Source organism: Sesamum indicum, linkage group LG12, assembly GCF_026168435.1.
Source record: "Sesamum indicum cultivar Baizhima isolate 11 linkage group LG12, ASM2616843v1, whole genome shotgun sequence".
NCBI classification, from domain to species: Eukaryota; Viridiplantae; Streptophyta; class Magnoliopsida; order Lamiales; family Pedaliaceae; genus Sesamum; species Sesamum indicum.
The window spans coordinates 5521988-5665789 of record NC_142668.1 but is presented as its reverse complement, the minus strand read 5'-3'; the positions used below and the strand labels follow the sequence as shown (position 1 = coordinate 5665789).

At 36.3% G+C, this 143802-nt stretch overlaps 10 protein-coding genes, 1 long non-coding RNA gene and 1 pseudogene across 20 annotated transcripts; 5 read left to right on the top strand and 7 right to left on the bottom strand.

Annotated features, from left to right (window-relative positions):
- Positions 1 to 31992: 31992 nt before the first annotated feature.
- LOC148784783 (uncharacterized) lies at positions 31993 to 32748 on the bottom strand. The gene is made up of 2 exons (XM_088876515.1): positions 32614 to 32748; positions 31993 to 32463 (listed from the first exon to the last, which is right to left on the bottom strand). The coding sequence occupies exons 1-2, from the start codon at positions 32746 to 32748 to the stop codon at positions 31993 to 31995; spliced, it is 606 nt and encodes a 201-aa protein (XP_088732641.1).
- A 1476-nt stretch (positions 32749 to 34224) lies between these two features.
- Positions 34225 to 34677, bottom strand: LOC105178749 (uncharacterized). The gene has a single exon (XM_011102286.1). It carries the CDS (start codon positions 34675 to 34677, stop codon positions 34225 to 34227), a length of 453 nt encoding a protein of 150 aa, XP_011100588.1.
- A 1419-nt stretch (positions 34678 to 36096) lies between these two features.
- On the top strand, positions 36097 to 40167 carry LOC105178717 (period circadian protein). Of its 2 annotated transcripts, XM_088875981.1 has the most exons (5): positions 36097 to 36252; positions 36353 to 36452; positions 37002 to 37391; positions 38532 to 38679; positions 39608 to 40167. In XM_088875981.1, the coding sequence occupies exons 1-4, from the start codon at positions 36146 to 36148 to the stop codon at positions 38658 to 38660; spliced, it is 726 nt and encodes a 241-aa protein (XP_088732107.1). In that variant the 5' UTR covers positions 36097 to 36145; the 3' UTR covers positions 38661 to 38679; positions 39608 to 40167. The 2 variants fall into 2 exon arrangements, with proteins under 2 accessions (XP_088732107.1, XP_011100549.1); XM_011102247.3 differs by lacking the exon at positions 39608 to 40167 and having other exon boundaries at positions 38532 to 38889.
- Positions 40168 to 40589: 422 nt separating this feature from the next.
- On the bottom strand, positions 40590 to 42657 carry LOC148784782 (uncharacterized). The gene is made up of 4 exons (XM_088876514.1): positions 42564 to 42657; positions 42215 to 42479; positions 41092 to 41240; positions 40590 to 40669 (listed from the first exon to the last, which is right to left on the bottom strand). The coding sequence occupies exons 1-4, from the start codon at positions 42655 to 42657 to the stop codon at positions 40590 to 40592; spliced, it is 588 nt and encodes a 195-aa protein (XP_088732640.1).
- Positions 42658 to 54438: 11781 nt separating this feature from the next.
- Positions 54439 to 67809, top strand: LOC105178718 (uncharacterized). 4 transcript variants are annotated; one of them, XM_020699431.2, is made up of 16 exons: positions 54449 to 54920; positions 58207 to 58934; positions 59980 to 61203; positions 61486 to 61779; positions 61886 to 61957; positions 62043 to 62123; positions 62230 to 62264; positions 62399 to 62486; positions 62561 to 62713; positions 64260 to 64451; positions 64750 to 64829; positions 64944 to 65016; positions 65108 to 65209; positions 65970 to 66075; positions 67149 to 67236; positions 67450 to 67809. In XM_020699431.2, the coding sequence occupies exons 1-16, from the start codon at positions 54548 to 54550 to the stop codon at positions 67619 to 67621; spliced, it is 3861 nt and encodes a 1286-aa protein (XP_020555090.1). In that variant the 5' UTR covers positions 54449 to 54547; the 3' UTR covers positions 67622 to 67809. The 4 variants fall into 4 exon arrangements, with proteins under 4 accessions (XP_088732495.1, XP_088732494.1, XP_088732493.1 ...); XM_088876367.1 differs by lacking the exon at positions 65108 to 65209 and having other exon boundaries at positions 54446 to 54920; XM_088876369.1 differs by lacking the exons at positions 65108 to 65209; positions 67149 to 67236; positions 67450 to 67809 and having other exon boundaries at positions 54439 to 54920; positions 64916 to 65016; positions 65970 to 66073.
- A 5921-nt stretch (positions 67810 to 73730) lies between these two features.
- COL9 (CONSTANS-like 9) lies at positions 73731 to 81432 on the top strand. Of its 5 annotated transcripts, XR_849163.3 has the most exons (6): positions 73731 to 73975; positions 74814 to 75589; positions 77280 to 77504; positions 78589 to 78890; positions 79697 to 80467; positions 80764 to 81432. XR_849163.3 is itself a non-coding variant. In XM_088876577.1 (5 exons), the coding sequence occupies exons 2-5, from the start codon at positions 74999 to 75001 to the stop codon at positions 79824 to 79826; spliced, it is 1248 nt and encodes a 415-aa protein (XP_088732703.1). In that variant the 5' UTR covers positions 73731 to 73975; positions 74874 to 74998; the 3' UTR covers positions 79827 to 80711. The 5 variants fall into 5 exon arrangements, 4 of the variants coding, with proteins under 4 accessions (XP_088732703.1, XP_011100552.1, XP_011100551.1 ...); XM_088876577.1 differs by lacking the exon at positions 80764 to 81432 and having other exon boundaries at positions 74874 to 75589; positions 79697 to 80711; XM_011102250.3 differs by lacking the exon at positions 80764 to 81432 and having other exon boundaries at positions 74818 to 75589; positions 79697 to 80711.
- Positions 81433 to 90739: 9307 nt separating this feature from the next.
- On the bottom strand, positions 90740 to 90858 carry LOC148784781 (5S ribosomal RNA; annotated as a pseudogene).
- Positions 90859 to 95458: 4600 nt separating this feature from the next.
- On the top strand, positions 95459 to 97632 carry XERICO (RING/U-box superfamily protein). The gene is made up of 3 exons (XM_088876004.1): positions 95459 to 95633; positions 96494 to 96566; positions 96955 to 97632. The coding sequence occupies exon 3, from the start codon at positions 96969 to 96971 to the stop codon at positions 97425 to 97427; it is 459 nt and encodes a 152-aa protein (XP_088732130.1). The 5' UTR covers positions 95459 to 95633; positions 96494 to 96566; positions 96955 to 96968; the 3' UTR covers positions 97428 to 97632.
- Positions 97633 to 101297: 3665 nt separating this feature from the next.
- LOC105178721 (uncharacterized) lies at positions 101298 to 103745 on the bottom strand. Its single transcript, XM_011102252.3, has 2 exons — positions 103374 to 103745; positions 101298 to 103241 (listed from the first exon to the last, which is right to left on the bottom strand). The coding sequence occupies exon 2, from the start codon at positions 103208 to 103210 to the stop codon at positions 101468 to 101470; it is 1743 nt and encodes a 580-aa protein (XP_011100554.1). The 5' UTR covers positions 103211 to 103241; positions 103374 to 103745; the 3' UTR covers positions 101298 to 101467.
- A 2388-nt stretch (positions 103746 to 106133) lies between these two features.
- Positions 106134 to 109121, bottom strand: LOC105178722 (ARM repeat superfamily protein). Its single transcript, XM_011102253.3, has 2 exons — positions 108559 to 109121; positions 106134 to 107326 (listed from the first exon to the last, which is right to left on the bottom strand). The coding sequence occupies exons 1-2, from the start codon at positions 108936 to 108938 to the stop codon at positions 106501 to 106503; spliced, it is 1206 nt and encodes a 401-aa protein (XP_011100555.1). The 5' UTR covers positions 108939 to 109121; the 3' UTR covers positions 106134 to 106500.
- A 440-nt stretch (positions 109122 to 109561) lies between these two features.
- On the top strand, positions 109562 to 111449 carry LOC148784779 (uncharacterized). Its single transcript, XR_016063378.1, has 3 exons — positions 109562 to 109628; positions 110274 to 110341; positions 111159 to 111449. It is a non-coding gene; the product is annotated as an uncharacterized LOC148784779 (long non-coding RNA).
- A 6628-nt stretch (positions 111450 to 118077) lies between these two features.
- VPS34 (vacuolar protein sorting 34) lies at positions 118078 to 125851 on the bottom strand. 2 transcript variants are annotated; one of them, XM_020699413.2, is made up of 18 exons: positions 125622 to 125851; positions 125230 to 125329; positions 125038 to 125134; positions 124794 to 124952; positions 124484 to 124693; positions 123829 to 124007; positions 123300 to 123447; positions 122810 to 122905; positions 122190 to 122325; positions 121973 to 122094; positions 121241 to 121435; positions 120876 to 121046; positions 120660 to 120797; positions 120265 to 120419; positions 119866 to 120009; positions 119499 to 119646; positions 119247 to 119413; positions 118078 to 118379 (listed from the first exon to the last, which is right to left on the bottom strand). In XM_020699413.2, the coding sequence occupies exons 1-17, from the start codon at positions 125731 to 125733 to the stop codon at positions 119276 to 119278; spliced, it is 2448 nt and encodes an 815-aa protein (XP_020555072.1). In that variant the 5' UTR covers positions 125734 to 125851; the 3' UTR covers positions 118078 to 118379; positions 119247 to 119275. The 2 variants fall into 2 exon arrangements, with proteins under 2 accessions (XP_020555072.1, XP_011100557.1); XM_011102255.3 differs by lacking the exon at positions 118078 to 118379 and adding an exon at positions 118455 to 118661 and having other exon boundaries at positions 125622 to 125850.
- Positions 125852 to 143802: the final 17951 nt, after the last annotated feature.

Below are 143802 nucleotides of genomic sequence, written 5' to 3'. Positions count from 1 at the left end.
TTAGTTTGAGGGGGAGATGAAACCCCAATTAGTAGAGGGGGTGGGATTATTATTGATGAATAGGGAAGGTGAATTAGGGCATAATTGGTATGCAGTAACCGAATTAAGTGGGAATGGAATGGATTTAAGAATGCAATAAAAAAGAAAAAGTAATTTCATTTGAATAGCATTAGTATGATTGGTATACATAATAAATTAGAGGGTAACAAAATTGTCTTTCCTTAGTTTCTTAGTTGATGATAATTAAAAATAGTGATGGATAATAAAATATAATTATTTTTTATGACAAATTTGCTTTTTTGTAATTTAAGAAAAAAAATTGTTCATACTTTATTGAGTGCAGTGGTGGCGATGGTGCAGTGCTGAGGCTGTGGTGGTGGTGCCTAGTGAGAGGTGGTGCGAGTGGTGGAGAAGAGGGAAATGGGGGAGAAGAAGGAAGAGGAAAATGAGGAAATGCTACTAAGTGTATGTAGGGTGGAAACGCCTCAGTGATACCTTTAAAACAAATAGTCTAACCAACTATTACAAACGAATGTGGAGTACGAAACTGCTTATAGATTACAGACCAAAATAAATAAACAGAAAATATAAACAGATTATATTTAATAAATGAAGTAAGAGGCTCAGACAAAACCAGATCCAAATAGCTAACAAGCTTCAGACGATGGTAACAAAGACTCAACCAACACAGAGTCGAAACCCACGGCTACACCACAAGCTGCCAAGCCCACAAATCACAGAGATCAGTTTTCTTCAGTCACACAGACCCAAAACAAAGTTCACTCAAAAACTTTAGAGATAGAGGTAAGAATACTGTATTTGATGATTTTCGGCCGAAGGAGAAAACTCCTTTAAATAGAGGTGAAAGAATCATAACAATGGAAGGTTAGGTAGGTGGCTTTCCAAAAGTCATTGTATTGGCTTTGGAAAGCCACCACCTAAAATGATGGTGAAGAGGAAAGAAGAATCAACGGAGATCCATTTGCAGATTTAGGGTAGAGAAGAAGAGAAGCATCAGTCAGCGCAGTAAGAGGTAAGAAGAGAGAATGAGGGATTAGGGCTTTAGGTTAAAGAATAAATACTAAGAAGATTGGGTCAGATTACCGGGTTATTAAGTGGGGCCAAGTCGGATGTGAGTCATGCCAGGTGGGCCGACTTGTGGGCTTGTTAATTAAGTGATCATCCGGGACATATACTGACATACTCCATCTTGGACCAATGATCCCTAGGGAAACATTGTCCGGAGTATAAATTTGGATCTGGAGTATCGTCATAGCCAAAGGGCCCCCCCTGCCCGTACCTGCAAGAAAAACAACTATGACAGAAGAAGGTTAATCAGGAACTAATCTCAGAATTTTTAAACAAGTGATGAATTTCTCCACGGGTAAGCTTTTGGTCCCCATATCAGCAGGGTTTTTCTCTGTCTTGATCTTTTCTATCTTTATGACTTCCTTCCCAATAATGTCACGGATAAAATAAAATCTAACATCAATGTGTTTTGTGCGATCGTGAAAAACAGGGTTTTTGCAAAGCTGTATAGATGATTAATTGTCTGAAAAAATGACTAACTTTTCTTTTAAAAACCCAATTTCCTTTATAAGGCCATCTAGTCAAATGGCTTCTTTAAAAGCTTCGGTTGTGGCAATGTATCCCGCTTCGGTGGTAGATATAGCAACTATGTGTTGCAGTTGGGATTTCCAACTAATGCATGCACCGTAAAAAGTAAATACATAAGATGTAGTAGACTTGCGACTATCCCTATCATTTGCATAATTTGAGTCCACATATCCAACAAGTTGAGTGCAATCAGAGTTTCTAGAAAAAGTAATGCCAGCATCAACAGATCCACGCAGATATCTAAGTAACCATTTCAATGCTTCCCAATGGGGTGTACCAGGGTTCGACATGTATCTACTAAGACAACTAATGGCATATGCAATGTCAAGCCTTGTGCATACCATGAGATACATGATGGATCCAATAACATTTGAATAAAGAACTTTTTCATTTTGGCTTTTTCAATGTCCGTTTTGGGATATTGGTCTTTGCAAAGTTGAAAATGTGCAGCTAGAGGTATGGATGCAGGTTTTGCATTTTGTACTGAAAACTTTTTCAAAACAGACAAGATGTAGGATTTCTGATTCAAAAGTATGGTAGATTTTTCTCTATTTCTATAGATGTTCATGCCAAGAATTTATTTTGCATTTCAAGATCTTTCATTTCAAAAACTTTACAAAGCTGTTTTTGCAAATCACTAATGAAATGAGGATTAGGGCTAGCAATAGCATGTCATCAACATAAAGAACAAAAAAGATAGGTGAATAATGTACATGCTTGAAATAAAGACAGTGATCATAGTGACTCCTATTGAACTTTAAAGAATGTATGAATGAGTCAAATTTCTTATTTCACTGTCTCGGTGATTGTTTTAAATCATATAACGACTTTTTTAACAAACACACATAATTAGGCATGGATTTATCAACAAAACCAACAGGTTGATCGATATAAATATTTTCATCCAAATCACCATGTAGAAAAGCAGTTTTAACATCCATTTGTTTGAGTTTCCAATTGTAGTGTGCAGTGAGAGCAAGGATAACACGAATAGTGGTGTATTTAACAACAGGAGAAAATATTTCATTGTAGTCTATCCCTTCTTTTTGGGTAAACCCCTTAGCCACTAGCCTAACTTTGTATTTAATAGGGTTTTCTTGTTTGATTTTTAAAAATCCACTTGCAGTCTACTATGGAGGCACTTTTTGGTTTTGGAACTAAAATCCAGGTTTTGTTTTCTTTTAATGACTTCATTTCTTTGTTCATGGCACTAAGTCACTGTTTTGATTTCATAGCCTCCTCAGTACTAGTAGATTCAATCAATTCAGTATTAGAAGCTGTAACAAAGGCTCTAAGTTTTATAGGATCCCTAATTTGCCTTCTATCTCTGTCCCTAGCAAGCTGATAGGTTTCTAAGGGGTTGGGTTCAGTGTTTTCTAGGTTTTCTGCAGTTTCAGTCTCATTTTCAGGTTCTAATGTGTTTTCTAATTCTCCCTCCTGTTGGTTATCCCCTAAGTTGTTCTCCACCTTATCAAATATTTTTTATTTTTCTATGGTTTGTGTTTTATCTAAACACGACATTTCGTTTTCATTAAACGTCACATCTCTACTAATCAAAACCCTAAAACCTGGCTTACTATGTACCCAAAGTCTAATACCCCTTAACCCCTTCTGGATAACCAATAAAAACATATTTTATGGATCTAGGCTCTAACTTGTCAAGAGTTTGATGAACAAATGCAGAGCATCCAAAGACACGTAAAGCAGATAAATCAGGTAATTTACCAGTCCAGACAGATTCAGAAATTTTTCTCGATAAAGGCATAGATGGAGACATGTTTATCAGAGTAGCAGTAAGAACAACTTCACCCCAAAATATTTTAAGCAAACAGAACTTATAAGTAAGTATGTAACTTTATCAAGCAATGTCCGATTCATTCTTTCAGCAACTCCATTTTGTTGAGGGGTGTAGGGGTTGGTTTTGTGCCTTTTTATTCCATGCTTATCACACAAATCAGAAAAATTTTGATTTCAAAACTCTAAACCATTATCAGTGCGAAGAGACTTTAACCTTTTACCAGTTTGGTTTTCTACTAAAACTCTCCATTTTTCAAATTTCTCAAAGACTTCAGATTTGTGTTCATTAAGAAAACGAAAATTTTTCTTGAAAAGTTATCTATAATAGATAAGAAATAGCGATTACCACCATAAGTAGACACATTCGAAGGGTCCCCATCAGCATGCACATAATCAAGAATGCAAGTAGACATGGATGGGTTTGGGGAGGTTGGAGTAGGAAAATGCACTTTATGATGCTTACCAAGACCACAATCATCACAAAAATTCTCAATTTTTTCATTCAAAATTCTATCCTTCTTTAAAAAATCAAGTCCCTTTTGACTGATATGACCAAGTCTCTATGCCACAAAGTAGTTAAATCACATTCAGAAACAGATGCAACAAGATTATCATAAGAAACAGTGCATATATAGAGATTACATTTTCGTTCAGCTTTGAACACAATCAGTGAACCCTTCATAATTTTCATGAGGCCCTTGCCCTATCTACCTTCAAGACAATCTTCTTCTAATGCAGCACATGAAATAAGATTATGGCTCAAATCAGGAACATATCTGATATTTTTCAAGCTCAACCTATAACCTTCTTTAAAACATAAAGAGATGTCACCAATACTCTCAATTTCACATTTCTTTTCATTAGCCATAGAAATAAAACCAGCATGCTCATATCTAAAATTAGAGAAGATTTTTTTGAAAGGACTCATATGAAATGTACAGCCAGAATCAATCAACCATTCATGCTTATTAAAGGAAATCACAGAATTGGCTTCACACACAACAAAAACTTCACCATTGTTATCATCAGAAACATTATTAGCCTTTTTCTTTTCTTCATATTATCTATCTCGATTATCCTTTCTAGGTTTTCTACAATCCTTAATATAGTGCTCTTTTATACCACAGTTATTGCAGCGTCTTTCTTTGATTTTATCATGTTTATAAGAGTTTTTCCTAGGTCTAGATTTACTCCTACTTCCAATTCTGCTTTTACTCCTACTTCTGCTTCTGTTATTATATCTAGAGTTTGTAAATTTAGGTTTTTCCCCTAACAGAATTAACCTCGTGTTGATTTTGACTAGGTTTATTAGCCCTAAGATCCATTTCTTTACTCTTTAGTCCATTAACAACAGTTTCAATATTAACACTATCTCTACCATACTTAATAGCAGCCTTCAACATTAGAGTAGGTTTCAGGTATAGCATTAAGCAAAATAATGGGAGAATACTCATCAATATTTTTATGACCAGTGAGTTTAATTTCTTGTATCAACTTTGTAAAATCATCCAAATTTTCATCAATATTCTTAGACAAGTCAAGTTTGTATTTCAAAAACTTTTTCAATAAAAACAGTTTACTAGGCAGGGAGGTTTCAGTATAAAGCTCTTCAAGTTTTTCCCACAATTCTTTTGAAGAATTTGGTTTCCGACTTTTCTCAAAAATGTATCAGACAAGTTTAAAATAATGGATGAATAAACATATTCGTCATTTTTTAATTTTTTCTCTTCAGAAACATTTTCCAAATATTTTCCGTCAATAGCCTTAAAAACATTTTGCTGAATCAAAATGCCTTTCATTTTCTGTTGCCAGATTGAAAAATCACTTTTTCCATCGAAGGGTTGTAGGTTATAACCGACTATTAAAAAAGATTTTGAAAAAATGGTTTTAGCAAGTTTTTAGAGATTAACAGAGGGTGTTTTATCAGAAAATACTCACAGCAGATAGATCACACAGATAATATCAAATTTCAAGATATTACAAGAAATACCAAGTCACCTAAGAAAGGAGCACGACAGATTATAGGAGATCACAGTAGATTACTAAGGTACAATAGATGTATGAGATCACACAGATTAAAGGATGATATAAGTCGCAGCAGATATATATAAGATTCACAGCAGAACTATAAGATCATAAAGATCACAGTAGTTCAAAAACAGCCGATTTAAAAAAAATGAGATCACAACAGATATATGGCAGCAGTTTAAGAGATCACACAGATAAATAATAAGATCACACAGAGAGATCACAGCAGATCAACAATAATAAAATCGAATATAGCGAAACCGAGGCTCACCAGCCTAAGTCCCGTCTAGATACCCGACGACCTCAAGGGTCCGGCCAAGAGGGATATTAGGGGGTTTAACCGCGATAAATAGAGATAACTGAATAATAAGATCCAATAGTAATATAAAACAGAGATATCAACAGAAATAAAGAGGAGGGGTTTCAGAGGTTACCACCATCAGAAGCTTTCAGATCAGAGATGGCTCTAATACCACTGTAGGGCGGAAACCCCTCAGTGATACCTTTAAAACGAATAACCTAACCAACTGTTACAAACGAATGTGGAGTACAAAACTCCTTATAGATTACAGACCAAAATAAATAAACAGAAAATATAAATAGATTATATTTAATAAATGAAGTAAGAGACTCAGACAAAACTAGATCCAAATAGCTAACGAGCTTCAGACGATGGACACAAAGACTCAACCAACACAGTGTCGAAACCCACGGCTACACCACAAGTTGCCAAGCCCACAGATCACAGAGATCACGTTTTCTTCAGTCACAAAGACCCAAAACTAATTTCACTCAGAAACTTTAGAGATAGAGGTAAGAATACTGTACTCGATGATTTTCGGCAGAAGGAGAAAACTGCTTTAAATAGTGGTGAAAGAATCATAACAATGGAAGGTTAGGTGGCTTTCCAAAAGCCATTGTATTGGCTCTGGAAGGCCACCACCTAAAATGATGGTGAAGAGGAAAGAAGAATCAAAGGGGATCCATTTGCAGATTTAGAGTAGAGAAGAAGAGAAGCATAGTCGGCACAGGAAGAGGTAAGAAGAGAGAATGAGGGATTAGGGCTTTAGGTTAGAGAATAAATACTAAGAAGATTGGGTCAGGTTATCGGGTTATTAAGAGGGGCCGGGTCAGATGTGGGTCATGCCAGGTGGGCCGACTTGTGGGCTTGTTAATTAAGTGATCATCTGGGCCATATACCAACAGTGTATCTTTTATATTAGTGCAATCATTCTAATTAAAGATCGGATATTAGTGCAATCATTCTAATTTGAAAATTGAATTTCTCCCAAATTTTTAGAATTTCCCACCAAATCAATATATTGGACCGATTTTTTTATCGGCTTTTTATAATGGTCGTTCCAAATTTTCAATTTCCCTTCACATTTTGAGTCAGCGCCAAGTAGATATGCCAAATATTGTAAATTTTGGAACGACCCTTGTAATTCATTTTTTAAATTTTTGGCTGTTCCAAATATTAATTTTTATTCTTTTAAAAAAAACTTATTCATAAAATCTTATAAACTTAAATATTTAACAAAATATCAAATAATTGGAACGAATATTGGAACGACTTTTGGACCGTACAAGTGTATTACTTTTTGTAACAGTTTTATATTCGATTATTGGAATGAAAGTTCTTTTTTTTTTTTCAGTGGTAGTAACAACACCAACAAGACGGTTCCAAAAATTATAGTAAATTTGTAGCGGTAAAATATTTGTATGGGTGTTTGTAACGGTCAAAGCGAATTATATATTTGGAGCGGCCATTTGACCAGGTTTTGGAAAGTGAGCTTTCACAGAATGAGAAGTCGTTCCAAATTTTTTTAGCAATTCCAAAAGCCGTTCCAAATTATAACGGTCAAGTTTTTGTAACGACTTTACAAATACGGTTGTGTAGGAATGACTTTTGTAACTATTTTTTGTTCCAAGCATACAAAATTCTTCTAGCAAAAAATATGACATAAGCAAATGTTTTTTTGTTACAAAGTTGCTACAAAAGTCGTTCATATTGTGGTCGTTCTCAACAAGCTGTTACCTCGCATTTTTTTGTAGTGGAATTCAATTATGTAAAAATAGTATTTTCAAAATTACTTACGAAAAGTTATAAGCAATTTATAAAACATCTCATATATTATTGAATATATATATATATATAAATTATTTAGTTAAGTAATAAATAATTTATTGACTTGTTAATCATATAGAAGATACTTTTCTGTCAAAATATAAAAACAAAATTCGAACAATCAGATGGACTAATGCATTTAATCAGTACATCTACTATCATTTATTCAGTACTCAGTTAAAATTTTTTTTGAATTAATAAAATAATTAAATATCAAAGCAATATCACTTTTTCGCACCGTGCATACATAATTATTTCTTAATACTAGATACAAAAAATACTCAGAATTTAATTAAAGCTGAATAAATTAATACAAGAAAAAGAAAAGAAAAGACAACTTTAATTCCCTAGATGTGGGGAATAGCTAATACTATGGTTGGGAGAGGGAATAGCTAATCCCTTATCTAAGGAAATAAAAATTTCCATAGAAATAAATATTCTAAATTACGAATTTTTTAAAATAGCCCCAGAATTAGAAAACTCAACACATTTAGTCCTATATTTTATGAAATTTTTAAAATAGTTCCAAAATTGAAAAAACCCAATATATTTAGTTCCATGAATCCCATAAAACAAAAGAGTAAATGTGTCGAGTTAATCTAATTTTGAAATAATTTTAAAAATTTAGTAAAATAAAAAAATTAAATAAATCGAGTTTTTTCGATTTTAAAATTATTTTAAAAATCTCGTAAAACGAAGCATTAAAAATATTGCTTATGAGATTAAAATGTTTACCTTATTTAAAATTTAAGAGTAATATAGTACATTTCTGTCTCTTCAAAATTTTCCCTAATCTCTTCTCCCTCATCATCTATAGAATCTTTGTTTGGATTCTATCCAATTAATTAATTTATCAAACTACAAACATCTATGGTAGTAAAAATCACATTGCTAACAAAAATTCCCAAAGATAAATAGCTTTCAATTGACTTTTTTAGTTAAGGTGAAAAAAGTTTGCATTTTTTAGTTTAATTCTGATTAATTTGAGTGAAAACACTCACAGAGTTTGGATGAATTTATAACTTTTTTTAAAACATATTATAAAATATCTGAAGTTTATAAGATATTATAATATTTCTGGTAATTTTCTGTAAAAAAATTTGAAAATTAAGATGTTTGGAACTTATAAATTCTTTTTAATTAAAAAAAGCTAGTTGTTATGGTACGATGTTCCTACATGCATATAATAAATTTTTTACGCTTTAAAATGTATTATAAATAATAGAAAAATATATAAACCAGTACATTATGACATTAATAAAAGAAAGAAATAAAAAATAATAATTTATCAATTAATGTAAATTTTGAAAGTTAAATAAGTTAGCTATTTATCATGAAGGGCAATTTTTACTTCACAAAAAATTAGTACGGCGTGTCATTAACCAATCTAACCTATTTTTTAAATTACAAAATTCTTTTACTAAAATAATTTCAACCAAATACCTTTTAATTTAATATATGTATTAGCTTATAATTATACTCAAACTTAATTCAGATATTAATGGGACGAGTCAAGTCCTTACAAAATAATTTAATCAAATTATCAATACTTGCGAAGCCTTTTTTTTTTTTCCGTATAAATATATTCTTAGTTATGTTTCATTTGACAAAGGAAAAATGCAATTTATTCCATGTGATATGAGAAATAAATAAAAATTTTTTTGTGAAAATAAATACTAAATCATTCTCTGTGTTTGAAAAAGGGAAAAATGCAAGCAACCCTTTTGTAATATCACAAATGAGCAAATTATCCCGTTATGAAAAATAAATAACGATTTACCTCACTGTATTTTTTAAAATACAACAATTTTACCCCTATAATTTTTAAAATGAAGCAATTTACCTCCCTGTATAAGGAGGTAAATTGCTTCATTTTAAAAAGTATAGGGGGTAAATTACTATATCTTTTTTATAAAGGGGTAATATGCTTATTTTCAATATTTCAGGGGACAAATTGCTATTCACTCTATAACAAAAGGTGTCCGAATTTGACTAATCAATATATTAGTCGAGATCGTGTAATATATATGTATATCTTGATTCATTTTTCAACGAGCTCCCTAACTTATTATTATATGTCGTGTGTGCGTTTTTTAAATGTATTATCTGAATTATTTAAAAATAGATAATCCAACACAAATACATTATTGAATTTATTTAAATATATTGGTTACTTACCATACTTGCAGTTGTTATTCCCAAGGAAATACTGAACAAATTAATGCTTGGAGATTGGAGTTTTGGATTATTCGTTAAGGCAACGAATGCTCTTTTTTTCGTTATCTTTTTCTTTTTCTTTTTAAATTTTTCATTCTTCATTATTTACAAAAGTCAAATATTATTTACTAACCTTCAATTTTCAATTGTTTTTCATTTTGAGTACATATAAATATGTTAATCTACACTACAACCCTAAGCATGTATAACACGTGCATGCTAATTGACTCCTAAAAATAATGATAATATCTTGACCAATTCAATAAGTTGCACTAATTTCTGACAATGGCGCACATTCATACGCTTGATATAATTTTTATTTTAGGTAAATTGCAATGATTTTTTTAAAAATTACATTTAAATAAAAAAAACATCTTATATTATCTTCAAAGTTATAAATATATTCCTTACGATTAGTGTGATAAATTTATAATATAAGTACAACAACTATTCAATAATAACTATTTATGCAAACGACTTAAGTTTGGCTGAGCCCACTTGGTGGATAGGTATAAGCCCTTTTTTGCCACGTTAGGCGATGGTGCGGCAGCTTGCGCATCATCATTGTGCCTAATGGTGTTGACATGGTGCAACAAGAATATCAGTACTTGGGCATGCAACATAACATCGGCAAATTTGTCAGTGTGCGAGTCGGTTGGCCGAGTGGGGCTACTGGCAGCATGGGCCGGTGCCTTGGCCTTGAGGGAAGAGTGGTGATGGGTTGTCGCGTGCACGGGCAGGCTTGCTGTGCACGTCATGTGGGCTTCATGTGAATAGTTGCGGGGTTGGCCAGACATTGTGCAGGTCGACGAAGAACTGTACACACAGGTAGTATCCAATGCGCACATTTAAGGGGTGTTGCACACACAGGCGAGATGTATGTGTGGAGTTGGCTAGTTGTCGCGTCTGCAGGAAGCATGCAGTGTGCGGGCAGTAAGATGCTACGTGCACAGGCAGTCCACAACATGCACAGACTCGATGGATGGCTTACAAGGGCATGCAAAAAGAACATCAGATGCATGTTGGGTTGATCGATGTTGGCAATTTTGCTCGCTAATTGTGGTGTGGTGGCGAGCAGTTCCAGGCGGTTTTGGAGACATGGTTGGAGTTGTGGGAGGCGGTTGACATTGTCCACTACCATATCAACCGTCGTCCACTTGGTGCTGACTAGATGCTTTGTTGGCTTGTTTTGATTGGTCCAATAGTTGAGGGTTATTCACTGCACGATTTTGTATTGTTTTAGCATCATAGATGCACAGTGAGTTGTGTGTACAAGCTTGAGGTGTTCCTTGTATTCGTGCTTGGTGATTAGTGCAAGGTTTGGTCAATTCATGTAAATTGTTTTGCATCAAGTACGTGTGTTGTTAATCAGTACATGTATGTGTTGTTGGCTTGCTAAATCTAATTCAAAACTATATCAAATACGGGCGCCTGAGAGATTGAGTGAAAGACTAACTAGTTACGTATGAAACCAGGCGTAGACGTTAAAGCCCCTATCATAGTTGGTATCAGAGCTAGGTTGTATCTGGTTGTGTGAGTTTTGGGCTATGTCAATTCATCTCGAAATCGTGTTGTAAATTGGAGACTCAGATTTATCGTATTATCGAACTGCTTGGGTAGGCCTTGGATCCCTTACCAGCAGCGCTACTTCTACAGGATGGGACCTTTCACATGAAGGTTGATTCATCGAAGAAATCAGTTGATGAGTTTCCAGGTTTTGTTGAGGTGAGGTGAATATCCTCATTGAAACAGTTGACATGAAATTCAAGGGCAATAAGATTGAGGTATGCATGTTGTAGGTAGGAAGGAGGACCGTGCTCCCTCGTCCAAGGTAAAGACTTTAAATTCGAAGCCCTTCTATGATGCTCGTATTGCCATAGAGCTCGAAAATTTTTTGCGGGATCTGAAAACATACTTCCAGGCAACTTATATTCCAAAAGTTGAGAAGGTTTCAATCACCTACTTGACGGGTGTGCAAAACTCTGGGCGGTGTACTTGTCTTTCTGATAACGCTAGCCCAAACCGAGATAAGATTGAGACATGGGATGTCTTGAAGAAGGATTTGAAAGATCAGTTCCTACCTTGCAATATGTAATGCTTGCAAGGAAATCCCTGGGAAAGTTGAAACATTTGGGTACCATGAGGATTATGTGAAGGAGTTTAGTTTGTTGATAATTGATGTGAGAGATATATCTGAGGAGGACAAACTGTTCAATTTCTTACCCGATTTGCAGGATCAGGCTCAGACAGAGTTAAGGCGTCAAGGACTTGTCTTCGGCGGTTACTGCTATAGTCATGTTGGGAGATTTCAGAATTACTAGTCATGTAAATCCAAACAAAAAGAAGAAAGAGTCTGGAAGGGACAAAGGAAAGTTGGCAAGGCTGGTAAGGATAGAAAGTTTAAGAAAAAGAAATATTAGGATACTTGTGACAGATATCCTACTATTGGCTAAAGTAAAATAATACCTACTTGAATAGGTTGTTTATCCTAATATTGAGTGCCCTTCTTTTGTACAGGGCATATATTTGCAGGATCTCGTCGCTCCAATGGAGAAGAAAAGTAGCTTACTATTGGTAATGCAGTTGAAGAATGGTTTCAGGCATGATGAGGAGGCCTATGTTGCCGCATTGATCGAAATTAAGCTAGATTTGGTTTAAGAAGTACCAGATTAAGTAGCCGAGGTGATGGAGGAGTTCGGGGATGTTTTTCCCCCTAAACTGCCTAAGAAAGACCATCAAGACAAGTCATTGAACATGGCATTGAATTAGAGCCTGGTGTGCGGCAGTGGCATAGGCCCCTGTCGCATGTATCCTATGAGTTGGTTAAGTTGAGAAATTAGTTTGATGGGGTGGTGGAGGCAGAGTTAACCCATCCATGCAAGGCTCTGTATGGTTCTCTAGTGTTGTTCTAGAAGAAGCAGGATCGGACGTTCAGTATGTGTGTGGATTACCGAGTGGTGAATAAGGTAACTATAAAAAACAAGTACCCTATTCCAAATGAAGTGGATATATTTGACAATCTGAAGAGGGAAAAGTACTACATGAAGATTGACTTAAGATCGTGCTATTGGCAAGTTTGTATAGCTGTGGGAGATGAACGAAAAACCATGTGCATGACGAGGTATGGTTCTTGTAAGTTCCTGGTGATACCATTTGGTTTGACAAACGCAGTTACTACATTTTGTAACTTGATGAATGATGTATCATATGAATTCGTGGACTGCTTTGTTTTCGTTTATCTTGAAGATATTGTAATTTATTCTGAATCATTGGATGATCACTTATGGCATTTGAGAGTTGTATTTCATAAACTTAAAGAATGAGTTGTATGCCAAAAAGGAAAAGTTTGGGTTCTATCGCGAGCAAATTAATTTCCTCGACTACATGATTAGCCAAGGAAGGATTCAGATGGATAGCAAGCTTTCAATCAGTGAGAGGATTAGCTGACTCCATCTAAACTGATCGAGTTTCGATCGTTTTTTGGTACTGGCTACTACATGCAGTTTATCAAGGAATATTCCAGAATCGCAAACCCCTTAACGGGCTTGCTAAGAAAGGACCAGAAGTGGGAGTGGACCATTGCCCCCAATGATGCTTTCAAGTTGCTGAAATAAGTCATCTCGTTAGAACTGGTGCTAAAACGTTCTGAGTTTGACAGGTCGTTTGAGGTGCAGGTAGACATTTCTGATCAAGCACTTGGCTATGTACTAGTGTAAGACAAACAACCTATTGCATTTGACTGCCACAAATTGAATAATGCTAAATTCAAGTATAGTAAACATGAGAACAAGATGACTGTAGTAGTACATTGTCAGGATGCATGGAGGCATGACTAGCAATGTTGCTAACACGTACTTCAGGACTTGGAGGAAGTTGTCCCAAACGTTAGCTCGTTGGTAGGAGTTCTACTTCAAGTGGCTCCACCGGCAAAGCAAGCACAATGATTTGGTTGATGCTTTAAGCTAGAAGCTAATTGAGGAATATATTGCTACTTTGACGGTGATTAAATTAGATTTTCTTAACCAAATTTGTGAGCGCTCCCAAAAGGATGTTGGTTATCAAAAGTCGATTGAACAGGTTTGAGAGCTAAATTCAAAAATATTAGCTTAAAAACATGTTGTATGCTAAAGGTTGGCAGGCGTTTATGCCAACTGGACCATTACGTAGACGCTTATTGCGAGAGGCCTATGATCCTCAATGGCTGGACTTCAGGGCATTGAGAGAATGTTGGGATTATTGTCCCGATGGTGTTATTGGTCAAAGATGGAGGAGGATGTCAAAATTTATGTGAGAACCTGTTTAGTAAGCCAGCTAGACAAAGTTGAAAAAGAAAAGGAAGTCGGCTTGTTGCAGCCGTTTTCGATTCTAGACAAACCATGGTAGTCAATACCTATAAACTTTATTTCTAATTTTCTGAATGTGAATGGTATGGCTTCTATCTTTTTTTTTTTTTGTTGATCGTTTTTTCAAGTATGGTATTTCATTGATGTGCCAAATGTTTGCCTCGTTGAGATAATGGTAGAATTATTTTTTTTAAAACGTGACTAAGGATTTTTGTATTCCGAAGACATTGTGAGTGACAGGAATACCATATTTACATGAAGGTTCTGGACATCTTTGTTTAACATGATGGGCACATAGTTGATCTTTTTCACCCTTAACCATCCCTAAACTGATGGTCAGACAGAGCAAGTGAATGTATTGTTGGAAGATAACTTGAGACATTATGTTTTTGTAAGTTAACAAGATTGGGTAAAATTGTTGGATGTTGCCCAATTTTGTTACAACTTGCATAAGTTGTTGGCGACGGGTATGAGCCCTTCTAAACCAGCGTATAGGCAGCAACCAATGACGTCCTATTAGGTTGCAGTTCAAAAAAAAAGTAGCAAATACTCTATCGCTTATTGGTTTGCGAGGTCCAAGCAGGAGTTGTTGGATAACACGAATGATAGTTTAGCAAAGGCACAATGTAGGATGAAAAAGTACGCCGGGATAGATAGGAACACATTTGGATTTCAGCATGGGGGATCAAGTTTTGTTGAAGCTGACCCCGTAATTTGGAAGGAAATCAATTCCAAGTCTGTGCATCTGGGTTGATTCCAAAGTATGACGACCTCTTTTGGAATGTTGAGCAAAGTGGGCTCATCAGTTTATAGATTGAAGCTGCCTCATAGGTTTCCACGTTAGCTTTCCGAAGAAGTTTCATTAATGTATGATTATATGTTTAGAATTACATGTTTAATCTTATGTTTAAAATATGGGTATCTAATATATTTTTGGAAAACTGAATTTTTCAAAAATATGTGTTTTTAGTTTTTGTGTGACACCTCCTCTGTGATCACATTTCATTTTATAAGATATTCACCTTTAAAACAATAAGGTAAACCGTATTTTACTTGATGTACTATATAGACATTGCACAATGACAACGTCATCAAGAAATTTTGTATTTAACCCTCAACATTGGTTTTTATAAATATAAGGAAAGGAGAAAAGTGAAATTTCTAGTTATTACAAGACTTAAAATATAAACTCAGTGAAAGCTTAGTATCTATATTATTATGTAGCTAGGGCTCCCAACTCAAGATATCACTGTTGATCCACCTAAACGATCTGCTTGTGATGCAATTCTGCTAGTCACTGTGACTTATCCCCTGAAAAATATATGGCAATGAATGTCAACTCAATAAGTATAGCTAATCACTTTATACATATATACATATGCAACAAGTCAAACATAATACGTTCATACTAACCAACAAATATTTTTCATATAATAACACTAGATGTAAGGAGTAACACATGCTGACAATCATATAATGCCCATGACATAATATCTGACATTTTAGTTTATTTTCTTAAAGCCCTGCTTACCAAATTGGAGTAAATCACTCAATAGCCTTTGTCAGCTAGCATCACCTTAATCACAATATCTCTTTTTTTTTTCCTCAATATCAAACAGTACACAACTCGTATAATACCCTACCATCAGTGATACCATACAATACACAGCTCGTAAGATATCCCATCATCAATCATAATAGCACATAGCTCATAAAGTATGCTACATCATCCCCATTGATTAATGACAGCACAGAGCTCGTCAATAATCATATCATCATACCCCATTGCAGTATGCTCCTCAGCTAGGTAAGCCATCCTTTTATTTCAATTCACAACAACAATATCATTAACTTCATCATCCAATTCTATTTAGTAATTATTTTCTCATCAATAACTTCCTCATTTGATTTATTCAAAAATAAATTATACGATCACATAATCATTCATTTGACATGCGTACAACACAACTACAGATAAACACATAATAACAATTTTACAGATATCAAGGCAATTCAGAAAAGGAGTCAACATTCACGGTCAAATATATAAATAACAAACATATAATATTCATATAGATTTAAATCCAATTAGCTATACTTAACTTATATCTCAAATGGTTATGATAATACGAAGGGTTGCTCAATCTTCTACTTTATTGTTACATCCTATAATAAAGTATAATACGTATAATCAATGTATTGAAAATATCATAAATACTAAATAAGATATTAAACAATATTCGTACATTTCAGTATCGTTTTGGTTTCTTCTAAATAATTAAATATTCCAAACTTTCTAAGGATGTATCTAATTTATCAACTAGATATTAAGAATTTATTTTATAAAACCCTGATATTTTATAGCTACCATTCTTAATAACATTCTCAAATTAAATTATCTCAATTTTTTAATAAATATAATATTCCTTGAATATAATCTTCAAATATTTCTTTAAAATAATTTTTCTAGTACTTCTATTAATTTCTAACTCTTCACTATTACAGTAATTAATTAAACACCATAATATATAATTAAGTATTTGATTAATTAATTAACACGATGAAATAGTAAATCAATTAGAACAATGATTAAATCTGAATGAACTAACTAATAACATTCTTAAAGAAAATAAAATATTTAATCTATCACTAATCTATAAATACCCGAATTCATTAAATGTTCCGATTAAACATTAAATCGGATAATAGAAATTAGAGGTAATTATATTTACACCCCTTGACCTATAGTCTGTTTACACAAATTATCCCTATCTTTTAGATAATTACATATACACCCACTAAAATAACAATATCACTTACACAAACCACCCCTTAATTTTTTTAAAAAATTACACACACCCCTAAAAATTTTAGCATCATTACACAACTACCCCTATTTTTTTGTTGTCAATAGTAGTTTCTGTAATTATGTAAAAAAAGGGGTGGTTTGTGTGAACAGACCATAAATCAGGGCTGTAAATTTAATTATCCCTAAAAGTTATATTTAATAAATGCACTAACCAAATAAAATGGAGATAGTAATTTAATTAATAATTTTACAAAATATTTTTTACCTGTTTCGGCAAAGTGGAAACGGGACAAGTTGAATTATATGTTGCTTCCTTTAATAAATGAAATGAGATCCAAAAATTTACTTTAAAAAAAAGGCGGAATGTGGCACGATCAAGGCAATCGTTCCAAAATTTGTTCCATCTAAAAAAGGCTTTGGAACACATAAGGAGCGGATATTGAAAGATGACGTCATGATCCACACTTTTTTTGTTATAATTTTGGGACGGCCTCAAACAAACAGTTACAAAATCTGCTCCAAAGATTGTTCCAAAATAATAACGATTAATGGTAGGAACCCTATTTTGGAACACATTATTAGTAGAAACGGTTGTGCAATGACTGTTCCTATTTGTGTGATAAAAGATGTCCAAAAGATGACAGTTAGAAAATATATTCTAAAATGAGGTACAATTATACAAAACATCGTTCCAAATTATTAATTTTATATAAGAAGTAATGTGTTCCAAAAATCGTTCCTAAACCTGCTACTAATTAGAATGAATTTTTTGTATTAGTAATTTTTATTACTGAGACTGTTCCAAACGATCAACAGTCAAAGAAATCATTCCTAAAGTCGTCCCAAAGACCGTTTCAAAATTTAAATTAACGGCTAAATATGTGTTCCTCTACCCGTTCCAAAGACTGTTCCAAATTTTTCTATATGTGTTCCTCTCTTTCCATTTAATTTCACTACGTTCTTCTATTCTTCTTATTTTTTCTCTATTTACTCAATCTCTCTCGAATTTTTTGATCTCTAACTATCCAACTAATATTTTTATACTCTTGTTCGTCAATCTGTCTCGAATTTTTATTGATATTTGAAATTATTTTGATCAGGTAACAACTTTAATCCTTTATTTATCAATTTATTTTATTTGTTATAATTTTATCAATTAACATTTAATGTTATAATATATGTAAATATGTGTCTGTGTGTGTAGGACTCATCATCATGTTAAGACAGTTGAGGAGATGGATGTATGAGAAGAACCTTCCGAATAGGGTGGGTCTTATTCTGGAATTTGAGGATGGTGTTGCTACATTTATAGAATGGGCCAAGTCTCAACATACAAAAATGGACGGTGAGAAAATTAAGTGTCCTTGTCAGGAGTACAAAAATAAAGTTTTTAAAACCACGGACGAGGTAAATTTCAACTTGTATATGAAAGGTTTTATGCCGGAGTAATATAATTGGACTTCTCATAGCGAGGACAAGATGCAGGAGTTTTGAAGCCGTCACTGAGGCCCTATTGCAGGAGGAGAAAACTCTTGTTTCTCATGTTATGGAGGGTACAAGTACACTTTGAGGTGATGCCGCGCAGATGGATTGGGTGTAGAGGATGGTTTTTTATGTCGCCAGGCCGACTGTTTGACCTTCTAATTATAACTAGGATGGTGTGCCTGATGATGGTACGAGGTTATGTCCTACTGATGCAGGGCATAGTTCATATTATGGTGGGGCCCCCTACGATTATGTGTATGGGCTGGCATATCAGTTTCACGATGTAGTGCATGCTGCCGAGTAGTAGTTGTGGAACTGTTGCACCCAATCTCAATTATGGACTATTGCTGAGTTGGTGAATATCAAGGCCGAGGGCCATATATCTCAATATATATGATTGAATATCCCAGTGGGTTGCTCATATATTACCCGCGACCACACCCTGTCCCAGGATTATTATAGTACAAAGAAATTGATAAGAGACTTGGATTTACCTGTTGAGAAGATTGATACGTGTAAGAATGGTTACATGTTGTACTGGAAGGATGACATTGATCTGGACTACTGCAAGTTTTATGGAGAAGCTAGGTACAAGCTGACCAGGGAGCGAAATCCTAATCGTAAGAAGACACCGTATGCCATTCTTAGGTACCTGTCAATTACCCCTCGCCTGCAGAGGTTGTATTCTTTAAAAGCGACTGCCGAGCAAATGATGTGGCAGGCCAACCATAAAATGAAGGAGGGATCCATGTGTCATCCGTCTGATCCAGAGGCATGAAGGCATTTTTTGACCAGACATATACCCATGTTGCAGCAGAGCCTCGTAATGTTAGAGTAGGTTTGTGCACGGATGGGTTCGCACAGCACAGGTAGAACGATCGTACGTACTCATGTTGGCCTGTTATACTTATACTGTACAATCTCCAATCGGAGAATGTGCATGAGTTCTGAATAGATGTTCTTGACTATAGTGATCCCCGATACTTCCAATCCAAAACGTCTCATAGACATTCACCTGGAGTCGTTGATCGAGAAATTGCAATCTGCAACAGTCGTTGTCCTGCTTGCCGGCCACTGGCCAGCATGGGTGCAATTGGGAGCCCACAGGCAGTGGTGCCTGCACAAAGCCTAGCTTGTGCGCTGCCGATGTCCATGCCAGGAAGTGCAATAACAGGCAGTTTGTGTCTAGGTGCACGCCTAGCATGCACGGGTTTCTGGTCGTGCGCACCCAGCACGCGCAAGTGGCGCGCACGATCATCTGGGCATGGTTGGTCAGTAGTGCTTGAATGACTGGGCCATTTTGTGCCCTTTTTTTTTCCTTCAAAAAAATTAAATTTTTCATATTTCTGCAAATTATCTAAATTTTATTATGACTCATTTTAATTTTAGTTAAATTAGTTTTTTTCGAATTTAAATTGCCATGGATTAATTTGAAAATGATTTTCAAATAGAAGTATGTATATATAGGGTAAATGCTATATTTGGTCCCTTAAGTTTTAATCACTTTCGTCCCTCAAGTTCATTTCTTAACTTTCGCATCCATATACTTTAATTCTTCTTTCAATTTGATCCCTCTGACCATATTATGGCTAAAATATGGCCCGAGTTTGATATTTTTGGAGGGTAAAATAATTAATTTAAATTTTATTTTATTATTTTAATCCCTTAAATTTGTAAAATTATAAAATTAGTCCTTTTTTTTTTCAAAAGTGACAAAAAATATCAAATTATAAATAAATTTATATAACTTATCTAATCTAAAAATATAATAAAAAATCTAAGTTGGTTCTTTAATCTTAGGGAATTAAAGATATGTCTAATAAAATTAAAGCTTAACAATATTATTAAATATTAACGGCTACTTTTTGAAGAAAAAATTGGTGGAATGTACTTTTAATTAGATTATTTGGTGGATTTCAAATATATATAAAATTTCATTTTAAGATGTTTTATTAGATCTTTTCTATAAAATGGGACTATATATTTATAAAACCTCTTAAAATGAATTTTATACATATGAAATCCACCAATGAATCTAGTAAAAAAATATAATCTACCAACTTTTTTGTTCGAAAACTCAAATATTTAATAAATATTATTAAAGTTTAAATTTTTTAGAATTATCTTTAACTCTTGAAATAAAAAAATTAATGACTTGGGTTTTGAGGTTAATTAAGTTTTATAAAATTTATTCTTAATTTTGTTTTTTCTTTAACTAGTAAAAAAAACTGTTTATTTTAAGTTAAGTAAAATATTATATTATTATTGTTATCATTATTATTATTATTATTAGTATTATTTTTTTTATTATTATTATTATTATTATCATCATTATCATTGTTATTATTATTATTATTATTATTATTATGCTTACAAGAGTTCAAAATTTTCATCATTCATAAGATAATTACAACATATCAACATACAAAATATAAAAAGGTTATTTTTCGTGTAAAAAATGATTAATTTGATAATTTTATGAACTTAAATGATTAAAGTGATAAAATCAAACTTATGGATCATTTTACCCTCCAAATAGTCAAAATCCAGCCACATTTTTGCTGAAAACTGATCGGAGGGACCAAACTGAGACAAAAATTAAAGTTTAAGGATGTTGAAGTCAAGAAATGAACTTGAGCAACTAAAGTGATTCTAAACAAAAAGTTAGAGGACCAAATATAAACTTGTTTTTGAATTTGATTTGAAATTCAAGAATTTTCTTTTGAGTGAAAGGTGCAGAAATTTGTTCTTCTATTTTTTTATGAGAAATTTCATCTTTTAAAAAGAGAATTTGTTTTTCTTTATTACTAATTTCTTGGAATATAAAAGTATCTTGGACTACTTTAATATTTTTTTGAGTTACAGGAAATTGAAATTGAAATAAAATATCTTTTCCCATTACTTTAGTCCTAATCCCTTCAGAACTTACATTTCAGGATTACCAAAATCATTTGCAGAAAAAATCCATGAAAAAATTAAAGAAAAATACGAAAATATTGCATCCCTTTCTTATGGAGAAATTATTAATCATGTTAATTTAGTAGGATTACAATTGTGCAATGATTTTACTTTAAAAGCCCAATTCAAAAAACAAAATCTTACTACTAGAAAAGAATTAGGAAGTTGGTGTGAACAATTTGGATTTCAAAAAATAAGGTCACCATCATCATCATCAAAATCAAAACACTATAACAATCAAAGACATATATATATATATATATATACATTGGATGTATGGTTTTGGTATCCATTTTACAAGTGCATTATTAATATATTTTTTGCATATAATTATTGCTTAATTTATGATATTGGATATCATTGTCTAAATACATCGGTTCTATTTAGTTTTGGGATATTTATATTTGATATAAAATGTGCTTAATTGTTTATTGAATAAACACGGATGATGTCACTGTTGTTGGTTTTTATTTTTCTTTTGGGTGAGGCCTGCATGCTTCTTTGTTTTATATTTTTCTATTATTTTTAGCTCTGTGATAAAAAGGCTTCATATCTCCTTCTATATCAATCAGATTGATTTTTCAATCAAAAGTACAATGTGAAATCTTCGATTTTCTCTTCTTCCTCTATCCCTATCCCATAGGTACAGAATCAACAGAGAACATTTTCTTCTGTATGAATCGATCTTATTCCATTCAAATTCCTTCCCGATACCTCCCAAGAAAAATACAGGTTAATGAATCTTCCACTTATTTTATGGGATGGCTAAGAGATTATTAGTGGTTAAAGTCTTCACAACTTATTAATGGATATAACCCTTTTGGTATGAATAGTTTATCGGTCTGGGCATGGATGTTCTTATTTGGACATCTTGTTTGGGCTACTAGATTTATTTTCTTAATCTCCTCGCGTGGATATTGGTAGGAAAGGGGTTGAAACTTTAGCATGGGCTCATGAACACACCCCTTTGGCCAATTCGATTCGATGGAGAGATAAACCTATGGCACTTTCCATTGTGCAAGCAAGATTGGTTGGATTAACCTGTTACTCCCTTCAACTTTTGATTGTGATCTATTTAAATTGTAATAAGTGTACTGTAAGTTGTGGGATATTATTTTTGAAAAAATTATAAGGAAGCTATTGCCGTGGCGATGGAGGTCCAAGGAAAAGGCCCATTGGATGGAACCCACCATGGAGAACCTGAAGAACAAAAAGGAATTAAGAATGTCTATTAAATCAGTAATGGATATATATAAATTCTGTAAAAGCTTAGGGCCACCCCAGAAAGACCATTGATCCACTATCGGCTTAGTGGATAGCATAGGACTTTGGACTTATGATCATTCAATAAGGGCGTGCTAAATTTTGTTGCATGTGATGTATGGTGAATGCATCATTTAAATATTTTATATGAAATCCAAGCATGCAAAACTCCTAATGATGAGGTCTTGGTTTTAATAAATAAATAAATCTCACTTGGATGGTCCAAATTAATATTAGGCCCATAATGGAATTACTGGAATGATCTGATTAAATCCAAGTCTTCCATCCATAATAATATAGTGTGGACGCTACTTCCATCTATTCATAGTCTCACGAGTCGTGGCACTTTTAGAATAGAAGTAAACTACGAGTCGAATGATCTCCTGTTTTTCCTGTCTCATGAGTTTTGAGGGGAAATAGTAAAGATATTCATTAGGTTGATGGTAAGGCCTACCGCTAAGTTATGTGATTCGATTGGTGTCCTTGGAATCACATGAAGAGGCAAGGCGAAACATTTTAGGGATCTCATTGGATGAGAACAGTATTGGTTACCACCCACAAAGCAATTTTTGTGTGAATTGTAAAAGAGGGGCATAGAGAATTATATTTATGGACCCCAAGTCTACTGGAAAACTGTTTCTCGAGAAACTCAACTTGAGATTGGTGGGTTTTCTGAAGAAATAGTGGGAGCAGTTTATAATAACTAAAGACTAAATCTAAACTTAAATTCAATATTATGATAATATACTAATTTTTTGTCATAAATTTGATACAGATGTTTAAGAATCCACTTACTACAATTCTTAAGATTAATAAATTTGTCGGAAAAGCCTATAGCAATTGGCTATAAAATCTTAGGATCGTCCTAGATTTTGAGGACAAACTTAAGTTTTGGATAAGTCTCTTCCTCAAACCTTGCTGGAGGGGTTCACACTTGAAGAACGTTTGACGTTCGAGAACTGGTATGAGGATAACCAAAAAGTTCATAGCATTGTACTGGCCTCAACTACTAATGAGATCCAAAAATAGTACGATAGGTATGATGATGTCAAGTCGATGATGCTCTGCATGCAAGATGTGTATGCAGTTCTAAACATAGATATGCTGCAATGAAGGCATGTTTAGGCACGAAGATGGTGAAGGGTCCTCTGTACAAGAGCATAGGGTCAAGATACTTTCTCTTGTGGTAAAAATGAGTACCTTCAAGTTGGGTTTGGATAACACACGTACATCAACATGATCTTTCAATCTCTTCTTCCCTCTTACGATTCGTTTGTCGTAAACTTCAATATAAATGGGCTTTCGAAGTCTATCCATGAGCTGATCAATATGTTGGTTCAATCATGACAATGCCTAGAAATTCGGTGTTATCGGTCATGTTGGGGGAGGCTTCAACCTAAAAAAACGAAATGCAAGAAGGTAAGATGTTGGAAAAGGAAGAAAGGTAATGCAAATATCACTACAAGAACTCCAAGCATTCTTGTTGCCCCAGTGGGCATGGGAAGAGGAAGGTGGGTAAGCTATCACAAAGAGCAAATGATATTTGCATGTATTGCTCGGACAATGGGCATCGAAAGAAGAAATGTTCCAAGCTCCTCCCAATTAAGGTATGTTTGTTAATTAAACTTAACATGAATACTAACTCTACTGCGTATTGGCTACATACTATGGAGCTCACATATGTAATGGTTTGCAGGTGCTGGAGAGAAATAGAAGGGTAAGCAAAGACAAATCGATCCTAAGGCCATGCAATGGCTTGGTTGTTGTTGGTGAAGCTATAGGATTAGTCAACTTAGCTATTAGTAATCATGTTAGAATAAAGTTGCTAGCCTGCAATTGTGTACCTAGCATGATCAAAATTTTGTATGGTTTACAATCTTTTATCAATAAAAGTTGTTTTTATTTGATAAAGAATGGTTCTTCATATCTGGTAGTTTGCCTGCATAATTATTTTTCTCCAGCTCATTTGAAAATTTTGATTATGACTACTCAAAATAAATAATAAATAGGTAATAAAGAAAAAAATGCACAGATCTGACATGCAAGGCTAGGTATTTTTTCTAGATAAGGATAAGAATGTAGATTCAAAAAGTCTAAAAATAGACGAATTGGACAACCTACCAGCCTACGAGTCCTACTTGAAGGAAAAGATGATTCTCAGGGTACATTCTTAAGACAACGGCCAAGTTGTGGAATATGACGTCTTCCAAGACCGTGGCCTAGACTCCATATTGGATATGGCAAAGCAGCGTACTACAAATGTCTACGAGTGTGGGATAGTCCTACATACGTCAAGAGTTTAGTGAGTGACAAACTAGACTTGAGGTATGATTTGTGCAGGTTCATTGGTTATACTAAGAAAATGGCAAGGATTCTTTTTGGAAAAGAGGTTATTTAGGGATACTGATATGAGGAGTTGCTCCATGAGGGATCAAGTGAGGCAACACCTCAGTAAGATAAAACAACTTCATTTGTACCTATAAATTTCCACTGATAGTATTCTAGTCTTCTAGAGGTCAACGAGAGGGCACTAGTAGCATCAAAGGTGCAGATTTCTGGGTCAAACTAGGTCAATTGGATAACAATCCAAAGACATACAGGAAAATGATGTTAGACGTCGATTTGGGAAACTAGCTTGAGGTTTTGAGTTCCCATATGGACTCTAGGAGTTCCATGAAGGTTTGGACCTTTACCAAAGCTGGAATATACGTGTTTTGACAAACTCATACGGAAATATGATCTAGTCAACCTTTTGTACACAAGAATGTCAGTGAGAGCTTAGCTACGCTCCTAGTGCTTTAAGCAGGCTGCATCTTATTCATTTAGAATGTTGTCAAGATGTTCGTATACACTAAAGCACAGTAACCCACACAATTCTCCAAGAAAAACTTGGTTTCCTTCTCATAAACCAAAGGGTTAGGCTTTTCAAGACTCAATTTTCAAAAATTGATGAGAAACTTAGAAACATGTTTGACATCCCCTCTGCATACATCGTAGGGAGCATATAGTATGTTTTTTAGTCAGGGGTACGACGATAAAGAGTTGAATTTGGAAGGCTGTACCGTTGCTAGTTTCCAATCTGAAGTGGTTGGTACCAAGTCCCGGTTTGTATTCAGGTTGACGGTGGTCTGGTGGCTTGAAAACGGTTTCAAGTTAGATACTATAGTGTCTTCCACCAGGGAAACTGAATATAAAGTGGCTATGGGAGCTATTTAGTAAGTGGTTTAGATGAAAATCACATCTAATGCTCGATGTGATGCAGCATTGTCGAGCCAGTAGTTATCTTGATTGATTACAATAAGGCCGTCAAGCTAAAAACCAAGATCTCATCATTGATCCAAAAAAAATTTTAGACGTCATCATTTTCTTTGAGAGATGGTAGGAAGAAGTGACAGGCGGTTAGACCGCATCATGTTCGTTAGAAACACAGTAAAGCCATTGGCCAAGATGGTTTCGTAGATTGCTGTTGCTCAGCATCTTTAGAGATGTGTCTGAGTCACATTGATTAGTTTTTAGGTCAAGCAAGAGATTGTTAGAATATGTGACAGGAAGTCAAATTAATTGAGCATTTTTGTAACCTATTTAGCAACCTTGGCAGTGTAATATTGAATTTGATGAATAAAGTAAGTGTCTTTCGCAATCTGTGTTTGTTGTGCTTACTAATTATGTTGAATTGCTTTAACATCACAACAAATGCCCACGGACCAATAGAACAACTCTTGTAGTTAGGTTGGGCTTAGATGACAGTTAAGAAATCAACTTCCGAGTGCTGAGGCTGAAATGTTCCAAATCGAGGACCTAGAGGCTAGGCATCGAGAGTCCTATTGAGAATTGTACTAAGTGTTTTATTCATTGGATAACTATCATGTTTCATTGACAACAGATATTGGACGTCTATGCAAGTTTAATGAATGGTTGATAGGTTGTCAAGCCGATTCAAATGATGAACGAGGAATCATTTATGGAAACATTTGAGGCTATGTCTTTATGATTGGCATTCCTCGGCTTTAATAATATGGAATTAGTCCTCGAACTTGAGAAATCATGGCAGTTGCATATGTGTGATGGTTGTATCTTAGGTTTACCGAGAGATGACCATATATTTGATTATTATAAGCCTTATTGAGGGCGACGGGTTCCAAGAAAGAAACCTTCGCGTGTCAATATGTGACAATTGAGTCTCCTATGAGTTCTGAGATGTGTTTAAACTCATTGAGTCTGTGGCCACAACGCTTGGTCGAATAGAAAATGGTTTTGTAGGTTAGTCAATAGAATAAACGCGTCTCGGATATTGAAAACAACAGTCTAGTTAAGAGTGTATAAAACAACAAAATTTTATTAAAGTTCCTGTCGAAGGAATATTTTAAGATTGTTTGAAAGTAGAAAATAGTAATTATAAGATATTTGATTATGAGAAACTGGTTTTGGAATAAATGTCTTTTTAAAACAATTATGGTATTTGAATTTATAACTTCATAATTAATTATATCAATAAATATTGTGAATAAATTTCAAAAGTAATCCCATTCTTAAGGTTGATTTAAAAAAAAATAAATAACAATTTAATGGATAGGTGATCCACCTAAAAAAATATGACCTCGAGCGATGACCTCGAATGCCCTATATTTGTTGAACGGATCAATGGAACCTGAGAATCAAGAAAGACAATTAAGCTAGTCGGGTTCGTCCTCGATGATGACCCTCCGATGCCTAAGTCTATCTCAAAATGTAGTGAATTGCGTAGATCCTTTTTTAGTACAAAATAACATTACCCCTTTAATGGCTCCCTTCTTCTTATTTATAAGATAGCTCATAATATATATGGTATGTGCTCGTTATAATGATCTCATGCTGCATATTAGTTAGTTCTACGCTGATCATGCTTCCAGATCACGCGGCGGCTGATCCTCCTGGATCATGGCCGCACATCTTACCAGAGGATTTTATTCTCTACTGGACCTTTGCCATAATGAGATGCTTACTCACTGAAATATCCATTATACCCTTAATGAAGGGTTACTTCGTCTTTTAATAATTCACCCTTATCATTAGTCCCCTAGTTCTGTATGTGTGATTTTTCATGCGTGTAGAAGTCGAAACATCTCCTTTCTTTTTGAAGTAATAGCCTCGATTCGAGCGAGACACGTGTTGACCGTTTGTGGTTATCTCGGGCCTTGTGCAACCACGTGTCATTTCTGGAGTGGTTCTTTATCTCTACACAGGCCCACCCAGCCCTATATATATATAGAGGTTCCATTTAGAAAAAATCTTTGCCGACTTCATCATCTTCCCAAGATCGCTGCTTTTCTTCTATCGATCTCAATATCTATTGTTCGATCTCAACCCTGACGTTCAAGGTACTATGTCTTCCTCACGATCTAATTCTGATTTGAATTCTGCTTCTACTACCCATTCCCATAGAGTTGAATCCCCCATTTTCCATGAGGGCCCATCTAGGGTTAGGTCGCATCGTGGTCAACGAGTAGAGGAGTCTAACTCAGTTGATAGTCCTACTTTGAAAAATTTTAGGCTATGTTAGAACATAGCCCTTGGGTGGGTATAGTTAGTACCGTAAAACAACAAATTCACTGTATAAATGAGAAATATTTCATTCCCAATAGCTTCGAAGTCGTCATCCCTAGGTCGTTTGATCGCATGCATAGCCCACCCAAGGATTTTTGTGCCTTCTCACTTAATCACTTCGAAGCTGAATTACAATTACCTTTAGCTCCTTATGTGGCTCAGATCCTTAGTCGACTTGAAGTATGCCCCATGCAATTGTCTCCAAATTCTATTCGTCACATAATCTTTTTTATAATTATAATGAGGGTTCATCGCTTCAAACCTAATTTTGACAACTTTTGGACCTTGTATTCATTTACCACATCCACTAAATCAGGTAATAGGGGCTTCTTTTATCTATCCGCCCATAGGGATTGTAGGTACTTAGATCATCTTACATCAAATGTTGGTCCTTGGAAAGAGAGGTTTATTTTTATTCGACCTCTACCTGGCCGAGAATGGCCTTTTAAGTGTGACTGGTTCGTAGAGAAACCAAAACCTGTGATCAAAGGAGGACGGTTGGAAGAAGATCAGATTAACAACCTTACTTCCTACCAATATGACTCGAAGAAAATCCTGGTAGAAGAAGTTCTCTCGCTCGTGCATCTCACTCCAGCACCCCTCCAAGTTGAGGGTTAAGACAGGGTCTTACCTATACCCATGCCATGGCACTTGCCTTCCCTTACTAAGACTAATGTGCAATCCTTCCCTCACCAGTCCCACGCGCTCTTTGATGCCGAAAATTAGGTGAAAGATTCACTTTCTTCGGTTTTTAACTCTCTGTTGTAGGTAATTAACTTTCTGAGAAAAAAAATTATTCTTTTGCAAATGACATGGTTATCCAGGTCGCATTACTCAATGCATTAGGGCGGCCCAAGCCAGAGTTGCAGCCGCTCAAGTCGCACCCTCCATCGATTGTCTCGACTCGTCCTGAAGCAGAAAAAATTCCATTACTCCAGAGGGGAGCATCCCCAGGGATGCAACTCCCATCGAAGTTGGGAGTGAGGACACGCGATCCAGGGGTTTGATCTGAAGCAGGTCCCCAAATGCTGAGAGGTTGCATGATTGCTCTCGTACTGACAAGTCTAGTCCTGTTTGGTGAGCCGTCGCAGGATGAGGAGTAAGAGTCCTATGCGACCCAACACAAGAAGTCGATCTCAATCTCTTACGGCAGATCACCAATCGGAGTCTGCTAGGGCGGAAGAAGGGAGGAACATAGAGCTTTTAAATGAGGTTACAGAATGTTGTGGAAAAGCTCATGAAGATTTGCGAACTCCTCATCATTTGACTGCTCAATTGAAGGGTGAGAAATTGTTTCCAGATTGGAAAGTTTCCTCAAGCAGCAGTGTCCTTGGTACTCAGTAGGGTCAAGATTCCTGGGAATTCTATAATGCGAGCTGCCTTCCATGCGACCAAGCGGCTTTGCTACAAGCTTCATTCACCCGTCTCGAAGAACACTGTGCTCATTCTTTGATCCAGGTTCGTATCTTATCATATTTATTTGAATCTGATCCCTTGCTCCTTATCTGATCATCATTTTCCTTAGGCTGCCAATTTCGTTCGGGGCCTATCTCTAAAGTGTGCGGGATTCCATAGGAATCCGATCATGACTGAACATAGAAATCATGAATTGTGCAGCAAGATCTCTGAGACTTCAGCCTGAGAGCAAGATCTTGAAAATCAGCGAGCAGCTTTTGAAGCTCGCAATAAAGTGTTAGAAGAGAATATGGCTTCCAAAGTGGCTAAGGCGATGGAGGGGGGAAAAGAAGTTGGGTTCACCGCTGGGCATGCTGCCGGGAAGATCTCAAGTGCAATAGAGGGTTGAGAAGATTTCCTCAAGTCAGATGATTTTGCTGCACGCATCCGAGAAGCCCGTATCCAGGGCGCTCTCAATTTCATGAAAGCTCTTGAGTTCGAATATGCCTTGGAGATCAAGGTTGCAGATTACTTAATGTAAGGATTTGACAGATGCAAGGCCAGGTATCTACTTTAAATGGGTTTGCACCTAATTTTGACATGTCAGATTAGATCCTGGTCTTGATGGCAAGCTGCAACCTTTTGCTGACGAAGAGGTTCCTCCACCAAGTGAAGATGAGTTCGCGATTCTTCTAGATGAGATAGAAGAGGATTGATATCTTGTAATTTACCCATCCTTTTGGATTCAATAGTTGAACTTGTGATCATTTTGTAATATTTGACGATGTTCGAGTCTTTTACAATTGTCAACAAATTTGCGACTTGACCTTTTTCAGATTCATGCAACCTGATAGAGAAAAGGGATCTTTTCCAGATCACTTATATTTTTTTCCTTTTTCAGGCGCGCAGAACTTAATATTTGATCTTTTTCAGATCGCGTACATTGTTCAGCCCTTTTCAGGCGCTTAGAAATTAAAATGTGATCCTTTTTAGATCAGTTACATTATTTCGCCTTTCTCAGGCATTTAGAACTTAAAATACGATCTTTTTCAGATCGTTTACATTATTTCGACCTTTCTCAGGTACTCAAGCATAGAATTTCCTAAGGTTCTGGATATTCCAAGGTCGGGGAAGATCTCGTGCATTTGCATCTTGGAGTTTATATGTTCCCCTTCTCTTTATTTCGACCACTTTGTAGGGTCCTTCCCATCCTGGGTCCAATTTTCCCACGTGTTTTGAAACTTCGACCCTCTTTAGAACTAGGTCACCTATCTGCAGCTCTCTTGGTCGCAATCTTCTGTTGTAATTTTTCAGCATCAATCCCTTGTGGTGGAGTATTTTCGCATAAGCTGCATCCCTTCTTTCTTCCACCATGGTGAGATCGAAAGCCCTTTCCTCCTCGTTGGTCATCGGGTTGTAACTCGCTATCCTCTAAGTCTCTTCACCAATTTCTGCAGGAATGACAGCTTCGTAATCTCCGAGCTGTTACCACTAGTGCCAAGAAAAAATTTTCGATAACAGTGTACCTCTTTTCAGCACCTTGCAATATCTTACTAACGTAATAAACTAGATTCTGGATTTTCTTGTCCTCTCTTACTAACACAGAACTTACCGCATTTTCTGATACTGCTAAATACAAATATAACGTGTCTCCTACCTTCGGGTTCGCCAGCAGCGGTGGTCATCTCAAATAATCTTTGAGTTCTTAGAATGCTTGTTCGCCTTCATCCGTCCATTTGAATTCTTTTGCTTTTCTCAAAATTTTAAAGAAATGCAAATTTCTATCTGCTGATCTAGAAATAAATCGATTGAGTGATGCGATCTTACTAGTCAGTTTTTAGACATCTTTTATTGAGGTTGGTGATTTCAGCTGCAGGATCAGTTTAATTTTTTCTAGGTTGGCCTCTATTCCTCGGCTGCTTACAATGTATCCCAAAAATTTGCCACCTCCCACACCAAATGTGCATTTAGTTAGGTTGAGCTTCATCCCATATGTTCTTATAATGGCGAAGGTCGCTTCTAGGTGTGATAAGTGGTTTTCTAGTCGATAGCTTTTGACCAACATGTCATCCATTTAGACCTCCATCGTTTTCCCTATTTGGTCTCTAAACATCTTGTTCATCAGCCTTTGGAGTGGCACCTGCATTTTTTAGTCCGAAAGGCATTACATTGTAGCAAAAAATACCTTACTCGGTTATGAAAGATGTTTGGCTTCGATCTTTCTTTGCCATAGAGATCTGGTGACATCCCTGGTATGCATCCATCATTGAGAAAAGTTCGTACCCTGTAGCCGAATCCACTAATAAGTCAATTCTTGGTAACGGATATGGATCCTTGGGGCATGCTTTGTTTAGATCGGTAAAATCGGTTCACATTCTCCATTTCCCGGATGGTTTTGGTACCACCACCACATTCGATAGCCAATCCGTATGTTGAATCTCATAAATGTATCCTGCTTTCAGCAATTTGTTGACCTCGTCGTTGATAATGCGATTCTTTTCAGCCCCGAACGTCCTTTTCTTTTGCTGAACTAGTTGTATGGTAGGGTCGACGTTGAGCCGGAGAACTATCACCTCAGGATTCCATGCGAACATGTCTACATTGTTGTGAAGAAAAGCTATCATCATCGTTTCCAATCCTTTCTCCATTCCTGACCAGATTTTGGTCGTTTTGGTTGAATCTCCTTGTACTAGCTCAATTTTTCTGTGTTCATCTATGGGCTCTATTCTCTCAGTTCTCCTATCTTCCCATTCATTCTTGTTTGATTCAGTGAATTTCCTCTTTCTTTCGATAGTTTCTCCCTTTTTCAGGGATAGATTGTAGCATCTCTTAGCCTCCGCCTGGTCTTATATTACCTTGCCCACTCCATTTGGAGTTGGGAACTTCATTTTTAAATGATAAGTTGATACTATTGGCCTGAAAGAGTTAAGACCGGGTCTATCCAATATAAAATTATAAGCAAATGGGGTGTCAACAACAAGGAATTTTACCATCAGGGTCTTCCTTTTTGGTTCTTCACCTTTAGACACTGGTAGCTCGATTGTTCCCAAAGATTCAACCTCACTTCCACTGAACCCAACCAGAGGCGACTTCACTGGTATCAAATTTGCATTATCTAACCCCATTTTTGCTAATACCTCCATGAAGATAATGTCAGTAGAGCTACCGTTATCCACCAGTACTTTATGGATAGAGAAGTTGGCAATGTCCATTTTGATAACCATGGGGTCGTTGTCTTCCCAATCCTTTCTCTTGCATCATGAGCTCCAAAAGTGATTTCTGATTCCGGTGTTATGCTCAAGATTTGCCTATTTTTGAGCGACCAGCTCTTTCTTTCGAACTTTTTCCTCGACCTTCGTGAGTATCCAACAGCTGAGCCTCCTGCTATGGTGTGTATGATGCCTTTCACAGGTGCATTTTCCCATGTTCCTTGGTCTCTTATCATCTCCTTTTCCAGGTCTTCTTTCTTGGCTTCTAGATCTGCTACGACGATCTCCTCCATGATAGTTCTTTGACACTTGGTTTTTGAAGTAACCTTGGCGTACAAGCCGTTCGATCTCGTCCTTGAGTTGATAACAATCCTCGGTATCGTGACCTTTTTCCCGATGGAACCGACAATACTTGTTAGAGTATTTTTTTTGCTGGGGTGAATCTTGTGTGCCTTGGCCATTTTTTTTTTTTTTTGGTAAATGTAAATTTCATTAATAAAGTAATGGTACAGTACAACATGTGTTCATCAATTGGTTTCTCCCTCAATCCAAGGGATACGCCATAATCTATACAATGCTCGTGTGCTGACTGATGAAGTTAAATTAACACTAAGAATCCTCTGTTTGACATCATCAGTGATCAGGATACTCAAAGTGGCTGGTGTCCTCTCAGAGTGTTTAAATCTCCTCAAGTTCCTTTCCCTCCATACGTGGTAGACACATGCTGCAAGTAGTGTGCGGTAAGCGATATTAACAATGTGCTTACCTCTCCATTTTCGCGTTGCCCACTTTATATCCATTGTCCAATCCCTATTAGGCCAATGAAATCGAATCCGTCTGCGAATCTCAAGAAGGCACTGACGGCTATATCTGCATCGGAAGAATAAGTGTGAATGAGATTCCGTAGCTCCCTCATCGCACAAGATGCACACTCCAAGATGAGATAGTCATGGTTTGTCCGTGGAAGGTAATTTGCCAAGGATTGTGAGCCATAATATGAACGAATGGCGAGGGATTTTCAAAGAGCCCGAAAGTAGCAAAGACCATCCTACTTTCGGCTCAGGGGGGTTAAATAGTTGGTAGAGGTCCTGAGCAGTATGCTGCCCTCCGTTAAATCTCCACACCACTCGATCCTCACCTCCAAAAATAACCGGCAAGTTGCCTTGGCCATTTAAGGACATCCTTCTTTTCCACCATTAGCAAAGCTTTTGCTCGCATCATGTTTATTGGAGTATACTTGTGGTACTTTGGTTGATAAGGAGGCTCCTTGCTTCGATCGTGTTTCGGTCGTTTATCCTCCTCTTTATATAGCGACCTCGATCTCTTCCGCGATCCGCGTTAAGTTTCCACTCCATCTTTCATAGCATTCATCTCTTCCTCACCAATGTATATTTAGGCCAGGCTCATCAATTGTTCCAGGTCTGAAGGGGGATCCCTTGCTAATGCAGACGCAAGTGGTCCTTTCTTTAACCCATGGATGAGGATGTTGACCATCATGTCTATCCTCAAGTCTTGTACCTCTAAGGTTTCATTGTTGAACCTTCCCATAAAATTTTTCAACGTTTCATTGTCGTGCTGCCTTATGGTGAACAAATGTGTGGCAGATCGCTTCTGCTTCCTCTTGCTAGCGAAGTGGAAAGTGAATTTTTGTACTTGATGATCGTGGGATTCGATGCTACCGTGGGGTAGATTAGTAAACCACTCTTGAGCTTTACCTGTCAAAGTAGTAACAAAAAGTTTCACGTTAATAGGACCTGATTGCCCGTAAAGATTCATTACCAGATCAAACTCTGTCAAATGTTCCATTGGATCTTTGGCTCCATCGTATTTGGGCAAGTTCGGCATTCGGAAGTTCGGGCTCACAATCGCCGTCAGTACTTGGTTGCAAAAGGGTGAGTTCTGATGTTGAGAGTCTAGTTCACCTTGTCTCTTAAGCTCGTCTATCTATTTTCCTAGTAAAGCGATCTGCTTAGATACACTGTCCACCTCTGCTCGTGAAATAGCGGGTCCCTTGAGATGGCTTTTATCTCGACTGCTTGACCCGACCTCAAAAGGTGGGCATCTACCTTTATTTGCTTCCCTTCTACTCGTTCCTGAAGTTTTTACATGATCTTTTTCTCCAAATAATTTTCTTTTAGTGGCTTCTTTCTTGATGGGAGTTGTGGTTCTGCATTCATAAGCCACAATCGCATTTCGTCCTGCTTCCTCCATCATCTGTTGCAGCTCCATCCTCGTCAACTGGATGGTCCTATCAGCAGTTCCCAATGTCATCTCCAATCCAGGCATATTTCCTCCTAAGTCTCCTTCCATATTTCTTAGGTTATTTGAGAATTCGTTTCCAACATACGGCGCCAACTGATCCGCCTCAAAAAATATAACCTCAAGTGATGACCTCGAACGCCCTGTATTCGTTGAATGGATCAATGGAACCTGAGAATCAAGAAAGACAATTAGGCTAGTCGGATTCGTCCCCAACGATGACCCTCCGATGTCTAAGTTAGATCTCAAAATATAGTGAATTGCGTAGATCTTTTTTTAGTACATAATAATGTTACCCCTTTAATGGTTCCCTTCTTCTTATTTATAAGATAGCTCATAATATATATGGTATGTGCTCGTTATAATGATCTCATACTACATATCAGTTGGTTCTGCGGTGATCTTGCTTCCGGATCGTGCGGCGGCTAATCCTCTTGGATGATGGCCGCACATCTTACCAGAGGATTTTATTATCTACTGAACCCTTGCCATAATGAGATGCTTACTCACTGAAATGTCCATTATACCCTTAATGAAGGGTAACTTCGTCTTTTGATAATTCACCCTTATCAATAGGTACTTACACTAGAAAAATAAAAAATCATTAGTCGTCTATATTTTAATGGTTATAAACTAAAATCATGACAAATAACTATTATAAATAATGTTAAAATTGTGCAAAAACTTAACTTATCCATCATAATAAAACAATTTACGACAACTCTTAATCATGTTTTAACCACTATCATATTCTCGCCTTATCTCACTTAACCCCTTATACTTTTCTTCAATTGCATTTTCACACCCAAAATTAATTTTGTAAAATTAACAATGTGGTTCAATAATTTTTATAAATAAAATCCTTTGGATAAAATTATTAAATTCACTTTTTTAGTACTTCTAACATATTTATATTATTATTCTAAATTTTAAAATATAATATTTTAAATAGTTAAATAATTTTCAGAACTGAAATCAAAAGAATTAAACTTTTTAGATATAACCTTCAAAACTAAATGAAAATAGGGAAGAGAACAAAATTAAAGCGTAGAAAATGAAGGTAGCTGAGAAAGTGATACTTCTGCTCAACGGCGGCGAGGGCTTCTCCGCCGCCATCGCCGGTGGCCTCCACCCAAAACCTGAATCAAACTTCCAAACGCTGTGAGTGAGCATATTGGAATTTCCTTCATTGTTTCCGTTTTCCTCCGCATGCTTTCGCTATTTCTGAACATAATGTTGTGATCTTTTACTTCTGTTTCAGAAACGATTCCTTTGAGTTGCCGTTGGAATGCTACGGAGTCAAGGATCAGAAGGTGTCTGGAGAAATCACTCATTTTGTCGGTTCCAATGGCCATTATGAGGTAATTGCCATAGTAGTGTTCGTCTTTTTCTTTCTCCTGAGCTGGGGAAAATTCTGTTTAAAAAGAAAAAAAAGAAAATAGTGAATTGGTTCTGTTTCCTTGGGGTTTTCTGTGATTCAAATAAGATTCTAGCAGCTGAATTCAATGGTAATTGGTGAGTTTATGGGCGTCGAACTTGGATTATTTTAGCAATCTCAAGTCACAGCAGTTAGGATTGTTTACTACTGTTAATTTTCGGTCATATTATCGTTTGAAAAGCAAAAGGGGATAATTTCTTACCTCGTGGTGCGATGTTGGTCCTACTCGAAGATGAATTGGAGGTTTTGAACATATAATTGTCTGGGATTATTTTGAACTACCAGCTCTTTGATCTGTAATCCATATTGAGCTTTGGATTATCTAATGCCAGTTAGAATTTGAACTACTAGGTTTTTAGTTGTATAAAAGCTGGAAATGTAGAATTATATTCATGTTTGGCATCCGTTGTCTTAGAAAATTGATTATCTAGTTTCATTGGACTGATATTTGAAAACCTTGTACACTTCCCAGGTGTCCATTTTGCACTTGCAAAATTATGAGCCCCCAATCTTAGCTTGTGCTCTGAATGAAGTTCTGTTGAAATTAGCTGGAGAGGATTTATCTACTGTGCCTACAGTAATAGTCCCTTTTCTCGTGCCAGAATCTAAACTCAAACTACAAAACAGATATACAGAGAAAAGTGAAAAGGTTTCAGTTTATGGCATCAAATTAGGCCCTACAACAGATGTAAGTCAGGCATTGAGCTCCAGATTGCAGAAGTCCCCGCCACTTTTCCAGATTTATCATGAGGGTTTGGCCATGTTGCTTCATCTGGTAAATGTCATGAAACTTCCTACGGTTATGCTGGTTGGTCTAAGTGGTCAACACGTATCAAATAAAAACTCCACAGAGGAGCTCGAGGTACCATGATTCTTCCTGAGTCTCACTGAGTTTCTTTTTCCTTATTGTGGACAGGTTGAGAAGTCTGTGTAGCCTTTAGCATTAGACTTGAATGTTTTTTGCAACTTTATCTCCTAATTTAAATTAGATGAAAATATTTAGAATCAAATCAGATTAAAATGTAGTCATGAGAGCTTTTTACTTTAACACTAACCTAAGCTAATGGCAATAACAAAAAAATTCAGTTTTCCCTACTTTATTCTTCTAAATTGTTGCATTTGTGATGTAGTATAGGATCAACATTACATGTTCACCAGTTGCATAGTTGTAAAAACTAAAAACTAATTCTCATGCAATGAGCTTCATGTCATGCGTAATTCTCTGATATATTTGGTAGAATAACTGGTTGCCGGTTGCTGTTAATTTGAGATAGTCAGGAACCTGTAATTATGAAGTGAAACATTTGCCATGCAACCTTCTTCCAATAACCTTTTTGAAGTGAAGAATTTCTTGGTACTCTTCCTCCTTGTAATTCTTGTTTCCTGAGTTACAATCTTCTGACAAATTAGAGGTTTTTACTGTGCACAAAAAGTTAATACTAACTTGAACTTGGTAATGGTACTTTTGTACCATTCATATTGTTGTTGTTGGCCAAGTCTTTTGGCTTGTGTACTGCCCAGTAGTAAGTACATCAGCAATCCATTTTAATTTACAACTTGGCCGACTGACCTCCTTATTTTGGGGTAAAAGTTGAGCTTCAGGGTGGTTGTTCTTAGTTGCACTTTTCAGATTATTTAAGCTTGATGAGAATTTATAATGCTGTATCTAGTAAAAGAAGTTAATTAGTTCAACCACATATGTAGCCCCTTATTTGATCTGATTGTGATATAAGGTGCCAGACCCATATTAAGTACTGAAACCCTGTCCCAGTTGACCTTTGAAATTCATTTATAGCAACAATGCCAGAATACTGCAGAACATTTTTGCTGTTATCTCATTCCTCACCCTGTTAACTCGCCCAACCTCATGAAACACTGCACTGAAGCCTCCCACGGGTCATGCTTAATGACAGCTTTCCTGCTCAAGGATGTTCATTATCTTCTTTCACCGTATGCACTTATTCTTTATTCATCTCTATTTAATTTGATTCGTTTTTGTCAGGTAACATGCCAGATAGGAGACCACTTAGCCAGCATTTCATCTCTTAGTTTTTCCAAAGAAAAGGTTGTCCAAAATCCACCAAAGATTTCTAGGGACAGCAAAGAGGCTTGGCGCGCATTATATGGATAAGACCAGACTCTATGCATTTGTGAGTTGCCAAGCCTTAAAATTTCTCTACTGACTATGGTAGCATTTATGATCATACACACAAAAATTGTAGGCGAACTGCCTGTTTGTTTTAGTCCTTTTAGTTTGGCTCATGAACTCTTTATCTCTAGGTTTACACTTTGTGGCTTGTCTTCAGTCACAAATTTTTTCCATAATATTATCTTACAACTCACAAGTACTATTATTATCATCTTGCTTCCCAAGCTAGTCTGTCTTTCTGGGAGTATGTGGCTTGAACAATTAGCATGCTGGTATCGTTGTATGTATGCCGTGATTTTATAGTCATGTCCAATCGTTAAATATTTATACTATATTTCAAGTCTGCGGATATTAGAATAATTTTCTTAGTATATCTTTTACTGCATTGATAAGATTAAACCATAAGAAACAGAAATTTTTGCAATCTTTTGCTCTGCATCTAGATTATGTTATTTTTTCTCCAGCCATAAAATTTTTGCCTCTCTCTTCTCTAGCTTTCTCCTTTCAAATTCTTCTTAAATCATGTCTTTTATATTATTAATCCAAATAAAAGAATATTTGGATGATAAGGAAAGTACTCATCACATAAAAGTAAATAAATACTTTCTATTTAATATAGAATAAATTTGACTGTGTCCTACTGATAGTTTTACAATGAAAAATGAGTTTTGTTTACATAGTTCATTGGCATTTGATAATTGCATTTTCCTAATCATTATAAAGAGATATATAGAAACTTGTGGTGAAAAATACTTTCCTTATAGAAAAATGAGAATGTGGTTGAGATAAGTGTTTCTCTGAGGTGGAATTTTATTTGTTTCATTTTCTTTTTCCTTTTTCGAGTGAAAGCCATTTTATTAATAACCAAAACAATGAAGTCAAAACAAAAAGACTAGAATGAAGAAAAACTGATGAAGCTCCACAAACAGGAAATTACAGTGACCTCTGATCTCAACCCGGCTCATTGAAAAATCCCTGCTCTGCCAAAGGAATTTGCCTCCTAGCCGTTGCCACAACCTGATGCGGCTGCACACTTCGTCCCACAAAAACCTTAAAATTGCGGTGTTGCCACAGCCTCAACAAAGAGCAAGAACTCAAACTCTCTCCGAACCCAATCCTCTGCATCCCCTGTATATTCGGAGATCACTCCCCATTGAAGTTGCTAATGCCCAAACCTGTCGCGCCAGAGGGCATGCCTCATAACAGCATGGTATGCTTGATATCTTCTTCAATCGCATCACACATTGGGCAGCCTTCCTCCAGCGCAATTCCTGGATGCCGCAGATTTGCAATTTCGGTGGAATGCGAGCTTCCCAAATGAAAGACCAGCTCCTTGTTTCTTGCCGAGCTCGTTTGGTCGGCTATAAGTGCATGACAATGAGTAGGCGCTGCGTACGGAAAATCTACCATTTTTCTCATAGTGCCACACCAACTTATCTCTGATATTAGAATCTGGTAGCTTGATAGGGAGAATACAGTTTGCATCACAAGTTTCAAACTCAGCTAAAATCAGTCCCTCATTCCACTCGTTCCCGGTGATCAGGTGAGCGACTTTTGTGTCTCCAGGCAACGTCCTCGGCCTAAAGATAAGCTGGAAAGTGTGGGCCCGTGGAAGCCATGGTACTCTTGTGATAGACATCGAATTACCATCACTGACTCGCCAACGCAGGCCAACGACAAGTACATTCCTAGAGTGTAATAAGGAGCGCCACGTGAAAGGTGTGTGACCCAAATTGGCATCGCAAAACGTAGAGTTCGGTAAATATTTCTATTGGAGTACAGCATGCAGCAAAGTATCAGGTAACAAAGCCACCCTCCACGCTTGTTTGGCCAATAGTGCTTCATTGAGCTCCCTTAAGCAACAAAAGCCCAATTCCCCGTTCGCTTTCAGTCTACATAATTTGCGCCAGGCTATCCAATGAATCTTAGCTTCCGATCGGAGTGCCAAAAGAAGTTTGCAAGCATACCCTCAATCTCATCAAGTAGTGAGTCTGGCAATCAAAAGCAACTCATAACAAAGGTCAGTAAGGCTTGCAAAACAGATTCGATAAGTACTGCCCTTCCGACTTGAAAAAGCTTTTTCACTGCCCATCCTTGCATCTTACTCCAAATCCGGTCCTTAATGCCATCAAACACTTCCCTTTTTGATCACCTGACTATTGTAGGAAGTCCTAGATACTTAGCGTGTCTCTCCTCGACCGTCACCACCAGTATGGCTGTTAAGTTCATTCTAGATGTAGGTGAGATGTTTCTACTAAATAGCATGGCTGACTTATCTAAGTTAATCTTTATCCTCGAGACGCTCCCTAGAAACTCCAAATTTCGCTTGATGGTGACCATACTGTTGCTTGTAGCTTGATAGAAGATAAGAGTATCATCTGCAAAAAGAAGGTGAGAAACTCTTGGGGCATACTAGAAATTGCTACCCCTTGTAGTTCCCCATTTCTTTCAACCTCAGTCACTATAGAGCTAAGAACTTCGGCACAAAATAAGAACAAGTATGGGGACAGAGGGTCCCTTTGATGGATACCCCTACGCAGTTGCACCAAGCCAAACTCCTCCCTATTCAACAAAAAAGAGCGAATTAGTTGTAACACAAAGCATAATCAAATTGACAAATTTAGAATGAAAACCTATTCTAACCAAAGCTCTACGAAGGAAATTCCACTCCACACAGTCGTAGGTCTTGTTGATATCAAGCTTCAATGACACGTTACATGTGATTGATTTCATAGGCCACAAGTATGTTATATGTGAGCCATCGGCCAAGAACAAACGCCGATTGAGATGGAGAGATAAGTGATTTGAGGAGCGGATTAAGTTGATTAGCAATGGCTTTCAAAGCCAACTTATAAACTACATTACACTGCGAAATAGGTCGAAACTGAGACATACTCTCCGGTTTGGGGCACTTGAAGATGAGGACGTGAAATTTAGCTGGTGATTATTTGATAAAACACAGGAGACATACCATAAGGTCCTGGCAACTTAAGAGGATGCATTTGTTTCAAGGCAAGAATCACTTCCTCCATAGTAAAAGACTGGAGTAAGGTCGAATTCATCTTGTTCGTAACTTGAGGTCCCAAAACATCAATGATCTCACGTATCACATTATCATCCGAGTTTGTGGATTGAAAAATATTTTCAAAGTAACACAATACGACTTGACGAACTGCCCCTTCTCGTCTTTAATAGTTTTAATCTCTTTTTGGAGCTTCTTTTCGCTTGCTCGGGCATGGAAAAAAGCGGTGTTTTTATCTCCTTCCTTAAACTAAAGAGCTTTTGCCTGTTGTTTCCACAACAGTTCCTCTTGCGAATGAAACGCCTCAAGCTTGTCCTATAGCTTCTCCATTAGGGATTTGGACTCCGATGTGATCACAACGGCTTGCAATAGTTTCTGTTTATCAGACGTCATGCTTGTTTGTGCTCTGTTACTCCCAAAAACATTCTTATCCAACTCGAACAGTCCTCGTCCACACACCTGCAGCTTTGCTAAGCAATCCTCTTGTGATCCAGATGCCGAGACCGTGACCTACAGCTGACGAACAACCCCCTCACAGTCCTCATTCCATCCCCAAGCGGCTTCGAAGTAGAAATGCTTCTGGTGCCATTGATGTTGTTGCTCTTCTACTAGATCTAAATCTATCCAAATAGCCGAGTGATCTGAACCAATAACTCTCTCGTGGAGAACTCGAGCCTGTGGAAAAAGAAGCACGCAACCCATATTACCACATGCTCGATCTAGCCTTGCCCGTACAGTATGAGGGTGTTCTCTCTTATTCCACCAGGTGAAGGTATCTCCTGAGAAGCCCAAATCATTTAAATCACAATCAAGTAGACAGTCCTTGAAATCTTAAATTTGCCATCAAGCACGGGTCCCTCTACCTTCCATCTCATCGTGGTTGAGGATTTCATTGAAGTCTCCGGTGCATAACCATGGTCGAGGTGAAACTCTGCTAGTCACCTCAAGAAATCCCATGAGCCCTTTCTGTTTTCTGCTTTTGGATGGCCATAGAATCCAGTGAAACGCCAACATTCTTCCCCCACAACGAGCTGTATTGCGGCAGTAAGTAGAGTAAGATTGAATCCATACATCAACGTCCTTTCTCTAAAGCAGCAACAAGCCTCCAGATTTACCTATTGCTAAGCTGCCAACCCAGTTATAATTCAACTTTTCCTTGATCCTATCAAATCTCTTATTCTTACACTTGGTCTCGGAGAGAAAAATCAAGCCGGGGCGGTGGGGGTGCACTAACTCCACGAGTGTATGAACTGTCTAAGGGGGCCTTTAACAGTTCCAACAAAGAATTTTCATGGCTCTCAACGGGATTGCACCGCAGTCTCTTCCGATATAGAATCTGAAGTTTCATCCACCAAAAGCAGAGGTCATTTGCTGACATGAACAACTTCAATACCTGGTTTAATTATTTCCATCTCCCGAGCCCGTTTCCTAGTATTCTCATCTCCTCTAGTGATCAACGCTTCCTACCTCTACCTGGCCTACCTCGTCAACCAGGCTCTCTTACCACAAAACGAAGTGGAACGGTCACTAATGTGCCCTCCAAAACGTTTTGCATGGGAAGGTGATGCAACTGGTCTCACTCAAGGCCTTCTTGAGCACTCTAATCTGCTAGATTAGGGAAATTTTGGACAGGCTCCCATTCCATAGTTTGTGCATGTTCTAGGCTAGTATGAGTCAGGATGCCTTTTCCTTTCCCCACATTGGATACACCCTCTATCTTTTTATGCTGAAAACGAATACGAGGAATTTCCTGGGCACTAGCAGTGTTTGTTGCGTCTTTATCGTTTGAATTCATCTCGCCTTGAAATTGTCTTATCTTGGTTTCACCTACTTCTGACCCCTACCCCAGAGAGAATTCTCCAAATACTGCAAGTCCTCACTAGTGTACTTACTTTGGTTGCTAGTGTTGAGGGAAGGTCCCGTCGAACGCCTTCGTGTAGGAGCATGAACAATCCCTCTAGATGGTAAGGGAGCACATAACCACGGCCTATAGGGGGTCTCCGATCCTGGATCCTGGAAATCATCGTCAAATTGGGACTCACAGTACTTAATATGTGGCCTAATCGGCCGCATAAGTAGCAAAAACTTGGGAGCCTCTCGTAAGTGAATTTCACCAGATGTTCATGTTGGAATAGGTAACCAGAAAGCCAATTGGATTGGCGATTTTGGGAACTATTCAAGCGATCTTTATTCAAGTAATATTTTCATGATGAATATGGTAAGTATTCATCTTTGGTACATGTGTCTGTTATGCTTACCAAATACATTAAGCAATGCTTTGCGTTACAACAGATGCCCACAGACCATATGAACCAACTTTTGAGGGTTGGTTTGGAACGTTCCAAGTCGAGGACCTCGAGACTGGGGCATCGAGAGTCCTATTGAGACTTGCATTGAGTATTGCATTCATCGGTTGAGTGTCATGTTTCATTGGCGACAGACGTTGGACGTCTATGCAATTTAGTGGGTTAGTTGACAAGATGGTCAACAGACTGAATTGACTTGTGGGATCATCATATGGAAGCCTTGGAGGCTTGGTTAGTATGACTTGAATCCCCAACTCTAATAGCACGGGAATAATCCTCAAACTTGAGGAACCATGACCATCACGTGCACACGATGGTTGTATCTTGGATCTGTGCGAGAGGTGATTATGTCAAAGACATAATCATTATAAGCATTGTTCAGTACAGTCAAAATGTGTAGCAAGGACCGTTGGCTCCAAAAAGAGGATCCGTCCCTTGTCAGTATATGATAGAGGTATCTCCTATGCACTTGGAGACACGTTAACGCCTTATAAATATATGGCTAAGGTGATTGGTTGAATTGGAAAAAGAGGTTTCTATGTCGAGCAATTAAGCATAACGCGGTCTCAAGTATTAAAGCACAGATACCTAGTCCAAAATGGGAACCGGCACCAAATTCTATGCACTAAACTAAGATCGAGAGATGGTAGACAGAAGAATTGTACCCATATGGACTTGAGAGCCTAAATGTTCACACAAATATTCACCTAGTCTCTAGTGCTATGGACCGTTGCTAGATAGTCACCCATGGTAGCGGACTTTCTTGATCAATAGTTGATCAAGAACGACTAATTAGATTGAATTTAACTAATCGATTGTGTTGAAAACTAGCTCAACTCTAGCAGAAAGATGAATTTAAAGAGTCACACACAAATCACCAAAGAAGAACAAGGAATTAATTCCGAAAGATGTAAATAATTGGATTATTTACACGTGGGTTAATCCATTGAATGGATAGCCCATGATTAAATTTATTGGATTAATTTAATTGGGCTCATCTTAATTGATTAATAAATTGAATTTATGAATTAATTAAGATGTTTTGGGCTTATGTATTTAATTGGATTAAATACATATTTGGCTCAATTTAATTGAATTTTTATAAAATTAAATTTAATTAAAATTTATTGGGCCTTAAATTTATTTTACATAAATTCCGCCCACTAATTGAGGCTCACTAGCCAATTGATGGAAGAAGAGTTGACCAAAATTTGTATAATTTCCTTTTTACAATATTCTAGTAATTCTTGGTTCATTTAGATTGGCCTACCCTTGGTAGGAATTAATCTTCATCAAAGTCAGTTTCATATCGAAGAGTAATAACATGTTTTTTTTTTTCCCAAAATGCATTTGGTAGTTCTGAACAGATTTGGCTTTGAATTTGATTTTGAAAGTCAAGGATTTCCTTTTGAATAAAAGGTGTAGAAAGTTGTTCTTCTATTTTCTTATTAGAGATTTCATCTTTTAAAAAGATAATTTGTCTTTCTTTATTACTAATATTTTCTTGAAATATAAAAATATCTTGAACTACTTTAATATCTCTTTGGGTTATAGGAAATTGAAATTGAAATAAGATTTCTTTTCCATTAGGTTCTAATTCCTTCAGAACTTACATTAATTGGATAAAGCATTTGAAGAAAATGATTTTCTAAAATTATTGGAGTATTAAGGTCTTTAACTAGAACAAAACTAGTCTTGAAACAAATTCCATTATTACAAACATGGGCTTTTGAAAGTTTGAAGTCAATTTTTAGACTCGCTGAGTTAGTTTATGAGAGTTTTTCTTTGGTTTTTTCAAAATATTTGGTGGGGATTAATCCCTCTCGAATGCAATTCATATCGACTCCTGAATCTATTAAAGCAATGGCAGTTAATTTGAAATCTTCAATAACTAGATTATCTTTACATACCATTTTTGGTAAACAATTTTAGAGATAGTATTGACAAAAAATTCTTCTTCTTCAGAGGCCTTAGATAGAGATGCTTTACTGGGATTTTCTCTAAAAATTTGATTTTGAAGTTTTATGATTAAAATCTCTTGTTGTAATTGATCATAATTTTCTTTTAAAGTTTTAACCTCTGTTTTCAGTTGTCTAACTTCATGTTTTAAATCTGATATTGAGACTTTAGAATTAGAGGATTCAAGCCTATTCATGATCTCTGAAAAATCTATTTTCAGAAAGGTTTCGTTTTCTAAGTAATTTCATTTGAAATGAATTCTTGAAATTTATGAAGATAGGTTTCCTTATCTTCAGGATTTTTTATTTTTTCAATAAGATCTAAGCTTAAGGGAAATTAGTTAGTTAAAATAGTTATTTATTTATTACAAAGACATAATCCTGGAGGACATCCAATACATTCATACTTTCTTCTAAATAGTTCACACCAACTTCCTAACTCTTTCCTAGTAGTAAGATTTTGTTTTTTTAATTGGGCTTTTGAGATAAAATCATTACATAATTGTAATCCTACTAGGTTGACATGGTTTATAATTTCTCCATACGAAAGAAATGTAATGTTTTCGTATTTTTCTTTAATTTTCTCACAGACTTTCTCTGCAAAAGATTTTGGTAGTCCTGAGATAAAATTTTCTTTCCAAAAATAATTATCTACATCACTTCATCGTTATACCACCTAAAATCATGGAGTTTTCAATACTTTAAGTTTTGCAAAAATTCAGTATTTCTTTCTTCATATATTTGGGGATTTTCAATAAAATGATTAATAATAGTATATATTAAAGAAGATATTGCATTAGAAATGAGTCTTCCTTCATCATTGTTAATAATATTTCCACCTGGATCACTTTTAACAGTTGAAAGAATTTAGGTTTTTGCTTCGGGAGTTATAGTATTACCCTACCATCCTTTTAATTGACCATTGAACCCTAATATAAGATTTTTGGCAGCATCTTCCTCTGTTACTCCTGCTCTTTCTTTATATATTCTTGATATCATAACCATTTGTTTACACAAGCTAAGAATTTGATATTCAAATAATATATCAAAATTCCATTCATATATTGAACTTCCATTAAAAGATCTGAAATTTTTGACTTCTTCTATTTTTAAATCAGAAGAATTGGTTTATAATATTTTCTATAAGGTGATAAATGTTGAACAGTGCAAATTGAATTAGGGATTTGTTCTTTATCAAAATCTTCATGATTTTGTTCAATTGTATTAATAATTTTGTTTTTGCCTAGATCTCTTAATCTTTCTTGAATTCCTAAAAGAATAGAGTTTTCTAAATTTAGTTTTGGTATATCATCAGAAATCTGAAAAGGAAGATTATCAGCAATAATATGAAGAGTCTGATCTTTAGAAGTTATTGAAGAAGAGGATGAAGGATTTGACTCTCTTTTTTCTAAAGTCTCTTCAATTTTATTTTCTATGTGATCTAATTGTTTTTCTATGGAATGGAGAATTAAATTTGAGAAATTATTTTATTTGATCTGAACAGTACTTACCTCACTGGTGGATGGCTCACTAACAGGAGACACTTGATGACTTGACCTTTTATAGAGATTCCTGATTCTTCTAATGGTGGATGCTCACTGGAGATTATTGACCCATCAAGCTTTCTCCATTTTTTGAGAGTTTTTTGGATGATTGCTAATTTATCATCTCCATATGTTTGGAATAAATAAGTGAAACAAAGGAATGATTTGTTTAGTGTATGACATGTATTCAACCATTCAGATATGATATTTACTCTTTGAGATTCAGAAAAACTATTCATGAACCATTTCTTATTAGAAATATTTTCTTCAGAAAGAAAGTCTTTTTGAGAAATTCTTTATCAATTAAAAATTCTTTGGTAATTGTAAGAATTTGTGAAGGTGCAGAATTGGGAGATCCTGTTTCCTCATAATCTTGGTAAATTGGTTGTGCAAAGTTTTGATCTATTCTTATTCCTTGAAATTTTGAGGTAGTAGGTCTAATAGTTTCTGAAGTTGAGTGTCTAGGAGGAGTAATAGGAGGGGAATAGAAAGTTCTATTTGTTTTTAATGAATTTTGTCTACAAAAATTTGACTCCTACAGATCCATCAGGATGTTGAGTAATTTGGTCAATTTCTGAATTTTCTATAGGTTGAATAGGTGGTATTGACCTAGGAGGTAGGTTCCAAGTTTCTGGTAAGGTGGCATTTTTTCATTCTATAGTTTTGATAACCATAAGATTAGACTTAACTCTATTTATTTCTCAAAATACTGTTTGCCCCGTGATTTGGTGTGGGATATGGCTTGGATATTTAAACTAGTATTCGTGATTTTGTAATAAAGTCTATAAAATATTTCATAAATATGGGACCCTAACTTCACTTTATAATTGTAATTTTTTACATTCAAAGTGAAAATGTCTATAATATGAGGATCATTAAGAGAAATAGTAAAATTTGAAAAAGAATTGAAATAAATTGGATCATTACAAAGGCTAGTTTTTACTAATCCAAGTAAAGAATCATATAAATCTAGGTGCCTACAATCTCGCAAAGCGATGAACACACTGGTATCTAATCATTCTCTTGTTAAAGGTTTAATAGCAATTTGAACAAGACCAATATTCAGAAATTTATACCCATTTAAGTATATGCTTAATAATAGAAGACTTTGAAAATAAAAAATGTAAAGTTTGTTGATCAGAAACTAATGGTAATACTTGTTGTTCCGTCTTTATAGTATATGCTGACTTGAAATCAATAAATGACTTTCTATAAATTTCTTTAGTTCTAATTTTAAGAGGTTTTCAATCAAAGAGATCTTTGTCTTTCCACAATGTTTCTCTTGTGGTAATTATATTCGAATTCTCTTGGTTGTCCTCTAATGAGGAGGCTCCAGAAGTTATGCTTCTTATGAATTTATCCATATTGTTAGATCTTCATACTTTGCTCTTTTGGATCAGACAATGATTCATCACGGCACAAATATATCAACTAAGCCGACTTACTACATGTCGAAGTCCGATTCACAAATTATGAACTTCTTTATATTCATATATCCAAGAGTTGCATTGCTCTTATACCATTTAGTACCAGGATATCACAACTAAGATAAATTTGAATATAACAACCATTGTTTGAAATCGTGTAAGGAAATATATAGATCTAAAAAGAATTATTATAACAATTATATAAATAGAAATTATAAAAAAAATAATATATGAAGCAGGAATTAAAGATAATTATAGTTGAAAGAGAACTTAGTGAATTTCAGAATTTGTGTATAATGAATTTTATAGGATAATTGGATGTACAAAGATATTAATTATAAAAGACATCTAATTTCTATATTCTGGAAGAAAAACTGAAAGAAGAATTAGATGAAGAACAAGAAGAACAACTTGTGATAAGAAGCAAATGCTAGAGTAGTAAGTGTGTGAGAAAATCCTTTCAAGTGAGTTATGATTTTTCTCCTTCAATTGCTTCCATTTATAGAAGTGGATGATCCTTCTTTTCTCCATGTGCTTGAGTGAATATACTGATCATGGTTGTCATTCAAGTCTCAATAATGCAGCTAGCAGGCTACAAAAGCTGATTTTCGAAGAATTTATTTTTATCATCATCAATTTCTATGGAATTGGGCTAAATATTCCAAAGCAATCATACTCATTTTCATCTCCAAGGTTGATAGGCGATGGAGAGTCTTCCTTGTCACGTCGTGTTTTTTCAAGAATTTTTTGCATTTCTTCTGTTGTAGTTATTTTGGCTATTCTTGCAGACAAATTGTTTTTCATCAGTAAAAATTGCTCCTGCTCTAAGTTGATCTCTTTTCCAAGAATTGTTGAAGTTTTACACATTGTGGGATTTTGCTTGAACCATTCAAGAATTATTGTCCGTTCAAAAGTTTTTGTGTTCATTTTGTCCCACCATTTGACGCAACATTTCTTCCCCAAAGAAAGTATGATCGTGTCTTCATCAATTTGAAGAAGTTTGAATTATGGTTCAATTTTCAGTATCCAATTGAGATTGAATTGGATGTTAAATTTGAGCAAATTTGGAAGGTGTTGTCCTAGAAACATACTGATTTTCAGGTTCTCTAAAAGAATTTGAAACTAATTTTGGGAGAATTTGTGGTTCTGGACCAAAATAGTGCCACCATCTAACAAACCAATTTGGGATTTTTTTTAGGGGTAATTTTGGTACCAAAAAGGAAATAAAAGGACATTGTATTTTTCTCATTCTGTTTGAGGAGAAAATGTTGGAATGCTTTAATATAATCCCAGTAAGAAATCAATAGATATTTTTTATTTGGGATGTTTTTAAGCTCATATGGACTTTTTCCCCAATCAGATAATGAGAGAATGGAATTTATGAAGATTTTTTGGTGGCCAATTTGTGAAGAATTGGCTGGGGCTCCTTTAGGAGGCATATTTTGGATATAAATGGACTTGGTTGGGAGAAGAATGTCCTCATAGAATTATTGAGTTTTGAGTGGATCTTCATAAATCCAATTATGACTTTGGTCTAGGACCATATTTGTCATCTGAAATAGATTATCTTGAATTTGTTCATTAATCCATTCAGGGGATTGTCTAACCTAGTCATACCCTTTAGGATCAATATATTTTGTTCAAAACTCCATGGGCATCCGACAAGTGCTCGGTTCCTATCAATCACATGGTTGAAACGCAACAGAATACGTCCCGTGGGTAGCTTCTTGATCTCCATCCCTTTACAGGTAAAACCATGTTTTTTATCGAGGTACAAAAACTCTCAAAGTTATACGTTCGATTGGACAGCAGCCTGCCAACCAAACAAAGTTGATAGTCGTCAGACTTAGAGTGCCACAATCCATCCGGGATCACTAAACCCGACTCCTCCTCGTCATTCAGTTTCAACAACCCCCCAACTTCCCGAGTTCTTTCTCCATACCCGTCAAAATTGTGATACCTAAGACGTGAACTTATGAAAAATTGGGACAGACGTGACCTGAAAGGCGATTTTAATCCACCTAACCTGGATAGTAATACTGCCACAAAAACATAGAACCAGAAAACACCAAATATCACAATTCAAATCTAACCGAAGCAGCAAAATAAGAAAACAAGGAAAACAACAAGAAAGCCAAAGGGATAACAGCAAATGTTCCTAAAATTGAAAGAAAAAACCACTGTAACAGAATGCAAGTCGGGGTTGAAAGGGATGGAAGCACGAAGAAGAAAAAAAATTGTAAAGAAAACGGAAGAACCTCAACTCCACCGAGCGATCATCGAAGCTTGATTGGTAGCGAGGTTTTGTGCCGCAAGCAATGGAAAAGCAAAACGTCATCGACTCCACTCTCCTGCCAAGAAGTTAACTGGCGGTGTTAGTAATCTAAAATCGAAGTTGTAGATGTACTAGGACTCTCATGTTGAGAGAACGTAAACTCCCATGTAGAGAACTCCTTTGTTTTCATTTTTAAGTAGTACAAAAATTGATGTCAAGTGTCATTTCTAGTCGATATAAAGCAACTTGGGGTTGCTTCTAAACCCTTTGGATTTTTTGAAATAAATTCAACTGTTTTTTTTTACTACCTTACTCTTATTATAATAAGTTTAATTCAAGTTTATCCTTTTGAATTAGTTTTCAAAATTTCTAATCTAAAGTTGATGTTAGGAAAGTTGATTTAAGCCAAAACTTGTTAGCAAAATTGATTTAAGTTAAAAGTTATAAATAGCTTCTTACCAACTTCTGCAACTTATTGGTATAATTGTAAATATTAAATTATTTTTTTCAAACACTCCAACTTTATTTTTTTTTCAATTTTAACTTTAATTTTGAAGGATTTAATTACACTTAGACTCCATCTGAAAGTTCAAAATTGTACTTTTTCTAAAAAATAGTTTTGAAATTATAATTTACTCCCTCCAAAAAAGTTTTATTTACACATGACCTTCTTCCATTAGAATTTGATCGAAAAATGTTGAAGTTAGCAAAAAAATTACGTAAATATTTAATCTTGCTCCTTATTTAACATCCTTATATAATATATATATATATATATATAGAGTGAAGTTAACAATGTTTCGAGCTATGAGTTAGAATATTGGGAAAGTTCACTTGGGAATATGATTAACATTTAGTTTTGTTTTTAGACCTCTTAAAATATTAAAAATAGATGAAAATATTACTTTTAGAAAGAAACACAACTTATCATACATGTTAAAGACGTCAAAATATATTTTGATAAGTGGTCTAAACTAAATAAAATTATAATTTTTGAGAAGTTAAAAATTATTATTTATGTTAAATCACGCCTTTATTGATTGAAATGTAATTTATACATGTAAAACAAATACGAAAAATGTGGTAGGTTAATTTTCAAATTGATTTTTGGATATTATAGACCATGATTTTTTTTTGTATTGGTAGGCAAAAATGGAAAAAATAGGAGTAACACCCATAAATCCACTAGGGAGATATCAAGAATTTTGAATTGATTTGAAACAGCCAAATTCTACTATATTATAGCCAACATTTTTTATTTATTTTTAAAATTGGCTAAAAATGAAACCCAAATTTGTGCATGATTCCTATCAAGTAACAATCAATATATATATTTTGAAGTAAAAATTGGTCATGATCAAAGTCTAATTTAATTAACAAAATTAATGCTCTATGATTTTAAAGTTGTACTTTCGAACCCCACCAATATATGGGATATTGATATTTAGTTAGCAGGTATAGTTTAATTTAATAATATATGTTGATTATATATAATTCTTTGATATGGATTAATAGTATATGATCGTTATTGTTGTTGGTGGTTGTTAGATATTAATATTAGATATGTATTGATTATTGTAATCAACTTATTCACAAATATATATATATATATATATATAGTTCATCGCTTTCACTTTTTTTTAAAAAGAAAAAAGAAATTGGTAATACCAAGTGATATCTTAGCTTAATTAGTTAAGGCTAAGGTTGAGGTTCCGTCCCACTTTATATGGGTGTTTGTTTTACTTTATGTGGGTTATTATAATTGATTTATCGTTGTTAGTCATATTGATATATTAGTTGAATTGAAATATTGCTCAATATATCATGATGTATTATTGTAATTTATTTACCATTGTTAGTAAAAAAAAGAAAAAAAAAGAAATTGATGGTTGTTTTCTAATAACATTATGGGTTTATTATATTTTGTCATTTAAACTACGACTGTTTTTACACTTTGGTATCTAAATTTTTTTTCTTGTGTCAACTTACCATCTCAACTTTACGAAAATTTTGCACTTTGTCATTTATAATTGTATTTCAATCAAGTTTTTTGTTGAAAAAGCATTATATAATATGTGATGTGATATTTTTCGCATATGCACAATATGTGATATTTTTCTATGGCAAAGTACATATTTCATAAAATTAAAATGAAGCTGACAAAAAAAAATTTAAATGATAAAATATAAAAATAGGTATAACTCAAAATAGAAAAATATAATTTACCCTAAAATTATCAACACATGGTATGGAGCATGATGTTCATTCACATCTCATATTTGCAACAATAAATCAACCATTACAAACCAAATTGTAATTTAAATATGAAAAAGCTAAAACACATTGTTCTCATGATTTTCCTTTTTTTTTTTTTTTTTTAACAAAAATCTTGTTTTGGCCCAAACTTTGAGTATAGTGAATATCAATTCGATTCGTGCGTTTAGATAAGCCATAATCTATTTTTATCTTCTGTTAATTTTGTTGTTGAATGCTTATTTTTGAGTTGGGGGACTTTCATCAACAAGGACTCCTACCCACTAGGGAGTCCTATCTGCCAAGGAGTCTAAGCTTTAGGGGACTTTCGTCATCTGCAAGGAGTCCCAGCCGTTAGGGATGTCCTCCTTGCTAGGACTAATGTAGTTTCAAAGTGGTTGTTGACACCTGGGCCAACTGGATGCCACGGTGAAGTGTGGGTTGTCATGTGGGCCTTTTAAATCGAATGTTTTATTAGGCTTTGATCATGGCCTGAGTAGCGAATGTTCTAGGCCTCCTCTCTTTGCCAATCTGCTTTGGAGAGAGCCCACTAAGGTCGCCTGTCAGATTTTTTTGGGCCTTTTAGGATGTTACGGGCCTTTTGTTTTTTTTTTCTTTTTGGATTGCTTGAGCCTTTTTAGGTCAACTTATTTTTATGCACGTTAAATATATTATATATAAATAATAAATAATAAAAAAATATATGAAATATGGTTGGATTAGGTTTCGAGCGGGTCTTGGGTAAAATCCCTACCCCATCGGGTCACAACCCAATGGGCTAAAATCAAAATCAAATCTGCCCCCAAAGGGATGGGTCCGGATTCGTGGCCCCAATTTTTTTGGTCCCAATTACCATTCTAGATTTGGGCTTATATTATCGAATTAATTGTTAATGTGGTGGCCAATTTCTTATTTCTGAAACCTCAGGGGTGGAAAGTACAATTTTCAAGAGTGCCGCTTCTCCAAAGCATTCAAAATAAACGGCATTCCTTTTCTCTTTCCCTCCAAAGGAGGAGGAAAAGGAAATTCGTAAAGCCCTAGCTTCGAGAGGTGAAAATCCCAACGAAATTGCGCTTAACTTGCCATGGAATCCAAGGAGGATCCTAACGCCGATGGCCACCGCCACAACACGGCGACGGAAAATTCGGACACCATAGCTCGGCAGAAGAAGCGGGCGCGCAGAGTGAGCTTTGCTGAGATGACGTCGGTTCACTTCTTCGACCGCGACGAAGAGCTTAATGAGACTCCCTCAACGGGAACTGCAAAAATTGGTGACGACTCGGCTGGTGAATTAGGCTCTGGCGGGGAATCGGAGCGTAGTAAGGGGTTTGGAGGGGAGGATGATGGCGATGATAATGTTGATGATGAGATGATGCAAATGCGGAGTTCGTTTTTGCGTCCGGTTGGGTCCCCTTCTCCAGGAGGGAGCACCTTTGGTTCTGCCTCCTCGAACGATGGCAAGTTTCATTCTTTTGCTTTGTTTTCTGTAGTTATTTGTCTTTCCTGTCGTGTTTTACTATGTGCGTTGAGCTTGAATGTTGACATGGAACTGTATTCTAACGAGTAGTGAGGAAGAAGTGGGGTGGACGATATTTATGAGTTCTCAAGGGTTTTCTAGTTGATTCTGTTGCCAGATGCGAACCAAAACAATCCGGAATTCGCTAACTACTTTAACTCTATTGGTTCATTATGCCAGCCAACTCCTTTAGATCGTTATTATGTTTTGGAGAGTAGATCTCCTTCAGCAAAACAGAAATTTTATCTTGAAAAATGTACTTGTAGTACTTCTAAAATCTGATAGTTGAGGATGATTCCTTTAGGCCTCGTTACTTTGTGGGATGGGATTTAAGTAGGGATAGACTAATGTATGACAAAATTGAGGATAGGTGGCGTGCTCATGGATAAAAAGATATTTGTTTACTTAGTTGGACAAGATTTGGATTAATGTGTGATTGTTTAATCTCATGTTTACTGAATAATTTGGGACAAAATTTGATTTTCCAAAACTACCCCTAATAAGACAAAATTGTTCAAGTCACATGTTATCTCACTGGTCAAAAAGGTGTCTTGACATGTCATAAATGTCTGGTGGTTTATTTGGTTATTTCCAAAACTTGCAACGTCGAAGAAGTCCATTGGAGTGAAATTTAGAGGACATTTTAGGCAAAGGAATTTTCATCCAGCCCAAGTGGGCTGATCCGGATTGTGAACTGCACCTCCTTTAGTGCGATTCTGATCAGCCTATAATCAACCATTGTAATGAGCGGGACACATTTATACCAGGCTGGAAAAAAACAAAGTAAACTTGATACTGACTGGATTAGTTGGATATCTACCTCAATCCCAGCAAGTGAATGAGTTCTTAGTGTTAAACGATTAGATGTAAGACTGGTTATGACCTTTCATGCACTTAGGACCCTGTAAAATAGAAGGGTTGCATGTTCATTCAAGAGGTTACATCTTGTCATCTCTTTTATGCACTTTTCGGTACTATGTTGAGGTGGTAATGTTTTAAAAAAAAACCCAACCATTTTTGAAGGGTTCATTATTGGGTTTCTCGCTTGTTGTCCCACTCTTGCTCCTCAAGAAACTATATTGAAGTGGTAGCGTGCTGCATAAAATAGTTTCTCAAGGATTCATTTTAACACTTCTTGGCTGTTATTCTTTTTTTACTTGAATCTAGCTTCTACAGTGGACGGGTGGAGACAGTATTAAGTGGAAAAGTCTACTATCATGTTACTCTATAAAAGGGCGAACTAGATAAAGTTGAGTTGGTCCCAAGTGTAAACTACTGACAATCAATAGTTGATTGAATGCTTTGGTGCATGTAATATCAAACTAAATACAATTGCATGCTTTTTCAGCATATAAGCACAAGTAATACTTTCCAGTGAATCTAGGGCAAAGTAAACAATAGCTGAAGATAATAAAGAAGACAACTTAGTTTCGCAGTGCCTTTAGGCTTTACTCTCAGTTTGCCATCAACGAAAGCGGCCATGGTTCAATGATGGTCAGTAAAATTAATGAAGCCTATTACGGTTAGTTATACTCAGGTAACTATACAACGTTGGAATTTGACATAGATATATCTATAATTATTGCATTAAAGTTCTAGTTAAACCCTTGCCCCAAGAAATGATGATAGGATTAAAAAATGTGTACTTCATTGATGTTGGTGCTTTAACCAAAAATCACAAAAAGAAAAAGAAAAAAAATCTAATCCTGCATCTTCCTGTGGCTTGTGCCGTGTTGCATGACTTTTCCTTCTTTTAACTACTTTCGGGAAATTGTAGCTATTTATTGAGAAAAAGCCAATTCTTCTTGCCCCATTGCTTTCATGTATGCCTAATGGGTAAGTTGACCCTACATTGTATGTAGATCCAACCCGTTTCATTTCTTCTTGAGATTAAATATTAATTCTTCATAGTCTATTGAAGGCTGGCTCTAAAGTTAATGCCCCTTGTCATGCATGCCTCGTCAAAAATGGGAATCAAAACTTAACTTCAAATTTCTAAACAATAACAACATTGATCTATTCCAGAACCAGATTGCTACTACTTTGCGAGTTCATTCAGCCTCGCCCAGCCTGTGACAACAATGAAGCTGCAGAGTGTCTCCACACTAAGGATCACAACCCTGAATCCCTTTTCAACCCTGATCACAATAAGAAGCAGAGATTCACTTCCCTTTTTATAGAATGACAGCTTTGATATCTTCAAGTCACCAGTCTTTTACTGCATTGGTATTCCATTCAGCATCATACATTTATAGCCAATAATGAATCTGTCTTTAGATCTTCCCCAGTTTATGCATCATATTCACCTTCCACTTAATAGGTGTAGAAGGTCAGACACAACCCACTGTAAACATTACAGTTTCTGCCTCAAAGAGTACATAGTTTATTAAGGAATCACAAAAATTATAGACAGCTCCAGTCCTTTAAGTCCATGGAACTGTTCTCAAGACGGTAGGTTTACTTACACTGGCATTTTCTTGCCAATGATATCATATAGTGCTAGAAATTCTAGCTTCAGAAGACAATCCAGAAAGTGTAAAATCTTATATATGAATTGACTATCATGACTCCTGCTGCTGTTCATACTTCTCTTATGGGTTTTAGAATATATAACCTTTTAGCACATTTAAGCAGAAATCAACACTGTAATGATAAATGCTGCCTCGCCCGTGCTTCCTGACAGTGTAAAATCATGGATCATTTTGAAGGTTTTGCAGTCTTCATTTATCTGCTGTTTGTTTAGTGACTAACCATAGGAATTATGAAAATCCAACTATCATTTCGTAGACCAGAGTACCTGGAATCTAGAAAATTTTTATCTTTAAGCCCCATCCGCGAGTTTCCGTTGGTCCCTGGATGGCTGATAGCAAAAATACTGAAGAACTGTGTCTCCATCATTTGACGTCCACATTATTGTGGTCACCATTAGCTCTTAAGATATTGATTGCGCTCTGTCTTACCTATGCTTGATTACAGCTAAATATCTTCTATTATAATCAATTGATGTTGTTGCCTGAAGTATAACCAACTTATTTCCTTCAAGGGTTAGAACTGCTTTACTGGTGTAAATATTGGGAGTACTAGTTAGTCGGTTGGTAGCAAGAGCAGGTTTTTCTGATTGTATTTTTATTATTAGATTCCTGATATTTTTATTTCCCCTTCATTCTTGTAGTTTTTATTCTTCTGAAAAGATTAATTAGATTTTTCGCTTACTTCTCTTCAAGCAGAAGATAATTTTTTTGGCCCTGTGTCGGCCAATTTTATAAGGCCCGGCCGGTTGTTGGACTCTGCAGCTTCTGATGATAATCACGATGTTACAATGGATTCAACAGCTTTTTCCATGCATTACCGCAGTCTTGCTCTATCAGATTCAGGAGTAGACTTGAAGACACCAACAGGGGGTCAACTCTTCTTTGAAGAGAAAACACCAACAAATGCAAATATAGGAAGCTCCATGGTTTTCACTTTAGGTAAAAAGCCTATTCCCAAATCTTGTATGCCTGTCACAGAAGTAAATGATAGCCACAACTCCAACGATATGAGTCTTGTTGGGGAAAACCCTAACAAGTATAACTATGATAAACTATCACCAGGATTGGATGCACTCCTTGCAGAGAGCAGTAAAAATCTTCTTTCTGTCAGTATATCTGATGATGTCATTACTTCAGCATCACCTAAAAGAAAGGAAAGTTTGGTTTTGCCATCAGTTGATCATGGGGTTGACCTTGTAAATCCAAGTGACTGTATAAGGAAAGAAATCAGTGGGATTAATTCCCGCAATGTCCTGAATGGGGAAGAATCTACTCCTTGCAGAGTATTTGGTGAGGCAAACGGTCCTCACAGAACCTTTCACAGTGGTCTTTCTCCTAAAACATTTTCATCAAGTACATTGGGTGCTGCAGCTTCCAACACAGATAATTATAAACCAAATATGTCACCAGACCAGTTGAGTAAAGTAAGCATTCACACCCGCAGCAGTATGTATCTATGATTTTCTTCAAAATGTGCTCCTTTGCTGTATGGTATGGCGTTTTGGCAACTCTGCAGGCAATTATTCAATGTTTAGCTCTTTGAAATGTCTGTCCTGCTTATTCCTTGTGTGCTTTATTTTTTTGCCTTAGTGTATATTATCCATTATGCTTCTGGAGATTTTTGCTTGAAGGTTATTGGGAGAGAGTTGATCCTCGTAAACTCCGCTTGATCGGTACAGTTGATAAATGTCACTGGTTCATCCTTATTTAAATGTTTTACGGTCGTATGTAATTGAGAAAGTAATTGTCATTGTCAAAGTGATTCCCATGTAGTTGCTCATTCTGCATATATAATTGGATTATAAGCTGGATAAACTCAACCTAGTTGTGTTATTGTGGATTTCGCCTCCTTGCCATTTAACTATAGTTAAAATTTTGTGAGTTCAGTGGACTAATATTTTTGTTCATTGGCTAGTTTCGGGTAAAAAAGGCACTAATTGTTCTGCATTTTGTCAAAAGTTGCGTATTTATGTCTGATCTTTTATTTATCTAAATTGAAATGCTATCCATCAATTATACTTTTTCCAAAACTTTAGGGTTTCTTGATTCTTGAATCAGCCCAAGGTTTGTCTTTGTTGAAAAGATTATATATCTTATTCAATTTATAAATGGAGCAAAATGTTTACTGCATAACTAGTTATCTTAATCAGCAAGTGCGCCTAGTTCCATATGCTAAACAGGTTGTTTTGATATACTAAATTTGATAACTGTAATTTGTTTCTTTTCTGAAGTTTTTTCTGTTTGTCTTAATTATCTAGTGCTTTAGCTTGAAGGCAATGGATTACATTTTCTTTTTCTTTTTCCTACACATGTAAAAATGTCTCCAACTCCTACTGCCCCTCCTTGAACCCAATTTTGAAAGTTATAGGGAAAATTTGATGGATGAGGAGCTTCGCATGTTAGAATCTATTAATGGCAGGTGGCCTACGAAGAATTGATAACAGACTGATAAGTTTAAGTTTGGCGCAGGATGAATCTGAAACCGCTTTGGTGCTATTTACATCTTCTCCTGTCAAACAACCCCAACTTCTTCTGACGACTGCCTCTCCATCTCAACTTTTGGGAGCAACCTCTCCTTTGCTTGCAAAACCTGTTTTTTTGCTCAGAAATGATAGCGTAGAACATCATGAAACCCAGACCTCTATTCAGAAAAGCATTTCCAAACTGGAATTACTTGAGAAATCTGGGTTCTCTTCTAGTTTCAGTGCTAAAGTTGACAATTCCACTATCAAGTCGCTGGATTTCTTAAAATCCCCTAATTTTGATGCTTTTCTGGAAAAGAAACGTCATATTTCTAGAATGAATTTTGAAGATTCAGTTACTGAAAAAAAACTTGCTAGTGTTGATCAGAGTAAAGAGAGGAGTTATGCTTTCAGCATGAATCGGACCAGGGCTGAGACTCTGAATCATATCAGTGGTGAAAATCATTTGGAAGAACATCTGGACCAAATAATGAGTGGAAAATTGCCGAATGAGTTGAGTGCCAAAAATCTCTCCGCAGATCAATCAAAATATAAGCGAGCTTCACCCTCTAAGATTTGGTCTGGGAATAAATTGATGCGTAGTTTGTTTAGTCCGAAACATTCAAATGAAGATGCAGTAATGACTGAAACTGAGTCTTTATTGGCTGATATTGCTTCAGGTGACGGAGTAAAAATTCTTAGTGCTCAGTTTGTTTCTTCTCCTGGTAGATTGCTGGAGAAGAAATTATCAACTACACTAGGTCTTCAATCCAGTCAATCTAAAGATTTAGTGCTACAAAGTCAGTTCAAGCAAAGTTCAGACTCTGACAAAGACCGAGATTCAACTCCAGAGGGAAATCTCACCGATGGTAACCTCTCAACTTCAAATGCTAATAGAGCTGCTGTATCCAATGGAATGGATGGAGAGTTAGGCTCACCTTTTGTTGAAGTCAACCACCTCAAAAACTTGGTTGAAGTAAGATCAACTGATAATGGAGAAGTTGATATTTATAACAGGAACGGAACATTTGGAAACATTGACGACTTTATTACTCCTGCTAAGAACAAATACCAGGTCAAGCATTCCAAAATTCTGGATGTGGGTAACCAAACTAGCAGGGAAAGCTCCAGGTTTGAGGATGACCTCCCTGGTGGAGAATTCGGAGTCATATCTCATGGTTCTGTTTCTCCATCTGCCTATAAGAATCTTGAAGAGCCAACACTGCAAAAGGTCAATTACTTTTGTCTTCTAGTTTTTCGTTCTGGAAATAATTTCATTTACATGCATTCTCCATTTTCTGCTATTGTCCATACAAATTATGCAGTGCCTCAATACTGATCATATAAGAGGCCTGGTATTTCTGAGTTTTAGGCAAACTCAGAATCTCCAAGGGTCCGCGTAGAGAAAATATCAACTGTCTGTCTATCCTATCCATCCGTTCTGGTTGCCGTTTAGAGGCTTAGATGAATTCTAATAGTGGTTTTGTTTTCTTGCTCTATATGGTCATATCAGAATCTGAGGGGGTTCCCTACAGCAATCCCCTCAAGGAAAGAGATCGGGAATACACAGTCCCCCATAATACCTTCTCCAAGGACCATTCAGCTGAGTGGCAGACTGGAAAAATTTTCTGGAAACAAGAGAAGTATAGAATTATTGCTGAGGGACACGCAACATAGAACCGAAATGGCCATAATGCAGAGGAGCCCCAAGCTTCAGAAAGGTGGAAATGTTGATACAGAGAGACAGTTGTCTCCGAACGAAGGTAGATCAACACTGTCTGGCAATGAAAGGAAGAAGTGGACTGATGTATGTTTGATTCTGCTTTTACTTATTTGCCACTGTCTTACCTGGAGGGGCTTGCTGGTGCAGCCGAACATTTTTTTCTCACGTAATTTTGAATTGCACATTGCAGATATACTCTACATTCTCAGAGGATATGAAAAAAATTATTTCTGCATCAGCTGATAAGCTTAATAATAAGATGGTATGGTGCATACCAATTTCTATTACATTCTTTCACCCGCATATTGTTTCTGCTTGGCTATTGGATAATATTTTTCATATTTCAGATTGATGTACTTGGAGATATATTTATTCACCAGCAGAGATCAAAAATATATGAGATGCTTCACCTTGGAGTCATGCCCCAGGTCTGCTGGTGTACAAGGATACTTAAATATGTCTTCACATTCTTAAGTGCTTTGGTCAATTATCGTTAGCTGCATTGCCTGAGTTCATTTATGTCTCTCTTTCCAGAATGCAGTTGTTCTTCATGATCCCCAGCTCGGAAAGTAAGTGCTTTCACTCACATGTGACTTGAACAGGATGGTTCTGTGCATCTGCATGCATGGCGGTTCTTCTATTTGCGGATTAAATTATCTAATCTTGAAAATATCTTGGATTGATTAAACAATTGCTAATGCAGGATAGCTGAAGTAAACTCACTGCTGCTTCGAGTTGTGTATGAAAAGGCAAAATTGCAGCTGAAGAATGTACAGAGGGAGAAACTGTTGGTAATTTTTGTCTGTGTCTTGGTTGTATATGTGCCTTTTCATTTCTCACCATCATAGTCACATTCTGTGTGCAGAAAAGGTTACAGATACTGAGCTCCAGTGCTCAGGAGTCACTAATTTTGAGAGAAAATATTCTGTCAAATCCACTGGGGACTCACAGTACCAATGTCCTAGTTGATGGTGTTGGTGATCGGTCATTGTCTGTCAGTTTGAAGGATGGACATGAGGTATTAAGTCAAATTAATATGCATCTGCAACATGTGCAATTTGAACTTTCTTTTGGGCATTTTGGTCTTGTTCGCCAATTGATTTATGTCTACTTCCATCTCTAGAAAGAGAGGGTGCCCAAAAGATAATTCATTGCCTACATTGGAGCTGCTGTCCAATTTATGCTTGAATTATATTCATATTTTTTTCTCCCTGATAAGATAGTTCTGGGGATTGAGCCCTTTGTTAGCATAAAGCAACTGAGCCACCTTTGTTTCTGAAAAAGCCTTTCTGTTCCTAGGCACTCTTTTGTTTTATCGTGGTACCAATACTGAACATGTAACTAACATGTCCTTGAAGTGTGACTTTGATACAGTGTTATATTCTCTGTATTGTCTGAACTAGCCTGCTGAATATTAACTTGATATATGTTTTAAGCACACAATGACTAATCTCTGTTACATACTAATCTCAGCATCCAGTTTTGACTCAGAATATATAAAGAGAATAGGAAAAAGAAATGGAAGACCTCATCACGCATGCAGTAACTCCACTGCTGCTGCCTGTAGTATTATCACTTCAATCAAGACGGATCATCTCTAACACAATAACAAAGTCATCCTCACTGAGTTCCATGTATCTCATACACACATCAACTGCAGGCTCAAGTTAGCATGGCACATAGCTATCTTTGATCAGTTAACAGAACCATAACATATATGTTTGTTAGGTTGCAGTTTGCTTTTTGGTTCAAGGTGGTCTGATCTCATGCTGCTGACAGAACTAAAGTTTTATTTGAGTTCAAGCAAACCACATTGTCCGGAAAATTGAACTGAATAATAGAAGTCAGTCTAGTTCAGTTTTCTTTTGAATGAAAACTGGGTTCTTGTCTGCCCTTAAATGATAGGGGACAGAGACTTGTGGGTGTGGGGGATGATGGGTGTATTATTTGGTACTTAAATTATTTGTGTCCGGAAATGCTGCTGAAGCAGTGTGTGGTTGGCCAAAAAGATGTTCTTTCGTAATGCCCCCTACATATCTGTAGAGCACTACTGAATTTATTAATTCAATGATTTTCATGGTATGTTCGTGCAGGTTTTTTTCATTTAACTGCTTCTCTACTCTCTGATAATGATTAGTATGCGTGCATTTTCAGTACATGCGCTGCTACTTGTAAGAGCATTCATGCACTTGTTTATATGCATATATTTAAACACATTGGAAAAGTGCATGATCTGATTGTCCAGTCAGTACATGAATATGCTATATCAATGACAGAGCCTGTTGTAGTGGCTGGTAAAGTAAATGGGTTCAATCTAATAAATAAGATATAGTTGCTAGTATGAAAGGATACCAGGGGTGCGGGGTGCCACCTGTTGGTGGTGGCTGTTGTTAATGTCTAGTGATGTCAACAATTAACATCAGGTTATGATAATGCAGTGTTTGTGCGCTTATGTGTCCAGATGTTTTCTGTGACTTCGTGTTTGTGAGTGCATTATGTCAAGACACCTGTAAATTTTAGAAGCTAATCTTCTATATGATGGCTTTCACTTTATGTAATGCCAGGTTTGCCATGAAAAATTGACGGCAATGCGGCATGCCTTAGAAGCTTTAGATAGAAAGATTTTGACCTTGAAGGGAACTTTTCATGCATGCTGCAAGTTGAAAGCTGAACAAAGCTGTGACGACACAATTGCTTTAGTTAATGAGCAATTGATAAAGAGGGCTTCTTGCAGGTTCATTCGACTGGATATGCAGGTGGATACTCTTGCTGTGTGAAATTTTGCCAATGGTAGTGGGTCCAGAAAAGAGTGTCTTTTTGTTTATTTTAGTCAATCTTTTGCTTCCTTGTTTCTTCGATTTGTTTCTTGGTGGAAGTGGAGACTGAAAAATATGCTGGTATTTGTGCAAGGAGTTGATAGCTGATATTTTACTAGTATCCAACTATTTGACTCCGCCTTACTGTAATTGAAATGAAATGCAAATGGAGAACCATGCGTCTTCTCAGTCAATAGTGCTGCCTTTTGCTGAGAGATCTTGTCTGCTGTTTCTCCAGATGTGGGTGGTCCATAGCGTAGGCAGTGTGAATGGTCAGCACAACATTGTTCTCAACTACCTTGACTTCATTTTTCAGAGGTTTCTGCCAAAACAGTTTCTTTTGCTGCATATGCTTTACAAAGTTGTGATGGCAAAATTTATTCTGCTTCTGCTCTTCCTTTCAGCTCATCAATTTTATCAATGATGTTACAGCATAAAAGTCATTGTTGGTCCTACATCAAGTGCTGCAACTTCATTTAAACTGAATGAGGCAAACATTATAAAGGTGAAACTGTTTTAACATTAGCAGGTTTACGTTCATGTATCTTTCTTGTTGTAATGATCACAGCTTAATATCATAGCTTTCTGCTTCCTAGAATTTCCCAAATTTGGATGCTTGCACAGCATTTACATTTGTGTTTAATGCTGAGAGAGCTCGGAAATATGTTGGTGCTAAAACTTTGGTGCAGGAAACGCAAGTAAGTAAAATCGTGCATCATCTTGAAGGAAAGCATAACAAGCTTATGTTTTTTACTTTTGTGTAAAGTTTTGGCTGCTTTGGGTCAATAATTCCATATAGGTTATCATTGAACTTTCTTCTATTGGTCCTCTTTGGCATATCAAAAGATTAATTTGAAACAGTTAAGCAGAAGTGTAATCTACAACTAATACATGTCTAAAGATAGTTTAATGCCTTCTGCAACTTAAAAGAAAAAGCAGTTTGGTCATTCATATACAACTTATATAAATCCAATTCAAACGACTCCAGTATTGGCATACATTTTTTACAGTGGACCTGAGCTTTGCTCTTTCTGATCTTATGTTGTCCAGTAGCATGTGGATTATTAATTTCTTGAGCTGAATAACCTGAGTGAATGGCGTGTCAGTTGCTAGAAGGTTATGTTTAATCGCTTGTCATTCCTGATCATCTCATCTCAAAATGAAAAAGTGAGATACAAATAGTGTTGTTGAGATGGAGAAAACCTTTCAGTACGTATTAGGATGTCAAGCATAATGATAGTTGATAGTTGATGTTATATGTTACAAGGTGTAGGTAAGTGATACAGTGAAATAATTACCATTGGTGTTGCATGTCCTTTCTGAAAGTTAGAATGTTATGTCTATGGAAAAAATATATTGTGTGATGAGATGAGTTAACCTCACAAGCAATTACACCATTAAATTTTGTTTCATATAGTTCATCGCGTTTCTGTTCTTACCCATATCACCAATTTGCAGGTAACCAGTTCTCTTCTGGGTACCTTGCTAGATGTGGTTGAGGAGGTACAGTTAGCCCAGATGGAGTTGCAAAACCTGACCCAGTCTAACTTTTCTTCGCCTTCTGGTAATTGTTTTCCTCTATGTCCCCACCATTTTAACTTCAGTCATGTAATAACACAACTATGATATTAGAATGTCTGCAAAGTGGATTTACTGTATATGGTAGTTTCTTCTCTGATTGATGCATTTTGTTGTTTTTGTCCGATTTTGAGGTCTTTTGTGCAAATACCTCTTCTATGATCCTCTTGCCACTTCCCATATGATGCTATTATTTCTTGATCTATACGACTTGCTTTTAACTTAATCTCATTAATGTAGCACTTGGCTAGTGCTTCAAATCTAAGTTACTTGTGAACAGATCCTTAGCTTTTCCTATGTATTCTTAGGTGTTCATTTGAAATGAAGAAAGCATTATAATTTTTTGACATTTGAGCATTTTACAAATAGAAAGACTGGGCAATATGACCAATACTTTTCCAAAATTGACAATCCCACCATCCATTTCCCTTGCCAAATCAATCATTTTTGAAGAACATGACAAATGTTTGAGAAACATGTGGATCCAAGGATTGTTAATAAGCCAGAGATAAGCTCCTTTTTTCTTTTCCTTCTTTTTGTGGTTGTTCAGATATTATGTTTTGAGCGCTTTTGTTTTTTGTTTTTCTACAGACATACTTGCAAATACTAATTGGAAATGACACGTTATGAGTATGCAAATTACTTGACCAGCTTTTCATGTTAATCTCCAACTATTTTGAAGTAAATTGTCGTTTAAGTGGATTCCTACTTTGGGGTTAAATGTCATTTAAATGGATTCTAATGGAAATGAAGGATTTGAAGTTTCATAGAAGTTGTGGTATTGCAACTTCTCATCAGCTATAATGACGTTGCACCTCTATTCCCTTAGTTGCATGATGAGTCAATCCCTCTGCCTTGCTTGTGAGAAAAGGATAGCATTCTTGCTTTAACTTATAAAGAAAAATATATTTATATATATTGCGATATTTATATGATCCTTCCTTCTTGCATTTGCATATGCGAATATGATTGCATTGATAGAGCATATCTTTTCATTGAAATTGAATTTACTCGTAATCAGGACCTTATGCCTCTAAACTTGTGAGCTTTTTATTGCAGATGGACAGCTCAATCTGATGCTTTCTTACTTTAATTTTAATTCCGGGAGAAAGGTGATCCTCACACTTGACATGTCTTGCTTGAAACGGTTAGTGTTTTTACCTTATGGTTTCTTCCTTGTGTTGGAGCCAGCATCTGTTGTTCCAATCAACAGCACTATGAATTCCATCAGTTAATTAACTGGATTATTTGAGGCATGGATAATAAACATAAACATTTAGAAAGAGAACACAACAATAGATCATAAAGCATCAAGAACCGAATTCCCCATGCGATACTTAGTACCTAATTGATTTTGCAGTGGAATCTATCCTTCAGATGTTCTTCCACTTCAATTGCCAGAGCCTGTGAACAGCCAAAAATGTTTATTGTCTGGGCGAACCATTGATGAAATTAGTGATGCAGTTAAGGGGGTTAGAAGTGGATACATGAGGATTCTACGGCTCTGCAGGTGCATCTCCCAGGTGATTTGAGCTTCAACTTCATAACATATATCACCTGCATGAGAACTGTTGAATCCCATTTGGAGAAAATGTCTCCTGAATCGCTTGGCATCGACAAACAATATCATACTTCTACGTAGTTCCATCAGTGAATTTTCAACTAGCTTTCAAGAAGAGAATGCATGTCAAACACAACAGCAAATTACTAGTTTGCTAGATTTGTTTGGTTTAAAAGTTTTCTGGGTGGATGGGAAAGTATTCTGCATGATTCCTCGAGGACAACAGCTTTGGTATGAAAAATTTTGATTCTCAAGCAAATTACTTCTTGTTGTCCTGTTATGTTAGCCTATTGGTCCAGTGTGGTTGCTGAGGTATGAGGATGTGTTTGAATCGAACAATTCCGAGGTTAAGAATTCTGGATAATTTTGCATGATTATGAGTTTCAAATCCTTCAATAATCAATTTGAGATTGCTTTTTTAGTCTATTATAATGGCTCTGAAATCCACTCAAAAGTCACTGAAATTTGTACATATTAGAATTTGGAATACGCGGGTCAGACATTGGGTAGACCTGAATTCAAATAGAACGGCACTGATCATTGCTGTTTGGACATTTGCTTGTCCAGCCCTATATCCACATCAATATTGGTTTTGTTCTCAACAACCCCCCAAAATATAGTAACGTAATAGAAGAATCAAGTCTCTTCCACACTGATAATGATGACTGAGCAAAGATACCCAGGATGAGGACTTAACATTGTCAAATGCCAAATCTTCAAATAATAGTCCATGGGTTAAAGCAATTTACCTCGAGAAAGGGCATATTGTACCAGGGTAGAAAAATGTATGCTACCTCAACACTTAAATTATAATGTAATCATAATTCTTATTTGGTATAATTGCCCCTATAGATTTCTTGATGTTTTATCATATTACATTGTATTGTACTCTTCATTTTTAAAAAGAATTATATGCAAGCTCTCTACCATCGCTATACGTATATCTAGAAGAGAATGTCAGAATGGAACTGCAGCGAGAGAGAAGAGATGAATTGCACATGATGCGTGTGCATGACATTTGGCTCAAACATGACGTTGTGTGCCTATGTGCAAGGTAACTGTGCTACGCCTACGGGTAGTACCTGATGTGCATGAACTCTGGTCAAACGTCGCACACGTCATGACCTAACAATGCGTGGAAGTCGAGTAGGCTGTCGACAAAGCCAACACTTGGTCTTTGGCTGTGAGCCAAAGCAAAAGATGGGTGGAAGACGCGTGCGCAACTCATGTACAAACAATCAGAGTTGTTTCATTCAAGACCATTGCTTGTCATATGGCAGATTAGGCTGCAATTGTCGCTAGGATGATTGCTGCAGTTAGTTATTTTCCATCAATTTTGTAACAGTTAGGACTGTCAACTATAATATTATAGTCTTTTGTATTAAGCATTAACTTATACATTTTTGTGTAGTCAGAGAGTGGATTGTGTATAGGTTAAGCATCCTTGTATTTGAAAAGGAGGAAGAAAATACAAAGTTGAGCGTTTAGCTTTGATATGGTAATAAATACAAAGCCTTAGCCAGTACCACCTCTAAGCCCAACAATCAATCTAAAAACCCCAATGAAGGAAACAAGACGGAAGGAGCCTCACAGGCCTCCCCTACCCATGGCTCAAGAAAGCAAAAGCCCAAGATAAAGACTTAATCGATGGAGGTCTGTAGAGTTCAATTCCACCTTGGTAGACAGCTGTGCGCATAGTCCAGGTGGTGAAATATGATTGAAAGAAAGAGTTGACGAGAGGGCTCAGAAGGAAAGTCCCTGACAAAGAATGACTCGTCTCTCGTTGGACTCCCCAAAGTGGGATAGACTCCTGCAACATTCCACCAACTAATTAGATAAAGATGCCTAGGATACTTATTCACTAAAAAACCCCCTCCTCAACTCTCTCAGAGATTAGACCCTCTCATTGTTGGGGATCTCGGTTATAAATTCAGGTTTAGTCCCCTCAAACAGGGGCAATTTTTTTAATATTCGCAAGCAATTTCTTTACACATGTTCATTCTTATTCACAATCTTTCATCATACTTCATTATAATTCGCTCATATTCTCCTCTTTTAGTATTATTATTTCAATATTGAATACTAAATTGAGTTTCGAAGTGTATTTTTTCAAGTTCTCATCCTAAAGTTTGTAGGACATTTTAGCCCATTAAGGAGCTCAAGTCCATCAAAGGATTGACGTTTTTTGCATGCATCAAGCTTGTAACCACATTATCATTTACATTTTTTCCCGTATATGCTTATGTTTCTGAATTATTTAACACACAAGTATTAGAATGTTTGACAGAGATGCTAAGTGTTTCTCGAGAATCAAACCACACAATCTATGTGAATGTTTTTCTTTCTTATGAGCAAGCATTTACTATTACCCTGGTGAGATGTCGTCATGTCTAGCACGACATGCTTGCATGCTAGAAACAATAGGTGTCATCATAGGGTGGTAGTGATTTAAAAACGTCGATTGATCAGGAAGTACCAAATGTCGGTGTATGACTTGGTTGCATGACGAGTGGATGTGCAGGCCTTAGGCACAGGATAAGGCGTCGTTAATTGGTTCTTGGCATTCTGTGGGCATTATTAGCTAATGTCACGGAGTTTGGGTTAAGTATGTGAGGCATGCAGGAAAACAACGGAGGAATGTGCATACATGGGCGGGTTGGGTGCCTATGTGCGGGACAGATGGTAGATGGAGAGCCCTGCATGCGGGGTTCCTCGATAGACTTTGTGTGCAGGATGGCCTAACGACATGCATAAACAATCGGTATGGTCAAGTCTTGGTAATTGGCTGCAGGTTAAGGAAAGGGATGGTTTAGACAGGCAATTGATATTGTCTTATTTCAAACAACTGTCTACCATATGACAACATAAGATTGCATGTTGGTCCAAGAAAAGTCGAGTCAATATTGGTTAGTTTCTCCATAATTCTTTTTTAATAGTTGGGTCTGTCAACAGTAACATATTGTCCCTTATCTTAATCAATCAGGAGTCACGCTTTTTTATAGAGCGAGTGAGGGTTCATTCCGTGCAAGTAGGCTCCTTGTACTTAAATTATGGAATAACTACAAGGTTGAGTGTTTGGCCTATAAATTCTACGTTGTTACTTGCATTTTTGTAGTTGAAACTTCACTCAAGCTCGATAAGCACACATTTGAATCCATGTATATATAAGACTGACCAACATGCAGAAGTCAAGCAGCACAATGAACTGGATGATAAGTTTGACACACTTATCATAACGAAATACATAATATCCCGAAAATTTAAATAAAAATGACCGTGATAGAAGCCGTCAATTTTCGTGGTCAAATAAACAAGAAGTGGAAAGGAAAACAAAAAAAAAAAACAGTTTGTCAACCACATTTAATAACTCCTTTTTGGTGTCATAAAAATGTGTTTAATTGGACAATAAATGCTCATAGTCATTCACTGACTGACTTCTCCCACAAGTATTTTCCAATGGTCTCAAAATGGAAACAAGATTAGCCAACTCTTTTCTTCCCATTTTGCCCTCACATGTCTTCCTATCATAATGAGGGGGTGGCGGGGGGGGGGGGGGGGTGGAGGGGGTTAATCTACAAAGTGACATTATCCAAAACCCTTTTCTTAATCTTAAATTGATAGTGTGATTTGTGGTTGTACGAATATTAAAAACCACCCTTTTTCCCACAGTCATGCTTACGTCACGTCTACCATAATCCAAACCCCCCTCTCTTTCCTTGGACGCCACGTCAACACCTTTTTGGCATTTCTTTTATCCAAAATATTTAAATTTATCAACTAAGCTTTCTTTAATTACCAAAATTAAAATTAATATGTAAATATTGATCCACTTTAAATAATTTTCTTTCTTTCTTTCCTCAATATTAAATATACTTTGCACCCTTCAACCATACCCGCACTATATTTACCCATTAAAATACGAAAACCGAATAAATTACGTATTCGTCATAATTTATATAACGAAAACCACATTTCCACTTACCTTTTAAAAACTTTTCATTTATCTCAAACAAATTTTCCTTCATAAACTACTTTTAATGGTTTTGAATTTTTAATTCAAACTTTCATTTAAAAACATAATTTGAAAATATTAATTTTTGTTATTCTTTCAAAAAATTGTATAATATAGTTTAGAAGCTCATTATATACAATTATATCAACATGGGTAAAAGTCATGAAAATGCCATATTCTTGGCCTATACCTGTGGTAGAAATGCCAAAAGGGTTCAGATCTGTGTTTTTTCGTTCCGATCAGGTTGATATTTGCTTGACTTAACCCTTTTACCCATATTTTGAATAGTTTTTGACTGTATGACGCACGATAACATCTTGAAGTATTAAGATGACAATCGTACGTTAAGGGCCACTTATAAACAATTTCAAGTTAAATATATTCACGTATACTTTGCATAGTGAACTACTTACTTATCTGTTGACCTTTAAACCGTTCGTAACTTGATAGTCAAAATATTTGTGGGGGAGGACTCCGACGTTTTCTATATTTACAGTGGATTTTAGAGATATTTCTTTAGTCGCGATAAATTTGATTATAATGGATTTCAGAGATATATTAAATCGCGATAAATTTGACCATATTATATATATATACACATTTTGTGGAGTAAACTCTCAATGTGAAAAATGCACATAATTTTCTCTCTCTTTCTCTCTCTCTCTCTATATATATATATGTGTGTGTGTGTGTGGACATTAATCTCAAATATGCTGACTCTTTCCATAGCTACCACCTACCCAAAGTAATACATCATTTCATTTAATGATTAGAGGGGGAAAAAAAAAGAAAAGTCAATTTCATATTAAATATCTTGTAGATTTTATCTAACACCATCATATATTCCTATGATCTATATATGTATTAAATGTACAATTATTTAATAATAGGAATCGAATTATTATATAAAATTATGTGTTACTTACACCAATATAAAATTTTAATCAAGAACTGAAAATGTTTAAATTTTATGTGATTTTATATTTAGAAATTGTGTCGAGAATTATTGATGTTATATTGAAACCATGATTCCGACAAAAAAAAAATAGTTTAAAATTATTAATTATTATTTTAGGATCATAAGAAAAAAATCAATTTTGGGCGTTGTCTGAAGTTTTTTGCAAAGGTTGTGAAGGGCCGTCGACTTTTTCTGGATAGTGTTTGTAAATTTTTAAAAAATAAAAATAATTTATGTAATTAGATAATAGACGAGAGGATGTAAATATAATTATTGAAAATTTTTCAATAATAATAGTAACATCACATTTTCTCATTAAAAGAAAATCCTAAGTGCAAATCCAAAATTTCTTCAATAGTAAATTAAAAAAAAATTGGATAAATATTTTTTTTTTAAATTTGATGGGTGGAATAATGATTTATTTACATTAAAGTATGTTTGGAACAATACTTATCTTAAAGTTGAAAGAATTAAAAAAAAAGAAGAAGAAGAAGTTAATCTAATAGTAGTAAAAAGGGATAATTACATTCCACTCCCTTAAAATTTGGTATAATTACATATAAATTCACTGTAGTTTGGGTAATGACATCTAACACATTTGAAGTTTGTTTTCGTTATCTGTTGGTCAAAATTTGCTGAATTTGCTAATATTAACAAAAAAATCGAATGCAAATTGATATTTACCCTCGATTGACGTATCACTCACTTATAGCATGTCGAATAAGTTTTTTATGACTAAATTATTCTTATAATGGTGAAGATACACTTCATCGCATGCATTAATACATAAAAATGTATAGATTTTTTTATTTTTTTTAATACGTACAAATTCAATAAATTTTAATTAATAAAAAATTTATTTATTAGACATAAGGTGAGTAAATGCTAGCTACATTTGTTGGGGGGGGGGGTGTGGGGTGATGTGATTACCCCCAGTAAAAATGATGAATTAGGGGGGAGGGGGGAGGGGGGGAGGGAGGAGGGGGTGGGGGAAAAAGTGAAGGCCTAACTTTAGTTGATGATGATGAAAAGGAGGTGGGGCCCACGCGGTCTTCTTCAACAAACACTTTCTCTCTCCTGCACTTTTTATCACTTTTTGGATTAAGTTATTATTATTTTTGAAGCTTTTTGTCACAGCTCAAAAATATTTCAGTCCAAGAAAAATTCACTTCAACCCCATCTCCTGCTGCTCTAGAGAGAGAAAAAAGTCCCTTCTGGAAAGCTTCGATCTTTCTTTTCTGCTGTTTGTTTGTTAGGGATTTAAGTGAAGACTCAGAGCTGAAGAGAAAAAGTCCATGTGCTTTTTCCCCTTTCTACCTTCTTATGATTCTCGGACGCTTTTACGGCCAATTTCGGTAAAAATACTGCACTTCTTCGAAATGGGCTTTCTTTCTTCTTTCGTTTCTATGATTCTTCTTTGCAGCTTCATATAGTAGTAATAGTGTTATTTTTGTGTTCTGTTGTTTGTTTTTGAGTGATTGGAAAATTTGTGGAGAATTCAGCTCAGAGTTGGGTTTCATGTTTCTTCAATTTCTGTGCGTTTTTGGTGGGGAAGTGGTTGGAATTTTCCAATCTTCTGCTGGAATTCTGTGAATCTAATGTCAGTCAATTTTTCCCTTGGGATATGTTTGTATTTGTATTTTTGAATCATTGAATTTTTCAGCATGTTCACTGCAGAATACAAGAATGAAGTCTTGAATTTTGCTAATAATCTTGGTTGTGTTAAACCGGAACAAATTGGTTTTAGTTTGTTACCTTCCACTTTTGTTGGATTCTTGATTCCCAACATGTTGGAGGCCTGGAGCACTTTTTCCTTCTATTTTCAATATAAATCGGCTCTACTGTTATTCGTTTAGCATCTCTCATATATTTTCTTATGATGTATTATATGGGGATAACATATCAGTAAAGAATTTGTTCTCACGATTTTCATGTAATAAAGTAACTCGGCTTTTTGTATCCTTATGGAATTTGTTCCGTCTTTGTATAGGAATATTACTATTGAGTTGAAAACTGTATTCTTGGGCTGTGAAGGTGCATTTTTTCTGCATTTTCTTTGGGGTGATGCTATTTATAGACTACCCTGCTCTTGTCAATGTTGAATGCAGGACATGATTCAATTATTGTACGGGTTTACGCATTGATGATAGCTGCCTGAGTTCTAATAATGTCTTTTTGTGCCTTTTAATGTAGATAGTGATATATCTTGAATTGAAGTCGTCGAACATTGTTTAAACTCCGAGACTTTCCCAGGAAAACAACCTCGTCACAGTCATCTCGACTCTGCTTCCGTTCAGTTTGAATAAAGTGTGTGCACAAAAGTGTGTGTATTTCGAGATTGAGGGAAGAGTTTGGTTAAGAAGTCGATCAGCTGTAATATGGGTTATCTTTGTGATTTCTGTGGGGAACAAAGATCTATAATCTACTGTCGGTCTGATGCAGCAAGTTTATGTTTGTCTTGTGATCGTAATGTCCATTCTGCAAATGCCCTCTCAAAACGTCACTCCAGGACACTTGTTTGTGAAAGATGCAATTCTCAGCCAGCTTTCATTAGATGTATTGAGGAAAAAGTATCCCTTTGCCAGAATTGTGATTGGGTGGGGCATGCTGGTTCAAATATAAGTCCTGGACATAAGAGACAAGCTGTTAATTGTTACTCTGGATGCCCTTCAGCTGCAGAACTTTCTTCAATTTGGTCTTTTCTCTTAGATTTTCCTTCTGTTGGTGATTCCACCTGTGAGCAGGGAATGGGTTCAATGAGCATTACTGATAACAGGTCAATGGATTGCCAAGGCCCCCATGGAAAGAATAACGTTCAAGATGCATCCTTTCTGGGAGAAGCTAGTGATGTGCATAATGTGGAGATGGATAAATCAACAGTTTGGATGGAGTCGTTAAATCATTTACATGATCCCAGGCAACAGAATGTGGATCAGGCAGCTGGTTCTACTAGCTCTGCTGTGCCCAAGGTAGCTATCTTTGCGAAAAAATTTCATTAAGCAATGGCAGGATTTATCTATCCTCATTTTTATTAGAACTTATTTTGCATCAATTTCTGTACTCTGGTTGTACTCTGGTTGGCACTGGTGAGATTTAGTAAGAAGGGAAGACTGACTTATATCAGAAGCTGTTGTTGAACCTTGCCGTCGTCTTTATTGTAATTCTCGTACAGGGCCAACCAGTCAAGAGGTCTAAAATTTATAAAGATGCTGCCAAGGACCAATAATAAAAGTAAAAAGAAAGGAAATTCAAAACCTTGGCTTGTTGAACAACGTTAAGTTGCTACTTCAGCATATATCGCACTATCTTTCTACTTAGTTTTTTTAAATCTTTGAAGCTTTCGTCTCTTGGCCGGAATATTTGTGATGTGGAACAAACGTGATCACGTCAAGGTTTGAGTTAGTTTTACTAAAAGTAATAGCTGAAAGGTTAACATAGGGTTAGATTTGTTTATTGAATATTATAAGTGAAGTATGAGTACAAAGATGGATATGTTCCTGCTGTGAATGCTTGTGAATATAATGGCAATAGTGATTGAGAAATTGAGCTGCTTTAGTTGCTCCCCTACCCCCTAACTTTTAGGGACTGGAGGCAGTGGGATTCAAAACTGACATTACGTTGCCGAAAAAATGCAACTCCCTGATACTTAACCATTGTTTCTTATAGTAAGTTCACATATAAAATCAGCTCTTATATAACATTCGCCAGTGCAAAATTTAGTTTATGACATCATATAAGAATTGGAATGCTGAAACTATAGAGGAAAGTGATAAATTGCCGTAGTAAAAGAAGAAGACTATAGAGGAGAGAAAAAGATGAGAAAGAAGGGATTGAACCAGGCTCATGCTTTTCTGTAAGAGAAAGCGTGGACTATTCTGGAGATACTTGACAGAGGCTTAGCTCCGACTCATTCAGCTAGTACTGACCATGACAGTTTGGACCCAAGGTTCTCTTTGTCTCTAGATTTTTCTTGTCCAGTAGGTGATAGCTCTTTCTTGACTTCCAGAGGAAGGTTTGGAAAACATTGGTTGTGGTTACGTTTTCAGTTAATGTTGTTTGGATAATTGTTTTTTTCCGTAAATTATTCCAATCCAGAGATATTACCGTGGATGACATCGTTCAAAGACATTGTGCAAGCTAATGCCTTGCAATTTCTTTTAAAGTTGTTATTATGAGTAACATCTTCGCTTTAGAGCTGTTATCCCAGATAACTTCTTCAGATTTTCTAGAAAATACTTTTATCTTTAAACTTGAATGTTTTTTTTTTTTTCTATTATGTAAAGAAGTATAACTTTTTCAGAAATAACTTTTGTTCAAAAACTAGGTTCTTTATTTAAACTTTAATATACAATATTATTGTTTTCTGGATTATGTGGATTACTTGATATTTATAAATATTATTGTTTTTAGGACATTTGTTGTTCTTGATAATAATAAAAATGTTATATAATAAATAAATATATTAGTCGCCAAAGTGAAGTGTCATAATAGTATTATACACAATTGTCCTCCAGTGCACAAATTCTAGTATTGCAGCGCATTGGTTGGGGGTAATATGAAGAAGTAAGAATAATGTTGTGTGCCTTAACACCATTTATGGTTTGTCTTTCCCCTTCATTTTATTTAAAGCACTGGAATGTCTTGGCCTTTCATGTGTAGGTTATCTTACCTGGAGCAAAGGAGAAGGAAGCTGCTGTGTGTGAGGATGATGATTTCTATGACGTTTTCAATATGGATGAGGTTGACTTGAGCATCGAAAACTACGAAGAACTATTTGGTGCAGCTCTTGATAATCCACAACTCTTTGGTAATGACAGTATTGAGGGGATATTTGGCACAAAAGACATGTCTGCATCAAACTGTCAGGGTGCTTACGCTGCTGAGGTACCTCATTCTATGATTTTATTTCACAGTTATCTTGTTACTTCACTGCATGCTATCCTATTACCATTTAATGGTGGAAGCTAAACTTTCTTACCATCATCTGATTCTTACCAAGATAATCTTATGTATAACTTCTCAAGTAAATTTTTCTCTAAATTAGATCTTTTTATTGTCATCTTGATTGTGCTGAGATAATGATTTGCTAAGCTGAGTTTCTTAACCATCTTGATTTCTGAATGAAAGGAATTATATCACAAATACTTTCAGAAAGAAGTTTAGCAGGATCCAGACTTAGCAAAAATTTTCCGGTGTTATCCACTGTAGATTGCAGCTAAAGAATTTCTTAAAGATTAGTTTTGAGTGAGAAATAACAATGCGATAGTACCAACAAACTGAAGCCAAATCTTTATCAGATTTTTCTTCTTCTGTTCCTTGGGCCTGTACGGAAATTTCCCTCTGATCCAGGTTCTTTGCATTAAAAGTTCATGCTCACAGTGTTACAAACAAAAATCAAAAGTAGTATCCTTGCATTGTAAATATTTCACTCATGTAATAACATTGTAATAACCATGGTTTGGATGAAACTTCATCTCAATGTTATTCCATGGAATCTGGCATATCAAGTTGTGCTCATAAAATTGCATATTGCTCAGGTTTAAGTTGAGTTTTAGTTTTTTTTAGGTTAAATTACATGGACACCTCTGAGCTTAGGCTTAATTACATAATACCCCCAGCCTTTTATAAAATTATAGGTGGGTGTTAGTGCAATGTAGCCAGGGGTCTTTGTGTAAAGTTACTCAAGGCTGATGGATGATGCCAGCTTATTTCCTGATATTTGGTTATCATATTGCTCATCAGATTTTCTTTTATGCCATGCTCATTCTTATTTATATTAATCGAGTAATGCGTAGGACATTGCTGTAGACCTTATAATGCTTCCTCTATCATATGTTAGTTTTTGTTCATTCATAACAACTATGTTAATTTCTATCATCATTCCTTAATTCTTAAAGATTGCATGCTTATATTAATGATTAATTATGTCATATTAATGCTGATGCACTTAATTCTTGATGCTTCATAGGGGTCATCAATTGGAGGGGTAAATGTGATGCAACCAGCATGCAGCAATGCTGCCTCTGCAGATTCAGTTCTTAGCTGTAAAACAGATCCCAACTTATATTTTGCAAGGCAAGCACACTCGAGTCTCTCATTTTCTGGCCTTACTGGAGAAAGCAGTGCTGGAGATTATCAAGATTGTGGAGTTTCATCAAAGCCAATGATGGGAGAGCCACCATGGTACCCTCCGGGTACCGAAAGTTCCATGCCTCCTACTAGCAGGAACGATGCTGTCATGCGTTACAAGGAGAAGAAGAAGGCACGAAAGTAAGCATCTTCATTTCCATTTCTGCTTTCTGCAATTTTATGCTTTGGAAATTGAAACATGCTTATTTTGTGTTGCTTCCAACTGAAATCAACTTCCAACTTTCACCCTTCTTCCAACATCCAACATCTTTTCACTTTTATCAATACGTATTCGATAAATATATCTATATATACATATATCTTTAAATTGTTAACTTAATCAAATATCAAATATATGCATTTAATAATATATTAATTCAACACTATCGACAACTCCAACTCTACAAAGAACACAACTATTAATCTTTGTTAACACAATATAAATACGTTGATAGGAACAATTAAAAAATGCAACCACATGAACTTAATCCAAACACATTTTCATTGCAAACTAGTAATCCCAAAAACATAAAAATCACCCTTCTCTTTACAAATTGGAAAATGGCAATGAAAATGAAACCAAACCAAACACTAGATTTTTTATTAGATTCTTCTCATCCAATTTGTTAAGTCTAGAGAACGATTTGTAATTTTGAACAATTTTCACTTATACTGGTTTTTTCCAACGATTATTAGCTTAATCATTCACTTATAACGATTGTTAAGTTAGTCATTCACATATAATTGTTTATTCCAATGGAAACTATTTGTAGCTAACACTTTAGTATATAATCAGGTCATATAATTGTTTAGGGGCATTAGCAAATGCAAACATGGGGACAACGTATTTTATGGCTCATGTGACCCTATTCCCTCCTTTTTCCTGGAATAAAGTGTTTATCGGATCCTTCTTTTGACATTTTCTTTCCATATGGATAATATGTCAGATTTGAGAAGAAGGTAAGGTATGCTTCTCGCAAGGCAAGAGCTGATGTAAGGAGGCGTGTGAAGGGACGATTTGTCAAGGCTGGTGATGCCTACGATTACGATCCATTAAGCCCAAGCCGAAGCTGCTGAGTAAAGTCTTTTGCTCTACATTTTAAGATACGAGGGAGCAATACTAAGTTGGAGATCATAAATGGATGACACCTTCCAGTGATAGATTGTTTGGTTGTATCAGGGGGGTTATATTGCCATGAACAGATAAATCAAGACGAAACATGCTGGTTTCCTCTACTGGCCCTAGAGAGTTTCAGTTGCATATCCATAATGGAAAGAGAGATGGATTTACGACTGCGGTTTTAACAGCTGGTGTGGATTGTTAATGTTTACGAGGAAAAGAGAGGTATCTTTCGTCTTTTTGAGCTTACATGGTCAGCCTTCTTTGAGGGTGCAAACTGTTTTCACCATCTCCAGCTTTATGTATGATAAGTGTTCTTCATGCCTGAATATATTACTGTTTCTTCCTTGGAACCTCTAACTGGACCGCCAAAACATGGTGAGATGGCAAAGACTACCTACCTGTTGAAGACTCGAGCATCATATGATATTAGTAGGTGAGGTAGTTCACGGGCAGAAGTCCAGTGATTCAATGGACTATAAGACAAGCAGCAGTTTCCCAGAAGGATGAATTATAAGAGCGGGAGATCTGCTATAATATTGGCCTCTTTTTGTTTCCTTTTTGGATGACATTTACAATCAAGCCATACAGCTAAATTGTAAGTACATAAATTTTGATTTGTTGATATTACATTACTTAGTTCTTACCCTCAAGGTTGGTGTCCCAGCAAGAGCCTGAAAATGGTAAAAGGTGCTTGTTATCTTCACTGTGAATATGTGGTTGCTGCTAAGTCACAAAATAAGGAAATGTCTAATGTAAGCCATGTTTGATGTATATTATGATGATGCGTGAGACTCTTGAATATTGAGGTTCCAAGTTAGGATTCTTTTTACTTGCATCAACTACTTTATGCAATATCTCTATTTGTGACTAACATTTGATGACTAAAACCAGGACTAAGCTCTATATTCTGCAAAACAACATTTGCCCAATGCCTTCCTGCAGAAATGATTTCCTGGACCTGGTGGAGATAAGCTATCATCTGAAATGGCATTGTTAAGAACAGATGCTGCAATATTTTTCTAATCTTAGATCTGGATTTCGGATCATCAGATGACAGATCCTCAGAAAGCATCATGGCCTTTGTCGAAAACTGATCATCCATAGCTCGGTACTGTCCCTCTAAGTTGCTCCGACGACAAGTTTTCACACTGAAACAAGGAGTAAGATAAACCATGCAAGCAGAAAAGTCTGATGCTGAAGTTACATTTTCTCTTTTATAGAGAAATGTACCTTTATTCCGTCCTCGCCCTCGCCCTCGTGTCTCAGCCACCACAGTCCTATAACCAACCACTGTTCGCTTCATACATGTCAATATTCACCCAACCTTACTCTAATGACTTGATAAAATCATGATATCGTCTATCAGGAACACAACAATAAAAAGATAAGAGTATTTGGGGAAACATTTGCTTCCTCACATTGATGGCAAAATGCATGTTGAGAAACCAAGCATAGGTTCCCCAGGCCTTTTTAGGCCTTAGTGGCCAGACCATCAAATGCATGTTCCAAGCTCCAAAGTTCTAAACTTGAGTTGTAAAATTTTAAGAGTGATCGACTGTAACTATGTAGTATGTTTTTAATTTAAACTATAAATGTAAATCAAAGTTATCACTTTCGTACGTTTAATATTTGTTTATTCATTAAAACTTCAAACCACTTACTACATATTCTTTAAATTTTAACTTTTAAAATTGCTTCTCTAATTGAAAAATACTAAATATAAATTTTTTGTACATTTACGTTATCGTGCGCCATTAACTACTGTGAGTATACAGAATGAAATAGGTAGATCATATATTCGTGTAAGAAAATAGTAATTCCGTGATTGATGTAACATTGATTTTTATAATAAATATTTATTTTCAAAATTTGAATATTACATTACTTCATATTAAAATATTAATATTAATGGTGTATAATCCCAATTTACAGTGTTATTTTAAAAAAAATATTTAATTAATACAGAAAAAAATCATTATATGCATGGTGCATAACCCAAACTTATGATATTACTATTAAAAATTATTTAACTAATTACTAATATTATAATATTAATATGCATGGTGGTCAGCATTTATTTAGCATGCATTGTCCCATCAATCTGGGGAGCCACAGATTCTAGTGGAGGCGGTTCTCCATTTAGTTATTTTTTCTAAAATTTTTAATGCAAAACCAATATTTCAATTATTGATTTTGCCTATTTTTCAAACTTTTTCAAATAACATTACCATATATATATATATATATTGCATTATTTAAATAACGTTTTAACTATTCTCAATAGATTGGGAACATATTTTTTTTTATATTGCTAAAATAACCTTTAATAAAATTATAGTTCCAAGATTTATAGCAACAATATTATATTATTTTAAATACATATAATATAATGAGTATTAGAATTAAAAATGTTTAACCAAAGTATAAAGGATTATGACACTCGGGCTCCCTATGAAAATGCGAAATTACACATTTCCCCAAACAAATTTCAGTACACCCATATTTGAAAATTCTCCATTTACAATTGACCTTCTTCTATTAGAGTTTAATAAAAAATGCTAAGATCAGCAAAAATTACATAATTTTTAATTTTATCCCTCATCCAATATTTCTATAATAGTTTTCACTTGAAAGGGAGTAAACGTAAATATCTATATATATCAAAAGGATATAATTATAATAAAATATTATTCCCGAATTATAACAATTGAAAAAAATGAATTGTTAATGAATGAAAAAACTAGTTATCTTTTGGTATTTTTTTACTTCCTATATATATGGTGACACTGTTGCATCTATTTCTTAAAAATGTCTAGTTTAAGTACTACATCTAGTGCTTAAGAAACAAATACAACAATGTTATTCACCTTACCCTATGTATAAGAAGTAAAATGTACAAAAAAATGACTAATTCTTCAATTCGTAAACAACTACTTTTTACCCAATGACTATAATTTGAAAATAATATTTATTACATTTACATCTTTTTGACTTCATATAGATTACGTTTACACCCTTACCAATATAGAAATATTTAAAAAATATTATTATGGGAATGTTGAATGAAGGGTAAAAATGGATATGTACGTAATTTTTTTGCTGACATTAACATTTTTCCTCCAAACACTGACGGAAGGGCTTCAGTTGTAAATAGAGAATTTTCAAAAGGGTTGTAAGTGAAAATTTGAAATTTGTTTGGGCAAAAGTGTAATTTCCATTTGGGAGGTGGTCCAAATGTTAGTAACCCAAATACAAAAGTATATAATATAAATAATTTAATTTTACATGTTCTATTAAATATAATATCATGTTAGTTAAATATTTATATGTATAAGTACTAAAATATATACAATATATTATTATTATTCTATACTTTGAATATGTATGCTAATATTTATAAAGCGTAAGTACTTATTAGAAATTTAAATATATGCTAACATCCAAAGAATATATCATAATGAATTTAACATTCCAAAATACATAATAGACTTTGCAGTTGTTTTTTTTATTTAATTTTTAGATTTCATTACTATTTACCAATCATATAAATGATGGATTTGGAAAGTTTTTATTAAATTGTTTTTATTAATACCAAAAATCATTCTTTATTTTGTTTTTGTTTGCAATAATGTATTTAAAAAGCCAACATTGATAAGTTGATGGGTATTTCGTTTTAAAGCCAGAAATAATTACTTGCAACTTCAAACTCCATTTTAAAGCTTTTGGTTTCCTCCATTCCTAACTTCAATTGACTGCTTTACTTCTCCCATCACTTCCATTCCCAGATCAAAAGAAAGAAATAGCCAAATAGGGTTATATTAGGGGTTTAGGCATGTGGAGTAGGGTTGGGGCTTAAAGCTCACTTAGTGGGCTGTTATTAATTTGAGAATTTTGTAGGTTTATATTGTTTATTAAATGTGAGGGGCTAGAGTAATCACACTTAGTTTAGGCCAAATTGTAATTTATTCTCTTGTATTGTTTTTTTTTGAAATGATCGAAAATCCTTTTATATTTTAAAAATAGATAAAAAAAACTTTCTGTGATTTCAAAAACTCTAGGCAAAAACTCTTTACTTTTTAAGTCACCCCCTTTGTCTCTTCTGATTTGCGAGTGGTTTTTTAGTATTTTCATTCTGTTAGAATAGGTGATTAGAAAATTAATCAGATTGGTCGTTTTGTAATATATTAAGTAATTTCTTTTTACTCTATAATATTAAAACAATAAGTATTCATTTGACCTTATTTTATTATTCTTACTCCTATATTTTTCATCCATTGCAACGAAGCCCACAGATTACTAGTCAACCAATGAAGTTGGGTTGCGGATTTGATGGGAATTATGAAACCAACTTTCAAGTGTTGAACTTCAAATATTCCAAGTCGAGAGCCTGTAGAATAGGAATGGAGAGTTTTATTAAGTTTTGCACTAGATATTGTATCCATATGATGGGTGTTGTGTTTCATAGGTGATAGACGTATGACGTCTACCTAATTTTAGTGTGTGGTTGACAAAAGTTGGCAAGCCAATTGAACTGACTCATGGGGAGTAGTCATATGGAAGCCTGTGTAGCTTGATCGATATGATTTGAACTCTTCGACTCTGATAGTATAGGGTTTAGTCCTTAGTCCTTAGACTCTGATATAAGGCATGACTATATCTAAGTCCTGGTAAAAGATGATCATGTTCTGATTTGATTATTATAAACTTTGTTCTACTGCAGTCAAATCACGTACGAAAACTAGTGCCTTCCAAGAGAGGATCCGTTACCTATCATGTGATGATAGCTATCTCATATGCATTCTGATGTGCGTTGTGCTCAACAGAAACTGTGGACACAGCGAGAGATCAAAAAGGGAAACGATTTCTATGTTGATCAAGTGGATAAACGCAATCGAAATATTAAGTATAGAAATCGAGTCCAGGATGGGAATCGGTGATCAATTCCATACCCTAGACTAAGATTAAAAAATGACCGACCGAAGAACCGTACCCCTATGACACTCGATAACCTGAAGGTTCTTGCAATTTCTATTCTCCAGTGTTTTAGAACATTGCTAGATTTTCACCCAAGGGAGTGAGTGCTTTCCAGATTAAGTGTTAACAGAAATAAAATTAATTAAATATAATTTAATTAATCTATTGCAAAAAATATTTACTGATTAAATTGTGTATGCCCAAGTCTGGCTGAGGTGAGCCTACAGAATCACACAAAACACTACTAAAAGAAGTAGTAGAATTAATTTATATATAAATTAATTATAGAATGAAGGAATTAATTTAAAGAATTTAAATAAATTCGAGAGATTAAATGATGTGATTATTAAAATTGGAGAACCCATGTGACGGGAAGCCCAATATTCAATTAATGGGATTACTTAAATTTGAATTATGTTTAATTCATTTAATAAGATTAGTTTTAATTGGGCCGTCTAAATTTATTAATAAGATCAATTAATTAGAGTTTTGATTGGGTAAATTAATGAGATTAAATAAATTGGGTTAGGCTCAATTATTTGATGAGATTAATTAATTGGACTCCGGCTAGGATTTATTTGATGAGATCAAATAAATCCCATTTAGGCTTTTAGAATTGATTGGATTAATTCTATGGAGGTCCAAGTCTATGGGTTTAGTTTATTTTGCATTAAGCCCAAAAGGCTATAAATATGTGTTCCTAACTTGAATATATATATATATATATATATATATGAGATTGTAAGGATGAGGGCGTTATTGTTTGATTACTTGTGCTACTAGTAGGTAGTGTGCAATGGAAAAATCCTTTGTGTCTATTTTTTATTCGATATGCAACGTATACATGTATACATATAACGAGTACATGAGATGCCTCTTGTATGGGTGTATAGTGTATAGGTTTGTGTATATGTCATTGTGTATATAATATATAAAAGACAAAAATCTTCTTCCTTCACACTTATTATCTTTTTTTTTTTTTTCTTTTACAAAAACCACAGGTGGGGGAGCTTTTGGTGTTCCCGTCCCTTTTATATAAAATTCTCAAAGCCCAGATTTACATCAGGGAATACTAACTCCCTAGAAACATTTAGAAAGCTATACACAAGGAGTACTACTCCCTTGCAGCGGAAGCAACAAAGAAATAAATAATTAGTACTACTTCCTTAAAATTAAGCGTGAAAACGTAAATGAGGAGTACTACTCCCTTATAAAAAGTGATTGAAGACCTAAAAGAAATGTCAGTGACACCAGGGGTGCCAAAAGAATAATCAAAGTCACTATAGTGGTTGATTTCATTTAACTTGCAACAGATTACCAAAACAATATTTCCAAACAAAATGTAGAGGAGGGCACCAACTGAGCATCCACAATTAGACAGTATGGTAAGGCCATCAACTGAGCAAAGAATTCACAGCCTGGTTTCCTTCCCTGTAAATGTGTGAGATCTTGGTTTCCATAAGGGACAAGTATTTCCTGATTTTGGTGAGGAGAGTTTGGAGGTGCTAGGAACCTTTGGACTGACTGGAGATTAAGTTGAGAGCTTGCATGGCATCACGTCCAATCCAAGAGTATACCTTGTAATTTGCTTTCATATTGGTGGAGTATCCAAGAGTTTCAAAGAAAGCCAAAATCACCCTCTCAAGATGGTCTCTAACAATTCCTTCGGCTCCTAAAACTCCAGGATTCCTTTGGAGGCCCCACCTAAATTGAGTTTAACCCAACCCAGCTTCAAGTTTAGCCCAGTGAATAGAAATAACCAAGGGAACTCCAGAGTTAACAGGGGAGGGAATGTGGAAAATCTTAGCTACAATAAAATCCCCTTTAAAGTGTTCAATTTCCAGAAACTTGCTTCTGCTCAGAGTTTGGAGATGATTTAAGGTCTTAAGAATGATAACATGTGCATTGAAATCCTTCTTTCTGTGTTTAACTTCATTTCTTGAGGTCCAAATATGCCACAGGATCAGCATGGGGATCAGGCTTCTGATGGTAGGAGACTAGTTAGTACTTCGAAACCAAGCCTGAATAAAGGATGAGATGTTGGATGTCTGTTGAAGTGTGAGGTTGAATATGTTGGTAAAATATTTCCAAGCAGCACAACAATGCACATTGTTGATAAATAGATGTTCTTCAGTTTCTTCTTGGGAACAACAGAGGCACTTAGAAGCCAAATTAATCCCTTTCTTTTCAAGCTTCGCGTCCACTGGTATCCATTTATTGATGAGCCTCCAAAGGAAGACTGAAGTAGTAGGAGTGATGAGAGAGGACCAGATATATTTGAAAATGGGAGTGTCTGGTTTGTGGTCTCTAACTTCCTCCCATACCAAAGCTGTAGAGAACTTTTCCTTGTGGGAAGCTTTCCAGAAAGGATGATCCTTATGTTCGAGGGAGAAAGGTGTAGCAGCAATATATGTGACCACCTCAACTGGAACAATTTTGGTAAGTGCTTCAAGATCCCAAGTGTTGTTATTCCAGAACCAATTAGCAGAGTCAGAATATTGCAAGTGGATTGGAGTGAACATTCTAAAAGCTAGCATTCATGCCAGAAGAACACTTCACCTGTTCCTAGACTCCAGAACATGTTGGTTTGAGTTACCTGTCTTACTTTACGAAGTCTGGAAACCTTAGCTGTAGCTGGAGAGTTTCTTTTACAGTATTTATTCATTGTATAGAGAGCCAAGAGTGACTTGGAGGTTCTGAATCTCCACTAAGGTTTGTGTGAAAATGTCTCAACTACATCTCTAAGGTTTCTAACTCCCATTCCACCTTCTTCAGTAAGTTAGCAGACATTGAGCCATTTGATCCAATGAGATTTTTTTTTCTGTGAATCACTGGTACCCCAGAAGTATCTAGCAAACCATTGCTCCAATTTTTGGATAATAGAGATGGGGGGGTCCAAAACTTGTATAAGATAAATTGGCATAGCAGATATGACACTTTTAATAAGCTGAAGTCTTCCTCCATGTGACAGATGCACATGCTCCCATCCTGAAATCCTAAAACGGACTTTATCAATGCCAAACGAACAGAAGCTTCTTCTTCCTACCTTTATAGAGTGGGACTCATGGGTAGGTAATGGGGAGATGTTTCTTGGTAATCCTTTAATGCATTTGCCTTCTTGCCTAGAATGAAAGCTCTTTTAGAATGGTTGATTTTTTGCCTAAAGATTGTCTCATAGTGCTCTAAGAAAGAGGTTAGGTGAATGAGTGACTCCTCCTCAGAATTGGTGAAAATAATAATATCATCTGCATAAGACAGGTGAGAAACAGGAATTCTGTAGTTGGACTGATAAAGCATGGATGGATTACTTCTAAAAAGACAGTCGAGCCGTCTAGACAGGGCTTCTGTAGCCAAAATGAAAAGAGAAGGAGATAAGGGATCGCCTTGTCGAAGCACTCTGGAAGAAAATCCAGTAGTTTCACCATTGATCAATATAGTAAACCAACATTTTTCAACAGCATTATTAATGAGAAGAATGAAACTTTGAGGAAATCTCATAGCATGTAGGACCGTGTATAAGAATTCCAACAGTTTCTATCGTATGATTTGAGGAAGTGACCCTGCAACCTTGTTGTAAACAAACTCAGACAGAATTTTGTCAGTAACATTGCAAAGAGAGATAGGTCCAAAGTCTGTCCAAGTTTGAGGAGCTTCAATAATAGGAACGATTGTAACAGTAGTAGCAGTTAAGCTCCTAGGCATGGGTGTACCCGACTCGCAACACTGTCTCTGGAGATATGGAAGACAAATTCTTTGATCTCCTCAAGAGGTGGCGTGTTACAGAGTTGGCTGATATTATTTGAGGACACTTGTGGGAATTAAAATGGAAATTCAAGATCATCACTGGTTGCTTCTTAAGCGAGCAGGTGACTCAAGTAATCTGCAGCTGAGGCTTTGATGTCCTCTAGATTGGTGTCCAGGAATGTGTGATGATTAACCCACATATTCTGGAATCTGAATGAAGAAGCTGGTCTGCTCTCAGAGGTTGTTTGGGCAAGAATCAAAAGAGGGTGATGATCTGACAGCCTCTTGGGTAAATGGGAAACTCTAGTGTAGTTGAAGGTGTCAGCCCATTTCTTGGAGGCTATCCTATCAATAAGGCCACTTTCCATGATCATATCATTGAAGTCTTTCATTGGTCCAAGAATATGCAGTGAGTCTCATTGGTTTTCCTCCAATGTGGAGAATTGTATTCAAATCTCCTTCAACTAGCCATGGATTTTTATCAGCTGCAATGAGATTGAGCTCCTGCCAAAGGGTTCTTCTAAGGGTCATAGTAGTATTTAGTATAGACAAAAGTGTAGAGTTTTTAAAAATACAAATCATATTTTTTAATTCATTAAAAACTTAAAAATTAAAAATTAAAAATAAAATAATAGTGCAGGTTGTCGTTGCCCAAATCTCCCCCTAGGCGACAGGGATTGCCATTGCCCAGTTCTACGTTCAGTGGTTGTCCCCAAATATTCTCCGGTAACTATCGCCACCCATATTTATCCTAAACGATTGTTGTCACCCAATTCTCCCCCTAGACGACCGTGGTTGCGGTTGCCCAAGTTGAATGTCGTCGTCGTCGTCGCGGTCGCTACTCTCTACGACGGGGGGTTAATTTTATTTATTTTATCTTTTTATACAAGAATTTTCTTTTTCTTTTAAAATTATAATTATAAATGATATATATATATATATATATCAAAATTGGTTAAATTTAGACCTTTAATTTTTATTTAAAATCTAAACTTAATAAAAAAAATATTTTAAAAAATATCAAAATAATCAATTATTTATTTTATTTCATTCTATTCTATATAATTAAATAAGAACAATAATAATAATTATACATGCACATTGAATGTGTTCTGATAACTAATAACAATTATGTCTACTCATTTTTTTTTTAATTTTGTAATTTTCTTTTTCCATCTAAGCTCGAGTCATTTTAATTAAGTTATACAAGACAAAAAGAAAAATTATTGTTGTGAATTTTTTAAATATATTATGCTATTACAAAAAAAAAATCTTGAAATTTTCTATTAATATTTTAGTAATTATAAGTATTTTTTCTTGAATGTATTCACCATACAAAAGTTTATCAGTATTATTTAACTGAAAACATTAAAATTTTATGGGTTTGTGTTTAAATTTTTTTATACTAACTAAATTATGCTTAAAAAAGAAAACATTCTTTCCCCTTTTATTATTTATGTATTATAGATCCACATAGTTAGTTTTAACTTTGACTATGCTCTTTATGTTCTCTTTTGTAAGAAGTAAAACATTATCATTTTATTGCATCAAAATATCAATATTATAAAAAAAAAATTATGTTTTAAAGCCTACACATAACAAACTAATAATTAATTCAATTCATATTTTGGTGAAATTGAAATTCAAGATTTTATAATTTGGGGTTTTAGTTTTCCTGATAATATTTTTACTTGATGACAATTAAACTTGAGATTGTATAATTTCATAATTATGAGTTTACGGATTCGAACCCTATTAAACTTAATTATAGGTGTTTTTTCCACTTTAATTTGAATTTATTATTTTAGTATTATGTTTAACTTAACAATTATTATATAACACATTAAATTATTAATTAATATCTTGATACACAGTATATTAATTATGATCCACTATTTGAAATAAACAAAAAAAAAATGAGGGCAATTTTGTCATTTAAACTACATCTTGTTGACTTACCCACCAACAATTGGGAAATCAAATTTTTTTAATTAGTTTGATATATACCAAAATCTTGGCAAGGATTTTGGTGTCGGGCAGGTTTAAATTAATTAATGGGGGAATTAATACATAAAGTACCTAAAGTTTTTAAATTAGTAATAATTAAAAAAAAAGTTAGGTTGAGTAGCAAATATTGGTGCAGCATGTGAGGGCACAATACGAGGACTTCTTAGAGGGTCACCCATCCTAGTACTATCCTCACCCAAGTATACTTTATTTCGGAGTTCTAATGAGATCCGATACATTAGTGCTGATATGATCGCACCCTATTGGTGCAGCATGTGGACATAGCAAATCTCCACCATGTTTTTAGGCAACACACATGGAAATCACACATGCCCACAAACAAACTATTCTTGATTGAGATTGCACATGCACTCATTCAACTTGATTTCTTGTTTCAATACATTGTACATGTTCATTCTTCACAAAACTAAATAGATTCCAAAAAGAATACATACACAATCAAGAAAGTCACTTTATATATATATATATATATATGATGTTCCGTACAATTCAGTCTGTATTTTGTAATTCGAAATGTTATTTACTTTACTTAAAACTTTACTTGTTTGTCCTTGAAAAGACACCTCATTGACGTGAGAGAATTTTGACATTTGTATACCCTTCGTATTTTTTAATACAATCGATGTGGAATACATGCCAACGTTATTAGCTCTAAGATGAGTGGTTTGAAAAGGCCACATGCACTCATTAAACTTGGTATTTAGTACATTGTACATGTTGATTCTTGAAAAAACTCCATAAGAAACATATACACAATCAAGAAAGTCACATGATATATATACATATAATATATATATATATGATGTGACATGAGATGCTATGCGATTAGTGTTTTGTGGCCCAAAATATTATTCATTCTAGTTGAAATCTTATCATTGTGTTTGGATTTGTGTTTTACTTGTTTTGTTTTGTATTTTGAAAATAGAGATAAGTTTATGTTGAAAATAGATGATATGTTTGGATTTGTGTTTTTTAGGTAATTTAAAATATTTTAAAATAAGTGATGTAGGTTTGATGTTGGAATTTGGGATAACAAAAATCATTGTTCATTGTCAAATCATATATTTTTATATATAAATAAGTATATATATAAATAATTTGTGTTTAATATTATATTTTTTGAAGACAAAAATTACTGTTTATTGTCAAATCATGTCTGTTTTATATTATGTATATATATTATATATAGAAAGTTGAAAAACAGAAAAATACTCAAATAAGATGTAAAAACACAAAAATAAATATTGAGTGTGTTTTATCTTGTCTCGAAAAATGGGAAGCCACAAATCCAAACATAGCCTATGTGTCTATTGTTGAAAAGGGTTCTCGTTGAGGTGATGAAGTCTTGAGATTCGTATGTCGCTCAAGTTCTTTAACTGTATTAATATGGGATACTTGTCAATATTATTAGCTTTCATATAAATAATTGAGTTAAATACACTTTGTACCCTTGACCTATGCATTTTGTCTCATTTGCATCCCTAAAATATGAACCGTAATAAAAATACCCTAATAAAATAATTTGGCATTGATAGGACAAAAATGCCCTTCTCACTTACTCCGACACATTTTATTTTACTTCCTAAAATTTATTTTATTAAAATATCCCCCAACTTTTTTTAGTGATTTATAAAATTTTAGTCACATTCTATTTTAATAATAACATTTATAATTTATAATATTTTTATAAATTATGGAACACAAAATATTTACAAGCGCAATATATGCAAATATGTTTTACAAAGTAAATAAATTATGTTAAGAAGTACATATAAATATTTGTCAATACATAATGCATATAATATTTTAAATTTGTGTTGATAAATTATATTTTAAAAAAGTCAATATATATAACATCATAAGCAAAATTTATGTAAATTTTTAACTAGTTAAGTAAAAAATATAAGAATTATATATTTATGAAGTTTATAAAGATTCTATAATCAGTAAAAGAATTTTAAATTTTGGGTAGTGTTTATTTTAAATAAAAAATTTATAATAATTCAAATTATATATAGGAAAATGATTGTGATAGAAATACTTTAGGGGTGTAAATAATAAAGGTATTTCCATCATAAAAAAATAGGGTAACCAAGTGGTCGATTATTTTGCTAACCAAGCATGTTTCAAGCAACATCTCACCATTCTATCCCCTAATAATATCACAGGTATTCCTAAAGATTTGATTAGACTTGATGCTTGCTCCTTCCCTGCTATTAGAATCAGAAGTACAAGCACCTCTAATTTCAATTAAAATATTTTTCATTAAATTAGGGGTACTTCATTACTGATTGGTTCTTTGCTGATACTTGTCCTATCTGAGCTTTTTCTGTGTTGTTTATGCGATTGTACCTATATAGATTCCTTGAGGTTACTCGTTCATATGGTTGATGTTGTGGCCAATGTTTGTCTCGTTACCTTCTGATTTTGTCACTTCTGCTGTTATCATATATCTGGTTGCTTGTTGTTATATCTTTTGCAGGTTTTATGAACCTCTTTCATAGGTTCAAAAGCTGTCAGCCATATAAACATGATCTCGATGCTAATATTAATGTTCATCTAGTTATCCTTTTGGAACATTACACACATTCTATCTTTATTTTTTTGTACAGATTTATTTACAGGTGTTGTGCGATCCATGATGTGGTGAGATAATAAAAATCTTTTGACTCACCATAATTTCTATAGTACACATGTTCGTGTCTTTTGTTGAAAGGGAGTAGTACTCCTTGTTTAATGTTTTTATTTGTAAGGGAGTAGTACTCCTTATTTATGGCTTTGCTAGAAATTCTAGGGAGGTAGCTCTTCCCATTGTAACTATTTTGTGCATTTTAATATAGAAGAATTAGGGACTCCTAAAAGTTCCCGTCTCTATGTGGTTTTTGTTAAAAAAAAAAAAAAAATAGTGCAAAGTGTATTAAACCTTAAATAATTTGAAAAGGACAAATGGTCTGGCTCTCTAAAACGAGTTATGTGAAGTCCTATTTATAGACTCAGGAATTTATGTTAAGTAGCTCATCTGTCAAAGACCAAATTAGGTAGCTTCCTTTGAGGACGACTTGTGACAAATTGATTGTCCATTGTTCTTGGCTCTTTTTTTTTTTTTTTTTTAAAAAAAAAAAATTATTTATTTATTATGGTAGGTGGTCTTAATTCACCACTTGACCATGTTATGGAATATTCTTGCAATATCAATATATATATATATAAGTTCATATATAGTGTTGCGTATAATAGTTTATGCCGTATATATATACGTATTATGTGTACAAAATTTTTGTTTAAATATAATAATTTAAATTTTATAAACATGAGATATATATAAAATGAAATACGAGATGCAACTCCACTTTATAATAAAAAAATTGAACTATATATATATGAGAAGATCATAATCGGTGGCTTTATACATCAATCATCAACCGAAAAATATTAGGGAAAACAAAAAAAAAATGTAAGTCTTCTCTTGATGTTGTTTTAGCATGTTGAGAGCTATAATATCACTAAAACAATAATAATTTAAAAAGTTACAGCGATAAACAAATCATACTGTTAAAATACTTCTATAATGTTAATATTCTTTTTCTTAAATCTTTGAATTTGTAAAAGGAGGGGGAAAAAAAAGGTCGATTAGTGTGTCCATATACTAAGTTGTCCCTTAGGGGACGCTCCAATAATTTGAGGCTCAATATTTCAGTGTAAAAATGTTGCGTTCATAATTTTTTTACAACGTGTGTGAATGAGTGCGTGCGTGGATTTAAAAAACACACAAAAACCAAGTAGAAGATTGCAACTCAAATGTTGAATATTTGTGCATTAATGGTGCAATTTTGTGCAAGTTAAGGTGCAAAACTTGAAACCCTCCACATATTTCATTCCCTTTCATGTGACTTTCAAGTGCAAAAATGTGTTGCTTCTTCTTCTCTTCCTCCATTTATTTTTTATTTTTAATAAAAATCATTTGTATTTAAATGAGAGTTAAGTTTTACTCTACCTATTTTGGGTAAAGAATACAAGAGAGAAGCACAAAGACTTTACTATATCTCTATTAATGATTTAGGAACGCTCGATACGTGTGTATAATTTATATTATATATTTAATTAAATAATAAAGAATGAATGAATATATTCAATTTTAATGTAAACGAGTAATAAAATAATTGATGTAACAAAATCAAAATAAATAAATATATTGAAGGGTAGTTTAGTCAATTGGATATTGAGACAACTAAAGTTAATTACTATAAAGAGTTGAGCCTTATTTACAAATTCATGAAATTATATATAAGACCTTAAATTTAAGTTAATTTGCACATTAACAAAATTTTAAAGCTGATACTATTGGTCATTTTTTTTTTTGAGGGGTTTAATGCAATTTACCCGTATGATATTTGAACGCATTATCCTCTTATAAAAAAATAATTTACCCTCATATATTTTGTAAATGATGCAATTTACCTTCCGATCTAGGGAGGTAAATTACACCCATTTCAAAAAACACAAAGTTTTAAATTGCTGCATTTTAAAAAATAAAGAGGGTTAAATTGTTACTTTGTTTTGTATAGAAATAATTTGCTTATTTAAAATATCACAAAGAGACTTACAATTTTCCCCCTTCTCTTTTGGGAGGGCAAAAATTCCCATTCTTTTTTGGAATTTAGACTAAATACGTACATAGATGGGGGGGGGGGATATGCAATAGAGGGATAGTTGAAGGGGTATAGTGTAAAAGAAAATAATAGTTTTGGGTACAAAGGTAACATGGAGGAAAGTGATAATTGTGGTGGGGTCAACAGTCCTTTGAGCAGCAGTATAAATGGAGAGACTGATCTTTAAAGAAATTCATAGAATAGATAGAAACAAAGACTTGTTGTATTATATCTGCCATTAATTTCAAACCCCAACTCAACTCAACTCAAAAATAACATTCCAACCTCTTCTTCTTCTGCTTCCTCTTCACAATCTTAAAGATTTTCAAGAACATAAATCTTTCACCTTATTTGTTTTTCAACCCTGTAAGTACTTTTTCTTGGTCTTCTACTTTAAAAAAGAGAGCACCTTTTATGGTTATTATTGTTATTATCTTTTCTGTTTTTCTTTTTTGCCCCATTTAAGTGGGACATATAGCTTGGGGTCTTTTCTTTTGCATTTCTTGGTGGGTTTTTTCATTTGGGAATTAGAGGGATTTTTTGGGGATCTTAAATTTCTAATTTTGTGTGGATCTTTCCATTTTAAGGGCCTGTTGTTGTTTGCTCAACTGATGATGTTTGGTTCAATATTTCATCCTTGCTGTTCTTGTGGTTCTTGTTTGTTCATGATATGTGCTTTGAATTATTGACTTCTTTAATCTAAAAGTTATAACTAATACCTGAATCTATGTGTTCTGAATTGTTCTTTCAAACTAAGTTGAGGAAGTCCTCCACAAGTTCATTAGCAAACTAAGCTTTTCTTGATTCTATTGAATGAAGATAGGCATAGTATATGGTGATGATGTCTATATGGCTTAAGCTCCAGAGGTTTTCTTGATCCTTTTTTTTTTTTCTCCTGGGGTGGGGTTGGGGGGTGGGGGGTTAGGAAATGGAAATATAATTGTTGGGGTTCTGGAAAGTTTGTTTCACCACATTTATCCATCTGTAATAATGCAGGGTGGGTTCTGCCCCCTTCACCTTTTGCCTTGTGGCAAGACACTTGGCTGTTTATTTATTGGTTGTTGACAGATAAATACCACACTGGCCCCTGCTAAAAATGCATACATTAATTATTTACTTGACACTTCAACTGGGAGTGAGCCCCTCTTTTGATTTGTGATTTGTTGCATAGATTGGTTGATTTATATGGCCTTCTAAACAACCTTGTTGCTTCTATTTATTTGCAGTGTGTTGCTGTGGTGCATTAGAAGCAATTTCTTGGTAGAGTTTTTGTGTGTTGAACTACAGTCAATTCTCAGAGTAAGTTTATGCATCTGATGGACTTGTTTCCTTCTTATACTCTGAAAACAAGTCGTTAGAATTGGTTCCTCAATCACGGTACAAACTCTTAATGTGTCTTTGATGATTGCTCTTGAAATTAGTCTTGTGTTGGATGCTGCATTAGCTGTTCTGTTTTGAGCATGTTTTGTTTTGGTTTCAGCTCGAAATGTTTACTTGTTTGTTTGAAATTCATGGAAAGATCGTGTTTTTGAAGAGAAAAAGATGTGTGAGATGGGTTTAGTTTCTTTTAGTCTTATCTCTTCAAAGCTACATTCTTGGACAATGAAATAAGTTTGCAATCAAATTTGTCGTTCTTGGTGGTTTTTGTATCACTTTGGCTGACTCAAAACTTCGATTTTTCTGTTAGGTTTGGGTGTTGAAATGGCTATCTCATCGTATCCGACTCCAGCCGATGCTGGCGTACTCTGTGTAATTCTAGCAAACACAGCGATATCCATCTCCATCGTCAAGGAAATCGTTCGCTCTATACTTCATGTCATCGGCATCCACATTGCGTCATGGGATGAATTCTCGGTCGAGCCCTCAGACTCAGCTGACCAATGTTGTAGAAGTCCCTCAGAATCATACATGGACGAGTTCAGAAGCCGAACTCCAGCAATCCAATACGACTCTGTCTTCATGTGTGGATGCCCCAAACAAGAGTGCTCCATCTGCCTGACTGAATTCGAGCCAAAGGCAGAGATCAACCACCTCTCTTGCGGCCACGTTTTCCATAAGTTGTGCCTCGAGAAGTGGTTGAACTATTGGAACACGACATGCCCTCTTTGTCGGAATTCCATGATGCCTCAAGAAGTCGAAGATGACGCCTGTCCTATGTGAGTGAGCGACTTTAAACAGAATTCTCGATGAGGAAGTCCTTGCTTTGTACAGCATAGTGTTTATATCTGTAAAATCGCAAACGTTGGGTCGTCTAGTTTGATGCGCCTGTATTTTGAGCTGCCAATGATTATGCGTCCTCTCGTAGCGACGGGCCAGCTTGACTGATATCTGTATTCTGTGAATATAGTGTGAAAGTTTTCTGAAACTCGATGCATCTGAGGTTTTAAATGTCTCACGTTGTTTTATTTACGTAATCATCTCCTTTTCTTCTCTTTCAACATTAGCATGTTGCACCTTTAGTCGTCTGGTCGAGAAATTCTATTCACCTGTCATGTGTGATTCATTCATCATGTAATTCATGAACAGTTCAGAAAAAGTGATCGATCATATACACAACATAGACAACAATTTATTTATTTATTTACCTCATAGAACTTGTCGTCATAAAGTTCAGACAAAATTTAGCAACACAAGCTATATCGAATACGTAAATTCCAAAAGAACAACAAAGCAACAACACCACAATCTAAAACCAGGAAGTGTCTATTCGCACAACAAAGCAACAACACCACAATCTAAAACCAGGAAGTGTCTATTCGCATTACGGTTAGGTAATATAGGTTACTCAAGCGCCTTCGGTGTGCCCAGCAATGAGCTGAGTTTGCAGAGTCTCACATATCTGAGCAGACTAGTCCGCCAGCTCCGACAGCTTCGAGCCAACGGACAAGCTGCTACGTCTCAGCCCGTAGCTTGATCGATGGTTCCGACACCTGAAGGAGCCGACATGTGTTGTTGGCGAACACAAGCAGTTGTTCTTTAAGTCGATGGTCTTTTTCAAGCCGGGCGACAAGGGTATGGAGGATAGAGTTTTGGGGGTGCTTATGCATAGATGCATCATCTCTGGTCTCTCTGGCTTTTCTTTCGGCTTTGATTCTTCTGCCATTCTTGTGATCTACAGCAGATTCCTCTGGAAAAACAGCCCGTTACATCATTCAATACATCAACATGTCTAATACACATTATAAGCACGAAGAAGGTACGGATATTACCCGAGAAACGTTACGAGTCGAATGAGTTGCAAAGGCTGTCGAATCTCAGGCAATCTCTTCTTTCATACGAGGAAAAAGATGGAGTATTTGGTCAGCCTAATACAACATAGAACTTGTGTGTTTCTTTCTCTGTTTTTATTAGCGTTTCCAAGTTTATATTGCGATGTTGCTGTCAAATCCTAAGTTTCAGGCACGAAAAACTGTTGACCATTGTTAGAAGAGAAGGAGTTGGCAAAGAGGACACCAATAGTGAGACTGGGTGGTTCAAATTATCAACTCATTATTTCGAAATCTGAAAATTTATGTAATTTTTGTATTGTATTAAATTATCAACTCATTATTTCAAAATCTGAAAATTTACGTAATTTTTGTATTGTATCAAATTAAGTAAAGAATTCTTTTTCGAACAGAGACAAAATTAATACGAGGACTGGACTCAGACTGAATGTCACTCCTTCATTTATCCGTAATTTCAAATTTTATGTTCGGGTTAATTACATTTACACTTCCTCTGAAAATATAAAATTATATTTTTCTTCTAAAAAAGTTCTAAAATTATACTTACAATTCCTTCGAAAATTTACTATTTACACTCGACTTGCTTTCATTAAATTTTGGACAAAAAATGCCGGCTTTAGTAAAAAGATCACTTAAATTTTCAGTTTTACTTCTGTTTAACATTCTCATGTTTAATTTTGTATTTGTAAAGAAAATGTATAAGTGTATTTTTAAAATTCTTTTGAAGAAAAGTATAATTCACATTTTTAGAAAGGGTCTAAGTGTAATGAACCTTTTTATGTTTTTATGACATGTATTATATTATTACTATAGCAGGTATATATTTAAGGGAAGGGCGTAGTTAATGCTTCCTATGAGTTAAATACAACTCAAATCTATACGTAGAGAGACCTATATGGCAAGAAATCATTAAAATTACCCGAAAAAAACTCAGTCATTGCCGTTTGATGCTTAAGTTAAATAGACCGTAAGATGAAAATATTTAAGGTCTTAAGAAATGACTAGGGTAGTAAAAGTTGTACTTGCAACTTTGGGAGGTACTATTTATAAAATTGTTCTAATTATACAATTTTACGTGAATAACAGACACGAAAATAAGGATAGTTATGATCAGTCCATATACATTAGGGTCTTGAACGTACCCGAAGTGAATAATGCGAGTCCAAAGTCGTCTACAATTTAGTTGAGCTGAAAGCGTCGACTTTGATACAATTTTCGGGAGATTCTTCTTCTAAAAGGAACATCTAAAAAGCGATTTGTTTTATTTGTATTCAAATAAAAAGTTGAAACAGGTGTTATGGGTATAATTTTATTCACATCTTAAATCTAGGAATTTGCTCATATTCCATGAAGAAGCCTAATGAAATCAAAGTTTCACTACTAGTTAGTTGAAAACATTATTTTTCCAATCTTTAATAAAAATAAGAAAATATCTGCTTCACTCCTCAAGAATCTAATTTCATCACCACCAATAAAAACTTACTTTGTTTTTGTTCTTCTTTTTTTTTTTTTTTTTTTTGATATGGTGGAATCCAGAATTTTGAACACGTCTTACAGTCCTCCAATCTTGTAACGTGCCTGCAACTTAAATTGAGCAAAAAGGAATTTTCTGCACATAAAAAATTGCAATGCTTTGTCAAGGTTACTTGCATCCATGATCTACCTCCAGTTTAGTTTTTGATGTGGGATCTATAATAAAATCATCTGCTTAACACCGCATTCGTAGTTCAAGTAAAATCATACAACTCGACCCATCAGGTGGTAAAATTGTACAACTCGACCCATCTCCATACCCAATGATAACTTTTGCTGCCCTAACTTTCCTCACGGGGTTTCACTTCTAAATGACCTAATTGATTAAGCATTGTTACAATCAAGACATTTCCGATATTATTCTTAGGAGCTCTATCTTACGAGACTTATTTGGAGGTCGTCCAAGACTTCCAGACATGATTCGGAATTTATATAAGACCAGAGTACTTGATTAAATCAATAGTAAGCCCGGGCCTGACGATTGCATAATTAATTATTGAAAGAATTTTGATATTGAAATGGTTAATTTTAGAAATGATGATTATAGCTTTTAGATTCACAATTTCATAATTAATTGTTCCGTTAAGCTGCATATCTTTTTCTTGTTCTTCATAGCCTACTTGTGACCTTATGGAATTGAAGCAGTCGGAAGCTCCAAAACTATGAACAAACGTCTGCAAACAGAACACATCCGACTTGCTCTGCATAAGTTGATGGCACACAAACAAGAATGAAGTGCAACTTAGAACAACAGAAGGATTTTCCTCTTATATTATACCAGAGAACAATGGAATCAACAGGCAATCAATATACTAATGTAGCAGAAGATATCATTGACAGCACGTCGAAGTAGATATCTAACAGCAAGTCGAACTTCAGAGGGAAGCTCCATTGAACTCTTTCATAGGCCTTCGACAATAGAAAGAAACTCAGGCCTAGCATATTAATTCTGAACAAAACAAGGGATTTAACTACAGAGTTATCCATGATTCATTAGAGATGGCTTTTCTCAAATTTATACCACAAACTAGATAATGAAAGAGGTTTGAAGATATGAACATTGTCAAGAAGAGAAATATGTTTTCAACGCATTGCAGCAGCAAAAACTAAAGGACCATTTAACAACCAGTCATGGACAACATTTTCCAAGAAAATTGTACTCAAGAGTTGATGGAGTAATAGTTTTGCACCTAAAGATTGGATGGTGAAGCACCGGTGCAGAAGTGAAATTTAACAGGCACATTGCAACAGTTTGCACGACACTAACCAATGAAACAAATATGCCGGTTTCTTTGAAGTACAAATATCGTGGAAAGCTTCTCAAAGTAACCTATCAATAATGAAAACGAAAAAGGGAAATCAACACGTACATGACATAAGAGTACATAGGCCATTATCCAAAACTAGCATCAATGTGTACTGAACCTCATCGTTTGTAAATTAACTGGCAGACGTGCATGTATTGATTCCATCCTTGCAGTCCTTAGTCAGATCATTGAAAGTCTCAATCTGCTTTTTCCCCCTCAAGAACACTTCAGTATCAACAGATACCCTCATGTAACCGTCAAAGTCGACTGGATTTCCATTATTGAGCTTAGTCATCTCAGCATACCAATCACTGTTGGAATCCCAGAGATCTTTATATTCATCAAGAAAGTGAGTGGAATACTTGTCCTTCAACGGATCAAAAAAAAATGTGTCTGGCTCATTTGTTGCAATATACAGGTTCCTTCCATCTTCAATTTTGTAGTTCAATGTCGACAAAAGGGCTTCTGGAGAAGTGTCTCTATCGAGATTAGGCCACAGCTCCTTGTTGCTTGCCTTCTCCCCTCTTTCAACATGAACGGCATCAAAATCCCAATTCATTCTCGCAGCAATAGCAGAAGCAATATCCAACAACCGTCTCGACTTCCAAACCATTTTCCATGGCCGTTCAATAACAGATTCTGTCTCGCCTTCACAAACTCGGTACCAGTAGTTATCTGGCTCGACAGATCCAAACTTCCTCATGATCAACGTATCCTTAGAATCAGCTAGCTTCATTGGCGTGACCCTAAAATCCTCCACAAGGTGGAGACTCAATCCATCTTTTTTTTGCCACTTGCTCCACTCCGACCAAAACTGATTTTGTTCCAAGACAGATGTTGAATCCATCAAGTGCTCGAAGTCGAAGTAAAACCTGAAATCTTTACCTTCCTCATCCTGTCCTGACGAAGTGTAGATCTTAGACAAACAAATGCTCAGATCCATCACTAGCGTACGATTCAAATACTGTGCCTCGCCCAGCATACACATGAAACTCCAGAGATATTGATTCATGCTCTTGCACCTATCCCCACCACCAGAATATAACAAGTACTTCCCTTGACTAAACGAACTCTCCGATTCGACTGTAGGAAGCGCATCATTCACAGTTTCCCCAACCTCCGGCAGGGCAATAGGATTATCCTCCATCTTTGCAGGCACCTTTTCAAATCCCTCCCTATCCTTCTCCCGATTCTTTCCCCTCCCTCTCCCTCTCCTCTTCCTGGCATTCCCTCCCGAATGATAGTCTCCTATTCCAGCCACGCTAAGTGTGCAATTCTCTGACCTTACAACTGTAAAACTCCTATAATCCTTATAAAATGCAGCAGCCTTACCTTCCTTGGGCCTAAACCGCCAAGCCATATGGCAAGAACTATCATTATTTCCCCGAACTGGTTTCCCGAACCGGTAGAAATGATGTTCCTTAAACTTCTCAATTGCAGACCTCATCAAGAGATGGAACACATCAGGATCACGACAGTTAATCGGGTCATCGATCCTACAATCCCGAGCCTCAGAGGCCACCTCTACCTCCTCAGGCTCCGTGGATACGACTGCAGAATCGACATCCGAAATGTTAATAAACGTGTCGAATGCGGTCTGATTGGAGGCTACAAAGTCCTCACCGGTCTTAACAACAGCAATATCAGACTTAAAAGTAGCATTGGAGTCGGATGTGAGAAACGTCGTGATCTTTGAGGAAGGGTGAAACAAGGGATCCTCAGGCTGATAAGTAGCGGCAATTATAGTGAAAACTAAAACCCCAACCACAAATAAAGTGAAACAGAGGTTCCCTATCATTGCCAGAGCATTCTGACCAAGATTTTCAGCCCTGAAACTTCCATTCCTAGACAACGTCAACGAAGGCCGACTCAGCATTTTCTTTCTACTTTGTTCTGTTCTCCTAATACTGTAAAAATGACCAAAAAATGAACAAAAGAGAAATCAAACAACAGAGTTGAGAAGCGCAGAAACAGCGGAAAGGGCTTGTAATTAAGCACAAATGGAGTTCAAAAAATGCCAAAAGGAGCAAGGAAGAGACCTGGGGCTGCACAGATCTGCTTGAAATGCGGCTGTAGATACAAAGATCTGTATCTAAATTGCGGGTAGCTATTACCTCATGCAATGATCAGAGAGAGAAAGAGAGAGAGAGAGAGAGAAGATCAGTTCACCAGCATTCTTCTCTCTTGTTTTTCCTCAGTTTTTCTTTTCAGTATTCTCTCAGTGGAAGAGAGAGAGAGAGGACTGAGGAGCGTGAGGTATCAGCCGCTTCAAAATCTGGAAGTGATGATGGAGAACTACAAGGTGTGTTGCTAAAATGAGCCGGGGGTGATGGTACTAGGAGTGTCCATAGTTCCTTGTTTGGTAAAATTTCTTGCCATTTCAATTAAAAATTTAAAAATTCAAAAGGTGAAAGAAAAAGTACTGTAAGTTCACTGAGCTATGTGGTTGGCGTCTTCCGGACTACCAAACGCAGCCCAACAGGAATGCGGAGATTGATGCAACGTAGGGCGTTGATTTCTTTGGTACTGGCGCAATGCGCACTCGGTGCAATGGGAATACGCTCCGTCACAATTAAAATAAGCGGGGGAAGTGACTGGTGGCGGTGTATAGAATACGCACTGTATGTGCACCGACACCGACAGCTAGCAGTGGCATAAATGTCATTTCGAGTCAGACTCTATATCGTGTTGGTAATGGAAGTTGGACTACTTCATAATTTCGATATGCCACAGTACCCTACCTCGACTTTTTAATTTAGCCTACACTAATAAGTTGACTTTCTCAAACTAATTTATTTAGGAATAATTACACTTTTCTTCATTAAAATTTAATATAATTATATATAAAATTTTTATAAATTAAAAATTATAGTTTCTGTCATTAAAATTTATTTTTATCTAATAAATAGATAATTTATAAGTAAAAGTTTGCTGATATTGATGAAAAAATGAAATAAAAATTAATGTTTGTCATCAATTGACTTATTACTGACTGATTGGCCAAATCCAACAATTTTTTTTCTGATTAAACTATTATATAGATAAAGATATATATCCTTACATGCATTAACGTGTGTAGGAGGATAATTTGGTCATAAAAAAAATTATTTTATTTATAATAAATCGGAAAAATCCAAATATTTATTAATTTTTTTATTAATATCAACGAATTTGGTGAATTTTGATTAAAGGAAGAACTTATTTATGAGGAGTAAATTTTTCAAATTACAAGAGGCCTATGTATAATTTCACCAAATCTCAAGAGAAGGAAACGTAATTATCCTTTTTATAAAAAAAAAATTAAAAGTTTTGATACACTTCATTAAAGATATCCTATATGATATATGATGGATAAAGGCAAAATTATACTTTTTAGTCTCATTAAATAGAATCATTCTCACTTTTAATTCCTCATTATATGAAATTGACACTTTTAATCTCAAAATTTTGATACTATTCGTCCTGCGTTGTTAAACATTAAAGAAAACTATTAGTCAACGAGTGTCAACTTGATCATTAAATGTCCAAATTTTATTTTACCTCTAAATTTTTCAAAAAGGGTGAAAAACCCAATAATGTGTTTCAAAATAAGTTAAAACCAACATATCTTTATTAAAAAAAATCTTTTTGATTCAATTTAACTAAAATAACTTTCTCAATAATATAAATTGAGTCCAAAAAGAATTTTTCTTTTAGAATATATCATATTTAGCATATTTTTAAATACAAGAACTTTTTAATATTTTTTGAAAAATATAGGGGATAAAATAAAATTTGCACATTTATTTGTGTTTTCATTTTCAATTTTAAGTGAAATTTTTTTATTTTCAATTATGTAAAGATTTTCATTTGAAATGAGAATAAATTTGGATTAGTTAAGGAGATTGTCTTTTATATTAAATTTGTGGTGTTAAATCAATATAATTCCATTGGGAATATATATGAATAAATATGTTTTTACTTTAAGCACGGTTTCAAAAACTGAATACTGAAAATAAAAACACAAACAAATAGGAAGAGCACCTAATACCTCTTTCGTTTGTTTCCATCCAACAAACAAATCAATCAATTAATAAATTCACAAAATTTGCCGACACCACAAAAGAAAATGAATAAAAATCTATATTTACTCCAATTAACTTATAAAAGATTAATGTAGGTTAAATAAATATGACTAAACTAACAATTAATGCATGTGATATTACTAAAATAAACTATAAGGCTAAATAGTGTAATCCATCTAATAAAATGATATGCAATAAATTTGTACTTAATCAATGTGGGGTAGATATGGAATTTCATTCAACTATTTTTGTTGATGTCGGCAATTCCGTGAATTTACTAATAAATGGATATATTCGTTGGGTAGAGACAAACGCAAGTAATACTAAGTGTAATTTTTCAAACCATGTAAGGAAGTCTATATGTCATTAGACTAAGGAGAGAACGGTATAATTATCTCTAAATACATCGGACATCTAGTTAAGAGAGGTGTTGTGGATGGCATAGCAGACCAAAAAATTGGTCCAAAGGTTTACATGAATAAGCAGATATCTCCCTGTACAATAAACCAGAAGAAAACATCTTAGAAAACAACGTAGATACTGCTAACGTAAATAAGGAGATGGAAAGCAACCGTTGAAACCTTAGATAGAAGCTAAAATGTTAACACCACTCCTCTACTGCACAAGTTATGGCGAATAAGTTAACTTTCTCACTTGCTTGATCGCATTAAGGTCACAAAAATCACCTTGTAAGGACTGAAATTAGTGGTAAGCTTCCTGCTCGGAGACGACGGCTAAGTAGGCAATATGTCATTTGAGCACAGGGGCTAAAGCTAAATTACCATTACATGAGCATAGTTTGTAATTCTACTGACTGTAACTAAGAAAAATATACAAGTAACAGCATTCACACAGGAGTATGGGGCCATGGTTGAAATCGTAAATTCTGAGTAAGGTCATGAAAAATCACCTCGCAGATATGCAGAAGCATTAGCTAACTCAAGATGTTTATTTCTGTGCCAGATCTATGCAGCAACATCCATGCATGATTTCGATCTCGCGGAAGCTACACGAGTTGAAAAACATGTAACACATCCTCAAGAGCTCGTCCTTTACTTGTTTCGTCTACTATGTACTTTGATGTTGGAAAGCTTTTGATTCTTCATGTATACTGAACCATTGCAGGTGTAGAAGGTGAAGTTCTAAGCTTTATTCGGCTTAAGCTGACCTCCATACTCTTTTGAACCATGTCATGTAATAGTCTCTTTGCAGTTTCTGCAGCCTTATCAGTCCCATCAACGTGTGCAGCAAAGTCGTAAACAATCCTCTCCAATTCAGAGGATGTCAATCTTTTCTCGGGAGAGGAGTTCCGAAGCAAATCCAAGAGAGTCCGAGCTCTATCCTGCGCTGCAGGAGTACCCTCTGCAGTCAGCCGCAAAAGGCCTGGTATTGCACCTTCTTTAAGGATAAGGTCCCTGTATTTATCTCGAGAGCTCTGACACAAGGACAGCAAAGCTCCAACTGCATGAGACATGCTGATAGAAGATCCATCTTCTACAGTTTCCACTAAAGCTAGAATTCCACCATTCACATTCGTAATTGCATGTCTTCCTTCCTCAGAACCAGAAAAGATCTCAAGTAGGAAAGTAGTTTTCTCAGCAAACTTGGAGTACTTCTTGCATTCTTTCAGGAGGTCAATTAGAGGAGGCACTGCTTTAGCATCAAGAACCAGCTTAGGCTCCTCTTCGCAGGTTGAAAGATTGTAAAGGGCGGTGACAGCATCAACTCTTCCTTGAACGCTTCCAGAGCATAGGACCTGCACCAGCAGAAGTGCAGCGCCTGAAGCAGCAATAGTTGGCTTATTAGATGCAGCAGATGACAGTGACAGAACTGCAGCAGCTGCTAATTCTCTCAGATTGCCATTTGGATATTTGAGGAGTTCCACAAGAGGAGGAACAGCACCAGCAGTAACTATCTTGATCTTGTTTCTGATACATAAGTAAATAATACCGTGCTAAGAGTTAAATTGACAGCAATGGATCAAGCAAAGAGTGGTGACATATAAGTGAGCATAAACACAACATGAAAAAAAAGACTACAGAGTACAACTTCATATGCTACCAGATGCAGACAAAACCTTGAGAATATACTGTCGCAATATTGTTAACAGGAAACCTCAAACAGATTCAGGTAGAAGTGTGCAATAAATTATGCCATAAGACAATTGAATCATTAGCCTTCAGTGTCTGCAATACCAAACTCAACATGACATCCAGCTTGAATTCCATGATATAAGCCATATATGGTAATGGACAAACTGACATGATTGGGATCCTTCACAGGAACGACAACAATGCTAGGATGCAGTAGCATTCACACACATGCTTCAATCAAAACCCTCATGCTACATTGGATGAAAGGATTTGGATTAGAAATAAGGATTTGGAGAAAATATTTAGAATAACTATACTCAATGAAATTGAAGCCAACACAATTGCACCAAATATGGTTCAAAATAGGAGTTCAAGGATTTGAAACTCTATAGAATTATCCAGGCAAGTTGAATGAAAGGATTGGTTATTACAAAACTCTGTAACTCCAAATCCAACACTCCAAATATAACCTCAATGAAGTATCACCATGGATGCTTCGGAATTGGACCCAAAACAAAAAGCAAAGAAATTATCTTTGAGTTAAACTTAAAGAAATCATGGGGGACACTCTCACTACCTTCCATTTCCCAACTTCCACCACTCAAATGGGAATTTAGCTGGTTGCACCAAGAGCTACACATACAACCACACAGGCGTAACAGATACATAGATGTCAAAACAATTGCCAATGCACTTTGAGTATTCTGGACAAGATTAAACACACGGAATCTGGAAATACAACATTTGCCAATCAACCAAAAACACAATCCCTCCGGAATACCAATCGGTAATATACACTTTAACCCAGATTCGATATATGAAAACCTTGAATTTCTTCATCAAGCAGTGAAGGAAATGTATGTGATGACGCTAATAAACACATCTTATCATCAATCTCCAATCCGAATTAGGTACCAAATTACTCATTCCATCATTTCACCTTGACTCTAATTTCGCATAAAACAATCACCATGTACACTTCCAAGCACTAATTAACTCACAAAACCAAAAGTTCATATGCCAAATACTTTTCTCAACATAAAGGCGGGAAAAGATAGAGCTGAAACCTCTGATTCCGAGCAGCCAGATTGAGAAGCGCAAGAAGCGCAGCCTCACGAGCTACGAGAGGAAATGAGCTGTGAAGCATCGAAACGAGCGGCTCAATAACTCCGGCGGCGGCGAAGCGGCAGCGCACTGCGGACTTCGAATTGGAACTGGAGGACTTTCTGACCAGCCCCCTCACGTCTATCGCCGCCTCCATTTTCGCCCTCAGATCCCCACTGTTCAGCTTCCTCGCCACCTCCTCCACCATCATTTTCCGACTCCACGGCGGCGGCGGCGGCATATCCTTACTATTATTCTCGCCTTCTGCTTCCTCTTCTTCCTGCTTTTTCAGCATTGCCTCCTCCTCATCCTCTTCCTCCTCCATTTCTCTCTCTAAAACCATAATTGCTGACGATTTCTCTCTCTAACCGTCAGTATTTTTGCATATACGGAAAGGATATTCGATCTTCTTCGTCGGCGGGAAGATTTTGGACGTTTCGCTTTAGGTGTTGTACCACGTCCCGGTTCGCTAGCCCTCTGCAGTGGGCTTGCCTACGGTTCCTGCAGTACGAACTGAGGGATCAACTGCTGTTGGGCATCTTTTCATTATTTACCAAAGGGGGGAATTACAATATTAGTTGTGACTGTCTCAAATATTATAATATATAATTGTAGGATTAATTGATAAATTTTTGTGAAATTTAGTTAATTAATCAATAAATTATGAATATAATTAGAATATAATAAAATTTGAATGGATTAAATTGGAATTCGTTATAATATTTTGGGACAATTTATATTAATTAAAGAAATTTAGAAGGAACGCAATTAGTATTCTAAAAAAAATTTAATTAAATAAATAGTAATAATATTATTATTAGTATATATATATTAATAAATAATATATATATATACATATGAAAAGAGAGAGAGGATTGAGAGTGAGAGGTGGGCCATCCCCCACCGCCTCACTCTCCTCTCTTTACTCACACACATACATAATACACACACAAACATAAACATACACACATGCATAACACACACACATAAGAAGTGAGATTTGATCTTGCGGGAAAAGAAAAAAAAAACAGAGGTACGAATTATAATTTTATTTTTTATTAATTTATATAATTATATTATTTAATTAGTTCGTTTATTAAATGTTGTTTATACTAAGTGATGTACTATTTAATTGGAGTATTTTACGAATTTGGCTATTTAAAACAGCGTCGAATTAAATATCAAATTGGATATAAAAATGATATCGTTGGTCGATTAGATTGTTAAATTTATTAGATTTGAATATTACTATAGCTAATTTATACAATTCCATCGAAATTGTTAACCAAATACGCAATTCTACGTATTGTTATTTAATTAAATTATATAATAGCGAGAAATTGATAAGAAATCTGTAGGAATATTCCGAAAACTATACTTAAGAAATAATATATTGTTACAGAGGAAGAATGAGGTTTAATGATAATTAAATTTAAGGATGTTATTAAAAATGGTAGTTATATAATATATAAGGAGTTTCCTTAAATAAATTCTTATGAATCACTTGATAAATTATAAATATTTTTATGAAGCTTATAGTGTCTAGTTATTGAGAAGAACTAGAACGAAAATTTATATTTCGATAGAAATGGAATATTAAAGAATTATTTAACATTATATTTAAAAGAAACTACGATATTCTCGATATATTAATTGTATTTGATATAACTCATTATAGGATACGGGCGGTGAGATGAAAGGACTGACAATTAGCGGTTGAGTAGAAAGAAACGTTGTAAGGTTGAGGTAAGTAAATAATTAGTATTATCTGTATATGTCCTCTTTATTTGTGGTATTACTATTATATGACTTTGTGGCTCATGCTGATATTGATTTATTTGAAAATATATGAGTGATGAATGATTTGATTTGACTGACAATATTGTGTGCGTGGAATGAGAAAATACGTTGAAATATTATGTTTATTGTGTTGATGTGTTGTGGATGTCTGAAAATGAGAATATGTTGATATATTGTTTTACGTTATTAGATGCTTACAAGAATGGTGATATGTGGAAATGAGGAGTGGTGGAAATTAAATATAATTGTGGTGTGAATACCCCTTGATGTGTTGAAAAACCTATAAGGCGAAATGATATGAAAAGAGCGATGATGCGATATGAAAAAGATGTGAAATGAAAAGAGCGATGCTGCAATATGAAAAAAAAAATGATATGAAAAGAGCGATGCTGCGATATGAAAAAGATGTGAAATGAAAAGAGCTATGTGCGAAATGAAAGAGCTATGATGCAAAACGAGATTGATGAGCCGACTGTCAAGGGGATTCCCTTAAATTTATATAACAGTGAAATTGAGTTGATGGGAAAAACACGATATCACCTTCTGGTAAGCAAACTAGAGATAAAAGAGTTTAACTGGTTGTTTTATTGCGAATTAGCTATGTGGTGCGATGAAGTCTATTATGTTGGAATTAAATTGACTGTATTCCATGCATGTTGCTTACTTATCCTATCTTGGCTGTGTTTGATATACATATATAGATAAGGCTGGTTATTTGCTTACTGAGTAGCAGACTCATCCCTCTGTTGATATTTTTTTTCAGGAGTAGACTTTGAGGTGTCTGACTGTTGAAGATTAGGTCTACGCGCTATACTCAGGCAGGTCGGGCCAGTATGCTGTTTTCTCCTCTTTGTCAGTTAGAGTACAAATCATATTTTGTTGTATAGAGGGAACGTAAGCATGGAGATTACTTGTGGTGTTTGATATGTATATATATAATGTTGTGGGTTGATAATACCTATTATGACGTGTTGGGATTACGTATGCAAATTGATTAGATGATTATGTGCAAATGTATATATATGAACACAAGGATTACTATAAGTATGACGTTTAAGGTAGATATAGCCCTTATAGCGAAAGGGTGCTACATTGGTCCCTGACTTTGACATGAATTTGAAATTAGTTCTTATAGTTCAGTCTTAGGCAAACTTAGACCCAGCTTCATTTATTTATCTATTATTTAAATATAATTATGATAAAAAAAAATAAATGTATTGTGTATATGCAAAAAGAATTAAATGGTACTTGATGTGTACTAAATTTCAATGGCACCACAAGGATCGAAGAATTTTCAAAGAAATTCTAGGATTAACAGAGGACTAACCTACAACAAAACAAAGGTTAGCATTTTGATGTTTAAAACAGTAACGATTTACTGAATAAAATAAATGAAAAACTTGATCAAAATGAGAATAATGATTGAAAATGGTGTTAAGATGATATATATTCATATAGAGCGCAAAACGAGAGCTTAAAGTAGCTTCAAAACTGAGAGAGAGTTTTTGTGTGTGGGTATGAGGATAGATGTTACCAAATAACTAGATGTGATTTCTATTTATAGGTCTACGTCCAATAGAATTCGCAGAGTAGTTAAGGTGGATTTGGTGCTATTAGATAGCTACATGAGTTAGCTAAATAACAGAAAAAGAATCCAAGGATTTGGAGTTATCTTAAAGGAGTTATGGCCATTTTATTGAATCTTGCCCAATCTGTCTGAGTTTTTCGAGATCTTGTTACTTGTTGGTTATAATCAAGGTTGTTGCCGGATGACTAAAAGTTTGCTGGAGATATTTTAGAGTGACGTGTCCCAATGTGTTGGCAACTTGTATGACATATCCATCTAGTTGTTTGATGATGTGTCCGGTTGATAATGGGCTAGCTCCTTCGGCCTACCACATTAGTAAAGATCGAAAACAACTTTATAGGCTTTAGAAAAATGATTGAGGGAGCTATCATCACTCTTCCAAGTCCAGTAGTGCAAGACTTATGTTGGATTGTCGGAGTGGAAAAAGTACTCCGACTATGCGGAAGATCCTCCTAAAGCATTTTTCTGATTGTGTCGGTTCAATAGGTAAAGTCCTGCTGAACTGCTTAATTGTCTTGCTCTACTTTTGCAAGAAATCCCTGTTGGGCCACATAAGCGTAACTAGTTGTGCTAGGCATAATTGCCTTTCCCACGTATGTAGATTCAGGGGAACCTATACAAATCTCAAAAGTAAGTGGTCTTAGAATAAGATAGATCTGTCAATAGCTAGCTATGTGCCCTTTGACTGGTTGGTGATATCTAGTGTGGGAGAGAGTGCCAAAGTTCGACTTTGATAAGACTTCTTTACAGGTTTTCTCTTTAAGGGAAACCAACCCCTCCTTTGTGACCAGGCCCTATTTTCGAATTTTCTTGCCAGGAAAGTTTAAAGACAAGGACTAAGTGATTCGAATCTTATTGATCCTACTGTCAGATTTGCAATAGTAAATTTGTGTAGGAGATAAAAATTATGCCCTTCTAATAGAGCAAGGCTAATGTATTCGTGCTGCAAATTAGTTGGTTCCTTGCTATTGAGAAGGAAATAAATCCTCTCTAGGTAAAAAAGTATCAGTAAAGTTGGTTTAGCCATAAACTAAAAGGTGAAAAATCTTGCCGATAGAGCCAGATTATTCTTGTGGTGCTAGGGCCTGTTAAAGGCCTGCTAGACTAAAGCAAGTCAAATCCTACAATAAAATACTATCCCTTACAAGTCATTGAAAAGGGCATAGACTGTCCTACTGGAGAATAAATGCGAGGGGGACCCTTCAAAGGTCTTCTATTCCTATAGGTAAAACAATAAGTGGATATATGTTGGTAGTGAAGGTTAAAACCAGTTGAGTAATGATCATTCAACATTTGTCTTCCTGCTGCAAAGTAAAGCACGACTAATTGGGAGTTGTTTATCTAGTGGAACAAGTTAAGTAATAATAAGGAGGCTAACTAATGTTGGTCTTATTCCCAGGAGATAGATAAAACCTATTGTGAGAAGAAACCAATGCTCTTTCCAAGTCCAATTAGGAAATCCTCCCAAAAAGATGATACCGGTTTGCTGATAAAGCAAGGCAAGTATGCATATTCTCTAATAATTGCGTTATGTGTAAATTATTGCATTTTTTAGTGAGTCAGTTCTATTTAATAAGTATGGCTAGGATATAAGCATTATTATGGCTGATTTAACCACATATGTAAGTATGCTAAAAGGTGAAGCATCCTACTGATATAATAGGGCCATTTCTTTTGTGATGTGACCTGTTAAAGGCTAGCTGTGCTTAGGTATGACCTGTCATTTATGGAACAAATACTATTCCCTGCAAAATGTTATGGGACTCATTATGTATCACTAGGTTGTTTTGCCTAAGAAAGAGATAATATCGAGCCTATGGAGGTTACTTTATAGGGAGTGGGTACCTAACAAGTATACGACATCTTCCGGATGCTGATTATTTTGAGTTAGCTAGTTTATTGTTAAGCAATAGAAGATACGACCTGCTGAAAACCATTTACTCAATAGGGCAGGGCGTAACTTGCTTATTAAGGGAACCAGGGTGCGGTTTCTATGGGTCGGCGAACTTGCTAATGGGCTGGGTAAAGCATGGGCTGTTCTGGGCTACTTATTCTGACATGGCCATCCTGCGGATGAGAAGAGAATAATACGACGTACTGTGGTCTACTTGTTCATTAGAGCAAATTATGAATAAGAAATGAAACACTATGAGCAGGTTATTTCTGCAAGGAAGTAAAGAAACGCCTAGCTATTAATATAGTGAAGGCTAAAAACCCTATTTAATGCAGCCAATATTAAGGGAAGGTTGAGATCTTAATGCAAGTTGATTGTTCAGCAGAGCAGGATGTGACCAGATAATGAGCAGTGTGAGATGCAACCTGTTAGGGCCTAGTTACTCGATGCAACAGGAGATGACTTATTGATGGAGCAGTGCATTATGCGACCTACTGTGGGTTGATTTTTTTAGTGGAGCAGGGGGGGGACCTGTTGATAAGTAATGCCATAAGAGATAGACCAAGTTTCGGAGTGTGAAGGTTGGCTGTAAGCAGACGCGACCTACTGTAGGCTAATTACTTTGTAGATAAGGTTAAGACATGTTGATAAGCAGTGCAAGATGTGGCCAGCTCATAGACCGAATACCCAATGGGGCAAGTTAAGACTTGCTAATGTAGTAACGAGAAGTATCTCTGGCTGTAAGATGATTAATCAGTGGAGCAGGATAAGGTTTGTTGATTAGCAGTGTAATACGTGACATAATGGGGACCGTATTATGCAGTAGACCAAACTCTGGCTTGCTGAGTGAAAAGTGCTCTAGAGATGTTTCATGGTTGTTGAGCAAAGCAAGTCATGATGAGCCTCCTAATTAGTAGAGTAAGGTGAAACATGCCAACCAGTACAGCGCGATATGGCCCTTTGCGAGCTACTTATTTTAGACCTAGTTAAGTTTTGCTGATGGGCAATGCAAGATGTAGCCTACTAAGGGCAGGTCAAAACCTGCTAATAGAATAATGCGTAGTATCACCTGGAGTAGACCTGAATATCCAGTAAGGTAGGTCGTAACCTACTGATAAACATTGTAAGCAGTAGCCTGCTATGGGCCACTTATTTAGAATAACGAGGGTTAGAACTGGCTAATAAATGACAAATATGAGTAATAGTTATGCAAAGTAGGGTGTAGTTAGTACTAGGGCTTATGAGAGAACTTAGGCTAATGAGGAAGTAAAGGCATGTCGGGCTATTAAGCTAACAAGATAACAGTTGCACGCTAGCTTATGGTAGCTTACAGAGTAAGTGTGCACCATAGGGTTAGCTTACCTGCGTTCACAACCAATAATAGAGAAAGTATGTGCTAGGTAAGGGTGGCTTATTAGGGCTTCGCAACTAATGAGAGAGTAAGTGTGTGCCAGTTAATGGAGGGTTATTAGGGCTCGAACCCAACAAAGTAAAATTATGACCCTGTATTTTTATGAGATCGTAGGTTTTCCATGAATTGGAGAGCTTTCTCCCACTTGTTGAAGTAATCCAACTCTACCACCAAGATTTTCTTTGTCCTTTTGTGCAATTAAGAATGGTCCTACATACCCATTAGTAGGAAGGGTTTCTTCCTGGAGGTAGTCAAGGAGGGGTTTCCTCCACCTGCACTGATTTACAAAAATGCTTGCATTAGTAGCATTAGTAAGTTTAGTGAGAATTCTTATAGTAATAGTGTGAGTACTACAGTCAACTAGATAACTAGCTAGTCGAGCAGGGTAATTTGCTTTGTTGTTCTCCGTTCGGGAGATTTGGGGAAACTGAAAGCTCTTCAACCTATTCCAAAACGCATTTATTTCATAAAGGTATTCCTTCATTCTTCCCTTCTAGGTATTATAGGTACCCTCCACTTGGTGCGTCACCAATGGGAGTCTGAAAAGGTTGTTGTGCTTATGCTAATTCAATCATCAATTGGGAGCCGATCCTAGTGATCTTGTTGGGCTCTGCCAGTCGGATATTCAATCAAATCTTAATTGTATTGTAACTGAGCAGAGGACACTCGTTTCCTTGCTAATCATATTGTACAAATTGTTTTCCATTCTATTTACTGGGCTGAGTTGGATCTACCTCCATGCCTTTCTTGCGTCCTCCCTTCATGGGCTTAGTATAGCATTTTCGATTGTGTATCGGTTACCTATCACTTCTCCCACTCCTACTTCAGTGGGGAACTTTAGTTTCAAGTGGTAAGTAAACATCACAGCTTGAGAGGCATGTAGAGCGGGTTGCCCTAAAATGACATTGTATGTAGAGGGCCTGTCTACTATGACGAAATAGATCATTCTTGTTTTCCAATTGGGCTCTATCCCTCGTGACAGGGGGAGCAAGAGTTGCTCTAGGGGATAGATCACTTCCCCTTCAAAACCATAGAGTAGGGTATTTACCGGGTTCCAGCGCGGTATTGCTGAACTCCATCTACTAGTAGACCTTTTAAAATAGTATATCAGTTAAGCTGCCAAAATCCACAAATATACGCTGAACAATATAATTAGCAAGAGTTGCAGAAATGACAAGTTCATCATTATGAGGTGAGTGAATACCCTGTGTATCAGCAGGTTCAAAGTGGATCATGGGATCCCCTGCTAGTGCTTTGTGGTCAATCTCCATGACTGTTGTAACAGTGCGAACATGTGCACATCTAGCTCCTGGAGTCCCTATCAGTAGGTCCTCTTGCTATCATGTGAATTACCCCTTTAGCAAAGATACTTTTCGGACTTTGCCCTCAGAAGGAGTTCTGTCTTTTCTACATTCTGTCCTAAATGAGTCATCAACCCACTCCCAACTCCTACTGGAGTGTTGGTGGCGGGAGCACTAATCTTTCGCTTGCATCGCTAATATTTGTAAACGTAATCTTTTAGGTAGCTGGACTGGATAAGCTGTTCTATCTCCTGTCTTAGTTAGAGCACCTATTAGTATCATGCTCCAAAAGCGGGGCTTTTTCCTTACCTCCTGACGAAATTCCATCATTCTTTCCATGAGAAAGTGCTAGCTTTCGGGAGGCTCCTGGGCGATTGTCTCCTTGCTGGCGAGCTCAGCAGGTACATGACTGTCTTGCTGGAGAACAACAGAAATATGCTCCTTGGTTACTTGATCACCTGGTGCTCCGCCTTTTACCTGCTGAGAGCATTGTCCTGCTTTACTGGAAAAAGGGCCTAGGAGGACTAAGTTGAAGGTCTCAACAATGAACAGATGGAGCTGCTCATAGAAACTAGTTGGAGGAAGTAGGCAAAGATGTTGGACATAGAACGGGAATAGGGTTATTGAGACCCCCTAGTACCTGTTCTGGAGGTGGGATTGCAGAACTTGTTGCTTGAGCTAACCATTTTTCATACCTTTAGCTCAAGTGTGAGTTTGAGGATGAAGTAGTTAGAATGAATCCGATGCCATTGGATACCTACATGAGTTTGCTAATTAACATAATTTTTTTTTTAGAATTTGGACTTATCTTGAAAGAATTATGACCTTTTGACTGAGTTTTGCCCAATCTGTCTGAGAATTTTAGAATTCTGTTACTTGCTGGTTATCAGTAAGGTTGCCACCAAATGACTAAAAGTTCGCTGGAGATATTTTAAAGTGACATGTCCTAATATGTTAGCAACCTGTATGATATGTCTACCTAATTGTTATATGACATATTCGATTGATAATGGACTTGCTCCTCGGACCTGCCAAATTAGTAAAAATGGAAACAACCTTATGGGATTTAGAAAAATTATTGAGGGAGGTCTCAATACTCTTTTACAACGTTTACGAGCACCCAAATTGAGTAATTTTAACCAGCAAAAACTGTTGTCTAGACTCCAAATGCAGATGGTAAGTGGGGTTGAATAGAGGGAAGGAATTGGGGAATTGTTGAAGTTGTGGTTGCAGCATTCTACAGAATCCCTAGTCTCCTTCTCAATTATTGGCTTCCTTGGTCTATCACATCTGGCTGGAGGGATCCATCGGAGAGGAATGCAAAGAGATTGATTCCGGGCTGCGCACGTGCGTGTCTCGTGTTTTAGTCCATGAGTTGTTACATAATGCCATTCATCTAATTTGCAAAGTCTAACCTCAAAATTCACAATCAAATTAAAAATACTTATAAATTTAAAAATTGAAATATTATTAGAAGCTTATAAACTCTAATAATAAATTCTTAAAATACTTTTTAAAATTTTAACAAACTCCTTAAAATTAATTACAAAATTATGAGATGAATTCCATCGTCTGAATCTTATACAAACACTTGAAAAACTCATTTTCAAAATAAAATCAAACATCTTATCAGCTCTGAAAACATCATACAAGGTTGATGATGAGCGTATAACATCTTCCAAAGAAGCTCTGGCAAACACCCTATAAATTGCATTTTGGTTCAACTCCAAGGGTACAATTGTCTTTTCACACCGGAGTGCAAACCTCACCCCTTACGAGGTCATTTGAGGCTATAAAAGGTAAAGAAACAACGTTAAAAGTTCCCTCATTTACAAAGCATGAAATATTTAAACTTAAAACCTGGAGATCAGAACTTTCAAATAATCTATTCAGGGAAATAAAATAAGCATCTCACAATTCTGGAAATAGAACCATTAAAAAAAAAGAAAGAGCGATTTATATACAACTTTAAATAATTTGAGTCTGGGAGTTGAGATGCAATTTATATACAAATGTTTGATATATCTATACCACATGTTTCCTCTGCATTAGCACTTCCATGTGTCTGTCAACTGTGGAGAACAAACACAACACAGCACAAAATACAGTAAGAGGAAAATCATGGGACTGAGGAACCCAAAAAAAGAGATTCAAGATTGATAAATATAGACACAGAATAGATACATCGTGTTCTTCATTCTTCTTGTCTAAGACACGAGGATCAAAGGCTCGACAGAATCAAGAAATGGAGAGTATATCTGTGATTGAGGGATTCCAAGTACAAAACTAAGTATAATGCATTCTTGGTTTTGAAATATAGCTGAACTTCAAGAACACGATCTTGCTGAAAATTTGAATACAGAAACTATAATCCCCCGATCACGATAAGTGAATTGCTTGGAAATTCCATTCGCCTCAAGAATGTAGTAGTAAAGCGTGTTCTCAAAAGCAACTGCTGTTTCCATTCTATGAATGACAACTTTCAAATATTTTCACAAGTCGACTCCTACATTATTGCCTTGCAAGTTTAATGGCATGTGATTTTGCAAATCGAGACTTTTCAAGATGGCATGATAACCAAATCTCAGAATGATAATTATCTGGAGATTCATAACAATTTATGATACAAATTGAGGGAAAGTATATGATCTGCTGACCTGAAGCTAAGCGTGCCTTTGATCTCAGATTACCGCCAATACTGAGCCCAGCGGTGGATGGTTTCCACCATTTGTGGGAACAATGCGCTGACACTTTCATTGATGAGATCCTGGAAGAAATGTATAGACTCCTCATCGTCTAAGTCCAGACGGAACTTTTCTTGAAGCTACATAAAGAGCGAAAACCATGTCGTAAGAGGGAAAAGAATGATTCATTTAGGAAGGAAAGAAAATAATGTAGTGAAATTTCACCTTAAGAATGCCTTTTTCAGGGTCAGAAGCAATATCGGGAATGTTGGAACCCGCCATCAAGTGGAAAAGATTTAGTATTAGATTGCTCGACTTCCTTAGAATGTTGTATGCTTCACAGCAATAGGATTTGAACCTGGTGTAGTATTGACTGCAAGTGAAAACGGGGATGAATGTGAGAACATTGTGTTTATGAGTTGCAGAAGATGTATTTAATTCCAATGAATGTATTTAACTGCTGTTTCATTTGTTCTTCCACAAAACACTGTGGCTCATATTGACGTTTCTCAAATGAGCACATCACTATGCAGAAACATAAATGATGAGAAAAAATTGCCTATAAGTAGTTGTTTTGGATTTAGTCAGAAACCTTTCTGCTCCACCCATAGCTTCAACCATTTCTTTACAGAGTTTCATAGGTGGTGGGAAGGGCTTTGGATCTCGGCCAAGTATAAAACCGAAATCAACATGAAAAAGCCGGCCATCATCTTGCAGCAGCAGATTGTCAAGGTGCCTGTGAACCAAGATTCATAACCAAAGAGGTTCATTCATAGATGTTATCAAAATCAAGCTCCCGGAATGACAGGATTAAAAGGTATACAGAATTCATAGTGCAATATCAGTATTTATCAACCCAAAAATATAGTAACTTAAAGATGACTGTGAATGCTATTAATGAAACACTTGAAGAATTAAAGAAATTGAGACAACTCGAGGAAAAATTCGTGATACTGCTCATCATGCATGTTTACTTTACAGTTTGGCATACCTGTCACCAATTCCCAGTATATATGTGATAACTGAATAGCCAGCACAACTCTTTATGAACGTTTCCAGACAGGTCGCAGTTATTCCAAAAGGCCCATCATCATCTGGGTGAAATTTCTGCAGGTAGCTTGTAATACTTCGATGTTCTGATAAAATCTGAAAAGTACAACAGGATCAGTTGGACATATGAAGTATAATGTTATAAGGTCTTGCAACTGCAATTACGTAAAGTACATCAATTTTCTCTTCGATTTATTTCTTGCTCTCATTCTAATTATGACAAAATTCTGCTTAAAGGCACCATATTAACCACCTCCAAACAACATAAATCGCAATGGCTCATATAAACTCTAACATGTCTATTATGACCCTAAAATCATTTTTAGGATAAATTACCTGCGCTAAAGATTTGGATGGAATAAATTCCATCATGCCTTCATCATGCCCTGTTGCTAATACACGGTAAGGAGTTAAATGCAGGTCAAGATTCTCCAACTTGAGCAATCGATCCATGAGTGATACCATTTGAATAACCTGATCTTTTATTTGTTAGCTTACACAATTGATATCAAACTTTGTACATCAATAAAGCAGCAAATGCATGAGTTGTACCAATTGGTCTTGCCTAAGATCATCGCCCTTCTTAAATATGATTTTGCAGGTTCCCCCAGTTGATGTTCGAAAAGCCAGCCGCAAAGGGTGCAACGCACTTTTAAAGATTGATGATTCTGATGGAATGATCCCTGATATAAGGACCCTTGGTGCCAGAGGTGATCGTATCGGCTGGAAAAGGAGATTAACTTCTTTCAATCTCATACAAATATCAGTTAGACCAACTTCTGTATACAAACTGAAGATGAAGATAGGATCTAATTGTGTCTTGAACTGATCAAATGCACAGCCCACATGTCACATTAGCCACAACAGGGGTGCTAGAAGCATGATCAAGAAACAAGAAATTGACATTTTGCAAGTACCTCGTCGAAGTAGGTAAGCTCACTAAGAAGCCCGGAGAGAAGTTGCCTAAGCTTTTCGATCTTCTTCTGAGTTCCGCCTCTTACATTTCTCACGTCTCTCATTATAGAACACAACTGGGCAGTCAATTCCGTCTGACGAACCAAACTCTGCCAAAGCTTAAAACCGTCTTCATCACCATTCGCAGATGGGCCCAGCTGATATGATGTATAACAGTCACCATATATTCATAATAACAAAGAAAGGAGACAAAAGATTCCATTAAACTCAATTATTATCTGAACTACTAGCAGCTTTCTCTTATAATCATAAAACAGAACCTTCAGTATGAAAATATGGCTTCTTCCAAACTTGGCAAGTCCATGAAAAATAAATATCAAGTTAGAAGGACGCATATAAATCCTCCTCTTGATCATTTGAGGAAATTCCAAGGAGACCAAAGGAAACTATGATTATATTCATCAAAGAACAGATGGCATGGCACAGAAGCAGAGCATTCAGTTTAACTAATAAATTTCTACCGTTTATCACAGAATAGTCAAGCATCATTATGCTAATCATTTTATTGAAAAGCTTGATCATCCGATGCACCATCTACAGGTTCAAATCTATGAATAAATTAGCATAAATAGCACACAATAAGGAGCCTACCAAAATAACGGGCCAGGAAAACAGACACAAAAAAAGAGAGACGAGAGGGGGAACTGAAACAAAGGAAGAAAGCAATCCCACACCTTTAGCATACTTTCTTCCAAGAGCTCATAGGTGCTATAAAAACGTCTTGCATATACAGGATCCTGAAGTTCCACAGCCACATACCATCGGAGAAAGCTAGCCAAGTCAATATTCCCCAATGCTGCCACATGCAAAAAGGATTCAAATAAACCTATATGAGCAAGAAAATTCTCATATCTTATCAGAAAATTAGATTCATTGTTGCACCAAGCTTACACCGTTGTACAAGGAAATGGCTAAGGCGTGACTTGTCGGAACGTTCAAAGCGAAGAGCTTGAACCAACTGAAGTAGGTAGCACTGCAGCTCTTCATCATCAGCTCTTTCAAGGACACTCACAGCGTAGGCACGGACCTAATGATGAGGTTAAGATTTAGTAAAGCTAGTAGCTTACAACAATAATGATATTTCAAATCCAAAAGATGACACATACTCACTTGAAGCCTTGAATGCATCAGGAAATAAAAACAAGTAGATGGAGTATATTTCTCATTATAAGCAGCTTCAGATGTTTTTTTCATTATATGTTGTCAGAATGTAACTCAATTCACAGCACAAAAAAAAGTTAGCACCGCCGAAAATCAAATCCACCAAATACATCTCAAAGATTGTGCAACAAGATTATGATCCATAAAATCAACAATAAGTGATTCTAACTTGTAATGTGATAAATAAAGAATATACATCTTTCCCTGCTTAAAATAAATTAGTTTGTGAACTATGCATCTCCGATGGCGTCAGATTATCAAGCTATATATTACTGAGCAATAATCAAAAAGAAAAGTCAAATTGATGCACGAGGGCAGCACAAAAGAGCAACCAAGTTTAGAAAATTTACCTCTTCACTCTCAAAAACTGGGGATAGAAGTTCCAGGGCATCACAAACATCAATTGTCTCCCACTTGCCCATCAGTTCTAATGCCTGCTTTGCTTCCTGTAGAGAAGAATATCAACTTGTTAATGTGAAAGGTAAGATAACTGAAGGCAAAGACGGGAAACCTACTAACCAACCTAAACTGAGAAAATTCAATGGAAGATTGGTGAATTGAGTTTCTTTTCCTGGCTCATTCCCTCCAACACTCAGTAATTAAATAATATAGATGACACTTTCTAATACTTGCTTTGGAGTATTTACAGTAGAGGCAATTTTTTTCACCCCAGAACCAGAGTTGGAATATCTGGCTATGAGCATAGCGACATAATGAAAAGCTATAACATGGATTACAACTTTACCATTATATTAATACTTGAGAACAAAACATAAAATGCTTGACACATAATGACTGTGATTAAGATGAATTACATCCGATAGTTCCCAAAACTTTTACCTGAACATCACTCCATTCCACACAGCGCAAGAATTTTGTCAGAGCCCTTTTCTCTGACATCAATGAAAAACGAAATTTCCAGAGCAACTGCTTCTCCTCTCCAGTCAAAGTCCTTGTTGGAGGATATCTTAATATTCTTTGAATAGACCTATTGGATATGAGATAGACTATCTGAGTAGCAGAAAAATGAGAATACTCAACAGCATAATTAAGTACAAGTCCGCACATCGTATGCTCTAATGAGGTCATACTTAACTTTCTTGAAGCTCTGACATACTATGAAGAGTAACATGTAAGGTTTCAGATATATTAAGGAAAAAATCGGATGTATATTGCAGTGTACCAAGACAGCATATATTGATAATAATGGATAATACATTCCAAGCTTGAAAAAATTCTTTGATTCAACTCCAATAAATCTGTAGATTTGTAATTAATAGAACTAAGCAAGTCTTCGGATTGAGTAAAATGAAAACATAAATGGAAAACAGAGAAGGAAGAACTAGGAATAAAGGCTGACAAAGCTTACTTCCTTTCCACAGAGCTGGGTTTAAGATCTCTGTCAATGATGCCACGATTTAAACTTCTCGCCAGCTTTAGTTGCTTGTGCTCCGAGGGGTTAGTTTTTCCCACTTCAGGGTCCCACACTGTAACCAGTTCATTTGTTGAAGCTATTGGAGATGGAATTAAGAAATTTGCCCCGGACTCCTACACATCAAATGACATTCAAGAAACTGAAAATCAAGCTATGTGGTGTGATGTCTTTCTTAACACAATTTTTTTGCATCCCCAATTTGTAGCCAAAATTCGAAGCAGGAAAATTTTACTGAACAGAGTACAAAAATGAATAAGAAATGTAGCACACAAAGGAAAACCCACAAGAAATATTAACATGCTACTGTTAGCATACTCCTAATACAGTATTTAATCAGTGAGGCAATAATTTTATATTTTATTTCTTCTTTACGGCAGGTTATACACCAGATAATTAATTAGAATGTTTAATAACTATTATAGTTTGGTCTGTGGTTATTGATTCAACCCATTAAAGCAAGCTCCAGATTGGACAGATAGATAGACCATATAAAATTTAATTGTTGAAAGCAGCACGAATTAACCATGGTATCCAGGTGATTCATAGATCGCTAGAGAGATGAACAAAGACTACAGGCACCCAGAATTACCTGGAAAACCACACGATGCTCAAAGCTGCAGAAGTCAACAACAACATACAAATGGGAACTCCCATTTTTAATGCTTTCACGTTCCTTAATTTTCTCCATGGCTTTGAATGCAAGCCGGTCCAACCAATCAACTCTTTGAATTTGTCCTCTCTCATACTTATTCACAAGCTTTTCTAAACGCTCTAATTCTCCTCTCTCCTCTCTAGGGACCTTCATAACCCAACAAATAGCAATTAATCAGACAAAGCGATACCATAAATCAACAAAATTCTGAATGGACAAAGTACCAATTAATTGGAAAGAGTAATACCCTTCCAGGAGTAGTAGTGTTTATAGAACCATCTGCTTCTTTGCCTGCCCAAAGCCTAAGCTTGTGCTTTCCAGTCTTGAGCTGTTTTTTCATGTTAAACAGACGAATGGTCGCACCACCAACCACTTCCTCATTTTTCCCACATGAAACATCATAAACCTACACACAGAAGACCTACTAACATTCTCTGGAGAATTGAACAGCAAAACATTTTAAGCCAAAGAAGCAAGTTGTGACCACTTACAGTAAGAGCAAGTTGCGAATTTGCTGTCAAATCACGATACTTGGTGCTCAGGGTAATAAGTTCATTCCAACAATATGATGGACCTACGGATTCCAACCTACAATATTACACCATCTCCACACAAAATCATCCAAAACTATCCGGGGAATGACTTTTACACATTAAAACAACAAAATTATTATAAATCTAAACCTTGTTCTCATGGGGAGCCCAAAAGGTGCGCCATCAATAAACAACGAGCACTCAACGTACAACTCCGGTTTCCTATCCTCTATTATACCATCACCATCAGCTGGAAAATCCAATCCAAAAGTACAATAATCATACCATCAATCAGCAAGCACACTAAAAGTCAGCAAAAATTTCATAAAAAAACTAGGGATACTAAAATCCCATAGTCTCCAGAAAAGAAAACCTGTACCAATCTGCAGTTCAATACTCAGTAAGGCAATCAACACTCCATAAAAACACCGTCTCTTTTTCCAGAAGTAAAAATTTCAAATACTTAAATTCCAATTATCAAGGAAAACAAAAGCGACCCATTATTACAACGCAGTAAAACGTACAGAAAATCAGTATAATACCTGAATCAGGAGGCTTAGGAGGAGACAATTTCCCGTCCAACCTCTCGATTTTGAATGTGACAGGAAGATTAATGTCGCATGACAAGAAGAACCGAAACTCGTTCCCACTCATCGCCCTTCAACTGCACTGAATCTCAGAAGGTTTCCGTATACCCGTGTATTCTTTTCATGATCCTTTCTTCTGAGAATTAAGAGAAATCCTACCAGGGAAGGGTTCTAAGCTTTAACATGTAGTCGTGGGCACCAGCTGAACAACTGACGTGTAATATGCGATTCTTTTGCGTCCAAAGCTTGTAGCGACTTTGTGTCGCTAAATAGCAACTTTAGGTGAAGAAAGTAAAACAATATATCTTTATCGTATACTAGTCGCCACGATTGGTATATAATAAATAATATTTTATATTTAAAAATATATTATGAATAATAAAAAATATATATAAATAATATATTATATTTCTAAAAAAGAATTGCTATTATGAAAAAAAAAGACCTTTTTTTAATATATTTTAGATAAAGGGAATGAATATATCCCAAAGAATATGAACCTATTTTCCACCCAAAAGACCAATTTCATTAGTTCCCAAATCACCCAAACTTATTTTATTGGGTAAATTCTAGATTTAGTTTTTTTAAATTTTTGTTTAGATTTATTTTAATCCCTTAAATTTATTTCTTAATTTTAACATTTTAAAATTTTAGTTTTTATCTCAATTTGGTCTTTTTGACCATGTTTGGATGAAATTGTGGCTAGATTTTGACTCTTTGGATGCTAAAATAATCAATAAGTTTGATTTTATCACTTTAGTCCTACTTTGTAAAATTATCAAATTAATTCTTTTTTAAGACGAAAAAAATAACTTTTTTATATTTTTCATGCTGATATGTTATAATTATCTAATGTGAATAACGAAAACTTTAAACTCTTGTGAACATAATAATAATATATTGCTTAATTTAAAAGAAACAACATGATGCTTGTGGTTTTAGTACGGTTCGATGTTCTTTGTTTTTGGTGATTGATTTGGGCTGATTGAACAAAAACTTATAGAACCTGCAAAATAACACGTTAGCGCTCTGACGCTCAAGTTAGTTCTGGATTTAGGAATAAATAAATGTAGAAATAAATCACAATGAGAAATTGAGAAAAGGATAGGAATTCTCCATGAGTAAAATGTGGTTAGAATTCAAGTTAAAAGTTGCAGCAAAATAACAAGATAGTTTCTAGATTTTTGAAGGTCTGTACGTTAGGGGATGTTGCCTGTATTTATAGAGAGGGAGTCCCCCTATGTGGGGACTTTACCTATTACCAGCATTTTCGTAAAAAGCAGCGAGAAACTTGTTGAAAGACAAGGTTCCATCTTATCTTAGGCTTGATCACAACGTCTTTGGTTGGAGGAGGTCTTTTTTTACATGAGGGCTCCTACTCTACAAGGAGTCCAACTTCTTGGGGCGCCTCCCTTCTCCTGGACTGAGCTTGGAAGGTAGATTTGAAGTCTGGCAGACCTTGTACTAGACTTCCTTCTTGGGCCGATCTTAGTGTACTGAGCTTAGTAATTTTTTAGCAGGCCGTCCTCAACATGAGTTGGCGGGCCTGGCTTGGGCTCTAATCTCTTCATAGGGCAAATGCTTTTGGGCCATATACATCATTCAATCCCCCCCTCCCCCACTCTAAGGAGGAAGGATGTCCCCTAACTCCTTAGAGTAGGAGCCTTTGTAGCGTGGGAACAAGGGACCCATCTTCACTATCATGATGCCTGCTGCTTTTTACCGCCTTTTACAATTCTTTTAGGAAAGTGTATCTTTAGATTTTGTCAGATTGATTTGCTAACTGCAATTATGGCAAGGGCATGAGTCATTTGGGGTAACTAATAGGGTTGAGTTTGTTAACCACCCTCTCACGCGCATGGTAACTGCCCTTATCCAAGCAGTTACTAGAGGAACGTAGGGATTAACTCCTTCAGCCATTATCTTTGGCTTCCTCTCTCTTCTTGTTTCAAAAGTTCTCTTGTTTAACACAAGGGTTTCCAGTCTTCGCCTTCTTGTAAGTATTCTTCTCCTTTCTCCTTAAGGTTCATCATTTCTTCGAATGTCTTCTTTTAGTGAATCCGCGTGTTTCCTTAGAGAAACTTTTATAGCGATCATCCCTCTAGTGAGGAAGCGGGAGAGAATGAGGGTGAGGGTTCTTCCACTGAAGAAGGGACGGAACCAAAGTTCCATGTGGAGGAAGAAAGGATGCCTAGGTCTTTCTTTGAGGGGGACGAGGTATCTGGATCTCCTCCTAGGAAAGACGAGATGAGGTCTCTCCAAGAACGGGAGGAGGAAGAGGAGATGGTTCTCCAGTCACCGATAGACTGGGAGTTCTCTACTCTGAAGACCTCCTCCATAAACCAGTTATAACAAGAATTTCGTATCCCCCCCTTCTTTCGTTGTATATACTCCTTCAATAATGAGTCTTCGTTTCCATCCTCCCCTCAACTGCTTATGTGTCTTTGCTGCACAAGTACATTTAGGTTTGCGCTTCCCTGTTCCCATGTTTTATTCTGAAGTAGCCCGCCTTTTCCAGGTTCCTCTAAACCAATTGGGGTCCTCAACTTCTTCAAATTTATAGCTGGATTTTTATAGTTTTTCATTTTAATGGTCATCCTGTAACAACACACATCTTTTCTAAATGTTATCGCCTTAAGCGGGCTGAAAAAGGTTTTTTTTTTTTGTTTTGTTCCCCAAAAGGGGGTGTCCTTCTTGTTGCCTGCTAATCTTCCCAAGCACTGAAAAATTAGTTATTTTTATGTCCTCCCCCCTCATGCTTGGTGTTTCCCTCGACAGTGGATTCATGAGATCCAACCCCTTATACACGTAGGGCAAGAACATCAGCTTTATCTTCCTTGCTGGCTAAGTTGAATGCATCTCTTTATGACTGTCGGTCCCTTATTGATGAGAGGCTGTTATGGCACTTTGGCTTGGCCACTCATAAGGAACCTTTAGGGGATCTTTTGGGTATTCCTTTGTTTTGTTTGTCGTTGCCCCTTCTTTCTTATGCCTTCTTGAAATATCAACTTCTCCTTTGCTTGTTTGCAGAAAACATCATGTTTAGTAAACTCAAGAGGGACCATATGTTGGGGGTTCACGCTGGAGGGACCCAGACTCCAAGATCTTCAAAGTTGGCTCCCGCCTTCAGTGAATTGAAAGGTAAACGTTTCTCCTCCTTCTTTTCTCTGAGTCTAGTAGTAGGAACCTCCTCAAAGAGGCCTCATATAGGCTCCATGGGGTCTCCCTCTTCACGTTCTTCATTTGTGTCACCTCTTGCCCCCCCTCATCCAAGGAAGAAATGGACACCCCTTCCTAGTCTTCACGCACCTCCTCTACCTGCCTTCACAGCCGCCAATTACTGGATCAAGAGAGTAGGAGGAATCCCCTAGTGGCTAACCTGAGTAAGGGGGTTTTATCCCTTGGAGATAAGCAGCTTCTAGCCCTCCTTCCTAAGGAGGAGCTTAAGGGGATGGGAGCTTATTATCTGTTCAAGGTACACCTTTCTCTTGCTACGTCTCTTTCTTTCACGCCACACTTTTTTTTATGCTCCCTGTTTTCTGCAGGCGGCCTCTGTGTATGAAGAGCTCTCTTCCAAGCCTTAAGGGGTTCCCCCTATTCCTCCAAATGATGCCCAGAGGCAGAAGTTGGAGGACAAAGTGGAACGCCTAGGGAGTGAAAATGCCAAATTGAGGGAGGCGAAGAAGGAAGCTACAAGACGTTGTCAACAGGTGGAGAAGGACGTGAAGAGGCTACAAAAAGAGGTGGTCAGCCATGAGAGCACCTTTAAGAAAGAGGTAGAGAAGGCGATAATAGATTTTCTCCATTCGGAGGATGGCAAGAACTACGTGAAGGCTTATTAGAAAAGTCACCTTAAAGAGTTCAAGAAGTCTGAGGGATATCAATAGGAGGAGCCAAGATAGCGGAACTTTACTTTGAACATGGCTTTACAGTAAGGAGCAGTTTTAGGCTCAATGGTACCCTCCTGCAGGAGAAGAGCCTTCCTTCCTTGACCTTGCTATTGCCTTATACAATGCGTTTGATCCCTTTGTAGAGCCCTCCATCCCCAGGGATGGAAGCCTCCGCCCAAACTCAAGTTAGTTTCTTCCTTTGTCCTCTATTTGTACTTCTTTCCCTGTTCTGTGCTGACTCTGCAAAGTTTTTGCAGAAGGAGATTTAGACAACTTATTAAGGGCGGTCGAGGCAGAGGTGAGGAGTCCCCCCAACGAAGCCGCAATTGATTCCATAACGGGGGATCTCCAAGGTGAAGGCACCTTAGAATCAAAGGAAGAAGAAGCTCCCTTGACTGCCAATGTTGAGCCTCCTGCCACCGCTGTGCCTGTTACTGATGCCCTTCTTAAGAGGGAGAAGGAAGACCCCGCCTGTGGGGGAAAAAATGATGATGTAGGGTGACTGGTTTTTTCTGCCTGCTGGTTGAAACAATTTTAATTTTCTTGCTCTGCTTTTTTACCCCTATTTGCAATAGGGATTAGACAATTTATTTTCCTTGCTTCATTGGATGTTGTTTTCTCTCTACCCCCGGTCATGGTTCTAGGCCAGGGGCTGAAATGTGATGCTTTTAGTTCTTTATTTTGTGCTTGATGCTTGTATTGCTTGATATGGTGGAACCCTTAGGCTTTGTTAAAGGTAGCGAGATACTAGTGAGGCTTACCTTAGAGGATACCTCTTTTACTCTTCTTGAGGGATGCCTCTTCCAGCTTTCTTGGAGGATGACTTCTTTACACTACCTGTATCTGAATACTTCGACAGGGGGTTACTGCCCATAATATATATATATATATATAATGAAATGCATTTATGTGAAAATAAATGAGAGAGGCATATGAGGGCTTAAGATGGGAGTCTAGGAGGCTCCCTCGATGATAGAGGCCTGCATGAGTTTTGGAAGGGCACTCCTATGTTGTTTTTGTGCCTCGCCTCAAAAAATATAATAAAGCATACCATTCCAGTGGGTGCCCCCAACAGGAGAATGATGATACAACTTTTCATGTCCGTAAGTGTAGACTTTTTAGCAGGAGCACTTCAAGGGGGCTTGTCGGGGAATGTCCTTTAGGAGGACATTTTTAGAGAGAGTCCTTCAAGAGGACTTATTGAAGGATGTCCTCCAGGAGGACGTTTTTAGAGGGAGTCCTTCAGAGGGACTTATTGGAGGATGTCTTTTAGGAGGACACTTTTAGAGGGAGTCTTTCAGGAGGACTTTATTGGAGGGTGTCATTCAGGAAGACATTTTTAGAAGGAGCCCTTCAGGAGGATTTATTCGAAGGTGCTTTGAACGCGAAGGGGATGCCCTTCTTCATGCATAATATTTCTTAAGGTTATGTATGTTCCAGGGTCGTGATAGTGGGCGTCCTTCAAGATCTTCTACCTTATACGCTCCTCGTCCTATTACGGTTGTGACTTTAACGAGTCTTTCCCAAGTGGGGTCTAATTTTCCCTCTGGTTTGAATGTGTCCAAACTTGGAAACTTCGTATTTTTTTAATCTCCTGTTGTGGGCAACAATCATGGTTTTCTTATATCTCTGAATGCAAATGAAAGCTTTTTCTCTCAGCTCTTCAATAAGATCAGATTTTCTTTTAATAACTCCGTATTGTTTTATTCAAAGAAATGCAAAATTCTGTGGGAGGGTACTCCCAATTCAGTTGGAATGATTGCTTCAGTTCCATAAACCATAATGAAGAGACTTCCTCTGTAGATCCACAGGAGATCGTGCAATATGCCCATAGGACACTAGTTAATTTTTTTGTCCAGAACCTACCAACTCGTTCTAATCATCTCTTAATTCCTTGAGTGAGGATTTGGTTGGTGACCTCCACTTGCCCATTGACCTGGGAGTGTGCTGTTGATGTGAATCTCTATTTGATACGCAGTCCTTTACACCAGTCTTGTATTTTATGACCTTAGAACTGCCGATTATTATTTGAGATTACTTCTCGCGAGAGTCCAAAATGATAGATGATATTTTTTCGTATGAACTTCATCACCTCTGTTTCCATGATACGACGAGTGGCTCGGCTTCCACCCACTTGGTAAAATTGTCAATGGCCACTAGAAGGAAATTCTTTTGACCAGGAGCTAGGGGAAAGGTCCCATGATATCTATTCCCCATTGTGAGAAAGGATATGACGATAGCATGGTTTTGAGGGGCCCCGCAGGTTGGTGTATGAGGGAGGAGTTCTTATGGCTTTTCTCACATTTGCTCACCAGCTGCCTCGCATCTTATTTCATAGAAGGCAAAAAGTATCCCGCCCACAGTGGTTTGTTAGCAAGAACCCAGGTTCCTACACTCCATAGCAAAAACTGCATATTTCTTTAAGAATATGCAATCCTTCTGGTCGGGATAAATACCGGATGAGAGGATGTGTAAAAGATTTCTTGTAAAGGACCCCTCCTAGTAGTAGGAAGCTGGCAGCTTGAGCCCTGACCTTGTGGCCTCCCATTTGTTGTATGGGAGGTGCCCTTCTTCAAGCCATCGCATAACAGGCTCCAATCTCCCGAGTAGGATATAACTTGAATATTAATTGGAGCTCTTGCCTTGGGGGGTAACTATATAGCAATATGCCTCGTCCTACAATCTTCTAGAGCGCTAGCCAATTTGGAGAGGCAGTCAGCTTTGACGTTTTCTTCCTTTGGAATCTGGACAATTTGAAATGTTTCAAATCCCGTCTTCAATTCTACTATCCGTTGTAGATATTGGATCATATTTTCCTCCTTGTCTTAGTATGAGCCCTCCACTTATTTGACTATTAGCTGCGAATTTGAATAAGCTATTAAGTGACTAGATTCCACTTCATGCGTTACTTTGAGCCCCTTTACGAGTGTTTTGCATTCAACCTCATTATTGGAGGCCGTAAACTTGAACTTAACAGCGAATTCTTGATCTTCTCCTTGGGGTGAAGTGGTGGCTATGCCCGGACCACTGCCTTGAATTGTGGATGATCCATCTACATGCAATAGCTATTTTTCGGCTTGAGAGGTGCCTTCTCTGACATCCTTGCTATCTTAAAGATGAAGTTAGACTTTGTGCCAGTTTCTTCATGCATAGTAGGAGTCCTCACATAAAAGGAATCCTCTTCCAAATAAAAACGTGCTGATCAAGCTAAGGATAAGATGAAATCGTGCCTTATCCACAAGTTTCCTGCCCTTTTTCTTGGAAATACTAGTAATGTGTAGAGTCTCCACGAAGGAGGATGCCTTCTCAATAAATACAAGCAGCATCCCCCAAAGGGGACACCTTCAAGAATCTGGAAATTGCGATCACCCGTGGTCTTCATGAATCTATCAGACTTAGCTCTGTCATCCAGGGAGGTCAGTGGCAATGGCCTCTCATTACCGACATAGAGCACTTGGAGATTACTCACACGCTTCCACCGATTCATGGGGATAATGATCGAATTATTTGGAGATTTGCCGGTGGAATCCCTACGATCAGGCTCTATATCGATTATTTGATCCACCAGGCCCGAAAGTAGGTTGGGCTTTACTACTTTCGGGCGCTTTAAAGATACATCACCACATGTTTATCTTATGGCTTGCTATATTGGAGAAACTACCTACGACGGACAAACCATGGTTATCTCACTTAGGTAGATGTGTATTATGTGATGAGGATGAGGTAGAGACACACACACACCTATTCTTCCAATGCCGATGCAGTCGCCAATGCCTTCACGCTATTAGACGAGTTGTACGCTTTGCGTGGCCTAATAGAGATTGGATGACAGATGTTGAGTGGGCTGCAAGAAAGTGGAGGGGTAAACATATCGTCAATGTGGCATATTGCGCATTACTGGGTGCGTATATCTACCATATATGGAGAGAGAGAAATCTTAAGCGATTCGAGTATACTGAGCGGAACCCGAATATTGTAGCTAGCTTAATTGTGGAGGATGTTAGACAGCGTATACTTGGCATTACCTTAGCTAGCTCTGTTAGTACACATGCACTTTATAGATTGTGGCGTATCCCTTGGCCTGTCGAGGAAACACTACTTGATTCATGATTGTTGTACTATATCTTTTTCTATTTATGAAAATTACATTTACCGAAAAAAAAGAATCTGGAAATTGCTTTGCTATTTTTGCTGCAACTCTCAAATCGTATTCTAACCATATTTTGCTCATGAAATTCTTAGCTTTAACTCAACTTCTCATTATGATTTATTTCTACAATTATTTATTCCTAATCCGTAACCAACTTGAGCATCGGAGTGATAACATGTTGTTTTGCAGGTCCTATTTTCGAAGTTCTTTTGCATAATTAACCTAAGTCCATCATCAAGATCCAAGACCTTTGGACCTGTACTTCGCACGCATCAATTGGTGTCATATGTGGGAACTTGAGTGGAAGACATGAGTTACCATGGAAATCTCCAGCAATCCCACTAACATGCAAAAAGACATGAGACACCCAGCAACAATTAGCCTTCCCAAGTCGTTGCTAGAGCCTCCCTGGCCTAGATTGGAGGAGGATCCGTCCCAATTTTGCCTGCCCTGATACTACCCCCCTAGAGTGGTGGACCCTTAGTAGATCCTCCAAGATGAAACACTTCCTTAGACACCACCTAAGGAGAGCTTTCCCCAACTTTGCTTGGTGCAATTCAACAGGTGGTCGCAGCAGCAATTCGGGAACAGATGGCAGTGCTGGTTCTTGCTCGGTCAAGCCCCACTGTGGAAGCAGGCATCCTTAAAGGAGTAGAAAGAGGCCTACCGAAAGGAGACATCCCTATATCTATGAACCCACGAATCAAGAGACAAGGCCTCCCTCCAATGGCTCCCCAAGAGGTTCCCAGGCAATGGCTGGCACAACTGGAATGCCTCCAAAAGGATTTCCAAGACGTACAACACCAGATAACAAAAGCCCCCAAAGATGAGCAGCAGGGTGTTCCCTTCACAGACACGATGATGACGGATGAACTCCCAATGAATTATCATACCCCGATCTTATTGAGTATGATGGGACGACTAATCCTCAAGAGCATCTCTCACGTTTTGAAAATGCAGCTCTTTTTTGCATTGGTAAACGGACGGAATCAAATGTAGCATTTTTGCCAGGGTCACACAGCAATTGTTCAATCAGTAGCCCGCTGGAGCCATAGAAATTCGGAATCAATCTCCTTCTGCACTAATTCGCCAGCAGTCGAAAGCTTCGAAAGACGGAGCTAAGTCTTTTTGCCATATGCCAAAAGGATAATGAACCATTGAAAGAGTATTTGTAGAGATTCAACACTACAGCCTTGGAGGTGCCCTCTCTAGCAAAAGTGAACACCTTCCTATATGGATTCGCAGGGGAGGTAATCTATCCTTGTGGCATGGTTTCACTCCCCTTGACCCTAGGTACTGGCGCCACTCGAAAGAATTACCTTTTGAAATGCTTAGTAGTGGATACCCCATCAGCCTACAACGTTATTTTGGGGAGGCCTACCTTCAGCCCCTTCCAATCCGTGATCTCCACTTATCACATGAAAATCAAATTCTCTATGCCTGGAGGTGTACGAGAAATATAAGGAGACCCCCTCCAATTTCGCATGTGTTACGTAGAGGTCGTGCACAAATGATGAAAAAGAAATAGGGGCGAAGTTCCTAAGTAGACGCCCCCAAGCAAGTGAAAGATGGGGACCACAGAAGATAAAGAAAAAGAGGGGGCATCCCCCAAGGTCCGACTAAAGAACTAATGAATGTTGAACTTGTACCTAGAGATCCAAAGAAATTTTACACGCATTGCTTCTCAAATAGAAGATGCGACACGTGTAGAAATAATTCAATGCTTACATTGCAATTAAGACATCTTTGCATGGACCCCCCAAGATTTAGAAAGGATTGACCCTAATGTCATAAGTCACCACCTCAATATAGATCCCAGCATCAAGTCGGTGAAATAGAGGCACTTTGGGCTGAAAAAGGACAAAATAATCGAAGCTGAAGTTGAAAAATTGGCAGCATATCAAACATCAAAGAAATACAATTTCCTGAGTGGTTCTAACATTATCTTAGTACCCAAGTCGGAGGAAAATGGAGAATATGAATTGTCTTCAGGGACCTCAAGAAGGCGTGCCTAAGGATTTTTATCCTCTACCTCGAATCGATCAACTCCACATCTTGATGTGGACTATTAAGCATGATGGACTCATCTCAAGGATATCATAAAATAATGCTGGCTCTAGAATATCGCAAAAGAGTCAGTTTCATCACGTCTGTTGGAACATTCAGTTACGTGGCCATGTCATTTGACCTAAAGAACGTCGGAGCCACCTATCAACGTTTGGTAGACAAAATATATCTTCCACAAATTGGAAGACACATCGAGGTGTATGTAGATGATATGCTAGTAAAAAGAAGAGAGACCAAGGACCGACAGATAGAGGAAACATTCTCTATTTTGAGAAACTACTGACTAAACTTCAATCCTGGAAAATGCGCCTTTGGAGTGAAAAGATGACACTTCCTAGGATTTATGGTCACCCAGAGAGGAATCGAGGCCAACCCCCTCAAGATCAAGACCATTCTGGACATGAAGACACCCTCCAACATTAATGAACTACAAAGGCTAACTGGGAGGGTTGCAGCATTCAGCCATTTTATCTCCAAGCCGGTAGAAAAAAGACTACCCTAATTCAAAGATCTTCGGAAGGCAAAAAGTTTTGACTGGGACAATTTGTGCCAACAAGCTTTTGAAGAGATCAAGCAATATTTAGCGGCACTCCCTCTACTAGTGAAGCCATCTCCAGGTGATACCCTCTATGTGTATCTATCGGCCACCCCCCAAGCGATCAACTCAGTCCTTGTTCGTGAAGATAATGGAAAATAAATGCCCATCTATTAAGTCAACAAAGTGCTCAATGGAGCGCAAGGGCGGTACACCCATATAGAAAAAATGACCCTCGCACTGGTCATCACTGCATGAAGACCACGTCCATATTTCCTTTTTCCGCATCCCACTGGAATAAAAACTAACCTGCCTCTAAAACAAACGCTGGATAAGCCAGATGTATCAGGATGTCTGGTAAAATGGGCAGTAGAATTAAGTGAGTATGATATCTCTTATCTACCTCGAACTACCATCAAGGCTCAGGCTTTAGTAGACTTCATCTTCGAGACAGCAGGGACGTCTGAAGAAGGCACCCCTCAAGCCAAAAAAAGGCTATTGCATGTAGATGGATCATCCATGACTCAAGGCATAGTGTGGGCATAGTCATCACATCACCCCAAGGAGAATATCTGGAATTCTTTGTCAAGTTTGGGTTTAGAGCCTCCAATAATGAGGCTGAATGCAAACACTCATAATGGGGCTCAAAATAGCGCATGAAGTGGCATCTAGACACTTAATAGCTTATTCAAATTCGGAGCTAATAGTCAAATAAGTGGAGGCCTCATACTAAGCCAAGGAGGAAAATATGATCCAATATCTACAGTAGATAATAGAATTGAAGACGGGATTTGAAAGTTTTCAAATTGTCCAGATTCCAAAGAAAGAAAATGTCAAAACTGAGCCTCTCCAAATTGGCTAGAGCTCTAGAAAATTGTAGGATGAGGAATATTACTATACAGTACCTCCCCAAGCCAAGAGCTCCAATTCATATTTAAGCTATATCCTTCTCAGGAAATTAGAGGACCCCTGTTATGATGGCTTGGACGCTACAAGGCTCAGGGCTCAAGTTGCTTGCTTTCTACTACAAGGAGGGGTCCTTTACAAGAAATCCTTTATACACCCTCTACTCCAGTGTTTATCCCCAACCAGAAGGATTGCATATTCTTAAAGAAATACACAATGGATGTTGTGGAACGCATGCAGGAACCTAGATTCTCGCTAACAATGCACTGCGGAAGGGATACTTCTAGCCTTTCATGAAGCAAGATGCGAGACAACTAGTGAGCAAATGTGAGAAATGCTAAAAGCACTCCTCCCTCGTACACTAACTTGGGGTGCCCCTCACAACCATGTTATTGCCATGTCCTTTTGCACAGTGGGACATAGATATCGTGGGACCTTTCCCCTTAGCTCCTGGCCAAAGAAAATTCCTTCTAGTAGTCATTGACTACTTTTCCAAGTGGGTGGAAGATGAGCCACTCACCCGTATCACGAAAACAGAGATGATGAATTTTACATGGAAAAATATCGCCTATCACTTTGGACTCTTGCTAGAGATAATATCAGAGAATGGTCACCAATTCTAAGGCCATAAAATACAAGATTGATGTAAGGAATTGCATATCAAATAGAGATTGACATCAGTACTATACCCCAGGCCAATGGACAAGTAAAAGTCACCAACCGAATCCTCATTCAAGGAATTAAGAGACGATTAGAACGAGCTGGTGGAAATTGGACAAAAGAATTAACTAGTGTCTTATGGGCATATTGCAGAACTCCTCGAGGATCTAGGGGAGAAAATCCCTTCACCATGGTTTATGGAACTAAAGCAATCATTCTAGCTGAATTGGGGGTACCCTCCCACAGAATTTCGCATTTCTCTAAAGAAAACAATACGGAATTGTTAAAAGAAACTTTGGATTTTATTTAAGAGTTGAGAGAAAAGGTTTCCGTCCGCATTCAGAGATACAAGAATACCATGATTAACGCCCACAATAGGAGAGTAAAAATACGAAATTTCCAAGTGGAGGATCTAGTGTTAAGAATGGTAGACACATTGAAACCAGTAAAAGAATTAGACCCGCTTGGAAAGGACCTTTTAAAGTCACAAGGGTAATGGGACGGGGTGCATATGGGCTAGAAGATCTTGAGGTACGCCCACTATCTCATCCTTGGAATGTCCATAACCTCAAGAAATATTATGCATGAAGAAGGTCATCCCCTTCACGTTCATAGGACCCTCTTGCAACACCTCTGGAAGGATACCCTCAAAAAATATCCTGCTGAGGGACATTCTCCAATAAGTTCTCCTGAAGGACTCCCTCTAAAATTGTCTTCCTGAACGACACCCTCTGATAAGTCCTCCTAAAAGACTCCCTCCTAAAATGTCCTCCTGAAGGACATCCTTCGATAAGTCCCCCTGAAGAACTCCCTTTAAAAGTATCCGCCTAAAGGACACCCTCTGACAAGTCCTCCTGAAGGACTCCCTCTAAACGGTCTATACCTACAGACATCAAAAAGTCAAATCATCACTCTCCTGTTGGGTGCACCCCCTTGAAAGGTACACTCTATTGCATTCCTTGAGGCGAAGCACAAAATCAAGACAAAGTAACCCCAGCCAAAATTCATGTAGGCCTCCATCATCAAGGGAACCTCCAGAACTCCCATTTTAAGCCTTCATACGCCTCTCCATCATTTCTTTTTACATAAATATATTTCATGATATGATATAGGCAGTAACCCCATATTTTAATACTCAAATACCGAAAAGGTAAAGGAGGCATCCCTCAAGAAAGCTTAAGGAACCCCCTATAAAGAAGGAAAAGGGGGCATACCTCATGATAAGCCTCGCTAGTATCTCGCCACTTTAAACAAGGCCTAAAGACTCCATCGTATCAAGAAAGCAGTACAAGCATAATGAAGAGCATCAAATACAAAGTGAAGAACTAAAGGCATCGCATTTCAGCCCCTAGCCTAAAACCGTGGCCAAGGGCAAAGAGGGGAAAAAAACAGCATCCAACAAAGCAAGGAAAGCTATATTGTCTCATCCCCATTTCGAATGGGGGTAAAAAAGCAGAGCGAGAAAATTACAATTATTTTGACCAACATCCACAAAGAGCAAATCAAACAACATCATTTTTTTTCTCCCCACAGGCAGGGTCTTCTTTCTCCTTCTCAAGGGGGGCATCACAAGCACAGGGGTTACAGGAGGCTCAGCATCAGCGGCCAACGAAGCATCTTCTTCTTTTGATATTGGGGCGCCTTCACCCTAGAGATTCCCCGCTATGGAATCAATTGCTGCTTCGTTGGGGGGACTCCTAACCTCTACCTAGACCTCCCCTAATAGATGATCTAAATCTCCTTCTGCAGAACTTTGCAGAGTCAGCATAAAACAAAAAAGAAGAACAAGCAAAAGATAAAGGAGGAAACCAACCTAAGTCTAGGGGGCTTCTATCCCTAGGGATGGAGGGCTCTGCAAAAGGATCAGGCGTATTATACAAGGCTATAGCAAGGTCAAGGAAGGTAGGCTCGAGCCTGAAACTACTCCTTACAGGCTGTGAAGCCATTCTCAAAGTAAGGTCCCGTTGTCTTGGCCACCTCCTAGATATCCCTTAGACTTCTTAAACTCCTTAAGGCAACTCTCCCAGTAAGCCTCAAATAGTTCTTGCCTTCCTCCAAATAGGGAAAATACATTAGTGCCTTCTCCACAGCTTTCTTAAGGGCACCCTCATGGTTAGCCACCTCCTTCTGCAATTTCCTCATGTCCTTCTCTAGCTATTGACATCAGATTGTGGTTTTCTTCTTCGCCTCCTGTAGTTTGGCATTCTCATTTGCTAGGCGTTCCACTTTGTCCTCCAATTTCTGCCTTTAGGTGTCGTTTGGAGGAATAGGAGGAACCCCCTAAGGCTTGGAAGAAAGCTCCTCATACATAGAGGTTGCCTGCAGAAAACATGGAACATCAGAAAAAGTGTTGCATAAAGGAAAAGAAACATAGGGAAAGAATAGTAGCTTGAATAGATAAGAAACTCCTATCCCCTTGAGTGTTGCATAAACTCCTATCCCCTTGATAGTAACTTGAGAAGGGAGGGCTAGAAACTGCTTGTGCCTGGGATATAAAACCCCCTTTCTCAGGTCAGCTACTAGGGGATTTCTCCCCTTCTCTTGATCCAGTGATTGGTGGCTGTGAAGGAAGGTAGAGGAGGTACTCGAAGACCTAGGGGGTATCCATCTCTCCTGGAAGAGGGGGCAGGAGGAGGCACATATGAAGGATGTGAGGGGGGAGCCCCTATAGAGCCTATGCTAGGCCTCTTTGAAGAATTCCCTGCTACTGGACCCTGGGAAAAGGAGGAGGGGGGACGTTTACCTTTCGATTCATTGGAGGCAGGGGCCCCCTTCGAAGATATTAGAATAGGGGCCCTCCACTCTCCAACCAGTGGCAAAGGTCTCTCCACCAGTCTTCTCCATTAGATAGGTACTTTGCTCTTTTACAAAGAAAAAGAAATTCAAAAAATTTGACTTACAATTTTTGCCTTGAAGGTGTTTAATGAAATGCCTAATAGGAATTGTTTTTTTTTTTTTTTGTTTGCTTCATTGATTGTGTGCTTGAGTTTGTTTTAAAGTGATTTTACACTGTCAGATTTGCAAGTATTGAGGTTGAACTTTGAAAGTCAGTGTTCAAATTTCATTGCAAAAGTTTCTAGGCTTATGAGAAGAAGTGGATTAGGGATTACAAAATTCATCACAATTCATATGGGAGAAGTAAAGTGGATTAGGGATTACAAAACGGTTTTTTCGATTTTTAAACCAAAAAACCTGAATTTTTTCGGTTTTAACAAAACCGAAACCGACCCATTTTGGTCCGGTTTTTTATTCTTAGAAACCTTGAATCAAATTTTTTATTAACCGAAAATTCAATTCGATTCAGTTCGATTAACCGAAATGCACAGGCCTAGAAGAAGGGTCTCTTCTTCTCATGCTACAAGGGCTCCTACTCTAAGGAGTTAGGGGGCATCCTTCCCACTTAGAGTAGAGGGGACTAAATGATGTGTATGGTCCAAAAGCACTAGGCCCAAAAGAGGATGCGGAGGCCAAGCCAAGCCCATCAGCTCATTATGAAGACAGCCCATTAGAGGATTTCTAAACTCCGCCCAAGAGGGAGGCCCAGTAAAAAGCTTACCAATTCACAGGCCCGCTTTCCAAGCCTAGTCCAGGAGAAGGAAGGCATCCCCAAAGCTCTGGACTCCTTGACCTAAAAGAACTCCTTACAGAGTAGCAGCCCTCACGTAAAAGGAGTCCTCTTCCAAACAAAAACGTGTTGATCAAGCTAAGGATAAGATGAAATCATGTCTTATCCACAGGTTTCTTGCCCTTTTCTCAGAAATATAGAGTCCCCACAAAGGAGGATGCTTTCTCTATAAATACCAACAGCATCCCCTAACTGGGGACACCTTCAAAAATTTGGAAATTGCTTTGCTATTTTTGCTGCAACTCTCAACTTGCATTCTAACCATATTTTGCTCAAGAAATTCTTATTTTTAACTCAATTTCTATTTATGATTTATTTCTATAATTATTTATTCCTAAATTCAAAACTAACTTGAGCGTCGGAGAGCTAACGTGTTGTTTTGCAAGTCCTATTTCCTAAGTTCTTTTGCTTAATCAGCCCAAGTCCATCATCAAGATCCAAGATCGTTGGACTCGTTTTAGAATTGTAGGCATAATATACTAAATGATTAAGAAGTATATTAAAATATTTTAAAATTATAATTTGATAAATTAAAAAAAAATGAAGAGAAGCTTTGAACAGACTCTGAATGAAATGGAGTTCATTGCATGAGGCTTTGAAGTTTCAAACAACCTCTATATAGAGAAAAGTGTTTGAAATGAATTGAATATAGTAAAACACTTTTTGTGTTTGTAATTAGTTATATTTTAAAAGTTTTGATTTCAAAAAATAAAAAATAGGAAAAATAAAATTGGTACCAAATAGGGTACGCGCAAACTTTTGGTCGGGAAATAGCTACCCAAAATTTTGGGTACCCGCACCAACAGGGTAATTGGTAGCAAAGACTCTTGGATAGGCTTTTTGGGGTAATAATATAACTTGTAGTCTTTAGGAATGCTATTATCATTTATGCATTTTTTCAAAAGCTTTGTAGTTTTTACCCCATGTACTAGAGACATACCCATTTCCATATGTGTGTAGGAGATACCATTTGCCAAGGCCTATTGGTGGCGTGGTGAGGCCCACTTTGAGTGTTTATGATGGATTTTCAAGCCTGATGGAGAGCAGATTGGTAATGGTGACCTCAACACATCCATTGACGCGCACACGGATGCGGGGTGTGAAGGAATTGAGGGTGACAACGGCAACATGGTTTTCTTAGACCATAAAGAAGTCTACTATATCCCGAAAATTGTGTTAGATCTGGTGTCGAGAGAGGTAAAGGAGGAATATTAATTTTCACTATCAATGTGGATTTTTTGGTAGGGTGTGAGAATGGGAATGGTGGAACGACATGACTACTTTCAGTATCCATTTTGCTATGTGTCTATATTTTGCATGTGGACAACTTTGACATGAAGTAGTAGGCTAGTATTTTCAGTGTTTTCTGTACATATGTGCCTTAGGTAGCATTGGCGTACCTTAAGTATTCGTTAGGATTTTTGAATTATATTATGCTTCTATCGGTGCAACATTACTTTTAGTTGCACGGGCAATTCGATGTCAAATCAAGCATTAATAAATTATGACGGCTGCGATATAATTATTTCTTTTTGAATTCAACATGTGAATTTTGGCCATTCACAACTCGCACCTTTACTCGTTCTACCTCATATTCATCATATTTTTCTTACTATTTTGTTTTATTTCTTTTTGGAGTTTTATATAGTAAGTTTATTTCATTGTGTTTTTGTCCCTTAAAAATTGCATTTCAATAATTTTCATAAGAAATGGAATGCATAGAATCCTTGTATATTTCTTACAAATAGTATCTTACTTAATGCATTTTGGAATAAAGCATTTTCTGAAATATATTTTGTATAATTGTTGTGCTTTTGAATTGTTTATTAGTAACCATAATCGATGCTAACCAAATATGACCTTCAACAAGAGCATATGAAGAAATTAGATGAAATTAGCAGATAATGCAAATGCAACAATACCGATGCTCGTAGCACTACATAAGTCACTAACAGTCTCAATGGGTTATAGTTTAACCTGAAAATATTATTTGCAGAACCTTCTGGTTCATTGGATAGCAAGATTGTGTGGGCAAAATGAGTGGCGAATGAAAACATGATTAGATGCGTCCATTCAACATAAGTCGTACTCATTTCTCATGATGCCCCAGAAAGCGAGTAGAAAAGTTCGAAATCCTTTGGGTTATTAACCAAATTGTTGGCAATAATCAGTTGTTCATTCTCGTCCAAACTCGTAAGTAGCGTACAAGGTCCAATACCAAAACACGGTGGTCGTAATCTCCAAATTCACCCTCCAGAACCCTGCTCAATTTTCCCAGTCTAATATTTGCAGAATCCCCAAAA

Bases quoted from the DNA above. Each gene is read 5' to 3' on its own strand.
- LOC148784783 (XM_088876515.1), bottom strand. From the start codon at position 32,748: ATGGGGTTAGATAATGCAAATTTGATACCAGTGAAGTCGCCTCTGGTT. The intron at 32,464-32,613 runs GTAAAATTCCTT...ATATAAGACCAG, and splicing joins CAAAAAGGAAGACCCTGATG to GCGGAGGCTAAGAGATGCTA.
- LOC105178749 (XM_011102286.1), bottom strand. From the start codon at position 34,677: ATGCCGAACTTGCCCAAATACGATGGAGCCAAAGATCCAATGGAACAT.
- LOC105178717 (XM_088875981.1), top strand. From the start codon at position 36,146: ATGAAGGTAGCTGAGAAAGTGATACTTCTGCTCAACGGCGGCGAGGGC. The intron at 36,253-36,352 runs GTGAGTGAGCAT...CTTCTGTTTCAG, and splicing joins GAATCAAACTTCCAAACGCT to AAACGATTCCTTTGAGTTGC. The intron at 36,453-37,001 runs GTAATTGCCATA...TACACTTCCCAG, and splicing joins GTTCCAATGGCCATTATGAG to GTGTCCATTTTGCACTTGCA.
- LOC148784782 (XM_088876514.1), bottom strand. From the start codon at position 42,657: ATGGGATTTCTTGAGGTGACTAGCAGAGTTTCACCTCGACCATGGTTA. The intron at 42,480-42,563 runs GTAGAGGGACCC...TGGGCTTCTCAG, and splicing joins CAACCACGATGAGATGGAAG to GAGATACCTTCACCTGGTGG. The intron at 40,670-41,091 runs GTATGCCCCAAG...TTTGATTGCCAG, and splicing joins ACAAGGGGTAGCAATTTCTA to ACTCACTACTTGATGAGATT.
- LOC105178718 (XM_020699431.2), top strand. From the start codon at position 54,548: ATGGAATCCAAGGAGGATCCTAACGCCGATGGCCACCGCCACAACACG. The intron at 62,124-62,229 runs GTCTGCTGGTGT...CTCTCTTTCCAG, and splicing joins ACCTTGGAGTCATGCCCCAG to AATGCAGTTGTTCTTCATGA. The intron at 65,017-65,107 runs GTGAAACTGTTT...TCTGCTTCCTAG, and splicing joins ATGAGGCAAACATTATAAAG to AATTTCCCAAATTTGGATGC.
- COL9 (XM_088876577.1), top strand. From the start codon at position 74,999: ATGGGTTATCTTTGTGATTTCTGTGGGGAACAAAGATCTATAATCTAC. The intron at 75,590-77,279 runs GTAGCTATCTTT...TTTCATGTGTAG, and splicing joins CTAGCTCTGCTGTGCCCAAG to GTTATCTTACCTGGAGCAAA. The intron at 77,505-78,588 runs GTACCTCATTCT...GATGCTTCATAG, and splicing joins AGGGTGCTTACGCTGCTGAG to GGGTCATCAATTGGAGGGGT.
- XERICO (XM_088876004.1), top strand. From the start codon at position 96,969: ATGGCTATCTCATCGTATCCGACTCCAGCCGATGCTGGCGTACTCTGT.
- LOC105178721 (XM_011102252.3), bottom strand. From the start codon at position 103,210: ATGCTGAGTCGGCCTTCGTTGACGTTGTCTAGGAATGGAAGTTTCAGG.
- LOC105178722 (XM_011102253.3), bottom strand. From the start codon at position 108,938: ATGGTTTTAGAGAGAGAAATGGAGGAGGAAGAGGATGAGGAGGAGGCA. The intron at 107,327-108,558 runs GTTTCAGCTCTA...CTTATGTATCAG, and splicing joins CTGGCTGCTCGGAATCAGAG to AAACAAGATCAAGATAGTTA.
- VPS34 (XM_020699413.2), bottom strand. From the start codon at position 125,733: ATGAGTGGGAACGAGTTTCGGTTCTTCTTGTCATGCGACATTAATCTT. The intron at 120,420-120,659 runs GTAATTTATCCT...TGTACTTTTCAG, and splicing joins CATCCAAATCTTTAGCGCAG to ATTTTATCAGAACATCGAAG. The intron at 120,010-120,264 runs GTATGCCAAACT...CTTGGTTCACAG, and splicing joins ATACTGGGAATTGGTGACAG to GCACCTTGACAATCTGCTGC.